Source organism: Gallinula chloropus (assembly GCF_964237585.1).
Source record: "Gallinula chloropus genome assembly, chromosome: 1".
Taxonomy (NCBI): Eukaryota; Metazoa; Chordata; class Aves; order Gruiformes; family Rallidae; genus Gallinula; species Gallinula chloropus.
The window spans coordinates 28,893,838-29,038,016 of record NC_140085.1 but is presented as its reverse complement, the minus strand read 5'-3'; the positions used below and the strand labels follow the sequence as shown (position 1 = coordinate 29,038,016).

Here is a 144,179-nt window from a genome sequence, read left to right as displayed (position 1 = left end):
ACACTGTAGAGATTGTCTGAAGCCAACAGCAAGATACAAAAGCTTTTCACTGCTAGTGTTTCTTCTTCTAAGTAGCCTTGCTATGGCCACTCCAGTCTCTGCTAGCAGAGACAGCCTTTGAAATACATGAAGCTCCACAGCATGGTCACAGCAATGATGAACATATAAAAAAAGGGAAACAAACAAACAAACAAAAAAGAGAATTGTTTGTTTAAGCTGATGGAATCGACCATATAATTAAAAAGATGAGAAGGTCTGGAGTTTGTCTTTTAGAGGAGGGTTACCCACACACTGGGTTCTGTCCTGCTACAGGTTTAGCCAGCTATAACCCTGCCCCTCATGCAGTGACTGCCTTGTTATTGTTACCCAGACGGATTTGGCTCCTGAACTTTGGCACAGTCTTGGTACGTGCCTGCTGACCTGTGACTGTCTACTGCAGAGGAAATGTGAAGTTGCCCACACAGTGCAGTACCTCCCGGAGCAGCTACGGGACATCAGGGCTGGCAGGATGCCCACCGACATTGGTGTCCGACAGCAACAGAACAAACCCAGAGGTGGTTTGGCCCTGGCCCCAGATGGGGGTTACCATCATTCAACAAAGCAAGTAAAAGCTAAAAACTGAAGCCATGGTATAAGCCCTGAGTGGGTGGGGCAAGCTCACACCGTCTGGGCAAGCTCCTGAGCAAGAACTTTGGCTTCTTGGGACCAGTGTCCTGCCAGCAGCCGTTCCACTCCACAGGGGCAGACAAGTGCTGGCAATGAGGGGCTGTGGCCAGAGATGTCATTAAAGCACATTTTGCTCAAAGATGAGGTTTCAGCTGCTGGACTCAGTGGCAAAACCCCTCCAGGCAGCAGGAGATCACCAGAGCCTCTTGCCAACAACAGTCCAGGGATAAGTAATTTCCAACAGAGTAATGCAAATAGAGCAAAGAAAAAAGTCAATATCGTTTTCATCCTATCTGTAAGCACACAAAATTACTTCGTTACTCTGTCAGGTAATCCTACCCTGGATAGAATTAAGTTTGTTAGCCCCTTCAGTAAAGCAGCATTAGCTAAAATGAGAGCGCATTATATTCAATCTATCAAGCTAATCTGCTGTGCTAATGCGATAATCTTGGAAAGACAATTTGTGGAAGATCTCTAGGAAGCTGAGTTATACTTTTTCTTTTCTTTTCCCCTCTTTGGGAGAGTTCTAGGATAAATATGTGAAACATCTGAGAAGTTATTGGAATAAAAAAGGATTAGTATGCAACAATATAGCTCCATCCGTGGAATGACAAAGAACTCCACAGTTGCAAAATGAACACGTTGTTATTGCTGTGGAAATGCCTTTTTTTTATATACTGCATTTCACAATGCAGCCAGGGAAAACTAGATAAATGTGCTAATAAGAGATTAAATTATCTGAGATTTTATAGGATTGTAGGAGAAAAAAATCAAAGTGATGTGGCTTAAACATCCTCTTGTTCCCTCCTGCCAGGTTAGCCTCTCCATGGCATTTTCTCTGTCTTGCCATACCCGAGAACCTTATCGACAAAGGAGGCAAAGCCCAGATTCAGAGGTGTCAGGTTTTTACCTCATGGGGTTTGAATCAGGTCTGGATGATTGTAGGGCATGAAATGGTCTGTAGCAAAACACAGGGGTGTTTTGAGTTAAATGAAATCTGGAGGGAACCACTGTCATGACAAAATGAACTGTGGGGATGCGTATACCTTGCCAATCAGGCTTTTACCACAGGCAGGCAAACACTGTAACTTATTTGGCAAACTGTGATCTGTTGGTTACTTCCTAATACTTGTGTTATACTTTCTGATATCTGCAGCTATGGGGGGATTACCTCTCACCCAAGCTTTTCAGGATGTGAAATACGCAATAGGCTGCAGTTGCTGCTTGGGATGATGGGAAGCGACTCAGGCCCCTGAGGGTTGTTCATCCCTGATGTTGTAGAGCATCTCCATCTTTCTGGGAATCTCCATTTCTCCACTCCCTGTGGAGGTACCTCAGACAACTGGGTTAACCTCAGAGCCTGGTTCTTGGAGGGCTAGAAATGTCCTGGATGAATCAATCGTTCCATGAATAACGAAGTGGGAGACATCTCATTTGGCTTTAGCCAAATTACGTGTCCAGTCTAAGGCAGCTGGCTGCCTCTCCTAGCCAATGCAATGAAGTAAATGCCTACAGAGATCAATTTCTCTGATGTGACTGGGTAAGACAAATTACCCTCTGGCGTTGCCTGTTCTGGTCCAGAAGAGAAAAAAGAAGTCTAGGGTGAGCAGCAGATGCTCTGTCTTGTCAGCTCTTTACAGTCTTGTGGACGCATCGGGATTTCCTCGTTACGGCAGAGCTCCATATCTGTGTGGCTGCAGAGCACAAGTCACTGCATATGCAGAAAGACTCTTCAGTCAGACCACTTAAGCTAATGTATTTGAAAGAACATCTCCAATATAATATGCTGAGTACTGCATGTAATGGGTTGGAAAAGCCTGTCAGTGCTGTAATCACCTTGGACATTCAACAATAGTATAGCTGCAGGTGCTCTATACATGTAGCCTATAGTGTTCAGGAATCTGAATAGAGGGATGTGTAAAAATACTCATATTTTATTCAACAGTGGTATCTGGTGAAATTTTTATTTTCATTAAACATGCAAGAACATTATGTACTCTGGTGTGATTTGAATGCATAATTTAGGAAGAATTTTTTTTTTTATATTTTATGAGGGTTGTTTGCTGCCATCCCTGCCTAGAGGTTATTAAATCAAATTTGTTTGTAAAACCAGCCACATCTAAAGTGAGGAGGCAACACTCCATTCACAGATTCTATCTTTCTAAAAGCAACAGTAATCACATACTTATGAATCTTTTTAAAATACTTCTATCACTCTCTATGAACCAGCTAAAATCTATATTTTTAACAAAAAGTCTACCAAGTATGAAATGCTGACAAGTAATTCCTTGTATAATGCATTCTACAGGTCAGAGTAATTATACTAAATGTGGACTGGTCTGTCCAGGTTTTTGCAGACAAAATCCCTGAGGCACGGCTGCCTTTACAATTTCAAAGGTTATTTGGTTGGATCCCACACTCTCAGTCTCCCCACTCATCCCAACTCCATGACCACTCTACCGCTTTCTTCTGCAATTAAATCCAGCAGAAAATTTCCTGGACTCAATCACATCCCACTTCAGACACCCCAAGCCTCCAGTTCTCCTGTACACGAGATTTATCAGGTCACTTAGTAGTGAAATTTACTTTAAGATGAGTATGTTCACCATGGAGATATCAGATTATGAATATTAATATCACAGCATATAATTGCAGTCTTTAGTGTGAAATTCAAAACACAGATACAGATATGCACCATAAAACTCTCGCTTCCACAAACTCCATTGAAGCAGAAAATCATTCTGAAGCTAAGCAAGGCATGATCAAATAAAATCCCTTGACTGATACTCTGGATTTTTAAACTTGCCTAAGTTTTATGCGACTTATTCAAGTGATTTTCTGCTCTTTACAAAATACTAACAACAAGGCAGCAATGTTTTGAAGATCTGCATATTTTAGTCTAACTCTTTGCTTTTTACAAGCTTTTGTGAGTATCAATGAGCTTTCACCAATAACCTATGATTTTTCTATCTGGTATTTCAAAGGTCTTTTAATTTGCCAGAAAAATATATCCCTATATGCCAGATCTGTTGCAATGCATTACTGTTTGTGACTAATTTGTTTTGTTTGTGGGATGGACTACTTTATCTAAACCGAGTGACAACAGCAGAATCACTATTCTTCTGGTGAAGAACTTAAAAATTAAGTAAGGATGGTAAAATTTTTATTGACAAAATTTTTTTGGAAAATAAATGGAAACAAAACTGGATAGGAAGGGACAAACCCTCTCTGTCCTTTTTCCTTTTAGGAAGATAGAGAAGGACAGAATACAGTGAAAAAGCAAAGGGGAAGGTAAAGAGCTTAGCTGTATACTTTTTGCTGAAGATGTTTTTTGCATTACCATGATGTGCTTTTAGAATTCGTTTTTGCAAACCTTTATAGGGAAAAAAGTCCTTCTGCTCATGTGCAGAGGTAGAGAAAAGATAGAAAGTTCAGCTTCATCTGTGCCATGCAGGTGCCAAATCATGGAAGGTCCATCTCTGTTTCAGGAAGAGGGAGGATGTCCTGTGACAGACATGGATGGACAGTTTGTCCCAAGACTCAGCATCGGATGGTGCCTCCCACTCATCACATGTGCCTGGGCATGGTGAGGTCAGCCAGTGGCAAGTGGGGAAGACAGCACCTGTGAATTTAACCTCAAGTCCTTCCAGGATGTCACACTGCCACTCAGTCAGCCATGCTCTGTGCTCTCACTCAGTTAATGGCCCCTTAAATCTGACACGACAGATGTCATTTCTCATTTTTATACTTCTAAGCTCTGCTTTATCTTTGTTGCACCTTCACGGATGGCCTGAACATGTGCTCATCAAAGGTTTTTTGTGCTGGCACCAAGGTGTCTCCACCAAGCTCTGGTGCCTGTAGACTGTGTGAAGGACAGCCGAGTTTAGCTATGTTTATCTAGTGTGCTGCATGACGGGGGTGGGTGGATTCGTCATTCCCCTGCAGTAACATGTGTTGTCACAGCATTAGCAGAGTGAGCATTTATTTTGTGGTGGTAACTATCATGAGGAGATAGTAGAAGAGATCCATGTGACAGGACATAGAGTGCTGTTATGAGCTGGCTGGGTGCCTGAAATGATCTCACTAATGCTTCCCACTATAATGTGTTAATCGCGGGGGACTAGGGTTATTTATAGCTGTCTGGGTGGGTAGTCACAGTAATTGTTTTACACACACAGGGGAAACTACTCAGGCTGTTTCTGGTTTCAAGACTCCCAAGGAACATGAAAAGGAACTAATCATTTGGCCATAAATGATGAAGGACTGACAAATGAGCCATTTTGAGGCAGTTGATGTGATTTGTCAGCTGAAGGCAGTGGCTGTGTAATCTCAGCTTTAGAACTGATCTGGAGAGCCCAAAATGAGCCCTGGTCTTCTCAGCTTGTACCTCCAGCCTTATCTCCTGCTGTCACCAGTGCACGCCCCTCTCCACTCCCTCGCGGGAGGGAAAGCAGTGCGAATGGAGGCAGTGAGAGGACCTGAATGCCTGCTCAGCATGGACACCCATCATTATTTGAAGGAGAACATGCCCATAGCTACTGAAACACCTGGAAACAAGGGTGGCTGCAGCGGGCAGCAGCAACAACCCACTTCCGTGTGACCGTGTGTGCTCCCAGGCTGTTAGGAGGGACATGAAGCGAAGGGCTGGGATACTTTGCTTTCCATAACTGAACCATGTAACTGGAGAGAAGTGTAGGTTTGACCCAGTGTGCTGTGACAAGTCCATCTGGCAGAGGCATGGTGTTTGGTGGTTAGTGAAGCAGAGAGAGGGCCACTAGAGGGCTCAGGGCTTGCTCACTGGGGAGAGACCCAGGCCCCATGTGCTTCAACCCAGTTACTCCTGCAGCACCTACCCACCCACCGGGGTGTTTACTTCACTGACTGCCACCTGGAGTAAATGACAACTGCAAAGTACCTTCCTGTGGATTTGACACATCAGTCAAATGCACTCAGTGGTGCATGTCAGCATCGGCCAGTCCCATGTGCAAGCGCAGGCCGTTAATGGTCACTGAAACTGGGTCTCCAGAAGAGGTTGAAAGCAATTATTAAAGGAGCAAATTAATTCCAAATTCCCACCTATGGGGAATTTCCCATTTGGGGAATGTTTCTGCTTTCATCTTCTTGAAAAAAAGAGGTAAAAATACACTGAATGCTTCAAAGGTAACATAATAGGCCAACATGCCACAGATTCGGGCTATAGTATGCACAGTATTTAACAGCTTATTTCTTGGCATACGTTGAAATTACTGATTCCTACATTATTTATTTTAAAGTAGTATGTAAAAATCTGGTCAGAAGCATTTTAGCTGAACTGTCTTCTGTTTGAAAGTAGTGTCATTAAAATAGAAATATTTTGAAGGACCGTTTCAATTTTAACAAAACACGAAATGAAAGTTTGGCATAAGATTTCATCATCTCAAATATTTTTTTTTATGCTGATTGCTAGCCCAGTGACTCCAACACAACATCTTCCACTGAATAACTAAACCTAACTGCTGTAACATCTGTTTTTTCTAGGATAATTCCTGGATCTGGGTCTGCTGAGTCCTTATGCAAAATAATGTGAAGTAACATACATCTAAAATGCTAAGAATCTCCAACATAAGCAGACTGCATGGCCTTATGGGCTCCTTTTTATTTTACTGTTTCTTAAATTTAGCCTACAGACTTCAATGTTTATTTTCTCTTTGTCAGCTATCCACCTTCTGAGCAAAGCTTTGGTTAGATATCACCAAATCATTGATTAATTCTGCAGACAGGGTGCTTGTGCTCATTTTGATTTCAAATATAACACAGTTTATTTTTGGTTTCCAAAAGTAATTTTAGCATGAAGATGGTATCCAGTTAAAGAATGTCAAGGAAACGAAGTTTATCAGCATAAGTACTGTGAACTAATATTGCTGGCCTTAAAATAAATGATGAGAAGTGTGATGGCTTGCATTTCGCTTCTGACTATAAAGTATGTGGGAAGGCATAATACTTTCTATTAATATTAAAACAGTTGATACAGTAGAATTAAATGAACATGTCAAACAATTCTTATCTCAGTCTAACAACTTCATATCAAAAGTCATCATTTTGAGCCTTGGATTTTTGATACTTCTTTCTTGCAGCTGATGGAGATACTGTGTGATCAAAAGTGTCTTTAGTTTTTGCAGAGGGCTGAACAAAATATCTCTTCTACAAGCCTTCGCTACCATGACACTTTTTTGCTATAACATCAGTTCTTTGCTGCTTGACATCACTGGCTTTAAGTATTGCTTTAAAATACAAATTTTTGTGCATCATTGATTGATTTTGGTTCTCTGTCAGTAAAATATTAATTTTATAGTTTATATCCTCAAAGCAGTGTGCTGTGGAATTTTATTTTCTTAGACCTGGGAAAATTCTTCTTTTGTATGGAAATCAGGGTTATAGCCCCTTACTGTCTGCACCAGCGAATTATGCTGTCCTTTCCATGATGAAATATTTCACTGCAGTGTCTCAATCTAAAATTCTACTGCACAATATAACTAACTGTCAGAGCTTCAATGCTGAAAAAACTCAGAGTAAAATTCAGCACATGCCAGGATTTAATCCCGATGGAAGGTGCCTACAGCATAGCTGAAATTACTGCGTAACAGGCGATGACTAGGGTACCCTGCTGCGAGTTGCCAAGATCAGAGACCTACAAGAACCTAGACACAGCACAGAGAATAAATCCGACCTGTTCTGAGGTGCTCCTGCTAGAGAAACGTTTTGAAATTCTCCTCTGGTTTCTCTCCAGGTCAGCCAGTAAGTGCTGAAGAACCTCACTGTCAACAAATTACTTTCTTGTTGGTTTAAGAAGATGGAGACAGCCCCTGCTGATGCCTCTGATGCATCCTGATGGGCCACTGATTCAACCGTGACTCAGAAGGAAATTTGTCACATCATGAGTCACCAGCATCGCATCCCCAACACCTCTGCTCTAGTAATTTAGGTCTGGTCTGAGAGCTGCCAGTGACCTCGTCTAACTTGTGGTTCCTTGGAATGGTGAAAGCAACAGATGTCATCACTATGAGACAAAAATACAGTGGAAACATTCAGCTACTGCTCTGGAGATTGACACCTAAAGTGATTCGTACTCTTCTTTTTTTGTTTCGTTTATTTGGGTTTGGGTTGGTTTTTTTTTTTTGTTTGGTTTTTGTTTTGTTTTGTTTCTGAGAAGGATGGACAACTGCTCAAGTTTTCAAGAAATGAAAAGTCATTACCAGGATAATACTAGCTCATGTAACTTTAGGCTGTGGGTATCTAACTATGATCCACAGCTGGAGAAAAATTGGAAAATCATGTCATTTTCTTTCATTTTTTAATATATTAAAAATATCATGACTGGGAAGAAACACCTATAAAGACAACCGGAAATGAAGGAGGTTGGGCCATTAAGGAAAACAGGAAGTGTCTTAAGGGTGCTGCTCCTAGATAGTAGGCCTAAAGCAGTAAAAAAAATCCCTCACTTTGCTTCCATTTCCTAAATAAGTATTTCTGATTTGGAGAAAGGTTTTGAATTTTAAAGATGCCAGATGTCTATGGGTGTGTTGTTCTGTATTAATATTGTTTTCATAGTAAGTCTGAAAAAGGGACACAGGTTTCTGGACAGCATGGGCAGGGAGAGATGCGTGGCCGCGGCACAACCTTTGTCATACTCTGCTAAATTTAGAATAGGAAAAGAGGAAGAGAAATGGGGAAAAAATGAAGATGAACTTTTACTTCTACAAGCGCCTTTCAAGTGGGAGAGCCAATTCATCTGCTAAACTTGTTTCCTTCCTTACCTCTCCCCTATCTGAGCTATTCGCTATAAGGCTAGGTGGGATTGTCGATGGCTGTCTCCCCACTTCCCCCATGATCTCATTAACTTGTCTGTTAGTAGGAGCATTACAACGCCATAGCAGATACTAAGACTGTGTATCTATTGGTAAATCAAACAAGGGCTTGAGCCATGGGTCAACCATCCACACCACTCAATTATTGATGTGGTCCCTGCCCGAGACACCTGGTACTCTCTGAGAAATGTTTGGACTTGCTGTGGGAGTAACATTGGTCTCCAGCATATGTGCTGAGTGCGCCTGCTCTGCGGCTTTGTAGCAGAAGATAAGTCAGGCTGGTAAAGATGAGCTCTGGGACCTCTGCGGCAGGGAAAGACTCCCTGATCTTATTTAGCAGCATGGAGGCAGCTGGAGGTGGTGCAAACAAACAGGGTGGCAAGCAGCAGGAGTGAAGAGGTGGACTTCCTCCTGCAGTCATAGGTCTGGTGCTCAACCCTTCTCAACTTCCTAGTCTTCGAGACTCCCTAACTGGTGACCCCTATACTCAGATACCTCTCCAGGGTGGTTTCTTCAGTACAAGGAAACACTTCAAAATTGTCTGTTTCAATTTGAAATGTCTTATGTTTCCATACTGATTCAAGTAGTTTATCTGGAATAACCACACAACTCCCTGTCTCACCTCAGAGCTAGAACTCTCTTTTTTCCATCCTGTGCTAACATTCTTAGCAATCACCCCACCTTCTCTAGTCTGGTTACTCAGAAAACACAAGAAAATACTGCAGTGCGTTGTCAAGGTGAAGATACTTCTCTAAAAGCTTGTATTTCTGGCAATAAAATACCCTAAATGCCTTTTCTTCTGCATCTTTTACCAAAAGTGGATCATACTCTTCTGAGCCACTTAACAGCCTTTGTTTGAAAAGGCACCAAGCCCATTAAGGGAACCTGAAAAATGAGATCCTGCCATAAGGCACCATGCGACCTTTTGCCGTGTCACTTCAAACCCCATCCTGGGTACCACACAGCAATGACCTCTGATGTCTAAAAAAAATGTCTGGGGTCAAAGAGTATGATCAGAACTGCTGCTGTGCTGGCATCAGGCATCCTTGCAGAGTTTAATCCCATGATTAAAAACACCTTGTGCAATAAGTGAGCTGCATTGTACAAGACAAATTCTGAAACATCAGCAGTTCGGTGATGGGCTTTTATGAGACTTGTCATCAACCAACAAGCATATAAAGGCTTTTGATTTTGTAATTAAAAGAGTGAATTTATCTTGACTCCCCATATGCTAAGGGAGGTTGATTACTGAAAGATATAAGGGATTAAAACATTTGCTGATTATAATTAAGACTAAATTATTCATTGCAAATAAATTATCTGACAAGTTGGCCATTATCCTGCTCCTAAGCTGATCAAAACCAGATCTAACAGTTTCAGTCCCATAACTATTTTGCAAGTTATTTCCATGCGTTGTCTATCAATGTAAGATGGGTAAGTCTGGAAAAAGTTTGACAGTCTTCAAAATTTTACTGCATGTCTGAAAAAATAAATAGTTCCATCTTATGCACCACCCAGTATGACACTCACAGGCGTTTTCTGTATCTTGCTAAAAGCTGTTTAGTTGTAAAGGAACTTATTTACAATGGGAGAGGGGCACAGCAAGGCATTTGCTGCTTTATTTTCATGTTTCTGCAGAGGTGAGCCTGAGCAGCTGCTGGCAGCAGAACGGTGGTCATGACTTTATGGCCTTTTCCAGGTGTTTCATGCAGTGCAAAACTACAAAAAGTCCTTCTCCTTTTATCAGATCAGTTTTACACCCAGTAATAGCACTCGCTCTGCCCATACCATCTCAAAGCTTCCTGCTGCTTTCAAAGGATCGGTCTAGCAAAAGCTTTCTGCAGTTCCTGCTGGCAGGTATCTAAGAAAGCAGCATGACATACCAGCTTGCCGTGGCACACCATGGTGGCAACGGGCCTTGAGGTACTGGTGGGATGCAGCCCTTACTCTGCCAGCCACCTCCTGCAGAGCTGGGACCAGCGCCCTCCCAATTGCCACCTTGCTGCCCCTGGCTCCTGTTGAGGCTCAATAACCACTTGCCAGGTAACACTGCAGGAAAGAAACCCAGGTGAGTAAGCAAAGGCTTTTGTAACCCCCAAAACTCCTATTTGTTGCAGGATAACAGATGTCCTGCCCCATGTCCCAGCAGTCTGAATGCAGTGGTGGCTCTGATGGGGACAGAGCTCTCTACGCCCATGTCATGGGATGCTCATGGGACAGAGCTATGCACGCCCATGTCACGGGATGCTCACCAAAACCCTTCCTAGTCTGGCGCTGGTGCATCGTTAAGTCTGGCACAAGCCCTTGCCAATGGGCAGGCTGCCATGTGAACAGATGAAAAGCAGCATAACCATGCCAGGGATCTGGCCGGCTTCATCTCAGGAGCAACAGCACTGGGGTCGGCAGCATCACACCTGTGAGCTCGTAGTGCCAACATGCTTGGCCAATGATTTTAGACCGAGGTTAATATCTGCTGGGCCAAATGGTAGAGAAGCACATTTATGTCACTGCAGGCCGAAAGCAGATCTCCCTGAACATTTTAAATAACAGTTTAGAGGCTGCATGTGAGAAACCGTTGGGTTGATTTTTTAAATGAGCAAAGAGGAAACAAGTATTTGCAAGATTTGAGTGTGGGTTTTGCCTTTTGGGAGGTTTTCAGGCCATTGGGGTTTTTTTGTATTTCAGAGTCATCAGATTAGAAATCTTGTTTGAATTCTTCATACTAGAGGATGACTTGCATGACTGGTGTCTGAATTTTGATCAGGTTCTTGAAAATTTTCTGTTTTCAAACCAAAACATCCACATAAATGCATCTTTCAAGGAAAAATGTCATCCTGTTTGTTCATAATTAGAAGTACACTTCGGGAAAGCAAACCCTTTTATCTACATTCTAAACATGAACACCATATTATTAGCTGGCTAGGAGGTTATTGGAGTTTGAAGCTGAAATGCATAAAATACATTTCTAGGAAAGTGGTGTGCTGTTGACCAAAGCTGCAGTTATTTAGATCGAATCCTCTTGTGCGGTTCTTTCAGACAGAGGAAGGTGTAAGCAGCAAAATGTAAAAGGGCCAACTAGAGCGCAGTCTGTCTTTATTCTTCTCTCTTATTCCAGTCTACTTTTGCAAGAAGGGGGGAGTAAGAGGGGTTGAAGAGGGGTATCATTCGCAGAGAATTGTTCTTCTGCAAGTGACACATGTCCTGGGTTGCCATAGTTGAGTGTGTGTGTGTAGCTCCAGATCAGTAACTCCAGACTTCGGCCTAATCCAAGCAGGTTTTAGGCTTCCCTCCTTCTCACTGCCAGGACAAAACTTTGTGTGTGAAAGTGGAGCATGACTGTGAGCACAGCCGAGGCCGAGGAGAGCCAGAGCCAGACTGCATGACAGGCAGCGTGCTGGCTGCGCTCCAGCCAGCCCTACCTCCTATAGTGAGAGATTAAATGAGGAATAGTCAGGGTTGCCACATCCTTGGCCTTGGTGCGATCCTCTGAGGTGTGTTGAGATTGGAAAGAAGCAGTTGCAGCCCAGATGGGGTTCCAAGATGTAAAAGTTTGTTTTGGCATGTTGGGGGGATTGGTACAGTCCCTGACATATCAGTGTTCTCTGATGCTGCTGAAGAAATCTGCATACAATCTCTTCCCTCCAAGAGCAGCCAAATGGCTAAAGGCTTGTAAGAATCCTATCATGCAAGAGAGTAAAGAAGAGAAAAAAAAAAATCATTACTACTTCACACAGAGAATGCTAAAGAGTGTGTGCTACCTGGAAGGATCCTTTTAATCCCAGGGAGCTGGTTGGAGGCAAGTGTCGAGTGCAAAACTATACGAAACAGGGAACACAAAATTAATCAAAATCCCCGAACAAGTATCCATGTTAACAGAGACATTGAGAGCAGTCTAAAAGCAGAGGTTTTATGGGCAAGAATGGCCTTTTCCACTGATGGACAAAAAGGAGCTGAAGAAATTGGGCTTCAAAGATCAGAGGGAGAGACAGAGAGAAAGAAAAGAGTCCTTGATTAGATAAAGAGAGTAACCTAGAAGGGAACCCCAGAAAAATGGTGAAGACATAGGAGAAGTATCATAAACAATAAAAAATTACTGACCTAAATCCTAAAGAATGTTAAAATGTAGTAGGGAAATCAAGCAGAGGTTTATATACTACATTTCTTACACTGCTTAAAATAAAATGCAGTTGACAGAGCGTAACTCAGAATTTGGATTCTGGGACAACACAAGCTAAAGTAATACGGTCTATTCAGTGGCTATCACTGGTCCAGAGATGTTCAACACAGCTGTACCGGAGCGTTCCACATACAGGTAGTGGATCATGATATCTACAGATCTATACTATCTATACAGACAACAGAGGCAGTATTGCAGGCTCTCCAGCCCAGGAGATGCTCACCACCATGCAGAACAGTGCTGGCACCTAGCACACAGCCACGCAGTGAATGTCCATCAGGAACATCTGGCTTAGGTTATGCCTCTCCCTAGGCATTTCATGCAAGACCAGAATTTCATTTCAGAGGGAAGACCTAAAATAATTAAATGCTGAATATATGATTTAGAAAGTATTGATGGATGAGAGATTTTGCTTTCATAAGATGTGATGACAAAACCGGTGCAGATCACTCTGTTGCAAAAGTAAATGGAAAAATACTCTTCTATGCACTCTGTGAATAAAGTAGTGATGTATCTGCAGTAGAAATTAAGCAGGGAGGTGAGTGTCTCTGATATTTCTGTTGTGGTATGACATTTTGGTTCCTTTTGTATGTGAAGTGAATTTCATTTCTCTGGCAGTTGTGGTTTGGTGTAGAAGTAGTGTTTCAGTACTTCCATTACTGACATACAATAATCAGGGTATATTCCCTCTGGAAGATTTCCCAGTCTAAAATAAAGAAGTATTAGGGCTTGAGAAGTAATTCTGTTTGCAGACGAGTCCCAGTGCCAGCTATATCTGACAGACAAGAAAAATCAGAATGTAATAATTATTTTTTTTAACTAATATTTCTATTTATGTCCATACAAGAATTTCATGGAAGGAATGGTTGTGTGAAAACTGTAACTGGGCATCTCTTATTCTCAAGAAACCCCAAAGAAAAAGAAAGTCATGCAAGACGTAGCAGCAGGGATGACTGGTGAGCTTTTATTTTCATCCCAGAAAATAGTATCCACAAGCGCTCTGTTTCTCTCCAGAGAACTCTAACAGTACAGTATTCACACACACGACACACATGCATGTGACACAGCCCTTAAAACACAATTGTTAGTTATTTTCCTTGCTGTGGGTGGGTGAAGCCCCAGTGCTCATAAAATGTCTCTTATAAAGGAGAAGTGAAAGCCTGTTTGCCCAATTTAGAGAATACAAATGAGGAATTATTCGAAACTAATTCAATAGCTTTTCTTTTCCCTAAACTGCCATAAAATGTAACATATTTGATAACACTGCAAACAAAAAAAAATATTGCTTGCACTTTTCCAGATGAATCTGTACAAGTTTCTGCTATATTATACCACAGAGATTTTAACTATATGCTAAAAATTATAAATTCTTTAATGCATTAGATATGATTAAACTTATGAAAATGCTCAATGGTGAGCTTAGAAATGTGTGTTTTAGCAGTAGGATTACTCCCTTCTCTCCAACAAAATTTTTATCTATAGCATCAGGAAGATCTAATGAAACTACCACGAGGCCAAGACACAGAAGTCACTTGACAGTAGATGAATGAAGATACTTCCTTCCTGATAACTAGTGAAAACTTGGTCGACATCCAAATTTCTTTATTTACAGCAGCAGCAGAGAGTGGAATGAACAGTTGAGGCTGGATGGTTGGGGCAGAGCAACCATCTGGTGAAACACAGAGTAAACAGGCTGCCTCTGGGTGTCAGATCTGCCTGGGAAAAGGGCTTGAGTGATCCGCCCCAGGATGTGCTGGAAACCCATCTCCCCTGCTCCACAGCAGCTGGATGTCTCACTGGGAACCTTCCAGGGCAGGTCCTGACCTAACCTACTGTGACCCAGGCTCAGTTAAACACATCCCCTCTACAGGCAATTAGCAACTATAAGAATGATAATACCAATAATAACATTGAAATTTGTCTCCCCAAATCCTGCTCTGAACACTTATGGGAATCACAAGGAAGTGTATAAAGCTACTTATGTAAACATGAACTCACTCCAAAGTTAATGCCTAGTAATTGGTGTTTCAGTTTCAACTCAGATACAGACAATTTTGGCAAGAAGTGCCCTAAGCTGTACTCTATTGCTTTTAGTTATTCAACAACAGAAGAGTTGGCTATAGATATCACTTCAGTGATTGATAAGACAGTAAAACCCCCATCTGCACCAGAGGAGAGAGCAATGCCACCTCAGGTATCCCAAAGGCAATGGATGACAACTGACATACGCACTTCAGCTACAAAGAGGGGGAAAAAGAGCAAAGGCCAAACTTCCTGCTGCTCTGCCACACAGCAGGGCAATGCACAGGCTGTGCTCCCAGGGTAGGTCCATCTGATGTTTTGCAGGCAGATGTGAAGCCTCTCCCACAGCTCATCCTCCCCGAAAACAACACAACTTTGTTAGCCGAGCACAGAGACCTAATTATTAGGGCTTCCTGGGTGAAGCAGCTTTTTGTCAGTTTGCGATGTGAGTAGCTGCAAAACGAAAACCAAAACCAAAACCAAGCCAAAATACAGCTCTCTGCCCTCAGGCTGTGCTGCCATGATAGCTCGTGCCAGATCTGCGTGCTGCTGGGTCACTGAGCACTCTGGTCCACCCCACTATGGGCTTGCTGACCCAGACAGAGCTAGTTCATAGTTTTTCCTGATTTTATGTTTACTGCTAAAGGATGGGCAATACATGGTCTGGAATGAAGCTAGCCTCTTGATTTGGCAAAAAGCCTGCTACTACAAAATTAATACATTTATATTTTTAAAAACAATCATGAACCAACAGAATAGGGGCTACAAACCTTTAGAGTCTATATTGTGAAGTCTGATTTATTTTCTGACTAAACCTCAGGTGGTTTCAGGGCTGAGAGCACCAACTGTCTTTTCACTGGGTTGGTATGAGAAATCTCCATACGTGTTCTTGTTAAAGAAAAACACAAGGCTGAGTGGGGAAGTTGGCACAGGGCCAGAGTATACCTGAGCTGCTGAAGAAGATGTTTCAGATTATGTCATATTTATGCATTTAAAAAATCCCCCAAATACAGCTAGCAGCCTTCAGCTAGTATTTTACTTGGTTGCTAGTACAGATTGCTAACAAGGATGTGGCAACCACAGATATTCATCACAAAATCTTTCACCATGCTAACAATGCTAAAAATCATAACATTCTTGCTCAGGATATTCCATGTTTGAATATAAACCACTTTTCATATTCTTTTTCTCCCTAGGGAGCAATTTTCTTGAGCTGGAAAGGCCAAGTTTACTGTAGGGCAAGCTAGTCCCTCTGCAGTCCCAGTCAACAGCTTTACCCCTGCACTGCAGCTTGGGAGAGGAGCCTATTACATGACTCTCAGCAAGTGACTTCAGCTCTTTTTCATCGTCTCCTCCATTTCTGTCTTGTCTGTTTTGACAGTAAGTGCTCAGGGAAGGACTCTCTCTAGCTATGTATTTATAACACTAGAACCTTGATCTCTGCAGCTTGTAACAGCTGGTGAATTTGAAACAAATTTGCCTTCATACGAAAAACACCAGACATAACTAAAACCAGAGGATGTTAGAACTGCTACTTACATTTTAAGAAGTTAATAACAATTTCCTGCTCAGAAATTGTTTTCCTTCAGGTGATTTTTCCAGCCCTGAAAAAGGCAAGGTCTTTCTGAAATCGTTTTTAGGAGTACACATCAGGATTATATGGTTGCATATCTAAGATCTTCCTATGAAATAATTTTTGCAGTCGAGAGAATATGCCCCATCCTTTTGTGCCAACATAGTATTTTATTGCCAGATTTACCATGCAGTGCCTTAAAGAGAAACCTTCTTGCACACTTTCTAAACACAAGCCCTGAGAAGAAAACCTTTGTGCCCAAACTTTTTAGTAAACTCATCCTCAAGATGCAGAACACGTAATATTCAGGCTTCCCACCTGAGTAAACAAACTTTACAAGGCAGAATTTCTCCCAGCTCATGCCAGGCATCCCAGCACCACACAACATCTGTGCCAGTCACCTGCAGCCATCAGAGACACCAGCCCTTGGGAGGTGTCTGAAGGAGTAAAAATCCCCTTCTCTCTCCACTGACTTGCAGGGAGACTGGGTGAATAGCCTAGACTAGGCTTCTGCTTTTCAGACAGATGAAGGTGTTGAGATGAATCCTACCCTTAACTTTCAAATTCCTCTGTCTTTACGTCGGAGGAATGATATAAAAAGTAATATGTAATTGCCTAAGTGTGATACATGAACAGTATGTGCTACTGTATCATTTCAGTTACAACTGGGAATCAATGTTACACCCTTACTTGGGGCTTGCTGTGAATATAAGCTTGCTGGGGCCATATCTAGAGGAAAAAAAAAAAAAGAATTTAAAATCTGCAGGGTTGTCTCTGTGGGTTCTGCCCCCGTGCCCAGCCCAGGCACCATCTGCCACAGCTTCTGCCTGAGGAAGTGCTGCAGAACTGGGGGTTTAATGCTTTCATTTGTGGCTATCACGAAGTGCAATGGAGTAATAAACAGCCTGCATGTAGAGATCATAATTGTGAGTTTTGCACAGTATGACCTGCAAGTTTCAGGCCCTCACCAAAATCTGTGGGGCTCCCCAACAGGCACAGCAGTTTGCCCATGCAGAAGCCACAGCAGGAATGGAGCTAGTCTCTTGTGCTGAAGGGACTTGGCTGCCTATTGCAAGAATATTGATATCACTGTGTGTAGGTTTAAAAAAGACAGATAAAAGAAGAAATAAATTAAAGGAGAGACAAGAGAGTAAAAGAAGAGGAAGAAGAGAGAGGGAGAAAAGGAGGGAGGGGAAGGGGAAAGGGGAAAAGGGAAAATGAAAAGGGGGGAGAGAGAGAGAGAAAGAAAGAGAAAGAGAAAGAGAAAGAGAAAGAGAAAGAGAAAGAGAAAGAGAAAGAGAAAGAGAAAGAGAAAGAGAAAGAGAAAGAGAAAGAGAAAGAGAAAGAGAAAGAGAAAGAGAAAGAGAAAGAGAAAGAAGGGCAAAGGGACAAAGGGCAAAGGGCAAAGAAAAAGGGGAGGGAAAGACTAAGGGCAAAGGGTGAAGAAAGGGGGGAGGGAAAGGGCAAAGGGCAGGGAAAGGGAGAAAAAATAAAGCAAAATCTTACTTTTCTGAAGATTCTGCCACTTTCCTCAGTGCTAACCCAAGAAAAACACAGAGCTAGACAAGGAGCAGAGCTGCAATAGGAACCACAGGCTCTGCTGGAGGTGATGGGAGGTCGCTGAATTTCGAATTCAGCTTACTTCTGCCAAGAGGCATGTCTGGCTGGGGAAGAAGCTGACTGCCTTGCTCAGTTGGTCTCCCAAAGCAGACTGTCACTCTTGCTCTCAGATGTGTCACATCTTCCTCTCAGATATACTCAGTAAGAGTATTGAAAATGATGAGCAAGACTGGAGTGGCAAGAAGTGAGAGAAGTTCAGATGTCTCAGCATCCAATATTTACAGCTGGATTTCTGTATCATGAGATTTTATACACGGTAATAAAAATTCTGAATTTATGGTCCTGAATGGGACAGGAGTAGGGGACCACTGGTGGCATCCAAGGCTGTGGGGGCAGTTTTTTAATAAACCAGCATACTATCAGATGCAGTAAAACTGAGGCCCAAGAAGCTTCTGGAGGGTCCTGAGCTGGTATGTGCACATAGTCATATCTCTTGCAGGGTAGTGTAGTGAAGGCAAAGAGCTCCAAAGTAGCTGCTACTGCTCCAATACCAAGTATTATAGGCTGTGATATAGTGGGGTTGCTGCTCAGTCGCAGCCCTGCTTGGTAAAAGCTCCTGGAGTTTCCCAGCTACACCAGGAGTTGGTTTATGCAGGTCAGAATGAAAAATAATTCAATTCAGTATACTGACTGCAGACACATTAGCTTTGGTGCAATAAGTTCCCTCTCTTATCATCCCAACAACATGGACTTGATGATCTTTATGGGTCCCTCCTAACTTGAGATACGATTCTATGATTCTATGTTGCTGCTGGAACTGGCTAAAGGGGTTAGCAGCAGCTTTGGACATACAACCTGGGTTTCAGCCTTCACTGGGAATGGGCAGATACACCAAAGGCTGGCAAGAGCAAAAGCATGTGCTTTTTTCTGCCTAAGTCTGTGGTAAATAAGTCTCAATCTAAAACATGAGTTGATGATGGTTTTGGGAAATGAGGCGGCTCAAGCCCCTCCAAGCCCCTGTAAGCACCAGTCCGTCCCAGTGCCGTGCCTGGCAGCCACCCTCTCGCCTTGCAGCGGGAAAAATACAACAAACACTCTGCCAATGTTCAGAGGTAACCAGTGTGATGATGGGCACCCCAGCAAAGCTTTCAAAGTAGCTGACTCTTCTCTTCAAACAAGAACAAAGCCCAGCCAAGTATTTCTGCAAGCAGAAATCAGTCCACGTGTGAAGCCACCATCAGGCTGCAGGGCCAGCATGAGGCACGGGTCTGAGCACCACGGGGGAGCTCAGGAATCCTTCTCCAGGCACCGCCAAACTCCTGGTAAGTGCATGAGTTGGTCTAACTTCTGTAGCTACATGCTGGCAACTTGTGTGAACAGGAGTGGGGCCATGCTGCCAGCACTCTGCCCAGTGGAACAGTGATACTGGAGTCCTGTGGCTTCTGGTGGGATGGCAGACTATCATCATCTACTGTAGCCTGAGTTCTGTGCTTCTTTACACTTATTTAGGGTGCAGCACCTTTTCAGAAACAGGGCTGACCAACACAAATGAAAAACCAGCCGAAAGGAAGAACAAGAATCCAGCACTTTCCAGCACCCCAGGCTGTTCCCTTCCCTTCCTGAGAGCTGTTATAAGGGAAACCAATACCTCTTTTACCTTAGATACTGTTATTGCCTTCCCTAGGCTGCTATGTACTTGCTGACCAGTTTTTTACAAAACCATTGCAGTAGCTTTTACTTCCCAGCTTAACATTTCATTATGACCATCTTAAACACTTAAGTTTATGTTTTTGTCAATAGGGACTGCAGCTTAATGGAGAGGCTGTCCCATGTAGCACATATTCTTAGTAACTACGTCAGGTAGTCACATGGAAAAGACATGCCAAAGCCCAAAACAATTGCTATAAAACATGGCCTGTCTTCTGACATGATTTAATAGTTTCCAATGAGAAACAGCACTTCTGACCAGGCAGTTCTGCAATGACCACCAGCAAGAGTATCGCTGACTGCAGTCTTGAAAACTGAGATAGGAAAGGTTCCCCTGTCACCACCACTGCAACTCCCATCTCTTCAAGAATAATCTTGCTTGGGAACGTCAGTCAGCACCTACTCTGGCACTGGCCTGTGTTTCTCTAATGCTTTCTCTCCTCTGGAAAACAGTTCCATCTGCAACATTATTCTCCTCTTTATCTTAAGAAATTCTTGAAACTGCTGCTCTCTCTAATTGTTGATTTACCCTCTCATTTACTAGCACTCTGGCAGACCTCCTAGTTGCTACACAGCAGAGTGAAGCATCTTATTTTTAGAAAAATTAATATTTTATCTCCTGTTTGGGGTCATATTATTTTTCAGAAATGGCAGATTTTTTTAAACTTGGTTATTTCCCCCCAACTCCCCCGATACTCTGGTGTAATTAGCACTAAATCAGACACTGAAGGCACTACAGCAGAAGGCTGAGATAGGATTTCCTGATAGTAAAAATATGAGAGACTGAGATAAAGATACTTCCGCTTCCAATATTCCCTCCTGGAAACTACAAATCCAGCAGATGAGAGGCCATCTGTGTGGATACCTTGTGATGTGTTTTAACACTAAAACAGTAATGGAGCTGCACTTCTAGGGCCTCCCTTGCCAGCAGCCATCCCTGGAAATCCCCTGTAGGAGTGAAAGGATAGATAAGGACAGTGCCATGGAAACAGCTGATCCTTCACTTACCTTTCCTAAAGAACTAAGAATTGGAAGGTAACTTGCAAAAGTCAACCTAATGAACGAAATCCTCCTAAATCTAAGTATTCTGTGCTCCATTTTAGTGTAATAATTAAGAATTATGAGAAAATACGGTAAGAAAATGTGAGGTCTGAGTTCTTTTACTCTTGAAAAACATTTTAACACCTCTTTAAAATCTTGAATACCAGATTTGTTCTACACTTTGACACACCTTTATCCTTGTGTTTTAGAAATGTTTAAACAAACTAAATGGGCTATATTTATGGGAAAAAAAAAAAAAAAAGTGCTGTGTTCCCCTAGGGCAAAGATAAATGCAGACCAGTGCTGTAACCCTACAACCTTCTTCTAAAGAAAGGAATGTACAGACTTTTGAACATCATGCAGCAAGAAGCTGCCATTTGCAACACGAGTCTCATACAGTTGTGAGTTCAGCAGAAATCTGAAAACTTTCCTTCCTTCAGAAGTGGTATTCCACTTTTTTGGCTAATCTAGTGCACTGTGCAATACAGGGGCACTACCTTCTGATTCCAGCTGTGTCTTCCAAGGGATTTAAACCCTAATTTGAGAAAGAAAAATACAGACTGCTTCACCACCACTGAAAAGCTTCTAACCCTCCCTCTAGCCGGCTGTGCTGTGTTTGTTTTTCCTTGGGACAATCTGCATGTGGGAGAAGGAAAGACCCTTGCTGCTCTCTGATGCACTTTTTTGTTCTATTTAAAAATTACTCTCAAGGTTGGCTATTCACCATGCTCTGCCTCCACCATTGAGGATGGTGGTCTATGACTAATTTATTCTAAGGTGTTGCCAAAGTGGAACACACCCTAATCGTGCCCTGCACATACTCTGGGCAATTTGCATTCCTCTCACTTCTGCAGCTGCATTGCCCACATCTACAAGTGACACTTTGAATGGAACCAAAGAGCATCCACAAACTGTCTGGAGCAGGGGTTTGGGAAAACTGTACAGAATCTCCAGTGAACACCCAGAGCCACAACAATAAAGCATATGGGGATTCTGAGTACAATTTTCTCTCTTTATACCCTCTTTCCAAATTTTCCAGCCAGATGCTGGATACTTTTAGCCCTCTGTGGGCATGAGCAGAAGCATTTGCCATCTGGAAATCCAAATGGCTACTAGATGAGTGCCATGACTGCTTCAGAACATGCATGTGGAGGCCCTGGCTTTTACAGAGATCAGGTAGAAGACTGTGCTCATTGACATTTAGCAGCACCACCTGAATTTCTGACTGCATGGGCCTGCATGTGCAATCAGCTACAGGACAGGTTTTCTGTAATTACCATCATCATGTATTAAAATTCCTTCATTTTGTTGTGGACAAAAGTTTGCAGATTGACTCAGATGGATGCTCTTGTATTGATCAAAAACTGATGTGTAACAGCCTAGCCTGTGAAATAAATCAAGGGGGGGGGGGGGGAAAGAGAGAGACCATTGATTAAATGAGATTAAAATAACAAATGCATATCTGTTTGTAGACAAAGACGTCCACAAGGAGGTCAAACTGTACCACATAAAGTTCAAAATGGATTAGGAGTGTCCCCACACAATTAGCAGCCATTGCATTAAATGAGCTCAGGGCACCTCTTTAATTAAACAGGTGCAACTATGTGAAACAGGCCTCACCATAGTAGAAAAATGTACCGAGCAAGGACCAAAAGTGCCAAATGTACCAACAAGTAACTGACAACACACCCTCTCCAGCAGCTTCAAAGGTTATTTTGAAGCATTAGAATGCTAACAGCTTTCACTTTCTTTAAGAAAATAAATGAGGAAGTTGAATACACACTTACTACAGCCACAGTGAGGATGTTCCTCAACTAAACACGCTGTCTGTAGGCAGAAGGGCGGGTTGGATTTAACTGTCAGAATTTAAACCATGATTTACACACGTGATCGCTAGTCAGGTCGTTACACTAAGCTAACCAGTCTAAGAGAAGAAAACATTTTCTTTTCCTATTGGTAGCTCTGTTGAACTATAGACCTTACCTGACATATAAATGCTAATTGATTTGCATGCGAACTGTGATTTTGTAATGGATGGAGACCACTCTGCTCAGAGGCAATGACAATGTCAGGTGGTTAGTTTACTTCCATGATATATATTGGGTATTGCAAGTCTTAAATGACTTCCCTTTGGGGAAATACAACAAAAATTAGCTTTTCAAAAGGAAACTCAGACCACTGAAGTGCAAAATGAAACATAATGAAGCAAATGGTTTATAAATGGGTGTAAAAGGGTCGATCAGACTACAAAAACCCCCTTATTTAACAACAGTAAAGATTAATAACTCGTCACTGTTTTCACTTTAAAAGTACCACTTTTGTATCTATCATGTGGTGTAAAGAAATCTCTGATTTTCCAGATTGAACAACAAAAGTACTCTTAAAGTTCTAAATACTCTACGTAAAACAGGATGTTACTTATGCTGTTTTATAATGATTTGTTTACAGTAAATGCTTGAGTACTTGGGTGACAAAGGTAATGTTAAAATATTAAGAAAAATAAATACAGTATTTCTCTGCACTAAGTGTACAGACATTCATTTCGGTGACATTGTACTACACAAAAAGGTGATGGCATTAAGAAATTTGTCTCCTACTTTAGACAAAAGACCATGCTTTTTCATCTTCAAAACACGTTTATGACAGATGTGTTACTGTAGGTACCAGTAGGTACTAGTGTTTCTTTAAAATGTGTTGTGTAACCTACTAATTTTTTAAATTTGGTTTGGAGTTCTGAAGTCAAACCTAAAGAAAGCACACATATGAAATTACTGAAAGACACCTGCTCTTCCTGGTGAAGCGTTACATGCTCTGTCTTTGAATTTTTTAAACTTGATGATTTCGTAACAAAATTCCGGTAGAAGCACCATTGTTTTTCTTGATGGAGCCGAGAAGTCAGTTCACAAGTAGAACCAGTTCACAGGTTGATCCTGTAACCACTTGTGCACAGGCTTAGCTTTCGTAGCGCTGATAGTCCCAATGAATTCAAGGGGATTCATTATTTGCACTATGGGCATTTTGTGCCTCTGCACTGGCTGTATTTGAGCCATTGTTATAACAGAAAAGCTTTCAGTTCAGTTGTATCATTTTGCCAATGCCTTTCCATTTTAATAACATGGATAGCAAGGCCTGCCTGGCCAATACTACCCCACTGACAGGGAAAACAGGGACTTTCACACCATTTACTCCCGACCCAGATGCTCTGCAGAATAGCAATGCACAGCTTACACCAAGGCCAGGCTGTAGCCCAGAGAGAGCAGGCCGGCCTGGGCCATAGGTGATGGGTCAGTCCCGCTGGACCGCGGCATGGCTCCCGGCTGCCTCCCGGCTTAAGTGTTCACAACCAGCCGGCACACCTGGGGACCTCTGCCTCCAGAGCAAGAAGGCTGGGGAGACTCACTGCCCCTGGAGCCTCGCTCGCCTCCCGATCCCGTCCGTCCCGGCTTGGCCCGGTGCGCCCAGCTGGCGCGCTGCCTGGCCGGGGCCGAGCCGCTCTCTCCCCTCACAAAATGGGGCTCGAGCAGAGCGCCGTTGCCTCTTGTGTCCAGGCTGCAGCGCCTCTGTCAGCACTGGCGCCTCCGGACGCGCTACACCCGCAGATCGCGACAGGGCTCGGCGGCACCGCGGCCTACGTGCCCCTCCGCGGGTCCGGCCCCAAGCGCTGGGCCGCGTCTCCCGCGGGAGGCGGAGGGAGCGCAGCCGAGTGAGCCTCCCCACCGCTCTTTCCCCCTCCTCCCCGCGCACTTCAGGCCCTCCGCGCAGGTCTCCGCAAGGCCTCTTAGCTCCGCGCCGGGCCGCACGGCAGCACTTGCCCCCGCCCCTCAGCGTTGGCTGCCGGGCCGAACGGCGGCGAGGTCACGGCGGCGGCGGCGGCCGGGTCAGAGGGTAAAGGTTGCTCCCCCAGCATCCTCCGTGGTGGATACTCAGCCATCTTGGATCCGCGGGACAAGAAAATTCATGCGGTGAGTCCGGCCCCAGCTGCCCCCTCTCCGGCCCCCGCCACCACCCCGGGCCCCGCTGCCGTCTCTGCCGCGGGCTGATGAGGGAGCGCCGTGCGGCGGCGCGGCTCTCGGCGGGGCCCTGCGGGCCCGGGGCCGTCCCGCCGGGTTTCCGTTTGCTTTTGTCTCCGAGGGGGAGCGGGGGGGACGCGCGGCGCCCGAGCCGGGAGCGCAGCCGCAGGCCCGACCCGGCCCGCCGCCCCTCGCCCTGCTCCGTGCCTGCGGGAGGCGGCGGCCGCCGGTCGCAGCTCCGGGGCCGGCCGAGGCCGCGGCCCAGCGGTGCCTGGGCCCCGCATCCTCCGCGGCCGCTGCTGGCAGTTCGCCCCGCGGCCCGCTCGGCCCGCCCGGGACGGCTTCTTCCCGCCGCCGTCTCGCCGCCTGCCCCAGCCCGGCCCGGGGCCTAGCGGCGGCCGCCTCCGCGGCCTCCATTCCCGCCCCCGCTCCCGCCTAGCCCGTTTCCGCGCTGCGTCTGGGGGTTCACTGCCTCCCGGCTCCCGCCTTTCCCCGGGCCCGGCGCCGGGGCAGCGAAACCTGCCACCCACGGCCGGGGCAGCCGCCGGCCCCGCTCCCGGGCGGCAGTGGTCTACGCGCCTCGCCGGAGTGGCCTTGCGGCCTGTTCGGCGGGCCCCGGGAAGGCCCGGGGTGCAGTAGGGGGTGAGGTAGAGGTGCGGCTGGCTGGTTTTATTTCGAAAAAAGCATTTTTTTCGCCAGCGCCTTTTCCCCTCTGCTCCTGGCGGTGGCTCGGGCGGTGTGTAAACAGGTCCTGGTGCACCCTCGGACGTGTTCGTAACTCAAACTTGAAGCGGACCGAGTCGCTTTCCCGAGCGCTGTCCCCGGAGGAGGGAGGCGGCCTGCCCCTGCCCGCCGAGGCGGCCGTTTGAAGCTTTGACGTGACCCTGCCCCGGCGGGGAGCGTACAGGTGCGGGCTGGGGGAGGGGGGGCGGCAGGGTGACAGGTTAGAGATGGGGAAACAAGAGTGGTGGGGAAGGGCGAGAGAGGCGGTGTTTACTCTCTTGTTAGTGTGGGTGTGCTGGTGGAAACAAGGATTTGCTTACAGGTAGTGTAGGTTTAGCGTTTCTCTTGGGGTGGGATGGGTTTTTTTTGGTGGGGTTTTTTTTTTTGTTAGTTACCTGCAACTTTGTTGTGGAGGTTTTGTAGTATGAGAAAATTAAAACATGCTTGTGTTAGGTGTGTTGGCTACTGATCCACTTCTAACACCAGCATGTTTTTGTTTCTGCAGTAAGTCTGCTTTATCAGGGAAAAACTTGCTTCCAACTTTGCACTATTTTATACCCAAGGAAGATAAGAATGTTTTGCGTCTCCTCCTTGTATATATACGTGTGTGACTTGAGTGTATGAAGATGTTCCTGTGTGCCTGCACGGCAGTAACATCTGGTGCTGGTGACTCGCTGGTAGTATTAACTCTTCAGCTAGGGGAAGGGAGTTTAAGATGATCAGACATGCTGTCACATCAGTTAGTGGAAACCTTTGTGTTTCTGGAAACTTGGATGCGTTTCAGACCGTTAAAACTTGTAAAGACTTGCAAGAGCAACATAATTGTTTAGGTTTGTACTGCAAAGGCATCTTTGCTTGGACCTGAAAGAATTGGTGTGTGTGTTGATGTACTTTGAGTACTTACAGTGGTGTGTTAATAGAACTAAACTTACAAGCTCCAGTTTTATGATCTTGAAGACTATGTTTGTGTCTGTGTCGTGTCCCACCCTGACCCACCCCCCAACTTCCGCTCTTGTTTATGTTGAGAATTCAGTTGGCATGCTAAACTTCAAGGTGTCAACTGCTTCTGATTTTAGGAAGGGATTTGAATACTTGCTATCATGAGCTGACTGACTTGACTTGCAAGGGTATTTTTGTTTCACTTTCAGGAAGCTGTTGATAAAGCCAAGAGTGTAGTAGTAGATAAGCCTTGTCTACACGTCTCTTCTAGAAATTTAATATTGCTGTCAAAGTAGTCATTGTTATTGTAAGCTATTTGTGTGTCATTCTACTAACAAATGAAAGCAAAAGCCCTTGACTAAAAACTGGAGGGGGGGAAAAAACCAAAACCCACCAAAAACCTCACCCTCTAGTTTATTAAAAAAACCCAACCTTAAAGAATTGGTATTCAGTGGAAAAAAATAGGGCAGTTGACATGTCCTGAAGTTTGATGGTAAAAAACGGTCCCCATAGTGTCTTTTTACACCTGAAAATTTTGGCCTATTCCTCAGCCCCTTCATGTGAAAGTTGTGTGTGCCTGCAGTGGAATGGCAGCTCTCAGAAAGTATTTGCTATGCTTGTAAACGTGTTTCTGTCTAGATAGAGATTAGCTCTGCAAATAGAAACATCATTGCATTTTTAGCCTCTGCTGTAGCTTTAAAAAATATTTTTGTGTTGGTGCAAGGGTCTGTATGTTGTGTAGTAATTGCAAAGTTGGAACCTCATGGTAGTTTTAAAATAGTTTTGTATCATAACTTTGTTTACTCAGAAATATCTTGCACCTCCTTTTTGTTACTGACTCAAGTGAGTAGAACTTAAATACACCATAGTTGGATTAAAGTAGAGGTTTCTTGCACCTGGCTTTCCAACTTGATCTGGAACCTTCAAAGAAACATTGACTTGCTTGTTTTGTTTTGAGGTAGTATAGAAAATGTGCCTAAGCTTCCAAGTACAGGATTTTGTTCTAAAGTAAGTAGATCCTCATATCAACTTTTTAACTTTTTAAAATTATAACTTCCCTGAAAGATACTACATGCTCAAGTAGATTTTTAAGAGGCACCTTAAAATGTATTCTTAAAAAATATTTTTAAAATTTTAAATTCTTGGCAGAATACTTACCATATTTGTTGTGTGTGTTTTTAAATGTTAGCTTAGCTGGAAAGCTCTGTGCCATTATATACAAATAGTGCTGTAGTAAGTCAAAGGAATATTTTTTTGCCAGAAATGATTGCTCTCTCTGTGATGATCTTTGTCTTTTTTAAAAATAATATATACATGAATTGTGGAACTGGTTGGCTTTTGACAAAAAGCAAAGTTGGGTTAATTATGCTTCATGTGGGCTTTTGAGGTATAAATGAAATAAAAAATTGTATGTAAATACAACAGAGATCTGCTAATATTTTTGCCTGAAATATATCCTGAGGTCTGATACACTGTGCTGAGCAATTAAAAATAACCTGTTCCAGTTGTGTTTCCTGGTTAGGGTTATCTTTTTTTCTTAATATTTCCTAAGGTGCTTTAGCAGGTATGTTCTGTGTTTGTGTGTTGCATTGGTCTCCTGGTGCAGGTTCCTGTAAAAACCTACAAACAACTGAAAGTTTGTGGGTAGTCTCATTAACTTAAAAGCCCCTACTTGCATGTTGACAGTTAAGTTCACACATGAAAGTTCACAGGATGGATGCTGTGTGCTGACAGCTATGTTTTTACTGAGCTTTGTAACAGTGTAGGAAGAATTGTGTCAAGTGAAATTATTGCACAGTAGGATTTTTTAAAATTGTCTTTATGGTATTATTTTGTTTTTAGAGAAGGTGTGTGTTTACCAGATGTGGTCTGTGCTAATCAGGAAGAGATTTCTACATAGCATTTTAAATCTTTGTATTTGTATCAGGAAAACTTTTTTTTTTAAAAAAAAACCCAAACAAAACAAAGAAAATGCTCAGATTGCTTGTAATTTATATTTTGTCTTTAATTCATAATAGTCTGCTGAAAATTGAATATTTTTATTGTGGTAGTGTTTACTAGCTCAGTTTCTGGTCTGGTTGTACAATAGGCCCTAAATCAAGATGTAAATGATTTGTGCCCAAGGAGGTTACTGAGCTCCCCCCCGAACCCCATTTGTCTTGAGATTGCATTGGTTATCAGTAGTGTTACAGAAAACTGTGCATTATTTTTTCCCCTTGACTTGCTTGCTCTGCCATCTGACTGCTCTTTACACTGCTAATACATTCAATTTCACAACTCTCTACATTTCCTAGGAGGATTCCTTTCAGATTATTCTGGTAGGTTAAAACTTGATTATAACTGAGACTTTTTTCAGACACATCCTTCTCTTGTTAAATTGCAGTGTAGTAGTTGATTAGAAATTCATTAACGAAGTAAAACTCTGTCACTCATGATTCTTTTTGGTTGCAGTGAGTAGTGTGAAAATGCCTCAGAAGTTCACTAAAGTTCTGCCTTCAAGTATTTTATGCATTTGAAACCAATGATGGATGAATATAATTGGCTGATGTCAAGTTATTTGTAAAAAGCTATGGTTAATTTAAAATGGAAACTAGTGTAAAACACCAATGTATTTGTGGGAGGTAAAGTAGAAACTCCTACTTTGTGTTATTCTCACTCAGTAGGTTGCAGTGGTATTGTTTGTCTTTAGTGCTACAGAACTGTACATCCATGACACTTTCATTACAATCTAAATGTGTGTGTTAAAACAATAGCAAGGAGTTTCCAGGCACCAAAAGGAAGCTGCATGATTAATTACATTAAAACTACCACAACTGTTTTAAATTATAAGCTGTTCAAATGTAGGATTTGCAGGCAACTTTTTGGCAAATGAGTGTTTCTAAGGCTGCCTATGTAATGCAGATGATAATATAATATACATTTTCTGATCTAAGGATTGTAAGAAGATGCCCATCCTAGTGCAAAGTGAGCAACTAGTGGTTCTGTCAGTGGACTGTCATGCAGTCTGTATGCCTGTGTGAGTTTTTTCCTAAGCTTTCCTGGAATACTAGATTTTCCCTTCTAACCTGCAGAAACCATGTATTATTTGAGGTAGACTGATTATTCTTTGTAGCTGTTATTAATGCTTTTTTAAAATTCTAATTGTGAAAAGTGTTCTTGCAAATGAAGTGTTGGGATAGCACTGTAATGATGGAAAAAAAGGTCTGCCAACCTTCTTTCTATTGCTCTGCTGTGTAGGGGATTTAGATATATGCTTGGAGCCTTTCACTGTTGAGCAGTAATGAAATTTGTGGGAAGACACTTGTTGCATATGAGTGTGATTATAAAAACAATGTATGAAGCAGGAAAATAGCTGTAAAGCAGGATATTTTATGTACTGATGATGAAAGTAGGCTAAAAAAGTGTATGGAAGAAGGTCGTCTTTTGAGAGTGTATACCATGCTTTGTGGTATGTAGAATTGGAAATCTGAAAGGTTTTCAGAAAGAAAGCTAAGCTGTAGGCAGTGCCTGTTTTGAAGGATTAAAGACTTGGTGGGGAATTCTAGATGTTAAAGGTACCTTGTAAAATTGTGTCTGTCTGTGAAACTACTTGCTGTAAAAAATCTCTTCTATTATGAGATACTTGATTAATTTGTTTCAATCTCAATACTGTTCTTGATACTGTGCTGTGTGATGTACCTTCTACATGTCAAGAGCATCATTGTAGAATAGAAAGGTAGCTTATGTTGAAATCTTAATTTGTTGGCTTGTTCTTTAGGTGTGGATGCACATTTCTAGTAAATCGATTATTCAAGATCAAATGGATTAAGATCACAAACATGAATAAGTCTCTATTTCATGGTGGAAGCTGAAATAAATTCAGGTTCCTGTGCTATTATGATATGGAGTTGTAACTTTTTTTTAGGAAACTTTTTGGCACATTCAAGATATGTTTTGGGTAATAAATGCATAATCTGTTTTCCCCCTAATTCATAGAAGTTCAGTTATATAAAAACATGTGTGGTGTTGGACATCTGATGAAACAGGAAATAGCCTGAATTTCTTGGAAGGATCAAATGTTTTCAAGAGATTGATGTTCTTCTGAGCTCTCCTTATCTTGGGTAGATGTATATTGACTACCAGCAGTATATGCTTGATGGCAAGTAGAATTTTCATAAGCTGTGATCCTGAGCTTGTATTTGTCTCCATAAGGCACGCAACTTTAGTTTAAATGACCTATTTACTTAATTTTTTAAAAGCATCTGGAAATTCTTTTAGGGTCCTAAATCTAGATTCAGTTTCAAGCCTTCCTTTCTTAAATACACTCCTAGACTGAATTTGTTTTTACGCCAATAGCTCAGTGGGACTTGAAAACTGGGATGTGACCAGGTATAGGTCTGGTTGGGTACCAGGATTGACTTGCTGAGAACAGGCATCTTTCATTGCACCGTAATTGCAGCAGGTGTGTATTCCACTGTACAGCTGCTGGCCTTTACTAGTGAATACCTGTATCTGCAGAATCCATTTCGTAAAATAAAAATATTTTGAAAGGTGCATTTTAAAACTAGATGTGGTCTACAGGCCATCCTGTTAGTGTACTTAGCAAAGAGCCTGAAGAGGAGTAGTGTAGGCTGCAAATGAATAAACAGTGGTAGTAAAATCTGTTGATAGTAGAATGTGCTTAATGGATTGTTTTATGTCTGTATCTGCAGACATAAGAAATAGGGGAAGCAACATTGATAAATTCAGGTTGGGTTGCTTTGAAGAAGATAATGCATGACTGCAAAGTTAGCTGTAATCTTTTTAAAAGCGGTAAAAATGAGAGGAATGGTGAAACTTTGAGGTGGTGAGGGAAGAATAGAGGTTTATCCAGGCAAATGCATGCTAGGGTTCATTCTTCAGTATCTGCTGCTCTTCAAGGAAAGCAAACACCAAGGAAGCTTTGATTCAGTTTTTCTCAGGAGATGTGATTTATGTGATTACTTGGTTTGTCTGTCCCTCCCCCAGTGGGTGTATATATGTGTATGTATACATAAAAAATCTAAAATATATTTCGAGTACATATGTTAACTCAGAAGTTAAGTGTTTAACTTTATCCTTAGATTTATATATGGAAACTTAGAGAAGTTAAGTCTCAAATTATGGCCCTACCAACCTCATAGAATTGTGTCTAGGTTAGAGGGAGGAAGTTCAAATTAGTGTTCCCTCTTGGAAAAGTTAGTCAAACCCTGATGTAGTATGTATTCTGTAGGATGATGGCTGATGGTCAGGCAGACTTCCAGAGTGCACCACAACTCTTTCCCTGGAGCAGAGGGGAGAGAGAGTCATGAAAGAATGTGGAAGTAAGTTGGGGGTTATCATGGTATGGGAAGAAATCTGTACAGAAGAAGAAATCTGTAAGAAACTAGGGGGTTCATTAATTCTGCTGCTCATAGAAAAGTATATGTCTATGGTTAGTAGTGTGTTTGGGTTTTTTGTGGATTTGTTTTTCTTTTTGCGAACCCAAATTAACTTTCTGTAGTCTCAGATGGTTCAGTATTTTTTGGGATTGTCAGGAGAGAACTCTAATCTGAATTGAATCTAATAGTCTGCTCCAACTGAGCAATTGTGCTCGAAGAACATTGATGTGACTGTCCACGGCTCTGCAACAGATTCCAGTGCAGTACTTAATTTTGTAATGTGCTTCTAAAAATAAGTGCATAGTCTTATGTAACACTTCTTGTATTGTTAGCACCTAGAGGCTTCATCCCCACTGCTATGAAGCGAAATGCATCCTACGTAATTTTTGATTGTGGGTATTTACATCTGAAATATTTTCCTTGTCAGTGCCTGTGGTCAGACAGTAACTTTGCTTGTGTTTTAGGAATATCACATACCTTGTTTGCTCAGTTGGGTATGTTCCTCCTCTGCATTTGCAGAGTTTTACAGTGTTATTTTGGCATATCTGCACACAACGGCAGTTTGAAAGCACTGTTACGTATAGCGCAGAAGACACTTGTTTCTCTAGTTTAAAGAGGCCCAAAGAATTCCTGCTCACAGGTACAGGCATTTCATATGGTACGCTTTCTCAGACACCACGTACATAATCTGGCTCTGCACTGCAACTGTAAGAGATCTGAATGTCTGTGGATTTGGCAGACATGAAAAGGAGATGCTAATCTTATTAATACAACTTTGAGGGCAAGCTTGAAATACGCTTGAGCATAAACTTCACATTTTTCAGTATTTCAGGTGGCACCTATGAAGAAACTACACTATTCTCTTAGCTGTTGTACACCTCTTGCTCTAGTCTTGCAATGTTTTGATCTCTTTAATGTGACTTTCCTCCAGCTTTTTGAATTCAGGCTGCAAGTAGCGTGTTAAATTAAATGATAAAATGCAGTGTCTTGTTGATAGGATGGCACCTGTGCAGAACAAACTTGTCATGTAAATAACTTAAGGGACAGAAATTGGATTTATCAAGAATTATGGCTTTATTAGAGCATAATTTGGTTCTCATTTTTCATCACTTCATGAAGTAGATGCTACATATTTATCTTAAGAGCACAGCTGAAATTTCAGAGTAGAGGTTCAAAAATTGGGTCTCAGAATCAAAAGCCAAGACAGAGATCCATTGTTTGTTCTATTACTGTCTTTGTGAAAGTTAATTATCTGTAACACTGTTCAGTGACACCCCAAATGCTTCATTTTACAAGGTTCTGCTCTTTCCCTGAGGGATCCTGTAGTTCAGTGGAGAGGGAACTCAAAGGGATCTAAGGTCTGAAGGAATCAACACTTGTGAAACTGAACAAACAGTATCTTAATCAGGTTGCATCTTTAACAATAAAGAATGTTTTGTAGATGTTTAAAATGACTGTTTTATCTGGAAAATTAAAATTATTTTATTTCCTATCAGTGTGTATGGGTGTCATATCCAAAACTTTGGGACTGGGGATTTACTGTCAGATCTCAGACTGTGAGGGTCATCCTGTAAGTCTGCAAATTTTGTGAAACTTGATATTTACCACCCTGGTGGCCCTTGTTTCAGAACGGACGTTATCCTTGGCAAAGTATAGGTTACCTTTCTCCTTCCTGATGCTAAACAGCATATATAGATATTCTGATAGATAGGTGCCACTTCCACATGGATAGTGGGAGAGTGGGCAAGAACAGTAGGTGACAGCCTGCTGTAAGGCCTGTTGTTCTGTGCCTTCGCAGATTTCTTGTGGATCTTAAAGCAACCCTCTTTCCCTCCCTGTTTGGAGGGGAAAAAACCACAAAGCACTGCACCACCCATCTTAGAGGACTGTGGGGTACCATCCCCTTATCCTGTCGATGGGGAGACAATCCTGTCTGCTCTTGGGGAATTTATGAGTATGCCTGGGAGAGGAAGGAGTAGGGTGTCCAAGAAGAAATCACTGTGACTTGATTTTTGCCTTGTGAATAGCAGTATTGTGTATTTTCCTCAGTTCTGGGCTTTCCAGAGACCTGGATTGCAGCTGGAGCACTGTGGCTCTGGGGGAAGGAAGAACTCCCAGGTGCCATGTTGCTCTCTGTAGAAAGGGCAGGATTGTGGGGCAGTCATGTCCTAGCTGTGGTGGAGCAGGCACGTACCTTTGGTAGGCAAAACAAGGAGCAGGAGGGCAAGGGGAGGGGAAACGTCCCAGAAAGGAAGAGCCTGTCTGGGCCAGGCCATGCAGTGCTATGCCCAGTGTGTCAGCCCAGGCCTAGCCTGTCAGTTAATACTGCATTTGTCAAGGAAATGTGCAATGTTTTTATAGTCACTACCTTCCTCTCCCCTCTCCAGTAGTGTTTCCTCTTTTTCTAGAGTAGAAATCCAGGGAGACAGACACAAGAATAACACATCAGTTGTGTGTTTCAGCATTTTATCCCAGAGTTTCCTCACCACAGCTATCTCTCATCCGTCTGCCCACTGGTAAGAGAAGACTGCTGATGTCATGGAGGCCATGGTGCTGTTATTTTATCACTGAGTCGTCTTGGTCTGGTCTGAGTACGACTTCTGTCAGGAAACAGTTTGTATCACTAGGTTCATGGGTTGGTTGTTAGGGGAGGGGAGGTTTGTGAAAAAGAATTTACTATTTATTTTTGTCTAAAGAGTCAGGATGTGCTTTTTTTAACCTTACACACTTAATTGTCCTATTAATATAATTTAATTTTGTGAGGTTAGTGTTTGTCCTGTACTGGCTGTATAACTTGCTGGTTATTGAAAGTTTTAGAATTTTTGAGGAGGATGATTCCCCCACCCCCCTTCCCTCTCTAAGTGAAACTTTGAAATTTTTTGCCAGGTTTATTCAATGTCTGCCTTTTGACTTAGAATGTATGGAATGAACGGACAGGCTTTTGATTGACTTGCATGAGGTCAGAATGAGCTCACATCGTTCTAATGTTGTCCTTGCCATGCCACTGTATGAAATTGTGTGGGTATGTTGTGATCCTTTTGAGGTATGGATATTTTGGTTGTGAACATGTCTTCTGTGAAAACTATTAGTCACTAATAATTGTAGTGACACTTTAAAATATCTGTTACTGTTCTTACTGGAGAGGAAGAAAGTGTGTAAAACCACAGGGGAACGACAGATTTGCTTAGAAGGTAAGCTTCTGAAATTGTTATGCATGAGGGGCATTTAAAATAATCCAGTTGTCAGTATTAAACTCTTAATACTGAAACAGGAAGAAAAAGTAAAGTTAAAACAGTCTTGACTAATCAGTTGCCCTCATGCTTTGCAGTGTCAAACCCGGAAGATGTACCAAGGTTTGCCGTGGTTGACAAAAGAAAACTCCTTTTGGTGATGTGTTTCTTCTCTCTGAGTGCAGCTACCACACTTCTGCCCACGCAATCCTTTTTTCTTTTTTTTCTCCTCGTTTCTCTGAAGAAACACTTGGTATTCTTCTCTGAGGTGGCAGCTGTGGTGTTAGGGTAAGGATGCTGTCTTGGAACAAGATGGACAGTTGCTGGTAAAGTGAGATTGGTTTGGGTTCCACAGCCAGCTCTTACCATTCACTGGAAACTCACCAGGTCCTGCCCCTGGCAGTAGTTTGACCTCTGTGGACACTGTAAAATCAGCAGAATGAAATTGGCAAAAATCAGATTTATTAATGACTAGGTTACTAATGGAAGTATGTCCCTTGAGGAAGAATGAGATTCCTAGTGATGCTTTGTAATTGTACCTCTTGTTATAAGGAGCTAATTTTTAATTTGATGTGGATGTGTGAAGTGGTAGTGATAGAAATCTATGCAACACTGCTGAGGTGGTCATATCCCTCACATTAATTTTGTAATACTTCCTGTATGGGTTTTGTGATATCAAATATGCTTTGAAATTTCAGCTATTAAAAGTTTAAATTATTTTCACTTAGTGCAAGAAGCTTTGAATTGTGTTACTATATAAATCCAGAGATGAGCAGCTACATTCCATCAAGTGATGAAGGCGTGCCTAGTGTTAATATACACATATGATGCTGTGAACTTAATTTTTATCTGAAGACAGGGTTTTAGATAAACACAGAACACTTTAGTTAGCCTTTTTTTTTGTCTCCTGTGCTCCCAGCATAACCTCCTTTTTTTTCCTACCTTTTGTATTCTTTTGGTTTGTTTTTTTGTCTGTATTTTTCTTACTCTTTTTCATCTATTCTTTTCATTCTGTTTCTTCGCTCTTCCCAGTGGTTTAAGATTGAAGTTTTAGATTACCTCATTGTTCTTCCTGATGCTTAGTCTTTGTATTGCCATGTCATAAACTTGTCTCATTTTCAGTTCATAAACTGAGAGGGATGTAGGTCACTGTTTATATGAGTATTTGAAGTTTTGTTGCAAACAAACCCCTCCCTCAGTGAGTACATAAAACCCTGCTTCCGTGACTGTTAAAATTGCAATCTCAATTGTGATGCTCTTTCCTACTTCAAGGCAGATTCCATCTGTTTATCACTACTATGTAGATTTTTGATCGAATGCTGTTTTTCCTACAGGGCTCTGGTCTCACTTGCTGGACGGGATGCATGGTGTTTGCTCACTGGGGTTTTTCTTCTTTAATCCCGTTATTCAGATCATGATATCCAAAATTATAAGTAAATTCTGGATTAATGTTTTTTTCCCCAGTTTCTTCATCAAAGTTTCATGGAAATACTTTATAATATGTTTTTGAAATGGTGAAGCAACATAAAAATATAACTGAGGTGACAGCTCTGTGTCACAAATAGAAAAACTAAGGCATTGGCTTAATATTTCATAACAGAAATACCTTTAATTTACAGCTGTGAATGGTCAGTGCTTCTGCATGAACTTGAAATATTTCAACTGGAAGGCACTCAGAAAATCTTAGTGTGGCTTCTCCAGCATTTAAAACAAAAGGACAAGCCTTAAGAAACAGGCATAAAATCAGTTTACACAGGTATCAGACATCTTAGCTAGATACATTTCCTTTCTGTAGTCTGTCTCATTAATTAGAAGAGCATAGAGGTACATCTGACAGTGGTCCTTGGTCCACTGGCTGTACAGCAAAAGAATAAGGAAATCTAGGGATGGTGGGTGTGAGTCCAGGATCCAAGCCTCTGCATGCTGTCATGTCTGAGTCTTGGTGACTCTGCTTTCCCATCAGTGCTGAACATGTCTGTCTCTTTCTCTACAGTTTCTTTTTCTGTTCCTGTTCTGAACTCTAATTCCTCTTCTGGTTTCCTCCTCCTCTGTGTCCCCACAATGGCACCCAACTGATTTTTAAAAGAATTAAAATATTTTTCAGTCCTAAGATGAGGTGTCGCTAGCCATCCTGTGGACAAGCTTATGTGAACACCATCCCACAGAGGTTTTGTGCAAGAGTGAAATGTGTGTGGTAGATCAGCAGAGAGAAGTTGTGAAATTCTGTACGATCGCTGTGTAGTCTGAGTGTGCAGTGGTGTTGCAGAGGCTTACAGCTGAAGTAAACTTAAGCAGGTCTTCCTTGTGCTGGTACATGGTTTTGGTTTGGGTTGTTCTTTTCTTTTTTTCCAGTTTAAAATATTAATAAATGATTGAACTATTATAGCTACTTAAAACAGAAAGCCAACCAAAAATGTGCAAAGAAATCTGACCAGTTCAGCCTGAAAGATGGTTGAAGGATGGTTGTTGGGGCATAAAAGGCTTGTGCATTATGTAATTTGGCCAAGTGAATGAATATGGGGACTTAAAGCAATGACTAAGATTTTTCAAATGCACTAGTACTGCCTGTGCTGTCTGTAACAGTGCAAGTTGCCCTTAAAGTAAACCCAAATTGGATGTTTTCATACCTTTTTTCTTCTGCCATAGTAGAGCATTTGAAGGCAATTTTAAACAAGGCCCAGATCAAGTTGCGTTTTGTGTTCATTGTGCAGTTCTCTGAAGATGGAGTAGAAGAGTTATAGGAAATTTCTAGAAAATCGCTAATGTTAAAGTGTTGGATAAACCTCAAATTACAGGACTGTTTTCAGAATTCCTAACTTTAAAACATGATACAGTTTTCAAAGTGAATTATCTGCTCAAGATTTCTCTTCAAATGGATATTGGAGTTAAATGCTCAGAAACAGGTTTTTTGTGCTCTCAAACTTACTTTTTTTTTTTTGTTTTGTTTGCTCTTTGAAAAGAAGTTTCATTTAAGGAGAGATGTTACACTCTAGGAAAAAAAACCCCAAAACTTGGCTTGTAAACCTCTGGGAAGACTACTTTTGTTTATGAAAATGGATTGGAAAGCAGGGATTAACTGTAACTTCATCGTTAAGGAATGACAACCGTTGCTACATTAAAAAAAAAAAGTTAGTGTAGCTGAAGATAATTCAGTTGTAAGGGTGTATAGGAGAGTTATGTAATGAGGAAAAGGGTGAAGCAATTAAGAGAAAGTGTTTCTTAGAAGAAAGTGAGTATTCACAGGTGAGGTGAAGGTTTTGGCTTCATTTGGTGTGTTCACCTTCATTAAAACTATTGTGAAAATAGTAAAGATGTCTATTCAAGTAATATAGGACTACTTTTCTTCTCTTTGCATTTTACAAGTGAGGTAGTTAATACCCAGACTCAGCTTTAAATCTTTGAACATCAGTTTAAGATTCAGATTTAAACCATGTATCATCTTCCACTTAATTTTAATGCTTGAGGTGAAATTTTTTTCTTCTGACTTCAGCTGGCTGAAAGGTAGGCGAGCATCTAAGCTGCTGGAGGTCTAGGGAAAGACATGGAAGAACTTCTTACGTATCCTACTGCATGTGGGCCAGTGCAATCCCAAACACAACTACAGGCTGGGCGGAAAATGGATTGAGAGCAGCTCTGAGAAGAAGGACTTGAGGGTGCTGATCCATGACAAGCTCAGCATAAGCCAGCAGTGTGCGCTAGCAGCTCAGGCCAACCATGTCCTGGGCTGCATCCAGAGCAGCATGGCCAGCTGGTCGAGGGAGGTGATTCTGCCCCTCTACTCTGCTCTTGTCAGACTCTACCTCTGGGGAGCACAGTCCAGGAAAGACATAGAGCTGTTGGAGCAAGTCCAGAGGAGGGCCACAAAGATGATCTGGAGGCTGGAGCACCTCTCCTATGAAGACAGGCTGTGAGAGCTGGGCTTGTTCAGTCTGGAGAAGACAAGGCTCCTGTGAGACCTAATTGCGGCCTACCAATACTTGAAGGAGTCCTACAGGAAAGTGAGAGACAGACTGTTCACCGGGGAGTGTAGTGATAGGATATGGGGTAATGGCTTCAAGCTGAGAGAGGGTAGGTTTAGGTTAGATGTTAGGAAGAAATTGTTTACTGTGAGGCCCTGGCACAGGCTGCCCAGAGAAGCTGTGGCTGCCCCCTCCCTCGAAGTGTTCAAGGCCAGGCTGGATGGGGCTCTGGGCAACCTGGTCTAGTGGAGGGTGTCCCTGTCTGTGGCAGGGGAGGTGGAACTAAATGGTCTTTGAGGTCCCTTCCAACCCAGAGCATTCTGTGATTGTATGAGCCTCGAAAACCTGTGCATATATCAGAAATGAACGTTTGCTGTCTGAATTAGTTAAGTGTTACTGTAGTGTGTGTAACAGATCATACAGTCCCTGTAAGCGCTGCTACACCCTTTTCCTTCTTTTCAGACTGTACTTGTGGCAATACACATATAGCAAATCTGTTATGCAAATATGCTGGAGTTAATGAACAATCAGTAATTTTCTCTAGTGTAGACTTGTAATGTGTAACTGTGACATTGTGAGTTGCTGGAGGAAAGCGCTCACCCTTTATGCTTGCAACCTCCAGGTAGAGCAATGTTTTCTTACTGTGGTCTCGTTTCCTCTCTCCGACCCAGGGTTTTGGTAAAGATATTCCTATATAAATAAGCACTAGCAATGCTAGACTTGTGCTAAAGCATAAGAACCTGAATAGGCCTTGTATCACTATAACAATTAAAGTACAATGTACTAACAATTATGAAACCTTTGAGTGATCCTTAAAAAAAGAAAACAAGAACAAAACATGCAGCAGTGTGTAGTCAGTAGAACCCCTGTGGGATTATGCAGTTTTTGAAGACTGCCTCTGTGTGCCTGTGTGAGGAGTGTTTATTGAGATCACAAATGAGAGTGTGGTTAGCATGTTTTCCGATGAGGGATCCGTTCTGTAGTCATACTTTCTTCTAACCCCAGTCAGGCTTGTGTTGTGGTGCTTGCCCTCTTGGTGAAAGGCCTGTATCAAATTATGGTTTGTTTACTGGCTCTTCTGACCTCAGGCACAGCATCTCTGGGATCTTTCCTCTTTGTCTGGGAAAACCAGAGCCTGTAGTTTATCAAATGTTTTAGATTGCTTTGGCAATATTTTTTTAATGTAAGATTTTATAATGATTTATAGTGTTAGTGCATGGTTTTGTTAATTTTGCAGACTCCTAATGTGTGCTCCCCCTTCAGATGCATACGTAAATCACTACCAGTTTTGAGTAAAAATATGTTTAAATTACAGTTTTGTGCTTATTTTTAGAGAATCAGAGCAGTATATGTTGGATTAGGTGTAAAATATGCAGAATAAAAAGTTTTCAAGCTGTGTAATTTTTGCTCAGTAAACGACTCTGTGTTCCCTAATTTTGCACTTCTCTTCGGAGCTGTTGTGAGAGAGCCCTTACTGGGCCACTGTGTCAATGGTAGGAAGTTAGCCCAAAGTACTGACCTTGCTTATAAAAACCTTAAAATATGAGGTAGAGATCTTATCACCCATTTCTGTGTCTTAACTGACACCTTCCAGGATTTATTTTATTTTAGTTTTGTTTGTGTCAGCTAATGTATGTGGCATACTCGAGAATAATTGAGTTTTAATAGTGTTAAAATGTATGATGTGCTTGTTCTTTAAATGAGCTGTTAAACTTTACAACTGTAGAAATGTGCTTGATACTGATGGATTTACTGTAACATTTATGTGAAAACTTTTAAAAAAAGCCCACAATATTTCTGGATCAGGAAGAAATGTAATGGTAAAAGTCTAACTTTTTGAAAGGAGGTGGATATGGAAGTGGTTAAGGGAACCTCTGTTAGGGTAGCAGAAGTCTTATTATTCCCATACACACCATATAACTGACAGATGTTAATCATGATCCACTTCAAAAGAGTAAACTACTGAAACAGTTTCTTTCCTTTAGGCTTTTATCTTGGGATGTTTGGTTGCATTTTAGGAATGCATTACTCTGAAAGCAAGCTATGAGTGGGTTAACGGTATGTAATTAAAAACTTAGCAAATGTTTTACACTAGAGCCATATTAAATGACATTAAACAGTAACTATACCAATTAAAAAAAGATTATGATCTTCCATGCTTCTTTTAACTGAAGTTACATGTGGTTCTGAAGACTCTTGAAGTGCCTATTTTTAAAAAAAAGTAGAATTTCTCTTGTATTGAGTATCAGCCTCATTGGATTTAATTTCAGTAGTAAAACCTACAGGTTTTCAATATTGGAACTAATAGATTTAATAGTGAAGATGATTTTTAATTCATCCTGTTAGAGAAGTTTCTGGAATTTTTCTGGTTTATTAATTCTGTAGTGAAAAGTGTGTCTTTACATTTGCAAATGTGAGTTGCAGTCTCCGAACTGATAATGCCATCAGGTACATATTAGAAACTTGGGCAGTCTTTTTTGATTTTTTTTTTCCTTTTTTTGCATACAGATTTGTTTTGAGGAATAATGTAACTTGAAATTATGGCTTTGCTATAATAATGTTGCTATAGGAAAAGTTTAGAATTGCATGTTGAAAAGTGCCTCCAGACACCTCAAACCTACAGCATCACTTTCATTTAAGGCAAGTTAATAGTTCAAGTTTTTATCCTTCTGGGAAATAGCAAATCGTACCACAGCAGTTTAATACAGCGCAGAGAAATACCTGTGATAACACTAGTGACCTTAAGATCAGAATGATGAGAAGGCAGATAGTGAAATTAAAAGGATGGTACCCACGTAGTATCTTTAGCTTCTGTCCAGAGACTAATGGTACTGGTTTTTATTTTCAAAAGTTGATAAGCACTCATTCATTAAGCAAATGTTTTGTATTATTGGGATGCTTAAAACTACCTGATGGACTGCCTAAGTAATGTATCTTTTAACCCTTTAAAATAATAGTTGCTTAGGCATTAAGTCTAGCTTTCCTCTGTTAGGTCAAAGGACCTTCCCATAGCATTGTAAGGGAGAGTAAGTGTCCAGACCCAGGGATTGCCCTGCTCCCGCCCAGTTAGGAGAGTGCAGCTGGTTCTGTCCTGGAATGTACTACTAATTGATAAACAGGTACCGTACAAGACTGTAAGAGGGTGTTCCCTAAAATGCTGTTCTAAGGATTTATAAAGAGAAAGTCATTAAACTGCTCTTTATTTAGATGATTTCTCTGATGCCTTGCAGCTGGGCTTGTAGCCTGCCGTTCCAAGTGCATAGAGGAATAGGCTGTCTCTTACAATTATTTCCCCCTCTCTGCCTTTCTTGAAAATAAGAGTGTTACCTTACCATTCATAGTCTGCAGATGGTGTTCTGTGGAGGAAGATAAAAGCATTAAATGGTGAGATTTTAGAAAAAGAGTGGGAATGTAAAAAGCAACGACGGTCTTGGAACTGCATGGGCTGTCGAGGCCAGTGCCACGTTCTCTCTTCGAAGCGAGAGACAGAAGCCATTTATGGAAGATACTGGTTTCCCCTAGAAAGAGATGAGGGTAGAAGAATTTATACCTACTCTGCTTTACTTCTGTGGTGTCAGCCTTCTGAGTGAAATGTCAACAGCAGAGCAATGGCTTTGTTATGGTTGTGTCTGAGCAGACTATTTATGATCACCATCACCACAAAGTGCTTTGCTCTTCCTTTTTTTATTTTTTTTTTCCCCCTCCTTCATTCATAAAAGCTTCCTGGCAAACAAGGGCCTGCCAACACAGGTACATGAATGACAGGGAAATGAGTAAATAAACCCAGGAGATCCGGCCCATCTGTAAACTGGCTACAAAGTTGCTGTGAGAAGCCATGGAGAAGTCTGTTGGCAGAGTCTGCTCTGATAAATCTGGAAAGTTTTTTCACTATTCATCGCTACTGTTCATCGCTAGACAGGCTTGCAAGCACTGCCTTAGGCTCTAACAATTATCTTGGATTTCCAGCAAGACAGCTGAACTGGAGAACTGCTACATCAGGGAAAGACAGGAACTGGTTTCTAAAGAAATATTTCAGGTAGTTTGCCGGGCTCTTCTCCAGCTTAAACATCATCTAGGAAGCTATTGTTGTGCTTGGTCCTTCTCACAAAATTAGATTTTGCAGGTCATAGGTGGAGTATTTCATAGATGGAACAAGATACTGGGTTGCAAACTAATTTAAGCATTCCATTGAAGTAAGATGCTGTTTGTCTGTTCGTGATGTGACTAATAGGATACTTTATGGGGTGTCCATTTGAAATTGAGTCAAGGGGAAGTCCAGGATCCTTTTCTGTTTAGGATGCCTTTTTCAGTAACTGTCTGTAGCAAGTATACTTCTCCATGTATCATTTCCAAAATAATTCCAGATTTTTGTGTTCTGCTTTGGTGCCTTTAAAGGTATCATGCCAGTAAACAAATGGGTTGAAAGGTCCTGTTGTTTTCCATGTCAGCATTACCTTTTTACAAAAGTCACTTGATATGCTACTGATCCAGAATAGAAGAGGTCTATTGGGACAAATCTGCAAAATGAGTTCTGGTGAAACAGACTTTATGTGAAGGGGAGAAACTTCACATATGTCATATTATATTGTTCTAGACTCCTCCAGTTTTCATTTTGGTTTTATTCCATTTTTATCTGTATGCCTGTCCTATCCAAAGGTAGCTTTTTGATGTTTTTCTGACAGTCAAATTACTTTTCAGCTTCTTGAAGGGTGTCGATTTCCAGGGGCAAGACCTGCTTTTCTAGTAGCGAGTCCTAAGCCTGGCTCTTGGCTGCTTCAGGCTGAGTATCCATTGTAATAGGTTTATAGAGATTATTTCTCTAGGAATAACAGTTTTTGTAGTAAGTTCTGTTTGTCTCACTTCTCAAACTTTAGATAGAGAAACAGGAGGTGCATTCCTTGCATTCTATCCATAGGGATGGAATGAAGGAGGGAACATGTGCCTTTCAGCAAAGAGTATGAACCTGGGATTTGCTCTTCTGTGTAGCAGCAAAATATGTGAACAATTCCCCGTGGCTTTTGTTTGGTTTACTACTGTCAGCTAGTTAAGGCCTATCCAGTCCTAGCAAATATTCAGAGAAAACTTATTGCTTTAGAGACTCATTGATAATATGCGAAGGAAGGAAGAGTAGAATAACAGTTCTCCTTGTTGATCTTTGCTAATACTCTCAGCCCCGTTTTCCCTGTCTGTTGCTTTTGATGTTTAAGGGGGACTTGCCCTTGTATCAGTTGCTGGTTGTGTTCCCGTCAGAAGTGAGTGAATGTGGATATTGGGCATGTCCAGTTCATCTCAAAGCAAACTCTAAAAGAGACCTAATACTTAGTTGTCTTTTTATCTAACCATGAGCTGTTCTAGTCTGCTTTTTTCAAATAATTTATTGTGAGACAATATTGATCTTTAAAAAAAAAGTTTTGCATGTTGATCTTATAACTTAAGACATATTCAGAAGTCCAGATATGTACAAGACAAGATTATACCAACATTATTTTTTAGTTGATTATCATAGAAGGTTTTCAAATACTTTTGGGGGGAGGGGTTGTATTTTTTGTTATTGTGCTGTTACAGGAGCTATTTTTAAGGGATAAAAGGCCAGCAAATGCATAGTGAGGAAAATTTAAATATGAGGAAACCTAGGGATGATAATGTTGGGAAAATGCATTTAAAATATTTTATATTTAAATCTGCGTAAGTATCATTATTGCTAGCATTGACTTTGGAATGTTTTATTATGCATACATATCTTCTAATCTTAATTACATATAGTCAGTCAAGATCATCTCTGGATGCTCATTCCTAAAAGCTTAATTAATTTTAAATACTGGAGAAGGGTTTAGCATACATAGTAACATTTGTAACGCTGAAATTTTATGTAAAACCTTAAGTGTTACAATGTACCTTCTCTTAAAAGAATGGTTCTTAATATATTGTAGAATAACCAGAGCAGTGCTCTGTATAGCTCACTTCAGAAGAGTGCCTGTGTAATGACACACGTTTAGTTGCAGTATCCTTGTATTTTCAGATATATCTGTGCTTACTTTAGTAAGTGAACTTTTTTCTTTAGCTGTCATCTAAATATCACTAGTGCCTCTTAAAAACTGATGAGTGGAATTGCTGTTCTGGTCCACCAACAAATTAAGAGTGTGGAGTGGCATAGACAATACTGAAACAATAATTTGACCTAACGAGTTCTTACATTGTCATCTGCAATACATCAAAAGAAAAATTTGCTAGTTAGCTCTTCCAATTCAAAGAGCAAAAGGCTGAATAGTTTTCTGACTTGAAACTGAGCGCGTTTATAAGAGAGAAGATGAATAAGCTCTGTGTGTTCCTAAGTATTTTGGATTTACCTTTCAGGAATAAAGAAGAGATTTCTGATCAAAGGCAAAATAATGTGGATGTTGAGCAGCTGGAAGAGATGTGCAAATTATTTAATTGACAGTTCTATTTTGCCTCTTCCTGTAAGGGGAATATAAAATTTGTATGTGCCTTAGAAGGAGTGATTGTAGCCATACCTTATGTGTTCAATGCTATTAGATTTTTATATTTTTGCTTGATAATTATAAGTACTCTGCAAAGATAGAAATGTTGAAGAATTTTAAGTTGTTAACTGTTTCATAGTCTTGAAACTTAAGCAGTGAAATCCAGATTTTTAGTGTACCTGGCCAAAGAGAGTTGTGCAGGTGTACATTCAGTTATGAAGGAATATGCTATGTTATTTAATATGAAAACCATCTTTTCTTTCCTGTATGACAGATATGTTATTAATGGGTAGATCATGGTGCTTTTTTTTGTAATTTCTCCTTGAATATTTTTTTTCTTGAGTCTGCTTAAAATAAGAGGATGGAAAATTGAAGGGAAAGGGAAAAAGCTCTTCTACAGTCTTCTTTTCCTCTTAGAAAAGCCCAAAACAACAAAAAACCCCCCTGAAAAAATGGTGGGGGGAAACTTAGTTTTGAGATCTTAATTTAGAATAGGCTGAGCCCTGTTCATGTTCCCTGTGTACTCTAAGATTCCCCGTGTATAAAAGCATGTGCGTTCGGGGAGAGGTTGGCTCCAGTCCCACACTAAACATAGCTTGATTTTGAGACACACGAGTTTCTGGTTGGACTTCAGTGAGGCTAAGTGCAGGCATGTCACTCGACTAGGTTGTGTAAGAGGAAAACCAAAGAGTGGTTGAAGGGGCACTGCTGATTTGCTTTAAGTTGACATTTTCTAATAAGACATTTTGAGTATTTTTACTATGTGGCCTTCTTATTTGTTCAAATAACCCTCCCTTCCCCCCCATCTCACTTGCTGATCTACAGTTTGCTCTCAAAGCTCGCTTGTATGTCAGTGAAAGTATCTTGCTAGTCTGCTCTCCTCCTCTTCATCCTTTTGTGCCTTCTGTCTGCTGGCCCTTCAAGGGGCAGGTTGTTTCTGCTCTGTTGGGGATGAATGCTGCGGTTGGTCTGGGTGTGTAGGAGTGTGAGAGCAGCGCACAGCATTGATGGATGAACCAGGAAGTGCCAGTAAGAGTGAAACCAGAGATCTGCAAAGTGCTCTCAAATGAAATAAGCAAAACATTGCTAATATTTTTGCTGAACTTTTGCTGATGATTAGGCATGTATTGGCAAGCAGAGCTGACGAGTGCATAAACCACTGTTTCATAGTTTTAACAGAGTCCATGAGAAGTATTTACTGAAGTCATGTTCTCTTGTCTCTCTAAGCAGTATGTGTGTATTAAAGGTAGAAGGCATGTCTCCTTATCCTTGTAATTGAGAGTCCTACTTTGGAGATATATAGCCGTTTATTGTGAATTACACTTATATTTTGTTCTGTTATTGTTGCTGCATTACTGTAAAATTGCTGTACTGATAGCCTAAAAATAAGGGTGTTTTGGGTTTATCTAATACCCGCTTAAATGGCAGTGGATAAAATGTTTGCAACACTTATGGGATATTGTACTGTGGTGTCAGGTTAGATGGAAAGATTGGAGAAGATACACTCATGTCAGGGCTATGTTATTTGAGTAAATTAAATGAAATAGCTCTGCATCAATACTGTGATAGGCGCTTTATATAAGTATATATATGCATCTAGCTCTGTGCTAGACTGGCACAGGTGTGTCTACCTCCACATAAACATGATACTTGAAAAATTAAGGAGACAGAAACTGAGAAATCGTAATCCGTTAGATGAAGTAAAATGAAATCCAGCTTCAGTGTAAAAATCTGAATTAGCTGCAGTAATGAATACTGACCAACAGTAGTGCAGGTGTGCTCGGATGAGTAGTGTAGGCTGGTGCTGGACTCCCACTGTAGAGAAGCTGAGTTCTCATTGTTATGGCTGTCTTGGGTCTGTTTCTGCAGGCACTGTACCAAATGCTGCTTTGCTGTAAAGCTGGGGCTCAGATTCTGCATCCAGCAGTTTGAGAAATACTTAGTGAGCCAGTTGACATCTTTTCCCAAATTTCTTATTGAATGTAATACTGCTTTAATTATATGAAATATATATCTACACACACTTTTGCAGGTTTCTGGCAGATGTGGGGATTGATTCACCTTTGAGGCGTGAGCCACATAGGTGCTTGCACAAAGATCCTTGTTTGCCTGCAGCTACTTGAACCAGAGACCTCTTTTCCTTTGCAGTTGGTGTTCAGCTGGAGTATTCTTGGGATTCTCCTATCTGCTGGCAATACTTTGAACCTCAGGGGAAAATAAAAATAGCAGTGTTGTGCTTTTGATTTTCTGGCCTTTAAATCCACTCACCCTACTTGTCACTGGTATCTGTGGTGGTGGTTTGGTAGCCTCTTGTGTGTGAGGTGTAGGGCTAAAAGATGGTTGGGTGCAAAACCTTTTTACCTCCTTCTAAAAGAGCAGATGTAGTGGATGCTTGTTAACTTAAACCTGTCTGAGCATGTGCTCCAGGCTGCAGATATGTGCCATATGCTAGTGCATCTCTGTCTCTCCCCCCATCATCCGTGAGACTTATCTTTATAATACAGGTCTTCTGCCACCTTTGTCCTTCAGAGAGACCACCCGCAGGTGTGGGTGGGACAGTGGTTTTTCTTCTAGGATTTACCCGAAGGCACTGTTATGCCTTTTAGAAGCAGAAGAGGGAAGGGAAGCATCCCACAACTTCACAGCTGTTCCTCAGTAGCTTGACTGTTCTTACCTGCTGGTGTAGCCAGCGCACAGCTGTACTTTGCTGCAGACTTCTGCTTCTTCAGCTGTTGGAAAGAAAGAAGTTCCAGTCTTCTAGGAGGGTATTTTTGGTATTGCCTTCATGCATGGCTGTTCTAGTTTTTAATGGAGTTTAGGGATAGGTATGCTAGGAAAACTCAGGATATGCAATAATATACCTGTGTTTTGCCAGAATGCTTCTATCTCTTGTAGAGGATCTGTCTTTCAATAATCCCGTGCTGCTAGGCCTGTAAACAGATGATCTTTCATTTTATTGGGGTTTCTACCTGACAGTGGTATCCATTGAGCATCTTTCCTTTTGCCTCTTTATTATTTTTTTTCCCAAGGTTGTTTTTACACTGCTTGAAGACCTCAGATTCAGCTTTTTTTTTTTTTACTTACTGCTCAGACTTGCAGAAAAATGCTGCCTGTACTGGCTTCACAAGTGTTACCTGCAGCACTTACGACCCATCTGTGTTCCCTCTCTTGGTACTATTCTAGGTGTCTCAGCAGGTTGACATTGTCTGCTTTTTCCCCCGCCTGTGGTTTCCTTTCTCAAAAACCAACCAACCAAAACCCAAATAACAAAACGCCTCTAAAAACCCAACCCCTCTCAAATCCCCACACCTTTCCTGTTCTTCACTAGCCAGAAGTCTTATCAGTCGTGCTATTGCTGTCCTAGACTTCACCACTGCCTTTCCCTTTCTTGAGTCAGAATGTACGCTTTCATTGTATACTAGAGACAGTTACTTGGTGCTGCAGAGGGAAAGGATTTCAGCCTGTGTTTTGAATAAGTAAAAGGAGGAAAAAGATGAAGTAACTTCAAACTTAAGCACTCATCTTCTCCCCTCCCTTTTCCTGGGGGTTTCAGGACAAGTAATTCTTTTGGCCAGTTAGGAAAGGAATCAGTGGTCTCTTAATTTCAAGATACCAGAATGAAAATACAGAAGTGTGTGTCACAGATGAAGTACCTCAATTTTTTTTTTCTTCAGTGATACAAATCAGCTAGCAGTAAAAATCTGGTTGATTTGCTTCATATGTCACTCAGCTATGGTGACATTGTCTCCTTTCTCGTCATAACAATGATACAGGGGTTTCTTAAGAGACTCCATAAACAGTACTGTTGACTTCAAACATTTTTTTTTTCTTCTCAATGGAAGAAAGACTAAACTTCAAGCCCAACATCCAGCAATTTTGCTTGCATCCTATCAGTTGGATGCAGCTGACCAGGGTGATTGTGGGCTTTTCTGTCTTGATGGATTCAGAACCAGTAAGTCTTGCTCTAGATGGCTGTCCTACAACATAGAATAGGGCCTATAGGATTGTCTTCATAATGGGTCAGTTTTCCCAATGTAAAGTTTAATTTGAATTAGTTTTACTTAATCTAGGATGGGATTCAAAGGTATTGCAGTTGATCCTCCCAGCAAATCAGAAATGTCACATCAGCTTTCTGGAGTTCTTTAGTGGAGTGGTTGACATGTCACTGTCTTTGGGTGACAGTGATGGTGTGTATCACTACTGTATAGCAGTATTGAAGAAAGTACTATGAAGTCACATGGTTTTTACCAGGATTAAATAAGTTTAGCATATCAGGGGTGGAGTTTGCCTTCAGCTTGTTTTCTGAGTGTTTAGAGTACCTTTGCAAAGGTTTGAGTCACTTCATGGTGTTGAGTCTGAACAAGAGACTTGGATCAGTGTGTTACAGGTGATTGTCTACAGATGGATCTTTGTCAGCCTTGTATACATTCAGAGGAAAAAAAATCTTGGTATATTAATTCTGTTCATTTTAGTGCTGCGTTGATGGGTGTCAGGATTTGCATACCTTAGAGATCAAAATTTGCCTTGGACCATTGAGAAAGTTGTTTAAGTACTATCCATGTTTGGATCTGCTTCTGCATCTTGTTGGGAACCAGCAGGTGCTTTTCCAGCTTCCTTTTTCCAGCAGTAATGTATTCCAATTTTTAGGTTTAAAGTTTCTTCAATTAAAATTTGGGTTTCAAATAATGATCACCTACAATGGCTATTTTGCAATGTCCTTTATTGATAGGAGAACCACTGAAAAACAACTTGAATAGTTTGGGAAGATGTAATTTCCAGACAAAGGAAAAAATATGCGGGGCACTAGAGATCTGCAGTATCAACAGCGAACTGTGTGATTTCACTGACATTGTGAACACTTACCTATACTGGCCCAAAACAGATAGTTGCTGGGATTTTTGGGTGGGGTTTTTTTTTGTATTTCTTTTTGAACCCAGGACACATACCCATTTGGAGTTCCTTTGAGCTGCATGTTTATTTGCATTTTGGGTTAATTCAGCACTGGTTATGGCTTGCTATTGATATAGTGATGGCATTTAGCCATGTTTTACGATTTTTCTTGTATGACAATTTAAGATTGTGATTGTTTTCTTGTTAACATCTTGTCCAAAGAGACTGCTGGTGTTCATTCTTACAGTGGTCATCCTAAGGAGTCTGTGTTATGTCAGTGCAACGGGGACTGAGTCAGCGTGTTTGGAATGCTGCAATTTTATGCATTTTTGTGGTGACATTTACTTGCCCTTTTTATCTGTTTAGAAGATCTTTGACAATCTGAAATCTAACTAAATGAATGCATTGTCATTTTTAGTCATCTTTATTAAAAGTAAGTAGTCTTCCCAAAGGAAAAATCACTCTTCAGATGGAGTCTTCCGTGTATATACCCGTCCCAGATACTGAGGAAGACATCAGTTTGTGCACAGATCAGAGATACTGATTTTAATGCTATGTTGTCAGAGATGCAACAGGAGGAGGAATTAAAAGTGAAAGATGAAAAGGAGTTGTCAAATCATACAGGCTAATGAAGAAATGTAAAAGGAGCAAATTGAAAACTGTTATTGGATGTTAATACTGTTAACCAGAAACCGAGTTTCTGCTTAGGCTTATTGCTTTGAATACCCTTCCATGACTCTTTCATGAACCGTTTGGGCAGAGGGGATAAAAGCAGGAAGTTCAAAGTTAAAAAAAATATATAAAAAAAGCAACCAATTCATAAAGCTTTTGAAATCTGTAGTCTGGCACGAGATGCTTTTATTGAAATATGTACGTGCACAGAAATGTGTGTGTGTGTGTTTGTATGTATGTATATATCTTGATATAAGGATTGTTATACCACTGTTTTCTAACTTTGGTGTGAAAAGAAAATCTGCTAGAATTGTTTGGTCATCTGTATGATGCAAGTGAACAAGAATGTGGTTTGTAAGGTGCCAAATAGTGAAGTTTGGCTTTTTAGGGGTTTATTTGTGTCAAAGTTATATGGGACAGAACAGTATACAGAAATGTGAATACTTCAGGATGATCTCTCAATTAATATGTTAAAGTTGCTAATTAAAACTTTACTGTTTTACTTTTTTCATTATAGTCAAATAGTGGCTTTTTCTAAATTGTAACTGTTACTGTATTGTGGGCTTTTATCTAGAAACAAAGGTCAGCCTTTTTTTTTAATTCCTGAAGTGGCTAAAGGGAATACCACTACTAGAACAAGCAACAAGTATTTCTTTTTTTTTTTCCCCAACGTCATTTTATGTGCATAGTAGGAAGCTTTAGAAGCCTTTTTTGGGTATTTCTGTGTGTCTGTACTTATCAAGTGCGACACTCTGATCAAGTAGGTGAACTTGTCTGCCAAGAGGTGGTGGTTCTGCTTTGATAGCTGTTTCCCGCTCAAGTGACTAGTGGTAGTGTCTGTGGTAAAAGGGAATTCAGGGTTATGGGTCCTTTGTGCTTAATGTTTGTTTTCTGTTAACTACTTTTTGTGTAGTTGTTTTGTGCTGCTGCCAAAGCTCTGCGTGTCTGAGCAGTTTGTAAATCATTTTTGATGGTTTTTTTAAGTACCGATCATTGGTGTCTGTTCGCTACAGACTGCAAGTGCTGCATCCTGAGTTACTAATGGCAATTTAAAGCTGTCTTAGATGACTGTAAGATGCTGTTGAAGTAGAGTATGTGAGAACGTAAGTAAATAATTGCAGATAAATACAGTAAGTGGTAAACTTTGTTTTAGTTTATTGTGCATGGTTAATTATTCATTTTAGATGATGGTTGCATTTCTCTGTGACAAATAAAACTACAGTGTTCTCTTCAGCATGAGCCATTAGAATTCTGGCATGCCAAATTTAGGATTATTGGGTCTGTTCTAATCAGAACAGAAGAAATGTAAAGTATGGTCAGCTAGATGCAGTGTCTAGGTCTGCCATGCTTATATTGAATGACTCAGAAGTTTGAAATCTGGTTCACCTACCTCTTTCAGGCTCCCTTTTTAGTCAATGGATAGAGGTCACTCTAGGGAGCGATTTCTCTACTGATATTTCTCTTGACTGTCTATAAAGCAAGCCTGAGTGTTGTTTTTGAAAGCAGGGTTCTTGTGCAGCTGTCTGTTCTGATCTCTTCCATTACTGACAAAGACCTTGTGCTGCAGATTTGCTTGGTTTGGCAGAGCATGCAAAAGGACCTCATTACCTAGAGAAACCTTTTCTTTTTTTTTTTGTTTATGCAATAATACAGGCAGGAGGAAGGAACTATTTCTTTGTTAAAAATTAGTCTTTCAACAGTTTATTCCTGAAAATGACCTGAGGTGGTTGGGATTAGGATCAGTGATCAGCTGAGGGTTTTGCAAGTAGGTAAAGTCAAAGCAGTCTGAGTAGTTGAATTTGAAGGAAGATGCTCAAATGAATTGAATTTTCAACTGTAACAACAACAGTTTAGAGGTGAAAATAATGAAATTGTCCCTTAATCAAGACTAATGAGAAAATACCCAAGTAATTCTTATACAGGGAAGAATGCAGGCAACTTTCTCCAGTGTTCAGAATGCAAATATTAAACTAATATATTGCAAATGAAAGACTGTTATTATCTGAGCTTAGCATAGAGGAAATGTTATGAAAATGATGTGCGTATTTTAATGCATTTTAGCATGAACGCTGTTTTGACATTTTCACTGGGACTTATAATAAAGTAATGAAACCTTTCCAATAACATACTTACTGTTTTCCTTACTGCATGTGATGTGACCTAAGGTCTTAACATCAGACATAGCTTTGTTTTAACGTAGCATTAATCTGTGATAATTTGGAATACTTGAAGTATTTTCCAATTTGCCTGGCCATTAATGTGTATTTTTACTAGAATTGGTTTGTATGGTGACAGTTGTCCAAACCATGTTGACTGAAATTCAGAGTGGGATTGGGCCAATATGAATTCTACATAATATTTCTGAAAATCAAAGAGGGGGGAGGAGGCAGCTGATATTTGAGAAAATGTTTGAATTTTTTGTAATTCTGTCAAATTTCTTGTGTATACCCGTTTTCTTTCCCTTTTAAAGTCATTTTACTATTTTTCTGTGATCTTTACTCTGTCCCTATCTTTTAAAAAGAAACAGTTCTTACAGTGTCTGAAATTTTAAGATTATTTTTTAATTAAACTTTAAGTCCCTGGGAATGTTTTTCCTTGGTTTGTTAGAATGGAGGGTCAGTCACTTGGTTGAGGTTTTGGTAAGTGTTAACCTATGCTATAGATTGAATTTGACTTGGGTATCGTACTTGAAGCTTAATCTGCAAGAGATTTAGTAGAAAACCAGACTGTGCTAAAGCAATCCAGTCTGATGCTGTGGTGGAGCAGAAGATCTGAGTAGAGGAGAAGCAATAGATACTTTGTATTTTAAGAAGAGCATTTGGCACACACTGGTATGGTCTGCATAACTAAGCTAAGGAGATGTGTCCTAGATTGGAGCTACTACAAGTTGTCAGGAGAACTGTAGTGAGAGTACTGCACTGCAAAACTGTGGGGAAACTGGATGCATTTTCCTGATTATAGTACTTGTTAATGTTTTTCTGAATTATTGGATGATATAAGTAAGTGTACAAACAGTACAAACATGTAAAGAGGAGTACTGATTAATTAGCAGGAAAGAATGTAATGCCCGTAATGAGCAATAAGCCATTCAGACCAGCAGTACCTTGCAGGGGGAGAGAAGGAAGCAGGCACCGTTCCAGGATGTATACATAGGAGTGTCTGTATCCAAATCATAATGAAATACTGTTGCCGTGTTCAAAGATGTGGGGACCTCACATGGAGTTCTGTACTTAGACAAGTATATTAACTGTTAAAAGGACTGAAGAGGATCATGGCTGTAGCAGAGATGGGCCAGAAGAACGGTGGGGGATAACTGGAGCTGCTCTCTGCCTCATGAGTACAGGAGGAGAGGAAAGCTCTTCTTTACCCACTGGGAAAGGGTAAGATCATCATGATATTTGTATAAAAGGGCTTCTAACAGATTGGAAGGAATTTTGGTAAGTATGGAGAGATGCTGTGATAGGTTCCTCAGGAGGCTTGTGTAAGGTCTGTCATGGGTCTTGAGAGCCAGCGAAGGTTTTACCCAGTAGACACTGGCTCTTGCCTTCTGAGAGGTGGAAGCTCAGCAGGAGCCAGTTGCTACCATCCAGGAGATGGTAGCAGCTGCTGGCCTCTCCAGTGTGAGGTGTCTCTGTGCTAGAGAGAATTTCCCATTTCCGTAAAATTCTTAATCAACAAATTAACATCTAATTTGGAAAAGAATACAGCTTGATGCACAGTCTTTGGGCTGAAGAATTCTCATTTCCCATAAAACATGAAGAACAAAAGCCCTGTAATGAGGTAGAATTACAGTGATTTTAATCAGCGTAGAATTTGTGTGTATATGTGGAATGGGCTAATATTTGTATTAGCATGTTATCTTCTCAATGTAACATTATATACATATGTAACAAAATGATGAAGATTGGCACTTTCTCATTCAGAATGTATTTATTTCCAATTTACTTTGACTATAGCTCTCTCAAGTTGTGTTCGTACTCAAGCAAGGTCCCGCTCTTGCTTTATTGATCCCTGCCCAGGGATGAGAAGGCTGGAGTGTGGAATTTCATCAGTGTTCTTTTAATTGCCCCAGTAAAGCTTGCATTGTAACTGCTTGAGATGTCCTCCTTCCGCTGGAACTGAACAGAAGGCTGCTTCTGGGGTGTTGTTTGATGCTGTAAATAGGGAGGAGCTGAAACCCACTGCCTAGAAAGGCTTTGCCGCCCAAGTCTTTGCCCTTGGTAGGAAAAAGGAAAATATAATTTTGTGTTGAAATTCTGATAGTGATTATACCCTAATACTAGTTGCATATGCTGTGACTAACTTCATGGTGTCTGTTCAGGAAAAAAATATAACCCTTTCTCTCTCTCTAATTTCTCTTATAATTTTATTATATTTGCATTTCAAATAGGGTGCATGCTCCCACCAATAGCTTTACAGGACTGGATAAGAGAGACATTCCATGTGTAGCAAGTCCGTGCTTAATGAAATAACAGAAACTTAATGCAGTCTGAATGATTGAAGTGGTAAAAGAAATAGTTAATATTGTCAAATGTATGGATGCTAGAGCTGATACCCTAACGTTTTAAGATAAAGCAGCATCACTGAGTGCAGGGTGATGCATTCTGACTTGGGAATCTACTGGAAGTGAGTCTTGAAAATCACAGTTTCATGGCTTACAGTGTTGGAGCTAAGGATCCAGTTACTTGTCAAGTGGGAAGGATCAGTCTGTCTGTAAGACTTCAGTGGTATAATTTTCATTTTTATAGCAAATGTAGTTCTGTGGATTTTCCACTGTATTTGGTACCATTTCCATTTTGTCAGTTGAAGAACCAGCTGGCAGAGACATCCTTGTAGCCAGTGGTGCCAGGTCCTCTTCACATTGGGCAACGTCACTGCTCTTTGCTAGTGCTAGTGAAGGGAGAATCTCTGGATTGTGTGTTCTAAGCACTTGGAAGGCCTGGTCTCTTTGCAGAACCAGACACCTGAAACTTTCTGCTGACTTAATTTATTGGTGTTTATTAACTTCGTAACCTTTGAAGGTGGGAGGAGGAGGATAACAGCTTGCCTGGTGTCCTGCTGTTTCTTTGTGGTATATTATGGAGGCTGGGTGTTCACCGGGGCTGTTTAGCTGTGTCCGAGACTGCAGACTCTACTGCTGTGCTTCCTCCCATTGCCAAACTGTAGTTTCGGTTTTGTGGTGCAGCCTTCATACTGGGGCCGGACTTGAATTACTCAGGGACCCACCCACAGGGGTAACTGCTGTGGGCTTGGCCAACTTGGTTGCTTTCTTCAGACACTTAAGTCCATGTTCAGTGGAAATCACTTTCACTAAGTCCCCTAAGGGTGTATCAGTGCTTTGGTGATACTTTCAGTGCAGTACCTTTGCTGAATTGCTTAATGGTGAATAAGGGTACACAAATTATTTAGCAAATCTGCTTTGATATTTTGTCTCTTCTGGGGTGAAGAACTCTAGGAAAGTGTTATGTGAAGGAATGCTGCAGAATGCTTGGAGTTTTATCCTGTAACTGCAGTATGCACAAGTGGTGGTGCTGTGCCTCTTCTGGGTGTCATTCTTGCAGTGTGAATGTGCCTTTTGGCTTTTTTGTGGGGAAAAAAAAATATACACCACCATTATTGCATGCAACAGCTGGTTCCTTCACTAGCTTAGCATCCTAGAATACTGCTCTGTGTTCAAGACAGACTGATGTGTTTTGTGGGGTTTGCTCAAGGTTTTAGTTGTTCTTTTCCTATACCAATTACAGCCAGAAAATACTAGTTCTGGAGATTGTGAAAAGTCAGAGTTTCTGCCTTCCCAGTAGGTTTTTGGTGGTCAATTTTTTGAGTTGCATCTCCTCCCCCATTATTTTTACAGTGAACCAAAATTTCTGTCTGAAACAGTTTTTGTGTCCTTCCATCTCTGTTGGATTTGGAGCCATGGTTTCTGTGCTTCTAGCTTCTGGTTGTTTTCCTAGTCACCTCTGAAAACTGTTGGGGCATGAATTTGGGCTTGCTCCTCTGCTGTTCCAGGGGTGGTTTGGAAGCATTTCTGCTTGTCTGGTAAGGAGGCAAACTTCCCTTTAAGATGTGTAATAGAAAGAGTAAACCTGTAGTCAAATTTATTTGGTTGAGCAGATAATTTGGGGGGGGGATTTATGATTTTGTATGTGGCTTTTTAAAATGAGACTAATTCTGTATCATTTTAGAATAACTTGTCTATACAGGATCGAGGTATCTGTGCCTTTCTGTACGGGCAAAGGATTAGTAGATGCATCAGATCTTTGAAGCTTCTTAGTTCATATTTTGTGAACCCCTTTTTGAGGGAGGGAGGCTTACGATGGATTCATCTTTTTCCCAGGTCTCCAGTGTAGTAATGATCTTGTTTTAAAAATTATATTTTTACAATTTGTGCGTGACTGTTGCCTTTTACTGGATTTGCTGTTTACGTTAAAACTACCTAGAAACATTTTATTTGTTTATCTTTATATTATTTTTGGTGAACAAAATGTTTGGAAATGGATGGGTTTCCCCCATTTATGGTGTGGTAAGAATTTTAAGGAGATTGGAAGATAACAGTATATTTTTACTAATAATGTTTTATTAATCTACTTCACTTACAGGAAGTGGTCATCGGTCAAAACTTGCTTACCTCAGCAGAGACAAAAAATTAATGGGCAAAAGTACAGTCTGTAGGTAGGTAGCTATTTTCAGCGCGCTTAAGGTGCTTTGAGGAGAACCTTTTTCTAAGAGATTGGGATAGCTATCGAAACAACATAATATTTTGATCTTTAAAATACTAAGACAGTGGATTTAACAGTGCAGTGTTGAAGTAGGTTAACGTGCTCCCTACTTTTAAGAGATTTTATTGAAAAGGGCCTTGCAATGATGCATATGTGCATTTGTGATAGAGAGAAATTGAAACAAGTATATTTACTTGTATATGTGCTTTTAAAGTTTTTGATAATATTTTTTCTTTAGGATTTATAAACAATATTCATTTTTATAGTTTTCCCAAATTTGAACCTGACCTAAGATGTTAGAAAGAGATTGGACATGGGCAGCTCTTTGTTGACGGTTGTTATTTTACTGCATTCAGGGCATTGAAATGTGGTGCAATAATGTTACACTTCAGTATATTCTTTTCTTTTACAGTATCTTGTATTCGTAACAAAAGTTAGTTAAGGTTCTGTGATTGTAACTTTGCAGCAATAGTAAGGCACAGTGGGTGGGTGAGTTCTGCATTTTGACATGTGAATAATAGTCACCTTTTATTTATCCCATTAACATGAAAATTTTAATCAAGGATTTCTTTCCTGTTTAATGTAGTCTGCTAATGCAAATAAATATTCTTTGTAATCCCTAGTCTTCCTTCAGCTCAAATGGCAAAGGCTGAACCCCCCTCCCTTCCCCCCGAAAACAACTTGGTTTTGTCCATATAGAAATGTGTGTTGTTAATAATTATATAGGATATTTCAGGATAGCATTGTATTTAATTCAGTAAAATCATCTTTAAAGATGGAAGGTTCAATTTCAGCACTGCTTTACCTTTATATCACTGAAATAAAAATTAAATGGCTTTGTGTTTTATTGCAAATCTCAAACTGTGGTGCTATGTAATGTAGCCATTTTTTATATGTGTGACCTAAAAGAAGAGTAGGAAGGAGGTGATGTTTTGGAAATGGGGTATTACAACGTTTTAAAAGTAAAATGTGTTAAATTCCTGTGAGTTAAGAAGGAATTTCAGCGATGTGCAGACTGGGTTAATTAGAGCCTACAAGCTATTGGTAAAATGAAAAAGTGAACGTGATAAGGAGATGGAGTTAAAAACATACAAGTTAACTTTGGGGTTTTGCCAAAGAGCATGTTAAAGTAACATGGACACATTCCCAGGAACATGTCATGACATGCTTAATATTCATTGAAGTCAGATGAGCAGAAGAGTCAGTAAACCTCAAGAATAGCTTGCTTTTGTGATTGCTCTGTTTTACATTTTGGCAATATGTGTTTGAATTTAATGATACACTCCGGAAAGTCCCAGAAGTAATTTTGAAGAGTTTTTCCTTTTATTTGTCATGTATTGTTTGTTATGCTCAGTTAGGCTTTGGTTTGAGGATTTAAATGGGACTCTGAACTTTCCTCCTATGCGATCCTAGCTCATGTCCCAGAATCCCAAATTGGTTGGGAAAAAGTTATGCTTGGCACAGGTTGGTTTCTTGTTCCTCAGAATAATTTATCAGTGTGTTGCTTTTGCTTCCAAGGCAGTCTCCAGACTGTTTTGGCTTTCCTAGAGCAAAGCTGGGTAAGTAGTTTGCCATCAGAGAGCGTGCCTTTTCACTGATAGTTTCTGAGAATTATTTTTGCGGCAAAACGTTTTTCTCTTCAGTCTCCCACGTTGTGCTTGAAAGAAGCAGACATCTCAGCAGCCTGTGGTGTGGAATTACAGTTCCCTGCACAGGTGAAGGCTCAGCTTTGAGAGCCAACATTTCAAGTGCAGCAGGCTGGTAACTGTGAGTTTGAGAAGTTGCAGTTCCAGATATACTTGGTATCATGAAGACAAAAGCTGTCCTGACTTAATTGGTGTGATAAGGAAGGCAGGTGACTGTTCTAGTTCATGAATTTATCTGTTCTCAACCAGGCAAAGAGGATCACTTCATAAAGCCAGAAACCCTTGAGACAGATAGAGACGTCAGGGTATGGGGAGTAAGGACTGGTATAGCTTGGGTGCTCCTAGGCATGTGATTCAGGAGTGGCAGTGCAGCCCTGCTTATTTAAATTTGGACTAGATCTGATACTTCATGAAGCACTACCAGACAGACCTGTTCTGAAATACTGGATTCACAAATGAAAAGTCATTCACTTATTGAGAGTAATTTCAGCTCTGTTCTTTTTGAAGCATAAAAATGGGCTTGTCTTAGAAAAGAAACCTGCTGTGGTAGTGCACTCCTCTCTCTTGTCTCTCTTTCCCAGCCTCTAGCACTTCTGATACCAAGAAATTTTGCAGAGATCTTTCACAGAACACTATACCTAATGCATGCTTTGCTTCTCTTAAAAGTAGGTAACTTGGAATAGAGGGATGCTTCTGTGAGAATGCTTTCACAGTGTGTTTGTATTAAATCCTTGGGAACAGATGCGTTGCTTTGAACAAGAATGAAGCAGTTACATTTGGGAAACTCTGATGCAGAGGGTGTGTCAGTCCCTGTGAATGTATATGGGGAGAGGGAATAAACTTTAAAATTCTACTTTAATATAACATGTAAGAGCAGTTAAAGTTAGTAGTCTTTACGGAAAGAAACTGTAGAGAACAGCATGCATGCTCTGCTCTTGACAAGAAGAAATTAGGAAGCATCAATAAAGAGCAAAAGATCAGATAGGAAATGTTGAAGTCAGTAAGTTCCCAGAAGAACTCCTGTCTTTTTCCTTATAAGTCTATGTCCCAGCTTTTCTTCCTTAGAAATGTGTTAAAACACTAAATAATTGATGTTTGAAATATTTTTTCCTCTGATATTTATCAGAATTGTGATAAACAAGCTGCTAAATTGGAAAACAATAGTAAAAGGAGAAAAAAAAGTAGATGTGGCACTTCAGGACATGGTTCAGTAGCTGTGGTGGTGTTGGGTTGACAGTTGGACTCGCTGATCTTAGATGTCTTTTCCAACCTTAATGATTCTGCAATTCTATGAAAATAGAACTGACCAACTTGCTATCCAGAAAGTAAAAAGCCTAAATGGTTTAATTTCAGCCTTTCATGAGTTAAGCAGACTATAGACTTCACAGGAAGCCCAGAAAAGTGAATACACAGAGGATGCAGAATACTTTCAATAGTTCACAGAGTTGTCATACAAATTTTTTTCTGTAGAATTGCTTAGTTCCAAAATAACCTGAAAAGTAGAAGCTCTTAAGTTCTCTTTTAATGTTTATCTTTTTTAAAAGAAAATTTACAGTTCCTCATTTTTATCTGTGTAACTAGGGCTATGCATGAATAAAAACAGCTATCTTAAAATATTTAATCTAAAGTTTAGCATTTATTCTTATAAATAAAATACTGTTATTAAAAAATATTTCAGAACATGTTTCTTTTCTCTGTATGTTCTTCGTGGCTTGCTGACAGATTATTTTCCTTCAGCATTATTTTCTCCTAGCACAATTAATTTGTGCTTCAGGTAATAAACTAACTGGCATTGGTCAACATTTGTTTTTTACAATTGCAACTTTAGAGTGACTATTAACACACTGCTGCGAAGCATGAAGGTGACTAGTGAAGGTCTCTGAGGATCCATGGCTTTATTGAGATCTTGTTCGGATTCTTCCCCAGTGAGGAGGCAATTGAGTGGATAAAGGAACACAACACAGGCAGGTGCTGGGTGTCAGTGTGGTTACTGCCTCAGAGGTGGTTGTACCTGATATAGGGATGGTGGGACTGGGCGTATCATTCTTCATTTCCTAGTACCTTGATCTTCAGGTACAGTTTCTTGGTTGTTAAGATACTGTAGATTGGGGCTGTTGCTGTGATATGGTCATACCTCTGTAGTGTGGTGTAACCATGAGTGTAACCATGTAGCAGAGCTGCACCAAGGAGCTGACTGGCTGAAAACTGGGCAGCTGAGAGCCTGATGGTGACGGTAGACTTCACTGAAAAATGATGAAAATCCTGCTCAGTGATGATTTGGGCTGTAGTGAATCTTTAATTTAAAATATAAAAAAATCTTCCTGTGCAGTCCCTTGTTGTAAGAACTGTGCGATGAATGGGTAGAAGGCTTCTCTCTGTTACATCAAAATGTAAGAATTTTTCTTACCTTCAGATTTTTCTAACTTCAGCCTGTAGTGGATGATGTTTATGAGTTTGTATTCTTTCCTTCACTTCTGTGTGCCTGGCAAGATCGTGGAGCAGATCCTCCTGGAGACTATGCTCAGACATGTGGAGAATAAGGTGACTGGTGACAGCCAACATGGGTTAACTAAGGGCAAATTGTGTCTGACAAATTTGGTGGCCTTCTATGATAGAATAACAGATGGTAGACAAGGGAATGATGACAGACATCATCTTCCTGGACTTAAGCAAGGCATTCGACACTGTCCAGCACAACATCCTTGTCTCTAAATTGGAGTGACAGGGATTCAACAGATGGACCACTTGGTGGATAAGGAACTGGCTGGATGGTTGCACTCAGAGAATTGTGATCAGTGGCTCAATGTCCATGTGAAGGTCTGTGACAAGTGGTGTTTCTCAGGGGTCTGTACTGGGACCAGCACTGTTTGGCATCTTTGTCGGGGACATGGACAGTGGGAATTGAGTGCACCCTCAGCACGTTTGCTGATGACACCAAGCTGTGTGGCGAGGTCACCACACTGGAGGGAAGGGATGCAACCCAGAGGGATCTTGACAGGCTGGAGAGATGGGCCCATGTGAACCACACAAAGTTCAACAAGGCCAAGTGCAAGGTTCTGCATGGGGTTCGTGCAGTCCCAAGCATAACTACAGGCTGCGTGGAGAATGGACTGAGAGGCTCTGAGGAGAAGGACTTGGGCGTGCTGGTCAATGACAAGCTCAACATGAGCCAGCAGCTCAGAAGGCCAACTGTGTCCTGGGCTGCATCCACAACGGCATGGCCAGCAGGTCAAGGGAGGTGATTCTGCCCCTCTACTCTTGTGAGACCCCACCTGGAGTAATGAGCATACCTTTGGGACCCCCAGTCCAGGAAGGATACAGAGCTGTTGGAGCAAGTCCAGATAAGGGCCACAAAAAGGTTCAAGGGGCTGGAGCATCTCTTCTGTGAAGACAGGCTGTGAGAGTTGGGCCTGTTCAGCATGGAGAAGGCAAGGCTCTGGGGTGACCTAATTATGGCCTACCAATACTTAAAGGAGTCCTACAGGAAAGTGGTAGAGGAACCAGGGAGTGTACTGAATAGGACAAGGTGTAATGGCTTCAAGCTGAAAGAGGGTATGTTTAGGTTAGACATTAGGAAGAAATTAGTCACTATGAGGGTGGTGAGGCCCTGGCACAGGTTTCCCAGAAAGGTTGTGGAAGCCCCATCCCTGGAAGTGTTCAAGGCCAGAGGCCAGATTGGATGGGACTTTGGGCAACCTGGTCTAGAGGAGGGTGTCCCTGCCCATCGCAAGAGAGTTGGAACTGGATGATTTTTGTCCCTTCCAACTCAAACCAGTCTGTGATTCTGACTTGCTGTCACTTACAGGATGATTTCAGTGTATTCTAAACATACATATTCTCAAAGTACACTTTGAATTTGCTTTCTACCAGCCATCAGTAAGTAGTAGATCTGTTTCTCCTTGTTCTGCTGTCAAAGTTTTCATCAGATGCGTAGTTTGAGTTATGTAGACCTTTCTTTGCAGATGCTTAACAAAATTCTGCTCTCCTTCAGAAGCAGCGAGTGCTAATGGATCTTCCCTTCCAGGAATTTCCTATTTTGGAGGCAAATGTTTTTTCTGCACCAGAATTAACTTGGTAACTGTTTAAGTTAAATTTCCTAAAAAATAATTTGTGATTAGGAGGCAGGAAGCTTTTGATGTCTGATACATCCAGCCTCTATGAGGAATGTGTAAGTTTGGCATTTTAATCTTACCTGTGTAAGTTGAAAGTGTGGCTGTTTCCTAAACTAGCACTTTGAAAGTAAACTCTGGGCAGAGTTAGAAAGCTTACTTCTTTGTGCGTGGTTAGGCTTCAGAAGCTGTGAATTGTGCTGTGCTCAGTGCTGCTCTATGGGCTGTTGACATACGCTGCCTCCAGGAACATTTTTCTATGTAGCAATAAGCATTTTGGTAACATCCCTTTTTTAAAGGGGACAAGGGTTAGCAAGAGTGGTAAAGAACACATTTGTTTAACAGTGCAGTAAGAAAGCTTATGGCACCACAGATATTCAGAAACCATGTTTTGAAAATGATGACAGTACTGAAGGAGATCAAACACAAACAATACTTGGGTATTTGTAAATGCTTTTGCCATTTGTAGTTTTGGAGCTAATTATTGCACACCTCTGTCATTGACAGAGCGCTGTACTGTGTGGGTGATATTTTGTTTAATTTAGGAATAGTTACAACTTTATGTAACGTGTAACTGCCTCCAGTTATCCAGAATATAGGTCCGTGATGAAATGTATTACCCTTCATATTCTCACCATCCTGATGCTCAGAGAAAGACATGTCCACGCCTTTAAAGTATTAATTTGGATATTGAGTGCAAATCTTATTTTTAAATATTTAGCATATAGTTAAATATAGTTCTCTGAAATTTATTTTACACCTTGAAAATGTGGTGAAGAAGTTAGTCTTTCTCCCTCTTTACTGATCAAAATTAAATGCTGGAACCATGTGTCTTTCTAAAAGCAAAATATTTAAGAGTCCCTCTTCAAGACTCTGAGGGGTTAGAAAGGGATCGTACCATTAAAGAAGCAAAAACTTTTTCCAGAACTTGTCTGACCCTGAGAAGACTTGAAAGAATTTGGCCTCAGGTTGTGCTGTAATGATTTAAATAATTTTTTTCCCCATCTACAGTGCTGGTAAAATGTGTTGAGACTCAAATTGATTTGAGTGCTTTGCTATCACAGCTCTAGATGAAAGCACAGCAGTGCTGCTGGTCAGGGTAACTTTTGAATCTTGCAGGACCAGCTGTAGGAAAAGAAAAACTGAAAGTGGAGGTCTTGCATTTGCAAGTACTTCACCAACTACAAAGCTTTCATTGTGAGCAAGGCTATATACATTAGCTAAAGATTGAGTAGTCCCATTTTCAGTTAAAAAACTCTTTTATTTTTAATGAGAACAGAATAATGGGAAGCAATGCTGTTTCGCTTGCATTACCGGGCTGTTGAGGTGCTAACCATTGCCATCTAGTCTTAGAGCTCTAAATGTATATGACTTGTTTTCTGAGAAAACTGTAAGGTATGAGATGGAGGGGACCATCCCATGTCTGGGACTTGGGCCAGGTCTAAGTAGCATCTGCAGTTTGAGCTTAGACTGCCAATTTGAGGTAGCTCTATTTTAAGATGTTGTGGCATAAAGTCTGTTACTTCAAAGGGGAATCGCTTTAAAACAAAAAGTGACATGTTATTTCAGCTTCTGATACTTGAACAAAGTTTGCAGTATGGAAGTCTGAAGTCCAACTGCTTAAATGAGCGAGTACATAATCCATTTTTTGACAACCTTGATGCAGAACAGAATGATTAAGAGATTTAAATTAAATGTGTGTAAGATTAGCACAGTGGAAAGGTATTATAGATGCATTTATTGCTTTCGTAATTTTAGTTGGTGATTGTATTTGTGATAGTATGGTAGGGATCTCAGAGTTTGAAATTTATCTTTCCCAGTGTGGAATAGGACTTAACTCTGAAAATTCTTTACTAACATCAATTAACACTTAAGTAATAAATTTTTTTTAAAAAATCAATTAAGAATTCCAGCTTAGCAATTTAAAGCTTTAAATAATTGTGGTATATTTTCATTATCTTTAGAATAAATTCAGTATTTTTTTGTTGGTGGTGCTGTTAAGCCTGGTTGTGTCCTTGTTCTGTAGGTATGATGTAAAAACATCAAAGTTGTTTTGTCATTTTATGGCTGAACCTGATACAGCTGTAATCACAACACAGCCGGGCTGTGTAGTCAGAAGGTTACAAGAAACTGTCTCTGGAGTATTTTGAGAAACATACTTCCTGAAGAGTCTTAAGGCTTTAATTAAAAAAAATAATAAATGAATAACCAAAAGATAGAAGTCTTTAATTTCAACTTTGCATTTTTGTGTTTGCCCAGAAGAGACCCAGACTCTCTTAAGTATGTTTTAGGAGGACATGCTAGAAAGCCATACATGAATTTAACTTTAACCTGTCTGTACTTTGGGTAAATGTTCCTGCTTTTGCGGAATGTAGCATTAGTCTGGAGCAGGAGAGTCACTGAGAAGCAAGTATGCTGCCAGGAAGCTGTGGCAGCTCATAAATACGCCTTTCTCTTCAGGGATTCAATATATTAAACATACTTAATGTTTTGAATTTTCCAGTTGTATTTCAAGGTAAGACAGGGTGTTTGATGTGCTATGTGTGCACAATGAATTTTTTGGCTGGAATATTCTCAGCTGTTCCTATTTTTAGAATGCCTCTGGGGCGGGAAAAAAAAAAAGAAACCCAAACCAAAAAGAACCTCATATTCCTTAAAATTCAACATCAGGTAAAAATAGTGTTATTACCTCTTTCTTGAGGATGTGTCAAACAAGTGATCAGCAGCTTACCGTAAATACTGTATGTGTGGACATACTGTTAGAGAAATCTTTAGAGTTGGGTTCTTTTTCGGTTGTCCTCTATCTTAGTGGAAAAAATACCTGGGGGGGGGCAGGTATTTTTTTGCAAGGGCTGGAGCAAAAGTAGTGGGACTAGTACTGATGTACTTCAATGTCAACAAACTCCATCCAACTAATGAAAGAAATTAAATTAAAATTAATTCCTGTTGCTACTCCATTAATCATGATCTCCATCTCACTGTGTAATGCTTAACTGCAGGAAATGCTTGGAAAAACAGGGCTTATTTAAAATGTAATGTTTTAGATTAAGCAAGCATGAAAGTTTTGCCTGTATCCAGGAGGGGATAGGTAGGCAGTGCTGTGGTCTTAAAAATACCATGGAGTCTTAGTTGTTATGTGCAAAGTAATAATAATAAAAAAGATAACTGCAATATTCCTGAAAAGAGGAGCCTTTTCAAAATCAAACATGGAAACGTCCCAGTTGGGGTGATGGTTACCCTTGTTTTAGCTGAAGCACAGATGGCCTCTTGTCCTCAAGTCACAGCTGAAAGCAAATAAAAAGTCAAAGGCAGTCCTTCAATTTTTAATCTGTTATTTTTCTCCCACAATAGAAGATATTTAATGTGGTGAAAATATGTAAATCCAGAGATCATGAACCAAATTTCAGTTACTTCGAAGTTTGATTTTTCTTCTTGGTTTATAAACTTTATCTTCCTGTGTGATACATAGTGCAAAATTTTTTTAATGGTGAATGAACTAACAAAAGATAGTGTCCAGTGAATGGATATAGACTGCCTAATAGTTATTGCAACATTTAATAAGGTTTGCTGTTTTACAGAACTACAGATCTAGAAGGGCTATCAAGGGACATTTTTGGCTTCAAGTGAATCGGGTGTGTAGGAACTGTTGTGAAATATTGCTTGAAGAGTATCTAAGGTAATGATGCTACAGAGAAAGCTGGAGGACACTTAGCAGAGGAAAGGATATCAGCTTGGGTTACATGTGATAGAAGGGACCACATCAATATTAAGAGAAGGGGCAAGAACATTCTCCCAGCAGTAGAGCTTGCACGTGGTTGTCTTACTTGATACACTTGCCAGTGAGCAACACCATTCTCTTAATGCTGTCTGAGAGTCACTTCTCAGCTGTGCTACCAGCAGCCATCTTCCCTTGCCAGCCAGGCTCAGCGGACCTTCACGTCTGCAATGCATCCACTCCAGTCCTCATACCCCCTGCCTTGCTGGTATCATTCTGCCGGAGGTCTTCAATTTTGTCCCATGGAGGGACAGAGTCTCCTAAAACCTTTGGGAGTGTTGTTTTCTTTGCTTTTTTCTCACCGTCAGCCTTCTTTTAGAAAGTTTCTGATTTGGCAAATGAAGGAATTCAGTGACGGTTTGAAGCAGTAGGATGCAGTTTACATGTGAATTAAAAGGCTTTAAATTGTACAAAATTACTAAGACACTTGGCTGGCAGTACAGGAGTTGTCTTTAGTGTGCCACTTTTACTTAAGGCTATATTATTTTAACTATGGCTTACTATTTAGGAGTCTTAGGTATATACTTCTTTTCTGTGAAGTATAATGTCATGGTAAGCTGGTGCATAACTGAATGTGGAGTGTAAGGATGCTTGCAGATGAATTTGTAGAGTAACAAGTGGTTGTCTGTTGTGAAGTACCAGAAGGACCCTTTGCAGTGATGTTGGCAATCAAAACCATGTCAGTACTCCACATGGGCAAATGGCTTTTCTTGGTTTCATTAAGTGGTAGCAGGGCGTAGGCCTGCAGAATGCTTAGGGACTCTTGGGAGAAGTATCAGATATTAGCACACTAGTTGCAGTGGGTATAATCTAGAGAGATGGTTATCACCTTATTTCAGCGTAAAATAAGTTTTATATGTTACTCCAGCAAAGGTTTTCTTTTGTTTCTATAATTATTTTTTATAGGACTCATGAACGTAAGAGGTTTTGGAGATGCTTCTTATTAATGAAGCCTTTATATCCTGTCTTTAATACTGGGAGCAATTATCTGTGCTTCACAAATGGGACCTTAGTGAGAACAATTGGCTGGCTTGGACTAGATTAACACCTGGTTCATTTTCCAGGTTAAAATCTGTTGGTCCCCGCGTGCATCACCTGAGCTGACTGTCCTTTGTGGAAAAGGAAAGGGTGTTGAGTGGCTAGGAGTGATACCAGGAGTCAGAGGTGGCAAAGTGTGTTGTGATGATATTTAAGCTGTAATATTAGGTAGAGGAGAAATATGTTAGCATGGCAGGTCTCTTGATTGTGAAGTTGAAGTCCACCCTACTTGATTTTGCTTAATTAACTTCCCTTTCTAATTGCTATTAAAAAATACATATTCTGTGAATATGTGATGATTACTGAATACAAATGAAGAATGGAAATTTGTTCAAATTCCCTCCCCCCTTCTGAGCTTTTAATCTAAAATCATACTTAATTTCTTTGCATTTAACACGTTTGTCCTGTCTGGGGATTCTGTGATTTAAGATGCTGGAATTCCAAACCTGGCTTACTGTCTGCCTGTCCGTTAATCTGATCAATTCTCTTTATGGGAGTGCATTTATGTCCCTTGAGGATCTTTTCTCTGCTGTGTGCCCATGCACGTATCATGAAACATACACTAATAAAACCAGTTATTTTGGTGCATTCTTTCAGAGGGGGAGTACCTCAGTACCAGTACTCTGACAGCAGACTGGCATTTCCCTGTTGAAATCCCCTGTTTTCTGTTGCTTATACAAATTGCAACAGGTTTGGTTTTTTCAGGCTGAAACTTCTTGTTCCCTGTATCTACTTCACCTCATTGCCGTGCCACCTCTCTGAGTTTTCAGCTAAAGTTACTTAAATTTTAACTAGATCCATGCCTTGTTTCATAGAAAAATGAGTTTTTAGAGTAGGGAATGCAGATTTTTAACTGTTGACTTTTTTCCTCATGATTTCCTTTTTTGTCTCCATGAGAAATGCATAGTCGCAGTTCTAAGTCTCTGAGAAAGAACTACTTGTATGTGCTTAGTATGATTTTATTTTGTGGGTTCGTTTCTCCAGTCACCTGATCCAGCTTTCAGACTGCACATACAACATGTGACTTTGACCATAGTTGAAATGTGCTGCAGTAGAATTCTACTGAACATGGGAATTGCATTTTTACCAGAATTTTGTTGTTTCTGAAGAACTTAGGGCTGTAGCTGACAACTTGGTCTTTTAAAGCTGGGCTTTACCTTTGTATAGGCCTTATTAAGGAATTCTGTAAAAAGCATCTGAGTAGATCTAGACTTTCAACTGATAAAATGCTTTTTTATTTATTTTATTTAAAAAATACTAGATTGCAATAAAAATTTCAAGGCCAGGCTTGAAACTGGAGATACCATTCAAATAGATTTACTTTCTGAATTAGAGGGTATCTTACTCTATTTTGTTATGAAAGAGCAACTTCTGAAATACAGCAAAACTTGTTTTGTCCGCGGAGAAATACTTCAATCCACTCATGCAGTCTGTACGGGAAACTGCAATGCTGTTGGGTTGCAAAAAGCATGTTCTAGTTAAAACTGCAAGTAGTTTTCAACCAGTGCAATTCCGAATTACCTAATGGGATGAGTGAAAGATTATCAAACAAAAGGAGGTAGGAGGTTGTCATTCTGCTACCTTTCAGTGACCATTTTTCTTACGGTCAAAGTGCAACTCATAGAATAAACTTATGCAACTCGTAGAATGAACTTACAAGGAGCCAGGAGAGGCAGTACTGTAGTAGTAAATTTATTATCAGAATACTTGAAGGAAATTTTATTATCTTTCCAGAACGGAATTTTATGTTTTGTTTGTTTATCTACAAACTTGTCAGCTGAATTTCTCCTTTTGGAGACTGACCCATTTCCATACTAACCGAATAGCAATTTTCATGGACAGGTTTGCTCTAATAGCTACCAGCAGTGCAATTTTGCCTGTCTGCTGTTTTATGCACTTCTTTGCTTGCTTGTTCCGTTTTATTTTGTTTTCCTGGGACACCATATGTACTTCAGAAGCTCGTTTGGTTTCTGAACTTGATTTTGGTTAAGTATGGCTTCGTAGTATATCTGAAATTGTCTTTGATGGCATTCCCAAAAGACAACCAGTAAATAAATGTGAAACACGGGTAGTGCATGTTTAGGTGATAATTGTCTTTATGGGTCATCAACTGAGAATGTAATTATAAAAGTTACTTTTTATTTACAAGTTTGAATAATTTATTAAAAAATATTATAGCTGAGGAGTATCTTAAGTTGGTAACAGGTACATCATTTATTTTCAAGATTCTTGCTGCTGTTCACTGCATGCATTATTAAAATAGCATTGAATTTAAAAGTATGAGACAATATGCTGGCCCTTAAACTTCCTGGCAAAATTGTCGCTTCTTTCTAAAATACAATCATCTTTCATGGTGGAATCTTAGAGTTGAAGGGCATTGCACAGCCAAGCTTATAGTGTTTTACAGCAGTAAGTCAAAAATGCTACGTTAAATAAAAATGGAGATCCAGTTTCAGTCATATTTACATATTTTGTGTAAATATCAGAAATGACTGGAAGCATCGGGAAGATAGAAAGTGGGTAAATACACTCACATTTTGGATAGGCTATTGAAGGTGGTATATTATGTTGTGGGGTTTTTCTTATTATTGAGTAAATAATATTACAAGTAATAGTTGTTCCTCATCAACAAAATTTTTAAACCATATTTTGGTGACATAATCCTCCTTTGGGTTTTACGGTATGTGTGTGTCATTGGTTAGTCAGGACACGTCACTAAATAAGGTGGAATGCATTTGGCTTCTCCTTGGTTCCTCCACACATCTGGAGTTCTAGGTTGTTTGCTCTTCTGGTTACTTTTTGCAGATCCCTTGCTGCCTTTCTCATCTTTGAAATGTCTTTTTTGTGTGAGTTTGGATTTTGATGAATGGCATGTCTGAAGCTTATTCCCTGAGTCAGGGCGTGACATTGATCAGACCCATAAATGGTATCCATGTGGCTTAGTGAAAGTCATAACCCCAATGACTGTTGATTCCTCATGTCTTCCAAAACTTTTGTGCCCGTTACCAGTAGCAGCAGAACCTGTGGGAATCTGCCCTAGGATGGGCAAGGTGTCAATCATATTATGAAACCAAATAGGAATCCTTGCAATCTGAGTTTTCAAGTTTCACTTTAGAAATGTCAATGTTTGTTTATATTTAGATGCAGGATCATTTTTCTTATTACTCCTGTGCTGGTTTATTTTGTTGCTTTAAAATACTAATTTTGCAATAGTTAAGGATGGCTAGAGGTTTAAAGCAGGTGGGACAGAAACTCTCCTGATCAAGATCTAGAAGAACTCTAGAAGTTGTTGTGCATCTCATCTGTCACATGATTTCCTTTTTTGAAAGGAAAGACAATGCAATGTTTTAAGGTGACCAGTTGTATCTTGAACTACTTTGAGACCTAAGTTAAGACTAAATCAGTTGCTTTGTAGCTATTTTCTACAGTGTTCTGTGTATTGAGAAAATAAACAATTTATGAACCGTATGACACAAGTACTATGAGATTATTATAAAGACTATCTGGCCTTCAAGGTTTTGGCAGATTTGTGTGTCTCATTATGGTGGTCTTCATTTCAGTCTTCCCTATTTCTGAGATGTAAAATTAAATCTGTGCTAGTATTAAGCTCATCAGGGAACAGACTTTTTGACAAAAAAGAAATATGGTGAAATGTTCCATTTTCCCATCATTACATACTACCGAGTTGTTGTTTGAAAGGCTATCATAATAGAAGCATTTAACAGTATACTGTTAGAGGTTATCAGTCACCTTGGAGAAATGGGAGTGACTGTGATTGTGAAGTGAAACGTGGGAACAAAGGATCTCAATTTCTAGTTCTGTTTTGTCTTTCATCCTGAAGATAAAAGTTTCTGTTTGTACCAGTGTACTTTTCATGGTGTCTTTTAACAGCTGTAACACAACACTAAAGGGATTTGAGAGATCTTTTGCATCTAGCAAGTTGGGTTATGAACAGTAGTGGGTTTTGCTAGAAATTGAATTTATGCTTTTACCAACTGATGGAATTTCAGATTCTATATATTGACTTAAACAGCAGGCTGACTTGGTAACTACCAGCATGTGACTTTGATAGACACTTACTTCTCTCTAGAAGGCTCATTAGAAGTTACTTTTGCATATACTTTGGATATGCAAGTATGTGAAAATACTCATCTGTAGCAGAGGAAAAATATTAGACTAAATAACTAATTTTGCCTACTCAGATCTAAACACCACCACCAGAAGCTTTAGTATGTAGATGGGTGGAAGATCTATAACATCAGACAGATTTTAATTTGTGATTGCTCTCACGTGTTGATGGTGTGCATGTTGATAAATACTGTAATTGTCGGAGGAGCAGGAAAGGTATTGCCAAAGTTCCTGTAGTGCTTTCTTGTTTTTAACTTGTATTGCTGTATGTAGTTTTCAGCACTCACAAAGATGATGAGTTTAATTCAGTTGTAATTCAATGATCGATTTTTCTGCTCTGTACAAAATTAAAAATATTAATTTTCCGGGAACATTTTATAGTATCCTCTTAGTTTAGATTTGCCTATGCTAATGTCATGAGCGAGCTCTCCTTGGGCACTACCTATAGTAATATTGCAAAACAGAAACATAATTAGTTTTCATATTTTAATACTATAATTTGCTTCAGGCTGTTAAACTAATTTAATATATAATCATAGCATCGCTTTAAATGATTATAGGGAAGATCTTTCTGCAACTTAAGACAACAACATTTTTAATAGTTTCTCCTTACAAATTCTGTGTCAATAACACTTTCAGTTACTGCTAACAAGTTTTTGTGAACTGAAGTATGCTACAGTGTGGTGATTCTTGCAATGAAAAGGATTTTTCTTGAAATCTGTGGTTTGGGGGATTTGGGTTGGTTGGGGTGTTTTTTTGTTTGGTTGTTTTTTTTAATGATTATTGTTCATTGTCATGGGTTATGTGCTCAGCTGAAGGATAAAGGTCAACGAGTGCAGCAAACTGCTTATTAGGTGCTTCAAGTTCTTAACATTTATATGCTGCCTTTAGTCGCCTAGTAGTGGTAGTTGTTGGGAAATGTTCCATACAAGAGTTTAAAGATCTTGTCAGGTTTGTGACTGCCTTTTGCTTGGTTATCATTAACTTGAAGTTGTGGACAAATCTGACTTTTAAACGTGGTGTGTTTGTGCTTTGAAAGAAGCGCTTGTGTTCATCTGATCAAAATTGGGCCTGGTTTGTGGCAGTGTTCATGGTTATTTCTCTGAAATCTATCCGAACATGCAGCTCCTTCCCTTTCTTCTGTGACCACAAATATTTTCTAATAATAGTTGTTAATGGGTCTACCAGTGGGAGTTGTAAGTACTTTTGCAATATTATGCTGAAGGATGAATTGACAGAAGTGCACCATTTTTACATTTTTAATGAATGGTTACACTGCCAGTGAGTCTTGTGCAACAGAGGACTGAGTTCCCACAGTAAAACCGGAAAAGTAGAGGATTAGGAGAGGGATCTGTCTGAAATTAGGCTGAGTAGTAGAAATTCTTTAATAAAATTGCTGTGCAACTGGAGTACCGCTTTTGTGAGGTTGTGTTGGTGTGAGTGTGTGTGTATAGGTACAGACATATGATTGAGGGGCTTAAATAGAGGAGCTGATTTTTACCTTTCACCTCATCAGTATAGACCCTGTGAAGGTACCTCAGGTCAATGTCTAAACACTGTCTAAAGTGTTTAAAATCTATTTCTAAGTACTACGTGAACTTTGCTGTGTTTACTGTTGTAGCTGATGGGACACTGATCTGTTGCTTTTGGAAAAAGGAGCTACAGTGTTTGTGTATGAAGTTTCCTGGTGGCTTCTTGTCCTAAGAAATAAGTGGCAAAGTTCCATTTGTAGATATACCCCACTTACTCTTTCACACCTTCTCAGTAGTAGTACTGCAACAGTGTCTTTTCAGTATCTGTGTACATGCTTGTAGCATGACTGACTAATGAATGTTAGTGAATAATGGAATATGTTAAGGTGGCTATGAAGATGCCTACTGCTAAATTGGCAATTACTGTCATTGTGTAAACCTGCTGTAATATTATAAAGTAGATAAATGGGCTGCTGGTGTTAGTCTAAGAACAAGCAAGGAGTATGCAGCCTGGCTACAGCTGCTGCTTCAGTCTAATCCCAGTCCCTTCCCTTTCAGTTACTGGTCTTAGTGGCTGCCTCATTTTATCGTGTTGATAGTTTTGTAGTGAATTGCAATGCCACGTTTCTCTGTTGTGATCTGTGCTGTGGTTCACCCTGAGAACAAGCGGCAGCTCTTTCCAGTGAAGAGAAATCCTGTTAGGGGTGCAGGCAGCTGCCAGAATGCCCTCCGGCGCCTGTACCAACCGCTCCCGCCCAGCCTGGACAGCTTCAGCCCGGCATGCGACTGCTTCGCTTGGCAGCATCGAACAACACAGAATCGCTCACAGACACGTTGTTGTGATGAAGTGTCAGTCTCTGCAAAAAGCTTCTGAAGGTCTTCTTCAGCGCAGTTGGGCGCAGCGGAACAGCTGGGTGGCAGGCAGGGCTCATCTGGCCTTCCCCTCTTCCCTTGCAGCTGCAGCCTGTGGTGCGCTGCTCTGCTTTCTGAACTTCAGCAGCACAGTCCTGTTAGGTATCACGTAGAAATATAGGTTTCCAATAAAAATATCAATATTTAATCGATCTAATGATTAAAAAGTTTTAAAATTTCTTTTCTAATAGCCATTGTCTTGCAAGACTGCATATTAATACTGGTGCACGTCATCAGTCTTCAGGGCACAGTCTTGATTAGCTTTTGGGCCACTGTCTTATACAATATAGAAAAGAATCTGTTAGTGTAAATTTAGTGGAGAGGGTTTAAACACTCAAAAGTCTTTATGGTGCCTGTGTAGCCAGTCATGTGTAAAACTTTGCGGAAATAAGAACAAAAGCTACAGGGTCAAAGACAGAACCGTTTTTTTCTCCTTTATATGTAGTTCCTGTAGTGTAGCTCAGGGTTAGGTATTACATTAGCATGATATCATGGATGCTTTAGTGACTTGCTTTCTATTGCAATTAAATTTTGCTATTCTGATGTACTAAGAGAAGGCTATGTGGCAAAAAGCCCCTTTTCTCTTACCCCAGAGACCGTTAAAAATTCTTCAGGATTTGTGAGAAAGCTGCCTTTTGCCTTCTCAAGAGCAATAGTAGGTTGAGATCCTCAGCTCCTCATTGCTCAGGATAGCTTCGCCAAAGCATTTCACTATCCTTTTTACAGTGGTTAAGGGCAACTGCTCATCTCTCCACACTTTACTTGGGCAGAGCAAAGGACAAGATAATCCCCTTAGCCTGTTAAATGCTCCATCCCATCTGGTAGGTGATAATTGCATTGTAAGGGGATTAGCACAGTGGGATATGCTTACAGTGTAATGAAAGCTTCACTACAAGTGTGAAAGTCAGCTGAATGCATTGGAGCAGTTTGGGACCTTCCTTTTACACATTTTTTTGTAAATACCATAAAATACAAGTTTCTCTGGAGAAGCTGTGCAGTACCTTTACATGCCTGCACATGTGTCTAAGAGATTATATATTTGAGACATTAGTAGTAAATATCTGAAACCCTCCTGTAAGAGTAGTGGAGAAGGCTTTTGTTTAGCTCACTGTTTTAGGGCAGTTCTGTGATTATAGATATATTAAATGCATCCCATGTGTTGGCATTACTTTTACTTAAAACTGTTAGGAGTTTCAATTCATGGCATTGTTACTAGCAAAGGAGCATCTGCATTATTAAACACTGCCTGGAAGCCTTCGTCAGTAAAGGTGAAATTTGAATAAGCCACACTGTGAGGAATATCAGAGTAATTTTGTGTCAGTAGGGATAAGAGGATTTCAAGCTGAAAGTAGCTCTCCTTGCAGCCAACCAGAATAAGTGTTTTGAAATTTCAATTTCAAGCATGAGCCTACAGTAGTGCAAAATGACTTCTTTATTGTTATTTTTTTAATTGTCTTTTTTAAAGTTTAGAGTTACTCAGTAGTGAAGACAGTAAATCTTGGGGCTCAGAGCATTTAATAAGCTAGCTGTAATTTAGCTTCTTTACCTTTCAAGATATTAAAGATCTGATTGAAGGTATGTTATTAGTGTCCTGTTCGTTGCAGTCTCGCCAGTCTCCCTGTGCAAGAAACTGGGCGAGTTGCTCAGTACTGACCAGTATGTGCTGTTTCTCTGGTTTGAACATTAACATTAAAGGTTAAAACAGGGCTTTGTTAGCCCACACTGTGCTGTGGTAGTGTTTCCTAGCCAGATAGATTAAGAACATTAGAGGTGTATTTTTATATAAATAAGAGAGTCAGGTGTATAAATATGAACTGTATGAAGTAGATATTTTAGTGATGTTGTATGACCTTGCTGTGGGATTAAGTTTTCTATTGAATTAAGGTTCTGTGACCAGCTGTGTGGTTGCTGTTTCTTCAGTTTCTAGTCCCTGACTTTGCAGCTCTGTGTGTGTGTATCTCAGGAGTAAGGGCAAAATAAAATCCACTGTGACTTTTTTCCTAGGCTGTCTTCAGTAACATTGCCAGTCTGTGATGAGGTTGTTGGTTATGCTCAACCTTCTTTTACTTAAAGTTGGCTCTGAGTGTGCAGGGTTGAATATAAAGGTGCTTTTCCAAAGTTGTGGTGATAAAGCATAGGAATGATTTTACAGTTGGCTTTTTTTTTCCTTTTTTATTTAAATTTTTTTTCTTACAAGGTGTCTGAGCTCTAAAGAACATTCCTTAATTTTTTTCTTTTAGATGGAAAGTGTTTGCCTGAGGAGAGGAAAATTTAGAGAATTTGCTCTTTTATTGTCTGACATTCTGTAATTTTAAGTAAATCTGAGTGAAAGGTCATGACACTCAAAAAGCCTCAACCAGCAAATGAATACCCCTCCAAAAGATGAAGCATGTTGCCTTGCCCCACCCTAATCCTTTCTGATACATGAATTTGTCAGATGAAAATTGCACTTGTAAGAACCATTACGTTGGTAATATACAGAAAATATTAAATATGAGTTTTTTCAAATTTTGAGAAACAGGTGTTTGGGTTTTTTATTCTTTACATACACATATATATAAAATATATACTATTTTAAGTGTGCATTGCACCAAATCTTATGTGGTATATAATTGTTTTTCTTCTTATTTAGGTGACAAACAGCATGTTTGGTGCTTCAAGGAAGAAGTTTGTAGAGGGGGTTGATGGTGACTACCATGATGAAAACATGTACTACAGCCAATCATCGATGTTCCCACATCGATCAGAAAAAGATGTAAGTTGAATAAGCTTATTCTTTCCCCCTTTATTAGTGAGATAGCTTAATGTAGCTTTCAAATTGTGAGTGACAGTATTTTCACTCGCAAGTGCTTTAATTTTAGTGAGTTCATACATATAGACTTCAGCCATATGCTTGCCAGGGTTGTTTTTTGTCTTTTTCCCATCTTTAAGAATTGAATTTGTAACTTAAATTGGGTTATTGATTGCATCTTGTGTTTGCATGTTGTGTCTACCGCTGTTTTTGTTGTGGGTTTGCGTTTTACATCTTCAACCCTTTGTGGCTTCTGAAAATTCCTTGCACAGCTTGTTTGCTCAAGTATTGTACTTCCCAGTTGTAGTGACACAAAGTTACAGAACCAACCCTTCTTAAACATTTTTCCCCTGATAATTCATTTGTATGTTAGAACTGCATTGGTATTACTGAAGGTCTGTTTATGATGGAAATAAACAAATTGGCCAGTAAAGTATTTCATTTCTATGTGGAGTAAGGTAGGAATATTTGGAAGACTGAAAGCGTGACTCGAGGTTCATGTTACCTGAAGGTCAGGAATACCATCTCACGATAGGATCGCATTTAATACCTGTAAGCAACAGATGCTAGATTTTATTTTTAATAACAAAGTAATAAATCCCTTCAGACTTTCAGAAAGGTGTCTGCCTCTGTGACTGCCTAGAAATATAGCTGTTTAACAGCAGATGAGAACTTGGTCTTGATAGACCTTGGCCTGTGTAATGTGTGTAAATGTAAACATTTCCCATAGACTCTTAGTTGAATTCTAATCTGGATCTTCAAAGATAGAAGGAAACAGGCTTAGTGTAGAAGGCATTTTAAAACAAAATGCTTAAATGCAGATCTCCAATTTCAGAAATTATTTTGATGAGAAATTTCAGCTGAGCCAGCAAAGGATTAAAGTGTACTGCAGTGTAAAGAAAAACTAAATAGGCTGCTCATTTCTGGTTGTCCATTACGTTTGTGCATGTACCACAGATGCACACAGGCACAGTGGAGTGTTCATAACGTTGAACGTACTTTCCTTTCTGTGAGCACTGAGAGGTACTTCTTAGATACTGAATCCCCACTTTTAGCTTTGATGTGCAAAGGGAGAGAAATCATTACAGTGTAGTAAGAAAGGTAAAGGGTGATGAACACTATGCTGTACAGTATACACAGTGAAAGCTGATGCGTGGCGTGTTGTTGACACAATGAATGAGTGTTTTAGTTGCCTACTCTTTCTGTAGGCAATGTTGCAGAAGTGGATCTTAGAATGGGACTTCAAGAGAATGAAGGTGGGTGTTCCAGAGACCAGGAATGACAAATGAGAAATTGTGAAAGCTGGTGGGAGAAGTGGCCAAAATGGGGCATAGAACCTGCTGTAATTGGCAGAAGAATGATGTCGTTCCAACATGAAATGGAAGAGTGAATTTTGCAAATTTCCTTTAAAAGTTTTATTTCCAAATTCTTGATACAGGATTTTTTTTCTCCTGTAACTTCACTATTGATAATTACAACTTTCTGAGTTTATGAAATATTAAACTATTATATGCTATTGTAATATATTTTATGGTTGATGCAAATAATTAAATGGTGGTGATGTTGACGTCTGTATACCTTCGATCATTCATGTATAGCTAAATGTATATTCTGTAGCACATGTTACTTTTGATACTGCATTTGGCTCACTGTAGAGAGGTGGTAAAGGTGGTTGTATTCTTTTCGTTTCCAACCACTTTGTCGATTTGAAAACCTCTTGCAATTGAAAATATGTTTTCAAGTTGTCTTTCAACTGGAATTATACTGAAGATGTTGTTCTGTATATGAGAACACAATAAATATATTGACTGTGTTTGTTATTTGGATAACTCTTAGTATTTACAGACAAAATAAATTTGATCAGAATTTTCTGAGTAAGCTAATAAAGTCTACTGTTCAAAACCTGAATCCAATTTTATGAACTCCTGTGGGGAAAATCTGGCATTCTAGATCTTGAAGCACTTTGAATCTTTCTCTATTCACATTTGTATTGAAATGGAGTAGGTAAATATTCAGGGGAAAAAATAAATGTAGAGGAAACTTTGGGGAAGAGAATAAATCACTTTTACTTAGAAAATTGAGCTAGCAATAAAGAGTAAAATGTAGCATACGTAATCTCTTTGTAAGCTTCCTGGAAAATGGCAGTCTTTCTGTCATTTTTAATAGCAGAATTGTCTAAACAAGGTGCTGATTTACTGCAATTTGAATCACTGTGCTTTTTTTTTTCCCCCACTTTCCTACATGCCTTTACTGAGGGCAGGTGAAATTAATGTATTACAGGTTTTACCTACAAACCTGTAGAAAATTAATTAAATGTTACTTTCTTTTTGTCCAGTGTATCTGATATGCAGATCATTCCTGGGTCCTGCATTTCTGATTTATCCTCTAAATTTCTTCAACCTGAACTAGAATGATTTGAGGGAAGTCTGCTGTGAATGGCCTCTTTAAATACTGCTCTTCAGGAAGGGCTAAAGCTTATTTAGTATTTACCCTTCTACCAGAGCTGAAGAGGTGTTTCTCTGTCTTTCATTTTGTTAAAGTCTTACTGATTCTAACCTTAAAAGTAGGTACTTTCCAAGGAATCCTTACTCTGTGTGTGCATATATTTGCTCCAAGCAGAGAAACATATAGAATGGCAAAAGCTTACTAAAATTTAGAGTAAGGGCTATTACTGCAAACATAATTTGTACAAACTTTGGAACCTATTTTTCACTTGAGTTACACAGCAGGGTTTCTGCTGTCCTTGTGAGGAGGCATTGCTTTCAGGTGGGGTACAGTGGTGACTTGGGTAGTTTAGGTTGGGAGCTTTTCAGCTTTCTAGCTTATTTTAAGGCCTAAGGTGAAAGTGTTAATTTTTTTCAAATTACATTAGGAAATAGTTCTTCACTCATTAAGAGGTTCTAAATTATTTTTCCAATCTGAAAAAGATATGAAAAAATATGACTTCTAATAATTTCATAGCATTTATTGATATGGTATTCTTGGGACGTGTTGCTGTGACTCATCTGAGTTTTAAAAGAACGTAAAGTGAACTAGAGCTGCTTAAGTCCTGTGTTTATTGAAGTCTTTTTACAAGGGGGGGAAGTAGCAAGTGATATATAGTTCAGGACATGTTTGTTACTTTTATTCCAGAGCTAAAAACTAGAAGCTGTCTTGTAACTTACCTGTGCTTTCATGAGGGAGGGCAGTTCTAAACAGTCAGGGTTGATACCATAATTGAAATGGAAAAGGTGTGTTTATTCATGTGCAAAAGTGCTTCCAAAATCATACAGATCCTGTTTGGGTCTGTTGTTTTCAGCACAAAATTCTGTTTCCTTAGGTGAGATTAGATCTTACTGAATGCTTTTTTATTAAATGAGTGGCTTTGCCTGGAGTCATCTCAAACCTTGTTGTGCTAAGTAGGGAAGTGGAACACAGTACATCCATGAGTGCTCTACCTATGAATTCTGCGGCACTAAGGGTCAGTGTTTGATAACCAGGTCAGTAATCATTTGGCAAAGAAATTAGATACTTTGTAGAACTTGGAGAAAGTAGACCTAAGAAAATAGTTCAAGATTTGTTTTGAAACAAATGGGATCCTGTAACTTCAATTAACAAGATGCAGCATGTGCCCACAAAATAATTACAGAGTGGCCAGTTTCACTAATGTAACTGAGCTGTCTAAGCACTCAGCAAAATCCTTGTGAAGACAGGGGTATGTGTATTTTTATTTGGGTAGAATGACAATGTTAGAAATTGTGAACTCAAAGCCTGTGTATTATGTTAAACCTACAGTCTTCAGTGAGTAAGAAGTTTGACAGTGAGCTTTGAGAAAAGGTAAGACCCCATTCAGTCTGAACTTCTTTGAGCTCTCATGCAGAGGAATTCAAGAAGTGCTCTGCAAAATTTGACCCATCTAGCCTAATCCATTGAAGATGCCTGTGTGAGAAAATGTATGATTAGGGCTGTTTTTGTTGTTTGGACCTGCAGTCGTAAATCTGACAGTAGGCAGATGTGCCTTTTTAATGAAGATCTACCTAAATTAGAAGTAAAGGTAGGAGAATTTTTTTCAAAGAATGCTTTTCTATTTCTTACTGTCCATTTTATCTCCTAGTTGTTTACCTAATAAAGTGCTCATAGTAACTTAGTAATAATTCTCTCATTTGCATTTCTAATGGGTCAGTTTGTTGACCTTACTCTCTTGTCTGAACAGTGTTAATGTTTTAACTAATTCTGGACTTCATTAGTTGAGACTTGATGTTTTTTGGCAGCTCAGTTTTTTCAAAATGTGGTTTCTTGTGAAGCCAAATATATTTTAATAATTGGGCAAGTAAGATTTAGCCTGTAGATTAGATTTGGCTAATTGCATATATTAATCCAGGTCCTTGGCAATACTTCTCCTGAAGTAGGAGGTCCTCAGGTTTGAATATTGAGCACAGTAAAGTGCGTCATTGTTTCCAGGAGCCTGTTTTCCAGAGGTTTGTTCCAACCTGATGTGTTAGAAGCATATCTGTGATGGATCAAATTCAGATGTTCCTCTCATCAGTTACTTCAAGGAAGACAACACTGGCTTTGTCTTGTAGTGGGGGTGGTGGAGATACAAGAAAGGAGTAGGCAGAAGCTGTTACCAAAGCCTTTTCCTGCAAATTTCCGTTAAAGAATTTGTAGATCCTTTGCCTAACTCTTAATGTGTTTTCAAATATATGGCCTTACAAAGAGATGGTATTTTTGCAAGAGAGAATTCTCTGGAACAAAACCTAGCTTACTGTGAAGATGGAGATGCAGAATCTAAGTTCGGGAAAATAAATGTGGGATGGATTCTGGAGACAGGTTTGACTTTAGGGTTACTGAGCATCACATTGTTCTAGCTGGATTGGTGACTTTCTAATGCTTTTTTTTTTTTTTTTTGATTCTAAGGAAACTTCTGGTATCTTGTTTCCCAAGGTATCTTCCTTGCTATTTGCCTTATAGTCATTGCACGAGAGTTTGTTAGCTTAGTTATAATTTCACTTCAGATGCTGCACTTGGAGTTCCAAGTATTTAAGAAGCTGTCAGAGCATTTGTGCTCATGAGGCTTGTTGAATAGAGGTACTTAACATAAGTTTTCAAAGTTTGAATAGTTTTGATTGATTTTGGGGGGGGGGGGGGGAAGTAAAATTTATTTCTGGGAGAAAATGGGTTAATGCCTGTAATTATAAATGTCTGTAATTATAAATTTCCTATGCATTACTTTGCATGTAAACATACTTGTGGGTTGGTTTGCTCTGCTTGCCATGTGGGGGGGAAAAAAAAGGATTAAGCTTTATTCTTTGAAGTGAGAGCTGCAAAGCTTGCTTTTTACCTTCCTATAGAGTGATTAACCATACTTTGCATCTTTTAGTGAGCACATATGTGGGTTTTTTTTTTTAAAAAACCAAAGACAACCAAGCAAAAACCAAACAACTCAAACTTTAAATGAATGAAAATTGCAATGCCATTAATTGAAAACAATTGGAAGGACTTGCAGGGAATGAGATTAGAAACAAATTGAGTTTTGTGCTTTAATACAGTATACCCTTTCTAATTGTGCTTTCTGAATAAAGTTTTACAGTATAAAGAAAAACCCCAAAAGTTCAGAATGCAAAATGGACCCTTCTACTCAGCCACCTACAAGTTAGTGCTTGGAGGGGTTTATGATAAATTTTGCACTATCTGAATTAGTCAGAATTATTTTGCATCACGGACTTTACAATTTGAAATTATGTCAAAAGGAAATGAATTTCAGTATTGATGACTGAAATGTGTATTTCTCGTTAGGGTTGAATTTGGTTTTAGATTTATTTTTTTTTTACACAAGTTCTAAATGACTACTAGCTATTGTCTCCATACCTTATCTGAAATGTATGCTTTACTGACTCTCCAATGAAACCAACAATATGGAATAGTTTTCTTATGTAAGATTTAGCATTTGAAGTGGTTCCTTGGGCCAGATTAATTCTGTGTGTAGAATCCTCTGCTCCTTCTAGAAAAGGGGGAGGTTATGGTTTCTTACACAGTAATTCAGTTCACTGAACATGCTGTATTGTAGTATCAGTGGTTTACACGCTCACTGTGGGTGGCTTTTTTAGCTTTTTGAATGCAACTGATTATTTAATTAAAATTAAATGTTTGTTGTCCTAGTTCTTAATTGTTTATGGCATTTTTGGTAGCAGTTTTCAGTGAGTTTTTGGTAATCATTTGGCTCATTGTATATTGTGCACATTGTACACGGTACCATCAAACTGAATGTCTCTACACAAGGAGAATTTGTTTTTAAAGTTCTAATTTAATAGCCGTGTTAACCTCATGTTAGTAATGCCATTGTCATTCAAAGGACACATCAAAGGCCTTTGATACCTTCAGATGCTGCTAACAACAAAATATTTCCAGCTAGATGTAATGCAGAAGGTGATCCTTGCAGTATGATCCTACATCTGTGTGCTTCCCAAAGGCCACTGGAGGCAGGAGACTACAGCTGTAAATGATGAAATCTAAAAGATTGAATGAAAGTCATGTTTTCCAGTATTATATAGAATTATACATTCAGGGTTTGTAAGTCCTAAATAATGTATATCAATAACAACTTTCACTTGCAAATAATAACCCTGCAGATACAAAGCTTTCAAAATTTCTTCGTTGTCCTCTGCTTTTTGAGATTTGGATTCTTTTTTTTTGTAACATAAATTTTGTGAACCCTGTATTAAATAGTTCTTCGTAATCTAGAGGAGGACTAAATATAAAACTGGCAGAGTATAGAAAAGTCTAATTTTTTAGTCTCTTACTTTATTTGGTGGCTTGATTTATTATTATTTTTTATGTCAATATAACACTTTCTCCTTTTGAGGCTGTGGGTCAGCTGTTTTATTATTAAATAGTGCAGCACAGATGGCAGATACCAGAAATAAAGCCGTGCAAATACCAAATGATGCTGATGTTTGCACCTGTGAGAAACCCATCATTTATCAGGCCAGATATTACTCACAGACTTGCTTATTCGAACACATTTTGCTTTTAGTTGACTTTCTAGCACTGGATTGCTGTGTTTTAACTTCAGCTTGCTTCGTGTTTGGCAGAGCAGCTTTAGGCTATCGCTGCGTCACGCAGCAGCCTTCGCGGAAGTGCTGCTGCCTGAGCTTCTCGGTGCCGCCGAGCCCAGGTGTGCTGCTGCAGCGTTATGGTGACGGGCAGCTGTCCCCACGGTACATCGCGGGGGTTGATTGAAAGGATGCTGCAGTGCAGGGAGAGGCAGGAACCCTGTCATCCAGCTCTGCTGCTGGACCTCTGCTCTTAGGGAGGCTGCAGCGTGTGTTTGTCTGCCTCCTGAGAGGGTTGAAAACTGCAGCAAGGTTTTATCGTAGTTTTGTCAGATTTAAGCAACTGCCAGTGGGTTTTTTTCCAGGATTGTTCATACTCTTAAATGAGTTTACTGTGATGAACCCATTGAGAGTTAATGAAGGCAGTTACAGTAAAATCCCATTCATCTCTGGAGGTAGGAGGTAGCCTGATAGCTCCTTACAGCTTACTGATTTCTGGTTGTGGACCAGTCCAGAAAAATTTAGCCATCTGCTTGGATCATCAGTCGGTTTAAGTTTAGAAGGAGAATCTTCCATGATCAGAACTACACTGTAACTATTTGAGATGTGAGTTAAAATGATGTGTGCATCTCAGTTGACTATCATCACCTCAGTCCTTCAGCCTTCCAGTCCTGACCATTGGTCCTGTACACTGACAGAATAAAGCACGCCCTTCATGTTAAACAGGGTTCTGTTTACTAGGTTGTCTCCTTGCCCTGTGGGAGATGATAGTCTTAGGCCTCCTCTCTCTGTGCACGACATGGAATGGGAAAGCTAGTTGAAACGATCTGTCTAGTTCAGTGATACAAGGTTGGAATAGCAGTAGAAATTCCATGCTGTTTCAAACTGTGTTTTGTAGCTGTTAAGTGCTGGCAATTTGATTTAAACCTAAATCTGAAAGTTTGAATATGCTGCTCATGGATACGATCTCAGTGATTTGGTACACTTTAGTGTTCAAAGGTTGTTACAGAGGTTATATGAACAATTTTTTCCTAAAATACCAACATAACTGGATAAAGCTTAAAAGATACTGCCTACTGGAAGAGGCTTTAGTCACCTTAAGGATTAGAGTGCTTCAGTTTTGATGACGGTTTCATGACCTTTGGCTATTGTAGTCTAAAAAAACTCGAGTGACTTACAGCCACCATTGCAGATATACTTCTGGAGAGTGGTTGCCATTTGTGTGTCATGCAGCTAGTAGTCCAGTTGGATAAAAGAATGATTGCAGAATGCCAAAAGGAATATTTTTAATACTACTGACAATGTTCATCTTGAATCTTCGTTATCTTTGGTAGACCAAGTTTGAGGAAATTGTTTTGGCTAATTTAGATGTTCTGTTGTTGACCTAAACTCTTCAGAAATAATAGAAAAAGAAGGCAAAATTTTAAACTGCTCCTTACTTAGCTATAATAGAAAAAAATGTTTAATACTAGAGGCCTTTTTTTTTTTCATATCATAAAATGAACTGGAGATAGAATAAGTGAGGTACTTGTACAGCATATTCCTTCTCTGTGAGATTTGAGAAATGCTGCATTTAATCAGCTTGGAACAGATCTGCAGAAATTTTTATTTATTTCTTCTTTGGTCTTGTTATCTTTGTCCTAAGTATGTTATGACTTTAAGACAAGTTGTTAGACTTGCTGAATTTAATACTTGGCCTTTATTATGGTTTTCAATAATGGTTTTTCTACGAGTCATTTTGCAATTAACTTTTCATGTAAAAGCAAATGGCAAAATATGTGTGACCTACTTTACAGTGTTTCAAAAGAAAATCCAATGTCTAATAAGCTGTGTTCATTAAATATTCTTTGCCATTCCTCTTAACTGAATTTAAAAAGTCAAGTAGTACTCAGTTTAGAGGGGTTAAAATTCTTCCTCTTTCAAGTAATCTAGTATCTCTTATGTCTGTGATTTTTAAAATTTATTAATTATTATTTGGTCTAAGTGAATATTATAGATGGGGTTTATTCAGAAAATTATACCATCTTCTGCTTATTGTATCACATGCCAACACAGCAATTTTTGAATGCCCCAAGCAGCTGTTCTTACAGGATCTTCCTTTTAGTTTAACCTTTTTGCTTACCTGTCTCAAAGCTACTAGTACTTTTGATTGCTGTTTCCATCTCAGTACCTGGTTGGTTGGGGGGTTTTGTTATTTTATGGGGCTTTGGTTTTTCTGCTTATGCACCCCTGTCATTATCTCTGAAGGTGTCTGGTAACTGTTTCTTTCTCTTTTTCATTATCCTCCTCCCCCCAGAATTGCAATTTGCCACACCTTGCAATGGGGTCTGAGATTTTCCAGTTTGTCAAACTTGAGTGTTTTTGCTTGATTTGTTTTTTTTTTTAACCTCAATATGGGACATGTGAACTTTGCTGGAACTTTAGTCCACTGTGGCATGGGTTTTAGGGGGTTTTCTTCTGCAGGAAGTTTTTGTCTTAGCATTTCAAACCTTTTGTGTCTGCAAGTGTGTCTGTAGCTGCTTATTATAAAATACGTGTACTTTGTTCAAAATGTGTTTGAACATATAGTATTTTGGGGGTGATACTTCTGATTTTCTGATGATCTGCACTAATTGTCTGCTGTAATTTCTCATGCCTTCTGTATACATTCAAAAATCATGAGTACTATGTGATTTGCAGACATGTATGCTATTTCTGATATTTAGTGTCTACCCTGCATGTCATCTTTCTCACTTGTACCATCTAGATTTAACCCCAAGTCAACAAAACAATTTGTAACTTACCGCAGTAAAAGTTACCTTGATTTTGATTCTTTACTCTCAAGTTGAAAAAGCTTGAAATCCCCGTATGTATAAGAATCCAGGCATTCCTTTCCTTGAAGCCATCCTAAAAGTCAATCTAAGCCCCGACTGCTGCCGTAAACAGACATTTTCCCATGGCCTAGTAAGTATGAGTAGTGTATTCGGTGTGAGCTTGATGGTTTAGGACAACTAATGCATCTTCTTGCTTCAAGGGACAATCAGCTATACCTAACGCTGATGAATATCTAAACTGTTCTTTAGAAAGAGCCACAGATGGATGTTTCAGTGCTTAACTGTCCCTGAGATTGCAAGGAGGGTTTTTTTTCCAAATATTTATCCTGAATCTCCAGTTTTTCCAATTGGTTATACTTTCCATTTCTGCAGCAGCATCGGGAGCAGTTTACTCCTTTCCTTTTACATCAGTGGCTTGAAGTCTGGTGTCATGTCCCCACTTCACTTGCCTTCTTGTTGGAGTATGCAAACCTAAATCTTGGTTGGTCTTATAGGTCTTGATTTTTTTTTTTTTTTTCCCCTTACATTTTGCTCTTCCCTGAACGTCTCCTTTAGTTTGTCACGTTCCTTGTGTGATGTCTGAAAGCTGACAAAGGAGGTCTTACTGGAAATATATGGTAATATGTAATGTGTCTAAAATGGGTGTAATAGAGCAGGAAAGATTACTTCTGACATTTGTACATATTACCTATTCATACAGTGTATGCAAGCATGTGAAACTGTCTCCTAGGGAGGTGCATTATAATTTTAAGGTTGGAATCTTATCTGATGTTTTATCTGTTTCTATACACCTGCTCCTACCTATCCACAGATTTCCCACCTTTTGCTATTGTAACTGATAATTATAAAACTGTATTCACTGTTACTACGTTGAACAGAGATTGATTTGCTTGTATGATACACGTATTGCAAGGGGGGGAAATACCTGTATCTAATTTACATAAAGAAGCATTTCTTCCCTTAACCTCAAGGGTAGAAAAATTTGAAAGGTTTTAGATCATCTTCCTCTCTGTTATTTCCTGCAAGTAAAAGAAAGTTGTTTTTTGTACTTGTAAAGTAATAACTCTTTATTGAAATATAATATACTGTTATAGTTGTTCATGTGCAGATTATTTGGAGGAGTTTATAAAAATTGATGTTTTAAAAGGAGATTTTAGTTGTTGGTTTGGCTTTCTTGGCAAAACGATATAAATAATGTAAACTTTCAGAGCAAGACAGCACATTATCTTTGTGTCTTTAATAACCTTTTATTCTTACATTTTAGATGCTGGCATCACCATCAACATCAGGTCAGCTGTCTCAGTTTGGGGCAAGTTTATACGGGCAACAAAGTAAGAAATCTTTTTATTGATATGTTTATTTCATGTTAAATATGTTCTAGTTTGATGCTCTTTAGACAGAGAACATGCATATGGCGGTTTTTCTTGGTGATTGTAAAAAAGAGTATGTCTCCTTATTTGTGTGACTTGTTTAAGTAACAATTTTGCTTTGCTTAGTATGTGTTTTTGCAGTGTCTAGTGTGCAAAGTGTCATATATTGAGACCACATAGCTGTTAAATACCCAGATAGAACCATCCTCTAATGAGTGTAATTTAACTGTGACTTTTTGAAGGAAAAACTAAGGAAAGCAAGGTGGGCTAAAAATGAGCCTAATTCAGGAAAATATCTAAGGAACAGAAGGAAATGATACCTTAAATTATAACTGATATTTCGTGCTCTACAGGAGCAAATTAAATCTTGCGTGCCTGCTTGGCAACTCAGATTTGGCAGAGAACTATTCCAGTAAGATGATTACCTTCTGTACCACTGTTTTTTGTTTTTCTTCCCCATACCTTGAAGACTCTTTCTGTATCTCTCACTCTTGCCTCTGCTCTTGCAGCAGAAAACCTATAGAGCGACAGTCACTGAGTGTTACAATAGCCACGTAACTTAAGGGGAGCATTTAGAACTGCACTTCGTGTACCAAAGAGGTGCAGCCAGAAAGTGACACAAAATATCTGAGTTAGATACATTTATAAAAATAAAAGCGATTTGTAAACTTTCTTGCCAAGTGCATCTGACTCAATTCTAAGAAAGAAGTGTCTTCAGAGTGTTTTAGAGAGAGTGGACTTTCATCTGGATGAACTAAAAGCTTTGTCTGTTAGATGCATGGTCTTCACAACTTCTTTTGGCTTTCTTGAAATAGCTTTAAAAAGAATACAGTGGTTTGTTTTTTGGTTTTTTTTTTTTACTATTTCAGTGGCTGTTGATTAGTGATTATGTAATACAAATTGGCATTTGATTATGGTACTGAGGTTTATATGAATAGTGTCTGGGCAGTCTGAGAGTCATGTTTAGCTCTTGACTTTTTGAGTCCCGAGCCTGGCACTATTGAACCATTCAGACTTAACCATATAAAGGTACTGAAGTAGTTTACTCATTCTGTTTATCACAGTTATTTGTAGTTTATTTTTCAGGTTAACTTTTCTCATGAACTTTATTCAGTTAGTTGTGGTGCCTGGGACATTAATCTCTCTAACATGGATACACATGTGGCTAAAAACTAGAGAGTAAATTATATCAGAGTTCAGTTTCTACCAAATATGGAGAAAAGTGGCAAGAAACTTCTGTGTTAAAGTCAATACTTACGAAGACAATACCTTAGGGAAAAACAAAGCTGATAATGGCTGCATGCTTTTGGATTGGGAGCTGTCAGTCATTTAGCAAGATGTCACATTAAAGAGTTAATGTAGCTTAAAACTTGACTATTAGGCAGGAAGTTGGCCGCTTCATTGATCAGCCTCCAACACAGCCTGTGCAGATCTCTTGTCTCAGTTAAAGTAGAAAAAGGAGGCATGAGAAGAGATTCCCCCCCCCCCGCCTCATGGTGAATATTTCAACTGCCCATCTTGCCAGCCACAGGAATGTGGTTCTGCTTCACGGGAACAGCCCTACTCATTAAAAAGTCTAGTGTAAAGGAAGCCAACAACAAGTGTAAAACTGGCTCTGCTGTAGCAAATGCTTGCATAAAATTAACTTGGATATTGTAATCATGTTTTTCAGTGTACTGTATCAAGTTTGGAAGTGTATGTATTTTCTTTACTGTTTTATTTTTTTAAATTCCCCCTAATTATTAATCACTGTGAAACGTTACCTAGAACGTATATTTATACTCATAGAAATTATACTGATGCAGCAAATTGCCACAATGTTTACAGTGAATACCCTTATATAATCAGCATTTAATGAAGTCTTAGGAGGCTTCTTACAGCAAGTCACACCCTTAGTGTATAGAGAAAAATGAGTGTTATCGAAACTTTGAGTGTTTTTGTAAACTTCTTGGGTTGCAAATTGTAGGGTAGGATATAGGCAAGTGTGAGAGCTGAGTTACTGGGAAGTTTCTTCAGACCTTATCTGTGATGATAACCTGAGTGTGTGCTGTGTCCGTTCTTTGCATTGTTAATCACATTATACTCTGGTATATTCAGTTCTTCTTCAGGGGTGATCTACTGTAGCAAAAGTGCTGATTCATCGGCATTTTTCTTTCAGTTGGCCTGCAAGATAGGTTTTGAGCTCTGTGAGCCTACCTCGGCAGCCTTATGCCAAAGCAATAGGGACTGATCTTTATGGCTATCACATTTTACATGCTAAGCTTGTTTTTATTGATGTAGCACTAAATGACTTTTTCTTGTCTTTGAACATTATTCTGAAACTTCATAAACACAGAAAAGCGTTCTGAGAAAGATGAGAGACTTCATAAAGTTGTTGGACATTTTGAGATGGGCAGCAAGTGGTTACCTTTGCTGTTCTGAGTTAACAGAGATTTTTTTGGGGGGTTGTTTACCTCACTAAATTGCTTGCTTACTTTTATTCTGTCACACCCAATTGTTTGTGTAGAAAGTACCTTTGATCACAGTGTTAAAAGTATTCTGTATATTTTTAAATGTTGATAGATGGCAATTAAAATTCTGCTTGCTTTCTTTTCTCCAAAGATTGAACTTGACTTTATAGTAGACACTGAATTTGTGTTATCAAAATGCAGCAACTTAAACTGTACAGAGAGCTGGCCCAGAAGGTTGCTTTTGTTGTCCTAAAAGCAGTGTTATTGTTAACTAAATAATAATAATTTACTTTTTTATTTAAGATTTGCTTAATTTTTTTAAGAAGACAAATCAATTTTTTTTAGTGTTGGCCAAATATACTTCATTCAAAAGTAATTAATTCTCTTCTTGAGTGCAGTTATTACTCTTCTCAAAATGCTGCCCTTTTTTTGGAGACAGTTTATAGATTTCCATGTCCCCATCAAAATCTCAATAGTAAAAGCTTTCTTACAGTATGAATCTCAATGGAAAGAAGATTTTGTTAGTGTCTCAAATACAGAAATACCTTAAAGAGCCTTTCTAAAGTTTAACAGAAATAGGGCTAAATTTGAGATAATTTGGCTTCTATGCAAACAAGGGCTTAGTTTTTACACTGCACTTTCCTTCAGTCTTTTTAGTCTTTTTTTGTAGGTTGTCAACATAAATTGTTTCCATCTACACCTGATGGAGAAGACTTTGTTCCTGATTGCTCTATATCTCCACCCCTCTGAATTTTTTTTCAATAGGTGCACTAGGCCTTCCAATGAGGGGAATGAGCAACAATACCCCTCAGTTAAATCGCAGCTTATCACAAGGCACTCAGTTACCGAGCCACGTAACGCCAACAACAGGGGTACCAACAATGTCACTTCACACGCCTCCATCTCCGAGCAGGTATTTATTGATAGCCAATATTTCTGCAATTGTGTCTTTCTGCAGAGCACTTGTTAAATGTTCTGCAGATTTTGTCTCGACTACTTCTACAGTCTGATTAATTAAGAAAGAAGAAAAGTAGATTCTATTGACCACTGCCTGTGTTAGGGGAGTAATGCTGTGAAACAGTGAGATAGGACTACTGTAAGATGGTATTTGATTTTTGTATGCACAGGGCAAATTGCTGGCAAATTCTGCTTCAGAATGTAAGGGGCTGTTTTTTGATAGTTCTGGTAAATGTGTAGATGAAACTTTTGTACGGATGTTATACACTATATAAAAATTTTAAGGAAGTAGGTCTGAAGAGCTCATTAAAAAAGAGCTGTAACACCTTTTCAAATGCATTATACTTAAATATCTATTGAAACGTGACCAAGGACTTGATTAGTATGTAATGGATCATCTGATGTTTCTGAAGAAATCCCAAACTACATTAATTACAGAGAGTAATCCAAACATGCTGTATTGATGCTAAGCACAAATTAAGTTGCAACAGCTCAGAGTCCGTCCTACATTAGTAATCTAAATGAGTAATCAAATGCTATTGTAAAGATTCATCTCTGTGGATGGTTTTTCTCTTTCAGGGGGATATTGCCTATGAATCCTAGGAATATGATGAACCACTCCCAGGTTGGTCAGGGCATTGGAATTCCCAGCAGGACAAACAGCATGAGCAGTTCAGGGTTAGGCAGCCCCAACAGAAGCTCTCCAAGCATAATATGTATGCCAAAGCAGCAACCCTCTCGACAACCTTTTACTGTGAACAGGTAAGGCTGTTCTGTCGGACCATCCCTCTACAGCCACAGACGTGCTTGAAAGCTGCTCTGGAAGTCTTAGTTTTTATCTATTAGAGTAAAGCTCAGAAGCTGCTCTGTGTTTTCCCGTCTCCCGGCAATCAACTTTGAAGCTGCTTTTAATATTCACACAAGCTGTTTGAGGCCTTTAAGCTAAATTCTGCTTCTGACTACTGAATTTCTACTGCTGCTGCTTTAAAATACATGGTGTTTCTAATGGGTTCCCAGGTTTGTTTTTGAAACGTATCTTGATTTTTGGTCCATGCTTTCATTTTAAGACTTTTTCAGTTACGAGTTTGGGAAGAAGACAGACAAGATTTAAAAACACAATAATTGTTCTGAAGATGAGTTAACTGGTTCAGACACAATAGGCACCTATTCTTCTTTAAATTCTGGAATAATACAGAATACAGTGGTTTGCTATTTATTTAAGGATGTGATGTTCATTTGGATGCCACAGGCTTCTCAATCACTTCTGCTCTGACTCTGGGCAAGATTCTGACATTATAAATCATAAGGCTTTTACTGTGTTTTGGTGCTGTGTTTATGCTTATTTCACACTGATAAACTTGTAGTAAAAAGTGTTAATTCCATTTAATGTGTGTGGTCACAGCTTTGCACAGCCAACTGCTCTACAGGTTTCATTCCACAACCTCCCCATCTCTGTGCTGCCCGTTTCATCCCTTTTTTCCCTTCAGGCCTGTCCTTGGGGGACTGATTCTTATGGAGCACAAATAAGCTCATGCCAGTTAGGTGCCACCTCTAACTCCATCCAGTATTTTATGAAATGGATAAAAGGAAGGTGAAAACTCATGTCAAAGTGGGTTTTTTTTAAAACTTCGTCAGTGTATTTAGTTATGTAGTTTCACACTGTGATGCAGGTATTAAAGTGCTTTCCTCAGTCACAGCAATAGAGAATTGGTGGTAGCAGTTTATGTTCTTGGAGTGAGAAGACTTTGTATCTTGCGTCTGATGACATAGAATTTGCCTTTTCTTTCCTGTGCCATAGAGCAGCAAGTAAAGAGGATAAGTTAAAAAAATAATTTTGTATTTTGAAGTGTTTTTGAAACTTGAGCATCACAAAAAGTTGAAATAGAAATAGACTTTAAAACTCTACATGCAGAGGACAGTGATTTTGGGGATTTTTAACTGGGATATTTAACAAGATTTTGAGATTATACTTGGGAGAAAAACCCTGTGGTGTTTCCCTGATAGGTAGGGGAATTACATAGCTGCCAGTAAGTGTTTTCTGAACAGTTGCTTTAGTTGGAGCAATGAAAGTTTTTATATTTTGAACTTAAAAAAAATTTCACTTTACCTTTCTTTGTTACATTGGTAAAACAGGTTACAGATAATTGTAGAGATGTATTGTGTTTTGTAGCCTAATCCTTATGCCTGAAATTCTTAATGTGTGGTTATTTCTAATTACTTTAAAAGCAAACAGAAAAACCCTTGCGTGAGAAATACTGTCTGTTATCAGGCTGGATTATGTGCCCTCAAGGTCGGGTTCTCTCCTGTTGGTGCTCTCACCAGGTCTAGAATGCACAGATAATAACAGGAATGTTTCTTCAGATGCGTGAAGTGTCAGAGATCTGGATGTCTTTCAAGGGCACCTCCCTGGGGAAGCAAAGCAGGACGGGACTAGTCTTGGCTAACTGTTCCCTGCCTTCTTGTCTCAATCTAAATTGAAGCATTTAGGACTATTTCACATTGGAATGAAATTTTTCAGATTTTTTACTGAAAAAAGTCCATGTAGGTAAAACTTTCACTAGGAAAACATTTGACATTTTCATGTACTGGAACTTGTAGAACATCAACTTCCATCCTGTTACAGGGGAAGACAGTGAATGTTGTGATTTCCCACAGGGACAAAATTCAGAGTTTTTTATTCAGCTGGGCCTCTCAACACCCCCAGCTTGCACAGAATGAAGTGGATCATTTGTGAGGTGTCTTTCTGACCACAGTAGTCCTATATGATACTTAGATGCCTTCAAGCTTTTTTTTTTTTTTTTGCCTGAAACTTTTTTGCCTGTCCTTGTATGGCAGAGACAATCCCTGTGCTAGCAGTAGTGCCATACGTACATGGTGATGATTGCACGCCATAACCTTTCAGCTTATAACTGACTCATGACAAATGTGATCACTTCCATGATCCGGCTTCCTGCCTGCAAATGAATGGGTTGCAGTCCAACCATTCGCTATTGCATTTGCTGCTGCTTCATTTTTCTATATGAAATTATTGCCTAACAATCATGTTTGGTTGACAGATGTCTTAAGATACAGTGGCTATAAAAAACTAAGCTATTTTGAAGTCATTCCAGTTGTCTTGATTGAGCAGCATGTGCTGCTGCTTGGAGTCTCCAGAAGTATAAAGGAAAAGAATTCAATTTGAGTTTAAGATAATGTGGGTTGCTTAAGCTTGAAATAATTTAAGTGTCTTAAGGATTCCCCCCTTTAATACCTTCCACTGGAAATGACAAAGCATGTATACACTTTTGTCTGACTTCCTGGATTTTTTTTCACAGTATGTCTGGATTTGGGATGAACAGAAATCAGGCATTTGGAATGAATAACTCCTTATCAAGTAACATTTTTAATGGAACAGGTGAGTTTATGCTGAATTATGTTGATCTTAAAAGTACAATAGAGATATCTTTGACTCAACTGAAAATACTTTGTTCTGTTGGGAGTCCAACTTCTGTTACAATTTTCAGTTGTTCCATAGAAATGCCCTCCAAGAGCAGTGCTGTGAAACTGTTACCACTTGGAAATGGTGGATTTTAATACTTCTGAAGACACAGTAGAAGTATCCTGTAGAATACTTGTGGTACATCACATGGCTGTAGATTATACCTAGTCGGTTAGAAATGAAGAATGTTTTATGGAATTGAAAAGGGGATCAGAGCAGAAAAGATTTCTCCATTTTCTACAAAATCATACTATGGGGTAAAAACAGTGGGAAAGCATTTTTTTGAAATCTCAAACTCCTTTTGCACAGCTGGTTTGTAATGGGATCCATTCAATTGGTTGTTTCAGTTGTGTTTTTTCACTGGGAATTGTTTCTCTGCACACGAATTTAATGAACTGAAGAGAGAAAAATATCCTTGTGCATAAATGCCTTAGGTTTGTTTCTGTAGGCGGCTGTGTATATGAAGTAAATTGAGGTGCTAAAGACACTAGAGTAGAAGGGTTTGGACATCCCCTAGGACCTTGTGACATCTTTATAGATCTGCAGCTCTGCTCTCATCCATGTATTATTTTCTACTGCAGATTGAAAAATGTTCCCGTGTAACTTGCAGTGCGTTGTGGCTCTGCAGCTGCTTCGGTTTTATATCGCCTTACTTAAGGACAAAAGTGCTTCTTGATGCGGGTTATTGTCTTCTCAAATTTCTTGATAGCAAGATGGAATCTATCAAGATTCTTTTAAACAGGGTTCCTGCCATAGTACAGTAATTTTGGTAGTCTGCCTGTATTTTGTGTGTGCAGTCTTTAATTCAGGATGAGTATACCTTGTTACTAAATACTGCTGGCTAGCTATTGTTTAAAAACAAGCCCCAAACCTCTTGATGCTCTTTAAGCTAGTCTCATAACACAGAGGTTGTAATTATTTGTAGTAATTGCAGTAAGGGTAAAAAGATCGACTAGAAGAAAGAAAATGTATCCTAAATTTCTCTTGCTTGTATTGAAACCTTTTGAGTAAAAAAGTTTAAGGGAATTTAAAATATCTGCTTTTATTGTAGATGGAAGTGAAAATGTGACAGGACTGGACCTCTCAGATTTTCCAGCACTAGCAGACAGAAACAGAAGGGAAGGAAGTGGCAATCCAACTCCATTAATAAACCCTTTAGCTGGAAGGGCACCCTATGGTAAGACTACGGTTTTGAAAGCTCTTCAAAAGAAATAGGTATTTGCTTGATTCACTTTTTGCTGTTCATAAGACAATGGATAATCTTTTAAAAAATGCCAGACACTTGGGCACCTAAATCTCATTTTTGAAAATAAATAATCAGTATCTCTGTGACTTGTGGATTCCTCTCAAACTTTTCTAAGTGTTAGAGCTTATCTGTTTTATTTTCACTATCAATAGAGGTTGTTGGGGTTTTCAGTCCATGTAGTGTGATTACTCTGAAGTTGCTCACTCTAAACATTTCTTAGGCAATAGGGTGTTTTCTAGTTGCCTGTACACAAGAGCTTCCAAGGTCTGAGTAGTATGTTTTAGAAATAGTATTTGATTACTACAGATGTTAGTAAGAAGTCAGCAGCTGTAAACATACTGTATATTTTCACTGCTTATTGGTAGTACTTGCTGTAGTACTGTCTGCTGTCACTCTTACGATAAACATCAAATTTCAGAAAATAACATGTAAACATTAACTACTGTCAGTCAGATTCCAAGTCTGTATCTTTTATAATTCTTGCTGAACAGCTTAAAAAACAATAAAAGGAAAAACTTTAAGGTGGATACAAATATTATTTGAGTGTGGAAAAAGTTCAGGTAAGCTTAGTGCAAAGCACAACACTTTATTTTGGTTACTGTTTTAGTAGATTTTTGTCATGCATGTTGCATCAGCTACTTGGAGAAGTTGCTTTCATAACCTAAAGTTGTTTTTGTGACACTTGTCAAATTTCCAAACCAGAAATACTCTATTGTTTTCTAACTATAAAAAAGCCAGTGTTTTTCAGAGATATCTCCAACTTTAATTGGAGAGAAATAATAGATACCACATTATCAGGAGAAAGTAGCCTCTTGGATTGGGTGTAACCAGGGCCCTCTGCTTAAGATAGCTGGGAGAAGCAGCTGAACAACTTCAACTCAAGTGCTCCTAAGCATGTCAATTCCCCAAATAAAGACACTGAAAGTCACACTGAGTGTGGAGAGCTAATACAGCTTGTGCTTTACATGAGATTTGGTCAGTCTCTGAAAGAAAAGTTTGTGTGGAAGACTGATAGAAGGTAGGAAGGAGATCCACACAGATGAAGTACCAGAGTGGAGCTGGAGTTCAACATTCAGTAGCACTGCCACAGGAAAAAAAATAATCTGTAATTGGTCGTGTGCCTACACCATTTCCCCATTGTGGAGTTGGCATAGCTTTTCACACAACTGTGTGGTGAACCAGGAAAGAAACTTCTCCCTCTGAAGAGCTGTCTTGAGCATCTGTCTAACGCAAGGGATGGGCATGGTGGTAGAAAAAAAATCAAGAAATAGGTATGAGAGATGCACTGGATATTACCTCCAGCAAGAGAGCACCTTTGTTTGTGGTCAAGAAAGTTTGAAACTGAACACACACACACTTTCTTCAAGCATAGCTTATTTAGGAAAATTAGCATTCAAATAATTTTTAGATAGAATGAGAATATGCATCACTGATAATTCATTACCGGTTTTATTCATCCACTGAAACCTGTAGTAAGTGGATGAGAAAGTTGATCAGCAGAAGCAAGACTAACTCAGTGGTTGGTTTTCTTAAATAAAGGAACTTCGAACTCTTAACTTTAGAATACTAAAGAAAGTCTTACATGTTGTCAGCTGCTGAACAGTTTTAGATCATACGCATCTATTAAGAACCTTTAGAAAAATAGGCCATATGCTGCTTCTGTCTTCTCTTCCTCTAGTGCAGTGTTACTTGCAACCAAATCACCATGTTCTGTGTATCAGCAAAGAATATTTACCCATTGGTTGCATGGGTGGGGTGGGTGGGGGCTTGTTTGTTTATTTGTTTTGTTGGGTGTTTTTAAACCAGCATTTTAAAAAAAAAAAGTTTTCAGTAGTCAGGATCCATGTTCCAATGTGACTGGCCTACTTTTTTAAATTAGGGTCAGAGCACTGAGAGTTGCAGGCTAAATACTTTCAGTTTTCATACTGAAAGCAGGAGTCGTTCTTATGTCCCAGGCAAGTATTTCATTGGTGGTATGTTCTGTTGCAAGTCAGCTGGGCATCCTGTTAGAGTATGTGCTTCTAAAGAGATGATGCTAAGAAATTCTTCATGCAATTAGGGGATAGAGGAAAAATGTACGTTAGTCTTAAAAGCAGTACATCCTTCTTTCATCAGTGGGTTTCCATAAGTCCTGCTTTAATAACACCTGTAAAGGTCATTCGATTCCTTAGATGTGAGAAACAGGTGCTCTTCCTGGTAAAAGTACCGGACTTCATTCTTTGAGCAGTGGATGTGTATATGAACTTAACCCAGAGTGTTTCTCAGCTCACACTTAAATAAGAGGCTTTAGTCTAATAGGTGTGGTTGTTTAGAAGGAATATGCTTTGTTTTGGTTTACCTGGTTTTTGAAAGCAATTTCTGCTGTACAGCTTGCACATAACGAAAGTGGACAATGCGCGAGATCAACAGCAGAAAATTCTTTACTTAGCAGTGGTTTAATATTATTCCTGATTTCATTTTGATGATAGTTGGGATGGTAACAAAACCAGCAAGCGAGCAGTCCCAGGACTTTTCAATACACAATGAAGATTTTCCAGCATTACCAGGCTCCAGCTACAAAGACCCAACATCGAGTAATGATGACAATAAGTCTGTAAGTGCAACTTAAATTTTCTTTCATTTTGATTATTCATACTTCTTTTGATAATTATATCTTAAAATGAGCTGTAACTCTAGTTTACAAGATTTTCAAACTTGGCCCACTAACGCAACAAAAATAAGCAGTATTTCATATATAACTATGTAAATGGAACTTCTTTGGAAGTTTTTTTGGTCCAACCAGTCACTGCAAATGTACTTTCTTAATTTCATATGACTTCTGTGTATCTTTCTCAATTTTGGAGAGGGGCCTGGGAGGAACTTGCAAGAAGACTTTTGAAAGTGGATATATTTTTCAAATTTTGCAATGCATAATTTTTCTTTCTATTAATTCACTGTTGGTGCCTCTTGTCAGTAGTAGTAATTTATCTATAACTTCAAAGCTGTCAAATCCAGTAAGAGTTAGGTTCAATAGGTACAATATCATCTCAAAGTAAAATTCTTAATTGGGAACTGAAATCACAGGGAACAAGCTCTTCTAATTGACACCATTACCTTTACGGGTATATCGTAGACTAGTGGGATATGCTGTGTCTTATGTATTGTAATTATAATTTGTTAGAAATACAGCTTAGATCATAAGAGTAGGGGCTTCTTTCATTGTTTACTTTCAAATGAAAGGTGAATAAAACTTGGAGTTTCCTACAGGGTTGAAGTGAAAGCATTCTGTTTTCTTATTATTTCTTAAAATTGCAAAAAAAAAAAGTTAATCAGGCTGACATAAGTACTGATGAGTAGGTAGCAGATGTGACTACCAACTGATGTGAAAACTGAAAAATGGAGCTGTTCAGAAAAGCAATGAGGGGAAGCCTAGCCCCCAAATGTTGTGGCCAGGTTTATCATGCAGAAAATGTTCTGATACAGTTTTTGTTGACTGCAGTAAGGAAGGAGGAAGTAAATGTGATTACATTGTATTACTGCATATTTGCTATAAAGAATGGTAAGGAGTAAGAAGTCAATAGTTATGGAAGGTATCTTTTGTTAGTATATGGACTCCCAGAGGGCACTGACAGTTTTCTTGTCAGACGTGGTATTTACATCTCTTTCCTGGTTGTTGCGAACGTGCCAACTGTGTGTTGCTTGCAGCAGAAAGGGGCTTGAGTTGGTATCCATTGCTACTCATGGAGTGTTATGTGGGAACGAGGCTTTCTGGGGAAAAATACGATGTGTTGAGTCTAAAATATCCACTGTACACAGGTGCTTGGGATATCCATTGTGTATTCAAACTCAGGTATACTTTTCAAAGTGGTGAATATTACATCAGGTTTGTCAGCAGAACTCCAGAGCTTCAGCCTTGTTCCATTTTAGCGCCTGATCTCTTGGAGTGACTTGACATACTGGTTTAGAGTGCTTGACTGAAAGATACGGTCAACAAGTTTTTTCTGTTCTGGTTTGTTTCCATCATGCCAACTCTGCAAATTCTTTCTAACAGAATTTGAGTACATCAGGCAAAACATCATCCAGCACAGATGGGCCCAAGTTTCCTGGAGATAAAAGTTCAACTACGCAAAACAACAACCAGCAGAAAAAAGGGATCCAGGTGTTACCTGATGGTATGTGCCATTCTGATCTTTTTCTTCTTTAAAAGTTTTGACAGTCATTTAGATCACCTTGTTGATTCCTTCACGTCTTGAAAGGAGAAAATTAATTTTTTGTTCTTGCCCAGGTCGGGTTACCAACATTCCTCAAGGGATGGTGACGGACCAGTTTGGAATGATTGGCTTGTTAACATTCATCAGGGCAGCAGAGACAGATCCAGGAATGGTACATCTTGCATTAGGAAGTGATTTAACAACACTAGGTCTCAATCTCAACTCTCCTGAGTAAGTTTCTGGGTTTTAGTACTATTTTCAGGTTTGGTTTTATTGTGCTGTCATTCATAATAGATTTAACTTAGCTCACACAACTATCAAACCCACAAGATATTTTACAAAATGAAATCTGAAAATGTAATGAGAGTAAAATAAAATTTTCATAAACATGAGAATTGAGCTTCAAGGTTTACTGAGATCTTACATGTACGTTCAATAAGTGTAGTGGCTGTGCTTACTTTCCTGGCTTCTTTAGGACTTTTGTCAATGAATTGACAGTGTATTGCTAATAAATTCCATGTATGTATTATTTTTCAAATAATAATATTCCTTGAGGATATCTACACTTAACTCTCAGCAGTTTAGGGGGTAAGTTTGATTTATATTAATGTAATAATGAACTGAGCCTCTGCAGTGTTACCCTGCATTAAAGATTAATTTAAATGAAAATGTAGTTTTGTAACTTCTAGTCATTCAGTTCACCTAAGTTTAGTCATCTAGGCTTCTTGTAGAGGCAGCGGGGAGAAAAGCAATTAGCATCTGCACTAATGGTAAGATAAGTGCTTAAGATAGATGAGATGAATCACCAGCCCAGGGTGCCTATCTTTCTTTACTAGTTATAGAAGGAACCTAGATCAGTTTGGAAAAACAATCGCTTATCTTCTGGGTGACTGTAACAATGAGAGCAATTTAATTTCTGGTACTCTGATTTTCAGCTGAGAACCTCCTGTCATTTTGTTTCAGCAGAGATTTACATAGTATTAGCCTGATTGACAGAGCAGTATATACATATTTTAAGGTTTGCACATAATATATTAATGAAACAAAGACCAAACAGTAGTCACATACACAGTTTCCATGCTTCACAAATTAATATGGACCTGCACTCCTGGATGCAGGAGTTCAGGGAAGATTGATTGAAGGTGGATATCGAAGTGAGAAGGAAAGCATAGGGAAAATGACTCTTGATTTTTTTTTTTTTCTGTCTTGAAATAACTGGCATGAATTCATCCAGAGATGTGACTTTTTAGAAATTACCGCTTCCAAAAACTCTTTGTGTAGAGCTTGCAGCAAAACTTATTCAAATCATTATGCCATTGGCACGTTTAAAAGTACTCAAAGCGATCGTCCAAAGTCAGCTTCCTAATACCCTTGTCTCCAGTTAATTTACATACTGTGTTATGTTAACATAGTATCTTCTTCACTTGTAGTGTTGGCCTCGCACGCAGGTCATTCCTTCATTGAATCCAGTGGTTTCCCCCTCCCATCCCCTCTCCCACCACAGAAAAACAACGCGCAGTTACAGTAGTTGGTTGTCTTTGGCAGTCCCAGAGCTTATAGCTGGGACTCCTAGATCTGGGCAATACTGCAGCAATTTGCTGTTCTCAGTACAGGTTGCTCAAATGTAATTTGAGGGTGATCAGCTGAAAGTAGAGTGCCTTTGCTCATTAAAGTGATTTCAGGTATATGTCATTTGGTGATACAGCTGCTCTCTCTGTGTGTGTTATCATGCAGAGTAGTAGTAGTGGTACTAATTTTAGTGATACTATTAGATGTTTTATTCAATGTTATTCATTAGTTTTAATGACTAACATAAAGCTTAAGCTTAACACACCTTTTGGAAAGTCTACTGTAACTTCATTGTGAAGGAATGCTAACTAAACTTTGATGATGTGGTGATGACATGTAGCTGGGTTACACAGCTCCTGAATCCAGCATCCAAATTGTCTGTACATAAGCAGTACCTATACCCAGCATGCTGCTGCTTTTCATTAGCAGAAGCGCTGTAAATAGCTGGCTTTTTAAAAAGCTTTTAACATTAATTTCTCTGTATAGGGTACTAAGGGTCATGGAGGGGGTAGGGTTAATATTTTATATAGACAGTTCTGTGTCAGAAAGCTAGTATTATTTTATACTACAAAAAAGATTTGTGAATAACCCATGCAGTCCTCAGTATCTGGCATGCCGTCTTACCTTATGTTAAACGTCCTTTGCTTCCTTCATGAGTTATCTTTTGAAAAAAGCGCATTTCACATGTGGAAAAACCAAAATTTTCTGCCTTGTGAGGTACTTGTAAAGGAACCTGTCAGACTTTGCATAGCACATTTATTGTGCTGTTAGAAACAAAATGTTAGTATTCTGTATATATCTCTAATGGTTTGAATTAACCCTTTGAAATCGTAGGGTTTTTATTGATTTTTTTGTGCAGGTAGGTTAAGATTTATTGCAGTTGTTGAAAGAATGAATTATGTATTGCATACACAGGTCTGTATTTATTAAGAAATATGCTTCTAATTTGTTTGGAAAACTTAAAATTCTACATAAAAAATACAAAATATTGCACTACTACATTTAATTCCGTAGAGATTATGTAGCTCTTCGTTCTGAGGCTTTCTGAAATATTCATCAAATAGGCTGTCCAGTGCTTCCTTGAAAAATGTTAAATTAGTGGAGTGCTGTTTGTATCATGCAGGGATCACTGTGCACAAACGCTTCAGTTTTTATAGAAGTTTTATTTCAGTCCTAAATCTCTCAAATCCTGGATTCTTTGCCCTAGGAAACTAAACCTCTTGGGCATACAGGAGGTGGCAATGCCTGTCCATGCTTTCGGTAGAAAGAATGTTGTAGTTGTTTTCAACACAAACTTAGGTGAACTGAGGTTGTTTTCAGTTGCCACTGAAATCTTCCTTCAGGCTCTACAGCAGAAGTTTTTCCTTAGAGTAAGATTAGCCATCCTGGAGTGAGATTGATACCACTCGACCAGTGTACGTTTTGGCCCATTTAGATAGGTTGGCAGACAGTTGTGTTTGGATAATTTGGTAGGTTTTTGTGTGGGTTTTTTTATTTCTTTAAAGTAATTATTAGGCTCTTGACAAGAAGGAAGTAAGGATTTGATAGGGTGTACTGTACTCAAGTTTAATTTACAAAACTTCACTTTTTAAGTAACAGTGAAGAAATACCATGCCATCATGGATAATTAAAACTAGGCTGTAGCTACCAACCAAAAGTATGTTTTGCTCAGTCCTCTTTTTTCTTCTTTAACTGTTAATTAGAAAACTCATTCCTCAGTACATCAGTCATTGTAATAGGGTTGGAAGGTTTATAGTTTTCTCTTTATTAAACTAATGGCACTTTTTAAAATATATATTAGCAATTTATATCAAAGAAAAATACTAAATCATAATAAATTTATGGTCGTGTTGTGCTGGGATTCAATTTATTAGTTGTCACTGATTTATAAAAGGAGAGTAAAATCTTTACTGGTTAGTTAAAAAAAAAAAAGCAACATCTACCCATATAAGCTTTTCTTCATCTTTTTACTATAATCAATCAGAGTCCACCAGGCTTGTGGCAACTGTTCCTATGCAAATTGAAATCCTGTGTAAAATTATATCCCTAAAAAGGATTGAGATCCCTGGTACAAAGTTAAAGGGATGATAAATTAAAAGGGAAATCTTGGCCCCTAGCTTTCCATAACAGTTTAAAGGCAATCTAACTCAATGTATTAGAAAGAAAATGAGTATAAATTTAACTGTTTAGTAAAGTGGGCTGAAAATTGCATTTTCTCTTCCTTCTCTCTGTGGTTAGTGGTTTTGATTGTATGCTTTGTTTTTTAGGTTTGCGAGCTTGGTTTTGGGAGTTTTTTGCTTGGTTTTATTTTTGATTTTAATAAATTTGTGTTTTTCTTTTTCTTCAGAAATCTTTATCCCAAATTTGCATCACCCTGGGCATCATCACCTTGTCGACCTCAAGACATAGGTAAGAGAGAAATAACTATAATTCTATATTAATATTTGCAAATTAAATTCATATACATGTCTTAATAGTTGCATCAATTCCGATTCTTTTTTAGACTTCCATGTTCCATCTGAATACTTAACTAACATTCACATTAGGGATAAGGTGAGTACGTGTGTGTGTGTGCTTATTTTTTTTTTGATTTAGTACTGGTAATTTTCTGCATTTTCTGTCAAATAGATAATGTTCAAAATCAGTGCATTTTGTGGATGTCCGTAATCTTTTTAGGAACAGTGATGCATTAACTACCTAATTGGACACATCATGCACCCATTCCACCTTAGAAAAAGAAAGGGAAGACAAAACTGGGGATGGGCATGGTTAGCTGAAGAGCACATCATGTTTTTAAGAGTATGCCCTTCATGTGAAAGCAGAAGTTTGTTATAATCCAAATACTGTAGTATTCAAATGCCATATTAAATTGAGATATTTCTTCTTTATAGTAGCTGTTAATTACAGTTGAAGGTATTCTCACATTTATCTGTTGCTTTCCACATCTACATGAGCAGGGATTTTTTTTTTCTTTCAACTGTTGTAGTTTCATAAGAAAGAGCACTGAGAAATATTGTAAGAAGATGTAGTAGTGTAACTTAATAGAGCGTGAAGTGAGCAAATGCATGTAAATGTTTGGGGTTTTTTAATTTTAAAAAAAGTAGATGGGGATACACACAAATACAGGGAGAAAAATCTGTCCTGATGATTCATTATTCTGTCACATCTTTTAAGTTGGAAAGGTTAAGTAACAGTGAAGAAAAATTACTGGTTTAATCATTATTACTCTTGTTGTATTAGAGTGTCATTTGCAACACATTTAGGATGGAGGCGCGTTCTGGATGTATCCTTGTGTTATTTAAGGGGGATAGTATGTCTTACAACATTTATCAATTGTGATTTTTCATCCTCATTTTCTTCAATCTTTTGCAGCTGGCTGCAATAAAACTTGGCCGATATGGAGAAGATCTCCTGTTTTATCTCTATTACATGAATGGAGGGGATGTATTACAGCTATTAGCAGCAGTAGAGCTGTACGTTCATACCATTTTGTCAGTCTTATATGATTTAATCTGTTGCAGTACTGAAGTAGTAGATGTAAAAACAGAAACCAAGACAACCTGAGTGAGACACTGAAAACAAGTTTAGTCAATCTAAAGCTAGAAGCCTTTCTTTAAATACCTCCTCCAACCTTGCTTCCATTGTACTTTTGGTTTTTTTCATTCATGTAGCAGAAATCAAAAGTCTCTCACATAAATTTTGTGTTATTATGAAGCACTGTGGAAAATGTGGCAAGTGCCAGTCATCATTAAACATCTAACTTACCTTCAGCAAAATGAAAAACAGTAAATAATCATAAAAAGAATTAGCTGTTTGAACTTACGAGGCTTCTTAATGTTTCATATGTGATTAGTTTATGGTGATATAATTGTGTGGAAGAGGTATGAGATGACAGGTATAATGGTGTCTTTAAAATTTTGGTTTGAATGCATTGTATAGTTTTGAGTGAAACCCTTAAAACTGTGTATTTTATCAAGTCAAATTCAGGTAACTAAAAATTATTTTTCCTTCTTGTTAAAAATTGAAGATTTAACCGGGATTGGAGATACCACAAAGAAGAACGAGTATGGATCACCAGGGCACCCGGCATGGAGCCAACAATGAAAACCAATACGTACGAGAGGGGAACATATTACTTCTTTGACTGTCTTAACTGGAGGAAAGTAGCTAAGGTATCTCTTTTCCCTTGTGCAGATTTTAAGTCTGTCAACCATATGTTTTTAAAAGGACAAAAGTAAAACCCAACTTCCTCCCCACAGAATCTCAAACCCCTTTATTGAAGTTCATTATCTTAATGTCTGATGTGTGAGGGAATAGTGATTGCCTAAAACACTGGTTTGTTTCTGGAAAATGAGGAAATGGGTCTCTGCTGTGTTCTTTGGGAGGCACAAGGAAGTAGAACTTAGGAGTTTTGTCTAGATCGAAAGCATTTTTCAAGGACAGAAATACAGACTAGAAAGCATTATTTGGGACTTCAGAAATTGTATTTGCAGATACTCTATTGCTTGGCTTTTGAAAATTCAGTGGAGGACTATCATATCTCACTTAGGAATTGAAAATGGGGTGGTATTTTGTAGGGGGGCGTTGACCTTGTTTTGGGGATTTGGATTATGGGTTTTGTTGGTTTTTTTCAGATGTTCTCTCTTGAGCATACTGCAGGACTTTTCTGTTTATTGAACATCAGAGTACTTTGAAATTAATTACTACTTTTAGGCTGGAGGTGTATTTTCATGGTGCTTGTTTTCTGTATACTACTAGGTCAGGAGGCATAAAAAAAAAATCTGAAAGTTTTCTCCCTTCCCACTTCTGATCATTTATTTGTTCCTTTACATCTATGAATACTGTTAGTAATGTTCACCCTTAACTTGTTAGCTGAAGAAATTCGTAGATTTCTGCTTCATTTTCTCTGCTTTCACCCAAGGTTAGTTAATTTTCAGTATCTTCCAACTTCTAAGACCATCCACGTTCCAATTCCAGCTTTTAAGACCATCTTGTACAATGACTTTTCATTGCTGGATCCTAATTTCTGTCATGTCTTTTCTCCGCTAAGCAAAGATTCTTCTAACACAGATACGTGAGGAAACACTATTTGAGAGATCAGGAGTGCTACCACTCACTAACTTGGCAAGAGGTGTGCTGCCCTGAAAATAGTGTGCCCAACAGGGTGATGTGTTCAGCTTCAGCTGGAGCTGTAACAAAAGATTGTCACAATGTACGTACAACCATTACACCTACCTAGAGCCTGAGTGAGTTTGTCAAGAATCCAACTGCCCACCTAGGTTTGGATGTATGAGGTTTTTATGGATGTGGTTTGGTTTTAACAAAGCCAAATAAATTAGATGGAATAGCTTCTTTCAGAGAAACATCAAATAATGAACTTCCCTTTTTTATGAAGCCATAGGCTCTGTTTCTATATTCCTAATAGATAATAGGCAGCAAAACACCTGAATGAGGCAATTTCTAAACTGTTTGAAGATAAAAGTGGTTGTATGTTGATATGTGGTAGCAGATAGTGAAAAAATATGACTGACAGTAAACTTCAAATGCACCTTAAATGCTAAACAAAATGCAGGAAGATGCTGATTGCTGATATATCTGAATATATCTGAATTTATGGATTTCCATCCTAGGACATGAGGAAAGTACAGTATGGTTAAAGACACTTGGATTTTATTTTTTGTTTTTTCACTGAGGATGTGGCTATATAGATTGTTGCTGTTGGGGAGACATGGGAGAGACAAATGAGAGGGGAAGGGAAGTGGTTAGGAGACCAAAAAAGGCCTTGTACAATTGCACATTTACTGAAATCCTGATTTAAATTCTCTGAAGTAAACTGTCTGGAATTTCTCCTTTAAAAGTAAGGAGAATTGATCCCATTTAAAGAAAGATAAAACCCTTTGATTTTGTAGTTATAAACCATGGATTTCTTAATGGGAGAGAGTGTAAAATTTCCAAGTATTTATTTGTTAAGTGTTCCTGACTGTATTAAATTACTCCCTATGCTTTTAAGATCAGTATTAATTGAAATATTTTAATTTCATTAGTGCTAGAAAGTTAAGTTTATTTTCTGCTAATGGAGATGTGCCATAGCATCTTAATTCAGCGCTTAATGTAAAGTCTGATGTTTGGATCTTTGCATCTTTAAGCCAGTATAAATGCTGCTTTTTCGATCCCATTTGGAATTTTTTGAGCTAGACATAGGACTTCTACCATCTCTTTTGGGGGATTTACTTGGTCCAGAATATTTTATTCTTGGGCACTTCCTATTTCGTGAACTTTTTGTTTTGTTTAGTAAGGGTGTGGATCCCCTTAGGCAATTCTCTTCTAATTTTAGCATCCTTAATTATTGTTTGTACATGCACAGGCTGATGTAAATTTACCACCATAACAAGGTTTCAGGGTGACACCAGAAGTGATGAATTTCTTTGCCTAGAACAATTTATTTAGTGTCATACGTGTGCTATAAATTTCCACGCACGTTTAGTATTCATTAGTCCTGGTTAATAAAAGCTATTTAATTTCTAATAATTACTTCCACATGGAAAATAAAACAATTTAACATATGTTTGTCAATGGATAAATGGCATTTTTACACTTTTATTTGTATCTGTTTATTTTAAAAAGTATCAATGCCGCTGTACACATTCTGAACCACAGTGGCCCCTGGAATCCAAAGCAAAAACATAAAGTATACCTGTAACACAATTATTTTTCTATATCTAATAAATAATTGCCTTTTAGTTTTCAAAAATATTTGGTCAATGAGTTCTTTTTTTCTTATTGGCAGTTATAATTTTAGGTGTTCTTATACACTACTGGACACTGGACTTGAGCAATGATGGCACAGGGATGGAAATCAAAACGGCTGTTTTAAGCCTATTCATTTTAAAAATCAACAACAATTTGAAGCATCAACTCATGTACTTCTAGGGAAACATTGCTAGGGAATCATTTCCCAATTTATGGCACACAAAGGATTGCTGAAGCTGCTGAGTGTTTCTTCCAGACACACCTTGCTCGCAGCTGCTACTACCAAGAGAGGGATGCGACCACCTTAAGTTTGGAAAGCCCTGATAGCTACTGATACTGTCTTTACTGGTTTAAGTAGCCATTTTCATCGGTAATTCTGACATCATTTCAGAGTGTGTGAAGGTTCAGGCAACTGGTGGAAGCTTGTACTGTTAACCCTTCTCTTTGTTTACGATTTTGGTAAAGAAGCAATTACCCAACAGCTGACATAGTAATCTGCAGACCCTTCCATGATTATGAGCAACGTGGAAACTTGGAATGGGGGGGAAAGTGTGAGCGGTATTTTTCCTATTATAAAATGACCAGAATTACTGAAGATCCCCTCAACCTAAATAACCCACCACCAAAAGACAAAAATAAAAACCCAACCAACTAAAAAACCCCTTGGTTGGAGCAGAGAGCGGGGAACCAGAAATGAAGCAGATGTGCAGCTGGCTGTAACCTCACATTGGTATTTGTAGAGTTGTCTGGCTTTAGGGACAGTATTCTCTGAGGGGGGTACAGGTGTACTGAATGCTTAGCACTTTCCCTTACTTTTGTTTCCTTACTGTGCTGAATGTTCTTTCTACGCTAGATGGACCTTGCTTTTTTCCTTTGAGAAGTTTGAGAGTTGGATTTCCTTGACTTTATTTCTGTTGTTGGGGCTTATTGATTTATTTATTTCTGGATGACTTTGTCTTTGGTTTACCTACCTACCTGTAAACACTAAAACCTTACACTATTTAATCGTTTCAGAGACTGTTCTAAAATAATCAGTTTAGCACTGTTAGTTTTTTCACCTGTACATAAAAGTGACAGAGTAAGTTTGCTATGCAGATACAGATAATGACACCAAACTGGGTGGTGAAGTTAATGTGCTGGAGGAATGAGACGCCAGACAGGCTGGAGAAGTGGGCCCAGGTGAACCTCCTGAGGTTTAACAAAGCCAAGTGCAGGATCCTGCACCTGGGTTGGGACAATCCCTGTTATCCATACAGGTTATGAGATGATGTGCTTGAAAGTGGCCCTGAGGAAAAGGACTTGGGGGTACTCATGAATGTGAGGCTGGACATGAGCCACCAATGTGCATTTGCAGCCCAGAAGGCCAACTGCATCCTGGTCTGCATCAGAAGTGTGGCCAGCAGATTGAGAGAGGTGGTTCTGCCCCTCTGCTCTGCTCTGGTGAGACCCCACCTGGAGTACTGTGTCCAGCATTGGAGCCCTTAACACAGGAAGAACATGGACCTGTTGGAGCGTGTCCAGAGGAGGGCCACAAAAATGATCAAAGGGCTGGGGCACCTCTTGTATGAAGACAGGCTGAGAGAGTTGGGTTTGTTCAGCTTGGAGAAGAGAAGGCTCAGGGGGAACCTTGTAGCAGCCTTCCAGTAACTGAACAGTGCCTATAAGAAAGCTGGAGAAGAACTGTTCACAAAGGCATGTAGCAGTAGGATGAGGGGTAATGGGTTTAAACTAGAAAAGGGGAGATTTAGGTTGGATACTAGGAAAAATTTCTTCAATGTGCGGGTAGTGGATCAGTGGAACAGGTTGCCCAGAAACATACTGGGGCCCCATCCCTGGAGATATTCAAGGTCAGGCTTGATGGGGCTCTGAGCAACCTGATCTAGTGGAGATGTCCCTGCCTGGGGGAGTTGGACTTGATGACCTCTAAAGGTCCCTTCTGACCTCACACATTCTGTGATTCCATGATGTTCTGCTGAGGTTCTCGACTGAGTTAGACAAAATAAACAACTGTGTGTTGTTGAATTACCAAGGAGGTACCCCTAAAGAGCAATTCTGAAACTTCACTTGCTGTGGTTCTTGAATAAAGACACAGTGCAGGTGAGACATGGTTAAACTGCTGGGAGGATCTGAAAACATGTAATTTTAAGTAAGTCCGTGTACATTTTCGCATGAGCGAAGTAACAAGTGTCAGACTGCGCCCGTTAGGGTTGTGTGCACAAATTAGTCACAGGGAGGGAAGCTGCTTTGGTCAGTGTAATAATCAGGGTGCATTTGGGCATCAGGAGTAGTGACAATCTGATTTTTAGTAGCTGTTGTAGTCAGACTAAGAATCCATGCTGGCTCACTGAAGTGTTTTACGATTATGCAAACCAGACATTCAAACAAAAGTCAGGTAATTGTGCTGGTGAGACAACAAAGGTGTTTATTTATGCACCAGTAGCTTCTCTGGCACTTGAGTACATGGGCAAAGATTTTTTATTTTGTGTGGCTGTTTTATAAAACAGTGGGAGAATTTGGCAGGAATTATGTTGGCAAAGTGTGATTTAGCAGGGAGCTCAGGATGTACAGGAGGGTTGGGTGAGTCTGAAGCTGATCTATGAAACGGGGTGCAGTATTTTGTTAAATTCTGGCTTAAACAAGATTCAGTAGTTTGTCTGTAGTGTTTTAGATAGTGTTTCCCAGTTTTGTACTGAGGAAATACGTAGCTAGTTTAACTTCCACTTGGGTCTGGTAGGATGGCACAAAATATCCCAGAATTTCAGGTCCTCTAAAATGAGCCTCTACACATCTGAACTCTGCAAAGACAGAAGCTTTTGTTCTTAATATTAAACAATCTGCGATTACAAACAATCTACAATTGTTTATTTGTGTATAATATTTTTAAAAATGGTTTGAGATTTGTAACTAGAGTTCTGAGTAATGTACCTTTTTTTTGTAAAAAACACTAGAGAGCCGACATGTTGCAGGTGTAGAGGCTTGGGATGTTGAATTTTTCATAACTGAGATATATAGATATATACAAATTTAATTCCAGAGAGCAAAATCTTGGGTTTCTGCCGTGAGAGAAGTTAGATTTGATCTCTGCCATATTTGTGCTTTTCAAGTATTGCTGGTAGCACAACTGGTTCTCAGCAGGTAACTGATAACGTTGTTTTATTTGGCTTTGTCTTTTATTTTATTTTAATCGTAGGAGTTCCATCTGGAATATGACAAATTAGAAGAAAGGCCTCATCTGCCATCAACCTTCAACTACAACCCTGCTCAGCAAGCCTTCTAAAGACTTCCCTTTTCTTGGGGTATGGCTGTCTCAGCACAATACTCAACATAACTGCAGAACTGATGTGGCTCAGGCATCCTGGTTTAATTCCTTGAGGATCTGGCAATTGGCTCATGCGAAGGGGTCACCATTTGAGGTCCTGCCTTACTAATTCTGTGCTGCCCAACAACTAAATTTGTAATTGTTTTTCTTTAGTTTGAGCAGGGTCTGAATTTTGTTTTTGTTTTATTTTTGCCAGCAGACAAGCTTGGGTCTGTAAAGACAAGCGAGTACACTGACAGAAGTTTACCACTTAGTTTTCCAAAATGTAAAAACAGAAAAAAAAGAAAAAAGACAAAAAATTAGACAACAAAATTTGCATTGTTCATTGTAGCACTATTGGTAATAAAAAATGTTTGTGCATTTTTATGTGAAGATCCTTCTCGTATTTCATTTGGAAAGATGAGCAAGGTTTGCTTCCTTCATTTTACTTCCCCTTCTGTTTTTGAAAGGCAGTTTTCGCCAAGCTTAATGCAAGAATATCTGACTGTTTAGAAGAAAGATATTGCCACAGTCTCTGGTTAGTTTCCAGAGTTGTGTATTACTGAGCTTCATCTTTCCAGAATGAGCAAAACACTGTCCAGTCTTTGTTACGATTTTGTAATAAATGTGTACATTTTTTTTAAATTTTTGGACATCACATGAATAAAGGTATGTATGTACGAATGTGTATATATTATATATATGACATCTATTTTGGAAAATGTTTGCCCTGCTGTACCTCATTTTTAGGAGGTGTGCATGGATGCAATATATGAAAACGGGACATTCTGGAACTGCTGGTCAGGGGACTACTTTGTCGCCCTGTGCACTAAAGGGCCAGATTTTCAGCAGCCAAGGACATCCATACCCAAGTGAATGTGATGGGACTTAAAGAAGTGAACTGAGACAATTCACTCTGGCTGTTTGAACAGCAGCGTTTCATAGGAAGAGAAAAAAAAAAAAAAAGATCAATCTTGTATTTTCTGACCACATAAAGGCTTCTTCTCTTTGTAATAAAGTAGAAAAGCTCTCCTCACTGCAGTGTTGACTTTGATTTGAGATTGTGACATTATTTCTTCAACAATGAAAAATGGAAAAAAACCCAGTTGAAGTATTAAAACTATCGAGCTGTACAGAGGTTGAGACACTTGAAGAGTCTTTTTGCTGCTGACACACAAATTTATGAGAGATGTTTATACTCTTTCCCACAGTTAAGTTTCCACAACAAAGGGGTCTGGTTAACCTTGGTTTCAGATCGCCTCTCTGTCATTACCAAATGATTTTTAGAAAAGGGGCTGGGTAACATTTGGAATGTTAAAGGTGCTTCAAGATTTTGTCAGAGAAGGAAAGCTTGGGAAGAAGCTCGGTTTAGAGCTGAAGGTAGCTTAGCTCCAGGTTGGTCTTTTCTCACCTAAAAACAGAATGCACTTCGTCTGATGGTCACTGCTACTTGAACTTCCAGACTCCAGCAGGCATGATGAATATACACTGGTTCTGAAAAGTACAGCTGGGGAAGCAAAACCGGAACCGCTTGGATAGCTTCCTTTGTCTTCATGTGTCTGCCACTTCTCCTTGAGTTGCCTCTGGTGATGCAAACCATTTCAAAATAAATACCTGAGGTTGCCAAAGCAAGGAAAGGCAGCAGAGTGCGTGGCAGGGAAGCCAGGGGTGGGGTGGGGATTCTTAGCATCTGTGTTTCTATTCAGTGCAATCAGAAATGGGACCAGCAGTGGCACTGCTGTGGTTCTCTAGCAGGAATACAGCGATTTCACATTCTACACTTTCCTGTATCTGCTTTTAAATAATAGACATAAAAATGTACACCTATTGATTGTATTTTTTTATTGCTGAAGCAAACTACTTTCTCATCTTGAAAGAAGGGGGTGACTAACGTAGCTAAAAAAGATGATGGCTTTTTCTTTTTCTCAGATTAGAGCAGATAGAAACATATATTGGAGTATTCAAACCTAATTTTTTTTTTAAGGATAATTTTCCAAAAGCGCCTTGTTCACTTCACAGTTAATGTTTATATATCTTCACTGTCTGCTGTGATCTTTGGGTTATTTTATTTTTAAGAATTCCTGAAACTACGCACACATCTTCAGATCAAGTGTGATTATTCCTTATTATATGGGCTTGGGTGTTTTTCTTTTAATGTCATATTTGCTCTGCCACTCTCTTGGAAAGGAGCAGCAAGTACAATAAAGGGAGCAAGAGAAGTTACATTGAACGTGGTATCTCACACCGCTAAATACCTGTGGTACTTTACAAACAAGTGGAAAGTGAGAACCTGAGTTCTTGCAAAGGTTGCTTTGATGATGGGGCGGCACTCAGTTGCAGGGAACTTCAGGAAGGTGAGGTGCTGGGCTTCAGCAAGCGTCTCACCTGGCAGTGAGGAAGGGGTTGGTGCTCCACTTTGAGGGGGACAACAGACTGGCTCCCCTTCTCGACCTTGCGCTCTGGGTTGTAGCAGGAGAAACAGGTGCAAAAACAGAAAACAAGGGGTGAAATCAGGAACACTTCTTAGCTGGTACCACATTAAACTATAGAAGTGAAAGAAAAATCCATAGCGCCCTTTTTCCTGAAAGGAAGAAAACCTCAGCCCTCATTTACACGTGTGGCAGATCGGCAAACTGAATTGACCTGGAGATTTTAAACACTGATGATGAAGGTGTGAGGCTTATTTAGTGTGGGTTTACATTCCACTGGCACTATGAAGAAGGGGAGGGAATAGAATGCTGTTTATAAAATGCATTTATTTGAGGTTGTTTCCCCCCCTCTTCCCCCAATAATTAATTATAACAGCATACAACAGCATGTAAGGTAAGTTTTGAGTAATAAACCTGGTGTTCTTGCAAGCAAGGAGAAGCATTCTTATTTCTGGCGTGGTTGACACGCTCCTGTATTCTTCGCTCCTTAGCACAAGCTGTTTATGAATCTTCACTGAGTAGTTACCTCCAGTTTCTCTGGAAACTCTGCCCTGAATTTCCAGGGTTAAAATGAGTGTCACCTACATGATTATCCCTCGTAGGACAGAAAGCACTTGTAGTTCTCGCTTCAGCAGCTGCTACTCAAACCAGCCTGCCTGTGGGGAAAGTGGAGGGGGGGGGCATGGAGGCAGGAGGTAAGGATGGTCCACCTGGGTGTTTAAAAGTCAATGCACACCCAGGACGCAGCTGCCTCTGCCTTAGCACATACTGCTGGGGCGCATGAGAACCTTGATGGGTTTGATTAATCTCATTGAAGACACAAGTAATCCGGGGGAAGCCTGCAGGTACTCACACGGATAAAACTGTTTCCCATGTGACTCTGATCTCCAGCGAAGTGTGGGCTGCGAGCGGGTCAGGATTCATCCCTGACCACGCTGCTCGTTCAGGCACATGACGTCTCTGTACAGTGATGCCGCTGCCCTGTGTCAGGTCTGAAATGCTCTCTATCCCTAAGCCGGTAGTTTTGGTACTTTCATGGATTCCAGGGGGAAAAAAAAGGTACCTAAAGTAAGAACTCGTGTTTTTCAGTCAGGCAGAATGGCTTGCAGAGTGCTGAGGGACTTTCTGCTGATCACAGAGAGACCAAAAACCATCTTTGGTGTGACCCAAGTGGTGCTGGAAGGCAGAGGTCCATGGGGCAGTTGGTTCAATCCCTCATGACTTGTAGGTGACCATGGCTACTGAAGATAAGTGTTAGTTTTCTCAATGATGTCATTTTAAAGGTATTTATCACCTCAAAGGATCACTTTTTTCTTCTTTTTTTAAATCCCTGTAACTTGTGATTGAAAGTATTTACATAGCTGGATCTTGACTGAAGCGAAACAGGGTGGGATTGCCAGCTGCCATGCCTGAGAAGAGCTGCTGAATGCACAGTTGTCATCTGAAGCATGAGGTAGCTAGACAGTGCTTTTGATTTAAGATGCTAAATAGAATAATTGCTTCTATTAAGGCAAAATTCTGAGTGCGCTGGGTTTTCAAATGCCATAGCCTTGCATCGTGCTCCTCAAAACTTGCTGCTGCTGGTAGGAGTTGAACTCTGCTCCAGAACGCAGGTTGGGCTAAGCAGTTGGTCTGGATTGACAACTGATGCTTTTATTTTCGTAGGCGATAAGGATTAAAGCGGCGCAGCTGGTTTTGCCTTCCTCCTCTGGTGAACCTGCGTGCTCTCGCTTCCACACACCACAAGGCTTCTAGTACGGTTAAAAGACCAGGGGCTGTGCAGCTGGATGAGTGACTTTGAAACTGTGGTTTGAACAACTTCACTATGTTCACCTCTTCAAACCACATGCCCGCTGGAGTTAACGTTACTCTCTGAAAGAAGGAAAGTTTAAACCTGGTTGAGCAATAGCCCTGAACATCACTGATTCGACCCGCTGCAGAATCAGCCACATGTCATTTCCTTCGGCTGCGGCTTCTGGTTGGCCGTTCGCATTCACTTGTCGGTGTTGCTGTGCCAATGCTGGATGTGGGTATAACGTCAGCATTCTCCCACTGAAGCTGCCAAAGTAATTTTCTGCAAAATCACTTCTTTGAACTCCCTCTGGTTTAACAGACAAACAACCCAGTGAAGTAGCCAATTTTTGTGATTGCACCGTCCTGCGTCACCTGTAAAACAGTCCTGATGAGGAGCAGGGGGAAAGTGGGCATCCCAGAGCTGCTCTGCCTGATGCAGGCATGGATAAAATTCTTCAGCTTTTTCTTCCAGCTCTTCTTTTGGATAAAAGGGCTGGTTTGGTTGTCCCCATCCCTCCCTTTGAAGGCCAACTTACTTCTGGTGGCCATCACCATACTGGTTTCAAAAAGCCATTTTGTTACTGTGTATGTATTGGAAAAGGCAGTTCATTGTGGGCACGTCCATAGAAGATCCTGGTGCAAGGCAGCTCCATGCTCGATGTTATGAGGACCACTGCTAGGACACTGGCATATACAAGCCCCTGAGCTGGTCTCTTTGAGCGTAGGGTGAGAGTCCCACCACAGCCCATCCAACCTAAAGGTACATGACGGAGGCAAAGGCATCCTGGCCATGGGCTGTACGAGCTGCCTTTGGGTGTGCAATGAGTGGCAGGCCACAGATAAGCCTGCCCCTCGGTTATGGAGCAAGAAAGGGACCCAAAAAGCAGGTAGAAACCTGTTTTCCTGCTGTTGAAAATTTCCTACGGGCGTTCAACTTTGTATGCTTGCTTTCTCAGCCCTGATGCAACACGTGGTCATGCAGGCAGCATGCTGACTCCTGCCCTCAGCAGGTGACAGCAGAGCTAAAATCTTCACAGCAGACCCCTAGCACCCAGCTTTACCCTCTCACAAACCAGCCACCAACAGTCCTCCTTTGCTTCCGAGTGATCTGAACAGACTCAGAGTCCTGACTGCATTTTCTGCACAAAGCTTCAAAACCCATGAGGTTACCAGGTAAGTAAGTTCAACACTCCTCCTAGTTAAAACGCAGCCTCAGCATCTCCAACCAGGGATGGTGTGGGGCTTGGAACACGCAGGACTAACTCTTCAAGGTTACTGTGTCACCCAGCGAGCTGTCGCCTTAATTTTCAGCTGACAGCACTTTATGGACAGGGGACAGCAAGGAGTCGAACCGAGTGCTGAGCTCACGGAGACTGGGCACCAGCTGTTCAGAAGGTAGGAGAGAAGACACAGCCCATCTAAACCAAGAAAGCAGGGCTGCCAGAGCACTCCTTGGGAAGGTGGCTTCTGGTGGCAGGCAACTAATCTACCTGGTGAAAAATGGCATATTTTTTTGTTGTAATATGAAAGCTTCGCAGCAAGCCCTACCATCAAAGACCACTGACACCACAAGTGCTGGCAGCAAAGCCTGACTAGCCAAGGTGCAGTTAGTTTCTGGCCTAAAAGCCTATGGCAGGTTTAAGAAAAAAAAGAAAAATCACAGAACTGTAGGGGTTGAAAGGAGCCTCCAAGGATCATTGAGTCCAACCCCCCTGCCAAAGCAGGTTCCCTAGGACAGATCTCACAGGTAGGCATCTCCACCTAAGAGCCTGAGTACTTTTCCTGAAACCCTTCGGTATTAGGGAAGGCTGCTATGGAGCAGCTAGCCTGCGGGCAGCACACCAGTGCAACCAAGGACAATTTGCATCCATCTTCATCCATATTCTCCTCACGCCGTGGATGCTTTGTAGCCTTCTTGCCAAACTTTGCTCAATAGTCCATTTGGAGAAACTATGGATCAACTCTATTTTTCAAGAGTCTGACGTCGTGCTCTGCAGTGGGAAGGTGATGGGGAAAGGCGGCCAGAGGAAAGGGCTGTTTCCCGTATTTATTCTTTGTGCTATTTCAGTGCCTTCTGGTCTGCTGTATCATCAAGTTCAGCTATCGGCTCCGAAACTGTCACATTTTGTTCTACCTAACTGCCTATGATTAAGACTATGGAATGAAAATACAACTATTGCTTATGGTACTCTGGCACTGAAGAGCTTGTTCTGTTGTGGTGCTGTGGTGGGAGACGCTGGGTAGTAACCAAGCCTTTTATTTGCAGAACGAGTGGGTTTTCTTGGATCAACTGCCCATCTGGAGACCCACTTCCAAGGGGCCACTTCTTAGGGCAACCTTTGAGAGGTCGGTGCCTTCCTCTCAAAAGCAATTTGGCAGCTATCATCTTCCTTACCTATTATCCTCAAATAACAACGCGTAATTTAGGGGCTGGGTCTGTCCCTGCTGTGTGGATGCTCGATTTGGGGCTCACCGGAGCAGAGCACTTACCCTTCATCCCCACCCCCAAAAAAATGTCCCATTAAGGCATGATAACATCCTGCCAACTCTCATTATTTCCCTCCTTAATTAACAAGATGAAAACAGCAGCTGCTTCCTCCCTTCCAGATATTTAATTTCTTTAATTTGGGGGTCTGAATTCATGTTACTGCATAGAGACCTCACAAAATTTTGACACGTGGGCTCTCTCTGGTTCCAGGATTTTAACCAAGGTGGCAGGGATATTTAGGAAGGGGAAACTGTATTTCATGGGGGGTGGGATGTTACCTTGGAGGGGGGTATCAGTTTGGAGGGGGGTGTCGGTTTAGAGGTGGGGGTGGGAAGGTGGAGGAGTGGCCCCTCCGCCCTCCCCCTCCTCCCAAACATTGCACCTTGCACAGCACCCAGTATTAATCCGGACTAGCCTTCCCCACAGCAAATCTCCCAGGCCAGATAATCCCATCGCAAGCTGTCCCTTCCACCCCCGGAGGATGCCCGAATTAGGTCAGCTGGGTTTATATTTGCATTTTATTTATTTATATCTTGGGATGGTTTTTTTTTTCCTTTTAATTTTTTTCCAACCCCCTCCAGTTACACGCACACACACACCCCCTTCCCTGGATCCCACAGCCCCCGAGGAGGCGGGGAGGGAGGCGGGGAACGGCGGGACCTTTAGCCGATGGATGGCAGCGGTTGCCCGGCGGCGGATGCCAGCGGCAGCCGGGCGATGGCGCGGAGCCGGGCGGCTTACGAATACACGGAGGCGGAGGACAAAAGCATGCGGTTGGGTTTCCTCCTTATCGCCGCCGGTTTGCTCTCCTTGCTGGGCTTGGGCTGTTGCTGGTTGCGGCCGGCGTTACAGGAACGGGGCGGCGGAGGTTCCGCTAATTGCACGGTGCTGGCGGTACGGCAGCTGGGGGAGCGCTTCGCCTGCACCTTCTCCTGCGGGGCTGCCTGCCGTGGTACCGCCCGCTACCCCTGTCTCCAGGTCCTGGTCCGCACCTCCCGCTCCTCGATCCCTGCCTTGCTCCATGAGGACGAGCGGCAACTCCGCACCAACCCCAAGGTGAGACCTGCGCAGCGCCGCGATCCTAAAATAAAGGGGGGTGTGGGTGTGTGTGTGTGTGGTGTCCCGCAGGGTAAATCTTGCCCCCGCGGCGTGGTGCTGGGTGCCCTTTCCCTGCCCCTTGTACCGGCATTTGGGGTCCGGGTGCCCCATCCCCACCCTCCGTTCGGGTGCAGGTTTTGCTTTGATGGGGGGGGATGAATAAAGTCTTGGAGCATCCCTCTGAAATGCCCCTGTGCTGTTACTCAGCAAAAAGTATATACATGAGGTGTGTATGCATAGATATAAATACTATACCTGGGGGGTGTGTGTGTGTGTGTGTGTGTGTATGTATCTATGGTGTGTAATGCTATATAAATGCACACCATATATAGTATAGCACTGTGCTCTGTGTATATGTAGTGTTACACCATAAACACACACAATATACACATACACATATACATATCACAGAATTGTAGGGGTTGGAAGGGACCTCAAGAGATCATCGAGTCCAACCCTCAATATGTCTATATGCACATATATAGATAGATATTCCTGAGCAGATTCGGATTACCCTTCCCATGGAAGTGCACCCCATGGGCAGCAGCACTGCGGGGAGCAGCTGTGTGGTTTCACTGCTGGTCCCCAGGCTGCCCCACCGCTGCAGCCCGGGGATCGCCGGTGGGAAGCTGGGGAGAAACTCTTGCTGCCAGCGAGGAGGTGGGTGTGTGTGTCCGAGAGGCGATGGATGCTGTTGTGCTGCGTGTCCCAGGGGGTGAGGGGCTTCCCAGAGCAGCTTCCCAAAGAGCAAGGAGAAACCTGAGCAGAGCCGCTACAGGCAGGGCGCTGGGGAGAGGAGTGCGCTGGAACAGAAGTTTCCTTCTGAAACTTCTCCATCCCCCCCACACAAGCGGACTGAACGGAAGCGCCTTTGAAGTCGCATGTTCTGGCGAACCAGGAAAGTCCGAAGGCGACGTGTGACTTGTGCTTTTTCTTTCTTTAAAGGCAGTTGTTCTGCTTCCTCCTTTTTCTCTTCGTGCTGAGAAAAGATCACCTGGCTGGTGTTCTGCCTGAGCAGAGGAAAAGGGTTTTTTAAGTCATTTTCACAAAATAAAAATGTGTCAGAATCGCCTCCCTTCCCCCTGACAGAGCCCAAAATAGGGAGTGCACTGGAGAAGCGAATTTCAGCTCTTCAGCCGAGATGTGGATGTGGTGCAGTGTCAAGGCTTGTGCTAAGCATGATGCAGGGGTCTGCGTGCAGGGGCTGGGGAGCAGACTAGCATGTCCAGTTTGGGCTGTGCAGCCTCTCATCTCCACAGTCATAGTTACACCAGCGTGTAACTTGGAACTTCACAGAACCACAGAGTGTTAGGAGTTGGAAGGGACCTCAAAAGAGCATCTAGTCCAACCCCCCTGCCAGAACAGAATCACCTAAATTAAATCACATGGGAATGCATCCAGGCGGGTTCTGAATGTCTCCAGAGAAGGAGACTCTGCAGCCTCTCTGGGCAGCCTGTTCCAGTGCTCCGTCATCCTCAAGGTGGGTTAAGTTGTAAGTTTAGGGCTTGGGTTTTGCTTTTTTCCCCTTGAGAGCTTGTGGGCTTGGAAAGGTGGCCTGGGCAAGAACCAGCAGCACAAGAATCAGGATGATAAATCTGGATAATCATAAGGGTTGGCACTGTTCAGAAGCTGCAGCACTTAGATGGTCCTTGATCATGAAGCAGATGAAAAGCTGGCTGGTGAGGGACCTTTCCAAGCTTCACCTTTGCCCAGGTATGCTGCTGCCAGGCTGTGGTTACAGAGACATGCACCATGAGCACCCAGCTGCCTGAACACCAGGACTTCCCTAAACTTCCCTCCACCTTGAAGTGGGCAGTGGGTAGCTGGTGAAATGCAGGGGAAAAGCCACCCTTTCGCCACATCTTTTCGAAGACACCGCATTGCCACAGCACGGCTGCCCCTGGGCATGGCCTGACAGCCCCCTTGCAGGTGAGGGGGGGAGGTGGGTGCTGAGCTCTGCCACCAGCACCCCAGGGCTCAGCAACTCTGTGGCATCCTCAGTTTCGACAGATGCTTTCGAACAGCCACAACCACAATGTCTCTCTGAGTAGTCCAAGCTCTTTGTTTTGGTCTTCTTGATCTTGTCTTCTGCTGCCTTTCCTGAATGTCCGGTGGGAAGAGGAGGATCCTGCCTGGGGCTGGATTATGATTTCTGCGGGAAGGCACCTGGAGCTCTGGAAGCAGTGCCTGGAAGTGTCCTGCAGGAGCCTGGTTTTATTTAACAGTTAACAAAGAAGCACAGGGCTGTGTGTCAGCAGTGTGTCGCACTTGCACGCTCTCACAAGTATCACCTGCTTTCCCTTCCTTGCACCACACATCTCTAGGTGTGGGCTGTTTACCCTGGGATATTGATTGCTGAGGATTAGATCTGATTTACCAGATGACACCAAGCAGAAAGGATGTATTTTTGGGGTGTACCTGCATTCTTTGGTAGTGAAATGAATTTAATTAAGTGGAAAACAACACATTAGAAAACCCCACACTCCAATTATTTCCTTTTACCTTAAGAAGCTTCTGTAAAACTAATAAAAATGATAGCAAGAAGTTGTTTAGGTCTCGTTCAACAAATGTTCCCTCCTAAGGGAATAAGGCAAGTACAGCTCTTATAGTCTTAATTTTTGTCCTGGAGTTTCACCATCTTTGAAAGCTTTTGGGACTTTATGCTGAAATAGGTTAGTCGTAGCAGGAGCAGGATTCTGATGGATTTAATGCCTGGGAGCTGGAATGCATTTATGAATGAACACTGAGGATGCTGTTTAACCCTTCATGTTTCTGTTGCCTTCATATGGTGCTCTTGCTTGTGTTTGAGCAGTTACAGACACCCAGCACGCTAGCCGGTGCCAACGAACTAGAAGGTAAAGAAAAAAAAAGAAAAAGAAAGAAAGAAAAAAAAAGAACAGTTTTGTTTTGGACAATTTTTAAAGCCGTACGTCCTATTGAGCTGCTTCTCCATGTGGGGTAGCAATTCTTCCTGGTAAACCAGCGGTGTGGAGAAGGTGTAGTTTGGGCTCCTTACACCGGGAAACAACACTCGACCAGTTGGTAGCCTCACTCCATGCCCAAAAATCCTTGGTGTGTCAGACTGAGGACATTCTACTTTCTGTAGTAGAGCGAGGCGGCACGTAAACATATTGGCAGCTACGCATCTGTGTGTCCTGGGGAGCTCCAGCTGCAGGGAAAAAAGAAATTAGTGTTTCTTTTTTCTCTCTTGCTTTCCGAGATAATCACATCGTTGTACAGCCCAGGATTCATTTTAGCTCTTAAAAGATTATATAGTTGGGTCAGAGTTAATCCAGAGATGTATATATAAGCATGATGTCATTTGTCTTCTGTCCAAGTGATTTGTGGATTTCTTTCTTTTTTATTTATTTATTTGTTGTCTCAGAGGAAGACTTTTCAGTGGAGGGACGGTAGCCTTTCTTCAGCTGCCTTGATGGCAATAATAATCCCTGAGATAAGGCTTAAGGGGAATTAATTCCAAAGTCAATTTGTCGCTATCATCCTGGCCATCAGGTGCGTTGGTGGCACGTACAGCCGGCGCGGGGCCCAGGCTACGGGTTTGGTTGGGTAAAATGACAGCGGGGTGCTTCAGCTGCCAACAAGATCTGCTTCCTAGAATTTTAGGCTTTTCCTTTTCTGTGATTAAAGTTAAGAGCCAGGCCGGAAGAACTTGCTGGTGGTTTTGCTGAAGAAGCCTTTAGGAGGTGAGCGCTGAGGCTGGTGTTAGCAGCTGCGCAGCAGGACATGGCTCAGCCTGTCCCCATCCCGGGGTGCAGAGCAGGCAGCTGCTCCTCCTTCTTCACGCTCTACATCTGTGTGTGGTCCCGTCACATCACGCTGCTTTCTGTAATGGCTCAGCTTGATGACATCATATATACAATCACCTCTTCTGTGCGCTTGTGAATGGAGTTGGGTTGTGGACTCAAATACCTCCCATGGCAGAGGCAGTTTAATACCAAAATATGCCCAACCCTACAATAATTTTGGGAGGGGCTGGTGCATGTGGTGAAGCATCAGATCTGCGTTTGGGCTGGTACCTGTGATGGGCAAAATCTGCAGATGCTGTGTAGCAGTTCCTTCGGAAGCAGCCACGGGTAAAACCCACTGCCCTCCCGACTCAGCTGGGGTGCCCCAGATGTCTTGGAGATGGCCAGCACTGGCTTTATGGGACGTGGGGGAAGATTGTAGCAGCTTCTCACAGAAGCCACCCTTGTAGGCTCCCACTACCAAAACTTTGCCAGGCAAACCCAATATACTTGGAGACGGGGAGTCAGAAATTTTTGGCTTTAGTGGTGGATTGCAATGATACTTCTCCAGGGTGTCCATTCCAGTCCTCCATTTCATCACAAGCTTCCCAGCCTCTGCAGCACACAATGTGAGTCTCTCTGCCACACCAAGCAAACAGTACATGCTGTGTCCCACAGTTCACTAGCAGCCAGGAGCATGGTCCTCAACAAGTTGCTTGGAGGCTGAGGCTGGAGGTTTGCTTCTTTGTGCCATCAGTTTGTCTTTTGATGGGCTGACTTGCTTCTTCTTTGGGCCCTTACATGTGTTTGCATTTGAGACTTTCTTGATCTCATCTTGCAGACTCTGTCTTCCAGGCTTGACAGAGCTTCCCTCAGAGCCTACCTGATTTTTCATAAAGATGTGACTCAATTAGGCAAAAATTAGTCTTTGGAAAGCATGAAATGTAAGCTGGGAGCTAAGCCATGGTCAAGAATTCACACCTGTGTCCTTTCTCCATGCTATAGAAGAATATCTGCTGTGATGAAGTGTTCAGAAGGACTGGGATTTTTCTCAGTCATCTGCAGAGACATTGGAGTGGGAGCATCCAGCAGCAAACACAGATAAAAATCTTAGAAAACTTTGGTGTAAAGATATATTTGTTTCTTGATATTTTTACTGAATTGAATCCTGAGTCATTTGTTCAAACACTGGCTTTGATTGAAGTGGGAATATTATTAGTCTGATGCTGATTTTGAGCTGTGTAATTGAGACTGGTTTTGAATTGCATAATAATTTTATTGTTGCTATGACATAGTGTAGGAGGTACGATTATGGCACCATGTACCAATAGATCTGCTGAAAAGGCCTCTGCTCCATTAGATTTATTCTGAATGTCTGATCCTAAGTGCTATTCTCCAACTTCATTGTAACTTGTTTAAGGAAAAAAGCATCAAAGAAATGTAGAGTGGGGCACTTCCACCAAAAATGGATGTTGCTACACAAGCTGCAACTGAGCACAAGGCATCCTAGTCTGCTTTCAAAGACTTGGCAGTTGTTTATGTTTTGATGGTGGGATGCCATGTCCTGTGGGGGAGGACTGTGGAATTAACCTTTCAGAAACAGCCTGTTGCCAAAGCAGGAAGTCGTTTCAGGTTCATCCACCAACTCATAGGAGCCAAGGTTGCCAGGTTATGATTCCCTTTTATCTGCCTGCTGACTGTGCTTTGGAGGGTGATACAGTTGATCAAGCAGAGTCCCTGAGAAGTGTGCTTGGGAGGCTGGGAAAGTAGAGATTCACCACCTACGTGGTTCAGAATGGGACAAAATGGATGTCAGGTTGGTGGGAAGTGTGCTGGCATCCTGGACAGGCAAACAAGCTCTGGTGTTTGTGCATCAGGTGACTGGAGCTGGACCTTGGGTGTTCACTGTGGGTCAGGGCCTTCATCATATTGAGATGTTTCAGGGGTTTCAGGGTCACCCTTTGGATTCACATGATGATGATTTTGACTGTCAGTTCTCAACAGGCTCAAGCAATGAGGTCCCATCAATTTATGGCAAAGCCCTGGGTGTCTCCTTTTGCATTTTCCACATGAAAAGAGGAAGAGATGGAAATGAATCCAGAGTGGGTTTTGTCAGCCACCATTGGGATTACCTTGTGCAAGGAGTGGTGTGAATTTTGGGCTACAGAGAGTGTATTCACTGTTTTCCCCAACTACCATGTATCCCTCCTGTAGGTACCAGTGGTAGTTCCACACACTGTCTTGCTTAGGCATGGGGAAAGATGTGTGTGTTGATAGGGAAGCTGTCTGTGGGGCACTTTACATCCTCAAAAACAAGAAAAATCCCTGTCCCAGAAAACTAATTTTTTAATTGCTTCATGTTGAGCTAATAGTGTGGGCACTGAGGTAAGAAACTGTGAAGCCCTCTGTGATGGGACTGTCCTTGAAGACTATTACAGTTTGCTATTTGTCCATTCAGATGGATGTCTCTCGGGAAAAGAGATTGCTCCTTTTGTTTCTAAGCCTGAACCTCAGGATGGGGATAAACAACGATTCCCCAGACTTTGTGCAGGATTCATGTAATACCTGAGGGAAGGGGAAGGTCTCTGAAGGCTCCAGAGGACGTCTGGCTGGCAGAGGAGTGGTGAGGTGGTCCCACTTTTATAGCATAGGACAGGAAGAAGAAACATTTCAGAGGTGAGAGGGAAGCTGTGTACTGGAGCTGGTGCCACAGGAAAAGGAGTTTTTAAGATCACTGAGGAAACTTAGACAGAAGAATGTGTATTAGTACCTAGCTGCTTTGTGTAGTTCTGCATTTTGTGTGCTGGATAAATGGTAGTTGGTCTGGGGGACTGAGTAAAGCCTGTTTACTTCTGCTCTCTTGTATCCAAGAGTGTACCTGAAGGTTGGGACCTTGTAGAAGAGCGGAGTGTAGGTTACAGTCAGACATCAGCAGTGAGTGCACAACTGGTGGGATATGAGACAGTTTCCACAGCAGGGTCTGAGAAGCTTCAAGAAGAAAACCACAGGAGTGGAGCAGGTTAGGAGTGCTGGACACTGGGGTCGAGCAAGGAGCACTGGGGTGGGGGGATGACCACGTGGGTTGGTGTGACACCGTCCCCCTGACAGCCACCAACGTCCTGCAATGTGTGACACCACCAGATGTGGGCCCATGTGAAAAGTGGTTCCTTTGTATGTGAGAAAGGCAAGTTTCAGCTTGGAGGCAACAAGCAAGATCTTGCAAGACCTTCCAGGCTGACTCATGGAAGCTACTGTCAGGTTTTACACCATCAGGCTAACAAAATCCTGAGATTTCTCCCATCCCCATGGAATGGCAAAGATCCAAGTTCTTGATTGGTGGAAATGGTCTTGTAGATCTATACAGCTTAGGAATAGTGTGCAGCTGGGAGCGTGGTAAGCCTCTGTGAAACCTCACCAAATGGAGAGGGAGAGGAAATCCTCACTGGGTGTGGTGAATCCCAGTGATCTTTATTTTCAGGTTAGTGAAGATATCTCTCTCCTTCATTATTTGCTATCATCCTGATAGCAAAGCTGAGAAAGCATGGGATAGGCGAGTGGACAGAGAGGTGGGTTGAGAATTGGCTGTCGGACCGAGCCCAGAGGGTTGTGATTCGAGGAGCAGAATCTGACTGGAGACCTGTGACTAGCGGTGTTCCCCAGGGCTCCGTGTTGGGTCCAGTTCTGTTTAATATCTTCATTGACGACCTTGATGAGGGAAGAACATCCACCCTCAGCAAGTACGCCGATGATACAAAGCTGGGAGGAGTGGCTGACAGGCAGGAACACTGCGCTGCCATCCAGAGAGACCTGGACAGGCTGGAGAGCTGGGCAGGGAGAAACCAGATGAGGTTCAACAAAAGCAAGTGTAGAGTCTTGCACCTGGGAAGGAACAACCGTTTGTATCAGTACAGGCTGGGGGATGACCTGCTGGAGAAGAGCTCAGTGGAGAAGGACCTGGGGATCCTGGTGGATGACAGGTTGGATACGAGCCAGCAGTGTGCCCTGGTGGCTAAGAGAGCCAATGGGATCCTGGGGTGCATCCGGAGGAGTGTGGCCAGCAGGTCAAAGGAGGTGATCCTCCCCCTCTACTCTACCCAGGTCAGGCCCCACCTGGAGTATTGTGTCCAGTTCTGGGCTCCCTGGTATAAAAAGGACAGGGACCTCCTAGAGAGAGTCCGGAGAAGGGCTACAAAGGTGATTAAGGGCCTGGAACATCTCCCCTATGAGGAAAGGCTGAGTAAGTTGGGACTGTTTAGCCTTGAGAAGAGAAGACTAAGGGGGGACCTAATTAAAGTTTGTAATTATCCTAAGCAGGGGATGCAGGGGAAATCAGCCATCCCCTTTTCAGTGGTCTGTGGGGACAGGACAAGGGGCAATGGCTGCAAGTTGGAGCACAGGAAGTTCTGCACCAACATGTGGAAGAACTTTTTCACAGTGAGGGTGACAGAGCCCTGGGACAGGCTGCCCAGGGAGGTGGTGGAGTCTCCTGCTCTGGAGATATTCAAGATCTGCCTGGACGCCTATCTGTGCAATATGTGCTAGGGAGCTGCTTTGGCAGGGGGGTTGGACCCGATGATCTCTGGAGGTCCCTTCCAACCCCTACAATTCTATGATTCTATGATTCTACGATTATTACCTTCAGAATACTGTGAAGAAACTCATATTGTGATCATAGATGGGGATCCTTTTAGGGGCTTGCCACACCCTTCACCTCCTGCTTCCTCACCCTACCTAAGTAAGTTGCTCTTTAGGTTCATGGTCATTTTTTTTGCTCCCTGTGGTTAAGAGGGGAAGGGTGGTGTGTCAAAGGTGAGACTTGGAAACAAGGTACATGTGACCCAGCGGGGAGTCTTGGGAAGCCCAGTCCCAAGAGCACTGAGCTGGTGCAGGAATTTCCCTTGATCTCTTTGGGCTTTGAAGCAGATATCTGAGGGTGAGATCTGCAGAAGCAGATGCTGAATCTTTTCTGCTGAAGTGGGGCTTTGAACTTTTACTGCTCGTTTCCCCGTGTTGTAACAGTGGAGGAGCACCTGTCTTTTGCCAAGCTATCTATCAGCCAGATACCAGATATCCCATCACCTGGGAAGGCTTGCTGGAATATTTTGGTGATCATTAGCATGGTGCTAAAGAGAACCCGTGGTTACGTGCCTCACTGAGAATAGGAAGTAGCTCAAATCCAATCCATGCGACTGGCTAGGAACGCATCAAAGTGAAACAGTCATTTTTGCATCTATCATGCTAAGAGCCCAGGTGCCACATGGCGGGTTGGTTTGGTAATGGAGCAGAGCCAGATAAAGCCTTTCTGAATGCTGGCATGTCCTTTCCCAGTACCTGCAGGGAGTAGCTAGCAATTGAAGTAAAGTTCAGGTAACTTTTCTCTTTTTTTGGTGTTTGTTTCTTGGGAGCTTGTGCTCATTGTTCTTCAGCCATTTCAGCCACAGTGACATTGGGAAGAAAACTCAGAGGAAGTGATGCCCTGCCTCCCTGTGCACAGAAGTAACTCTGCTTTGCTTCATGTGTTGTCAGTGTTCGTACATCCCTCCCTGTGCAAGAGATGATCAGGAGAACTCTGAGAACGTCACGTACAAGCAGAAATACTGGAAAGAGAAAGTGGGTTCACAGCCATTTACATGCTATTTTAACCAGCACTTGAGGTGAGTAATCTACATTTGCATAGGCAGAAGGGCCTATGCATCTGTTTAACAGCTATTGGTTCTGTTTGAAAGTGTATATAAATGCATGCATATACACACACCCCCTCCATATACTGATGTGGTTTAGTGTTTAGTGCAGAACTTTGCAAGAGAGCTCTCCTGATGAAAAGCTACACAGAAAGTGGATAAGTGCTTTTACCACTTGAGGTGAAATTATAAAGCTTGGAGGAAAGTTTCCCTTAAAATATGTCACTTTATGGCAAAAAGCATCTTGGCTTTTAACCCTTGGATGGCAAATCTCTGGCTTGGATATTAACATTCCTCCCCTCTGTAGAAAAGAAACCCTACAGTGTTGACGAGTGGCTGGAAGAAAATGGGAGATCGATAAGTAGGACCAACCAACTCAGGATTTGTGTTCACAGAGGATTAATGAATCAGTGCAATAAATGCTCACAGACCTGCCAGTTTTCATATATACTTGCTGAGTAGAAAGTTGTACCTTAAAGCATCTTCTCTTCTGTTTCAATTCTTACTTTCACTACTGATGTTGATGTGACTTATGTATGTATATGGGTGACCTGTGGTTTCCTTTTCCTTCCTTTGGTAAATGGGAAGAGGAGCGAGTCCTTTTGCTCATCTCCTTCTGATGATGATGTGTGGGAAAGGAAAAGTGATGTGGTGGCAGCAACTTACCACATTGTGCAGGCTCTTTGGGAGCACTTGGGAAAACAGCAATGATTGAGATGATAGGTCCACGTAGACATGGAAAAAGACTACTTAGGATCTCCAAATCAGCCAAGGTTTTATGGGGTTTAGACTCCAATTCTGGAGGCATAGGACACTTGGTTAATTTCATCATCAGCTTGAATAATTTTGGTAGAGCTGGGAAGACTGTTCTTGGTTGCTAAGTCAAGCACTCAATAAATGTCTGCCACATCAGGGACTAAAGGAGAAGGTTGGCTCTACCCCACCAGCACTTGGAAGTTAAACAGATGATGGAGACCTAGTTTGGAATAGCTAAGGGCTTGCTGGTGCAATTCAGGCCTCAGTGTGTGAGCATTGGCATCAGACATTGACATTTATTAAGACACACTGGAGGAAAATGGATGCCAATGTGTGCTAGGACCTTGGAGGAACTGGATTGCTGGAGCAGGGTGAAAGGCACAGAGATGCCTGACTCTCCTGTCAGTGACCCACTAGATACCTTGGGGGCTTCAGGTTTGTCTTGGGGTGGCTATGATTGGTGTCCCCTCCCTGGAGATAGTCAGTGAGCCCAGGATGACAGTCTGTTCTCCCTGGTTAACTTATTGCAGGGGGAAAACACTTTACGTTGTAGCACGAAGCAGTACTTACAGCATGTGGATGTTAAAAGTTAGGGCACCCTGTGCGGTGGCGCCAGACCTGGCAGGGACCTTCTTGGGAGCTGCTTTGGATTGCAAGGTGCCAATGGTTGGGTCTGCTACCCGGGAGCTGAATGGTGGTGTGGGCTTGTCCGGGTAGGCACTGCTGTGGCCTGGGACCTGCAGCAGCCACTGCCCATGAGCAGGGCAGTCAGAAACATGGGGTCTTCTGCAGGAGACGTCATGGCTTGGATTCACCTGAGTTGGGGTGGGCAAGATGCTGTGAAAGTGCATTTTTATAGTCTTAATCAAAAATAAATGCCTAACACAGGTTTGATGCCCAGAGACATTTGTTTCCCTCCTGTAAAGCGATTTAGGCTGATCTGATCGGGTGTAGGTACCTGGGTGGTAGATGTCCAGAGCAAGGTGAGCTGGTTCTCACATAAGGTCTGTAGGTGAAGTGAAGGGAACATTTTTCTGAGTCTGCATACTGCCTGGGGTCTGCCATTCGTGCAGGCTGGCACTGGGGGATCGTACAGCACCTGGGCAAGGCTTGTTCCTTGTAGCTGCTGCACCCTGTACTGTTAAATGTTCCTGCCAAATGCAATGGCTGCCTCGAAATGCTGCCTTTTGCTGATCCTACAGCAATTTATGTACAGCAGAGGAGAGGCTCACTGCCAGAGATACTTGAAGATAGTGTAAGCTGAAATGTGTACGCCATCTATTTTCCTCAGGAGATAGGAATGGCTTTGAGACATAAGTTTTGCTGACTAGGAATGTGCTTGCTGAGGTATACTTTTAGAGCTATGATGACTAAACAGCTTGTGAAGCACTGAAAAAAACCACACACACAGAGGGAAAAATATGGTCACTTCAAAATAGAAGTGAGCGTGTCTTCTGTCAGTATTTGATCTAACTCTTCTGAGTTAGTCTGTGTAAAGCACATAGAATATAGGAGCAGGTCCCTTAGAGAGGGTAGTGTTTGCAATGTTAATGTTCATTTGAGAGGGACGCCTTTCATACTTCTCTGCAGGATGCTGTACACCGATTCACCTGAGATTTGAAGAGCAAACACTGTTTAGGGAGGAAACACTGTTTAGGGATTAATAACCACCTGTACAGTGCTGGGGTGTCCTGCAGGCTGTTTATCTGGGAATAACTATCCGCAGAAGCCAGGGGAGCTCAGGTGGAAGGGCTGCCCGTTGGTGGGACAGAAATCTCAGGTTGCTCTGGTGCTTCACAAAGTTTTCTAAACGAGTTCCCTCCAGTCAGAAGATGCTGTTGCTGTTTCTTAGCCTTTCTTTTCCTTTATTGCCTGTGGGGCAGTTCTTGGGCCCAAGAGGGAAGAGACTTTACTGTTAATAAGACAGGGCTGCCCCCGGTGCAGCTGTTCAGCTGAGCATCTCTGCACCTTGCAGCAATAGGGGAAGAAAATGCTGGTTAGTGCTTGTCATAGTGAAGGGATGTGAATGATTGTGGGCAAAATAGGTGTATGCAGATTGCAAACCTTTTAAAATCCAGATTGTTTGGATACAAAGATGTTTGTAAAGTTTCTCTATGTCACACCCTCGCCTCTGCCGCTTTCTGCTGTGTCACATAAATTACATGGTGTGGTGATGACTGAAATGTTTATGTGCCTGCAATGTTTTGGTCCTACATGACTTTTGGGGTAACTCCCACACTACAATCCTTCCCATGATGTTTGGTCACTGCTCTGAAGGCTCTGATGGAGACCTGCTGTCTCCAGTGTCTGTTTGAAGTGCTTGGCATTGCTTAGCAGGGATGTATTGCAGAATCACAGAGTCACAGAACATCAGGAGTTAGAAGTGAGCTCGAAAGATCATCCAGCCCAACCCCCCTGCCAGAGCAGGATCACCTAGACTAAATCACACAGGATAATGCAACAGCTAATCCAGTTACCCCTGGTCAGAGCCCCACGAGGCTCCAGCCCTGAGCTCAAAGTCCTGCTAAAAATAAGAGTACTGGTCTCACCTTTTAGCAACGAAAACAAAATTCCCTCCTCCTTGTGTGCTCATTGGAAGGAAAAGGTGTGTTTTCAGAGCCAAGGTAGAGACTGATAATTATTTCTTGGAGTTCAGGTGCATCCCCTTGAGAGGCTTTGCATTTACCAGAGAGCTGAATGGCAGCATCCCTAGAAACAAGAGGTGGTCCATAACCAAGCTTAGGGGGAATAAGTGCAACCCCACTGGCCAACATCTTTGAACTGCATTATTATATGGGAGTCACAGAGCAAAGGTGGGTTTATTTAATTCACGGTACTGGCAGGGATAAGGCAGTGTATTTAGTTATACCTGCTGATTTTCACAGGGAAAAGAAACTAATTTCCAGGCATGACATACCTCCTTTGGGTTCAGCATCACTGCCTCAGCACTGGGGAATGATGCTGTGGGGGCTTCCAGCAAAGCCATGTCCTTGTCATGAGAGGGTTTCTCCTGGGGACAGGAGCACATTCCCTTTTCTGCTTCCAAGCCAAACAACAAGACTTCAGACTCTGGGAAAAGGCAAGTCACCTCTTGCTACAAAAGTACCAAGAAAAAGTCAAAACTGCAGTTTGGATAGATGCCAACCTTCCTGTGCAAAGCCAGCACAGTTACTGTTACTGTGTTTGGGGTGTCCTGGTAGCTATTTATTTTAAGTTGTGAGGAAAGGGGCTGTTTGCTGTGGAAGTTGCTCTTCTATTTGTTGCTTGCCTGTTAAATACATCTTTCTCCCTTCCTGTCACCATCCCCTTGTTTCCTCTGGCCAGCCCCTCTGCAGCTCTTGCTGTTGCCATCCATTGCAGCTCCATGGCTCCTTTCTCACCCCCTGCTCTCCTTGCTTCTGCTCTTGATAACAGTTACTGGTTTAGAGGTGGAATCCAGAGATTTCAGCTAAAATGTTCGCTCCGTTGGCCTGTATCTAGCATTCCCAGGTGGCCAAAGAATTTTCCTGCTGTTGTTGTGTATTTCTGTTGCAGGGGCAGGTGATAACCACTCCAAGTCTTATTCTCTTGAAGGCCCCATAGGGTGTCTGATTTCTCAACTCCTGGTCATCTCCATCCTGGTGCAGCACCATGATGGGGGTCTGTCCCCCCCGGTACAGCCCAGTTCTGGCTCCTCTCACCTCACAGCACAGCTGTTACGATTATCTTGGGGCTCAGAAGTAACTCTGATGGGCAACATAAACCTCACGGCTCACTGCCAGCGTCTCTGCTCTCTCGGTGATGCTCTCCATCTGTGCTTGGCAAGACAAGTACCTCTGTGTGCATATTTCTGATTCAGAAACATGTGGGGCAGCTCTCTTGCATTAATCACTGTGTATGGCTTGGAGCGAAAGCCAAAGGTTTTTGTACCAGGACAGAGAACAGATCCAGCTCTTGCTGATCCCTGATGTGGGGCTGATGCAGCACCCTGGTAAGAAGCTCAGCTCCAAGCAGAATGCCGAAGCAAACTGCCCAGCAGTGTCCTGCTGGCCAAGCAAGGCTTCTGCAGTCCTGGCTGCTGCCCTGAGTACTTTCTACAAGCAGATTTTGTTCCTCATCCCTCAGGGTTCATTGCAGGATTGCTTAGGATTTGTCCCAGGGATGTGCCCAAACACTCTGCAGACTCAGATGTCAGAGGACGGCTGTGCCACACACCTTGCCTCTTCTTTCAGAGCCTCACTGGGTGGTGGTGGCTGTTCTGCTCTGCCTGAGCATTCATTTCTTCAGGAAGGGGAGAACAGTTCTTCCCCCTAAAATGGTGCCATTATGTGAGGATAACAAACAGCCTGGAAGAAATTAAATCCAGCCTCTGCAGGGTAACCTGTTAATTAATCACTAATGACTTTGCTATATTTCATTCATCTGATTAATTCTCATTCTAGCTTCGTGTACCTCCTAATTTTTCCCAAGTGTTTTGTTTTTGGGCCTTCCCGATCTCACATGAAATACCTACGGTTTCTAGCCTGTCATGCATCATCACCTGAAAACGAATGCAAGCCTGTTTATTCTCCAGGTTTTTAGCCAGTTGGCCTCCCAGGCTCTCATTCACACTGCCCTCCATGCCAGCCCCTGGCTGCTGCATCTCGGTGGGACACTCTGCTGCCATTACACCCTCTAAGCTGCTTTCCAGACCGCTTTCCACAGCTGCTGCCAGCTCTGGTGGTGGATCTGCAGGGAAGGGCTCCTCAACCAGGCACCATGGGGGCCCAGACTCCCATCCTCTGCTCCCTCCTCCCACTCTCCCAGAGCTCTCCCATATGGCCTGCCACATCTCCATGTGGGTCAGCAGATGCAAGAAAGAGGAGCTGGTCCTGACTGGAGAGGGAGGGAATCGTAATGCATGCAAACAAACGGCATTATATGCTGCCAAAGTTGATCTTGGTAAGTTCCTGTGGGCTGTTACAGGCAGATAACCAGAACATTGCCATCCAGGCATGTGTGTTCTATCTGCAGGCGTGCTGTTTGCCTTTATTAGGTTTTCTCATTCACTCCTGGGGTCCTGCAGTGCCTATCTGCACTGGAAAGTTAATTTGGAATAAGATAAAGAGCAGCTGAAAGCATAGTAGTTCTTGCAGAATAACCAGATTAAACCAAATGGGAGCAAGGCTGAGATTTGCCCCAGCATGGCACCAAGAGTCAGTACCACGAGGACACATCCTGGAGGGTCCCTCAGCTCTGCCATGCGCTGGGTCATCCTCCAGGAGTGCTTGTCCCTCCCCTTGACAAAAGAAGGGCCGTTAATGCTTGGATGTGGTGCCAATAGTCAATTAATGATGTGTTTTTGGAGGACCCAGTCATGACTTGATGCATTGTCTGAAGAGGCACTGTCGGCAGTCAACACTCAGAATTGCATGGGCACCCTGGCTGTAGCTCAGAGTAGCAGTAACACCCATCTGCACCCGTACCTCATCCTGAGGCTTCAGCAAAGGCCTCTGTAACTCTTGGACTCTTTTCCAAAAGGGAAGCTCTTTTAAATCACTAAGTTGTAAGTTTTAGAGTCACACTTGTAATGAGTGTTTGGCACCCACTACCAGTGCCTTTGGTGCAGATGTTTTCCAAAAGCTCTAAGATCCAGTCAAAAGGATACCTTGCTCTACCCAATCACGTGTTCTTTAATGTTTCTGAATCCAATTTTCTAGTTTGTTTTCTTTCCCTTATTTTTGAACTCCTCAATTAGTAACTGATTTTAAAAAATACTGAAAAATCAACATAGCTTGTAAGCTGAGAGCTGCAAAGACAGAATTCTGGTACTTATGGCCTCCTTGTGAATTAGCACTCTGCTGTTCACAGGTGATGATACAGTAAATATGAGGGAAGCAGCATTATACCTCCTGTGAATGGATTTTTCTGTTCAGGTGCTGTCATTCGTATGAGACAGACTGGTGAGTTTGTGTCCATAAAGTTAATAATATTTTATTCAATTTATGGTCTCCACATGTGCCTGATTATGTGTCTGGAGGCTTTTGGTTGAGCAGACTTCACGTGCTCCACTATTGAATACACCTGGGTTTCTTTTGATCAGTTTTTATGCTGCCCAGTTTCAACTTTTCTGTAGCTTAGCTGCTCATAATCAGAGTCTTATTCTCCTCCTTACTACACAAATAGAGACATCAGTTCCAGCCTTGGGGACTTGCAAGCCAGCACAGTACAGAAGAACTTACACACGGTGATTTTGAGGGAGAGACCCCCACATGCAAATGCAGGTGCAATTAAATTTGGGATCGGGACAGGCCTGGCTCCGTTGACTCCTTAATGATGGACAAAACCCTGTAGACTTGCAGGCACCTCCAGGAAATTTCTTGGTGAAGCAAAAAGAGGGTTTTTTTTGTTTCCCCTGTGAGGAATGTTTTCTTAGTACTGCTTTCTGATGAGGATGACACTGTTGGGGGAGAGACAGTACAGTCATTGCACAGGTATCTGTTCCCATGGGCCACTGTGTTAGGAGCACTTAACTCCCAGGACCTGGCTGGATGATCCTGGGTTTCCAGCATCTTAGGCTGTGAGGTGTGTTTCTCCAAGGAGCATCAAGCAGCATGGACGAAGCAACGTGGGATGGGAGTGTTCAGTGTAACTGAGGTCCAGTATGAGTCAAGACTATAAATATTTTCCTAGTTAGAGAAAGTTCTGTTTCCTTCCTTTGCCGATGGTTTTCCAGCAGACTGCATGTCTCTGGCTGTAGGTGGGAAAGCAGCAGCAACGTGCAAATGCCGTGAGACTGATGTAACAACTCTGTTAAAGTGCAGGAAGAGCAGAAAGGGCCAGAACTGAGGAAAACTTGCCATCAGAGTTCCCAGCAAACTTCCCAGACTTGAAAGAGGCAGATGGACACCTGATCTTTCAGACACGTGGTATGGCTGAATTTCCAAGCCTCTTGAGATATCTCACCTTGGTATTCTCATCCTTCCTCTGTTTCCCTTTGGAAATGCATAAATTTGTCACATGACTGTGTGTTAGGTGCTGTTGGAAGAGGCATTGTGGTTACAGATCTTCAGGGTAAGCTCCCCAAAATGTCCCTGTAGAATCATAGTAAAGTGCTCAGGCACTTGGTGTTTGCACTGCCAAATTGCAGCTTAATTGCTGAGGTAGCATCTGCTGGCAGGGAGCTGAGTCAGGAGCATCCAGCATCCTAGGGCCAGGCAGAGGTCCTCCTGGGGATAGGTTTTGTGCAGACCCCTGCCTGCTGTTGTGGCTGGGCTAGCCTGAACCATCAGTGTTGCAGTGCTGAGGACAGGGGCTGGCTCTTTATCCAAATGCAAACCACAGCCCGGGCTTTGTGAGGAGCCTCCGTGTAGCCACACGGACACATCAGGTCTCACAGCTAAAAAGGAAGCTTTGACTGTGCTTTAAACTCATCGCAGTGTCTGATGCCATTTGAGGTAGGTATGTATAACTGCTGCCTGGTGTGATGCTTTTATTGGAGTTGTTTTTCAATCCACTGCGTGATATTGTATCTCTTGTGGCTGTTTGTAGTGACCATGACCCCTGAGAGACCTAATGTACCAATGCTTTTTAATTTTATATTTTTTAAGATCTGAATGAACTTCTTAGTCTGTAAACACTGCAAGTGGAAAGCCTTTGCAGCCTGCCAGTAGTGCTGGTGATAGACAGGCAAATGAAAGCAGTGGATGAAATGATCCTCTCAGTAATTTTCTAACACAGTTGCAAATAAACCACCTTTATTGTTTCCATGGCAGATGCTTTCCACTCATGCTGAATTGATGATGTCGAGTTGATTTATATTTTCTCCCTCTTCTGTTCCTCATAGGCCAGATGATGTGATGCTAAAGCGCACCCATGATGAGACTGTCCTCTTGCACTGCTTCCTCTGGCCTCTGGTTACGTTCCTGGTCGGAGTCCTCATCGTGGTCCTGACCATCTGTGCCAAGAGCTTGGCTGTCAGGGCAGAGGCCATAAAAAAGAAGAAGCATTTGTAAATGGCAAGGCTCCTGATGGAAAAGAAAAAACCTGCAAGAAGGTCTCCAGCGGGGCACCTCAACATACCTGCAGGTCTGCGGGGCACCCTGCTGTGCCTCCTTCCAGTGTCTCATCTGACAGTGGAGTTGCTCTTGCCTCAGGATTATTCTTGGGAGACTTCCCCATTAAATGTCAGCTAATTGCTTCTTCTGCTATGGCAGTAAATAAGTATATTCTACCAAAAAAAAGAATTAATAATCTGTACTGCACCAAATACGCTGTGCGCTGTTAGTCCTGAACAGCAGCTACCCAGGTCCTAGAGGTATTGAGAGACATTTTATAAACCCCCCTGGTGTCGCTCATTTCATCTCCACAAAGTGATCTTTACTATTATTTAATAATAAATATTTAAAATATTTGCTTTATGATAGACTGTATTTCCAAACCAATAAAATTTGGTTGTTTTGTTGGGTTTTTTAAAACTTTGTTTTGTTTTATTTATTAAAAAAAAAGCTTTAAGGCAAAAATAACACTATGCTCATTTGCAGGTTGTTTTTTTTTAACTATGTAGAAATTAATTTTAAAATTCAAACTTTAACTTCTGTCTAGACTAAATCTTTCATCATCACCTGTTTATTGTGAAGACATGTAGAAATCTCTCAGAAATACTTCTCAAAAAAAAAAAAGATAAACAATTATTGGAAAAGGTGATTAAATACTGGATCTAATTTATTGCCTCAGTGGTATTCAGTCCCTACAGTTTTTCTTGTCCCATCTCAGTTATCCTCTTCACTGAAATGGTCTCGTACTGTAAGGGGACACAGAGCAGTTTTAGATGAATGTTTCACCAGTGATAGTGGAGTGCCTCAGTGCTGTAGTTTGATGCACATCACCAGGCTCCAGGGATGGTTGGAGAAGGACATCAACTCTTCACAGTGATGCTGCTGTTTGCTGCTGAACTGTCCATTCCAGTCATGCCAGCTCCATGCAGTGTCCCTTCAAGGAGACGTTCCAGAAAAACACAAGACAGGCAGGGCACAGCATCTCACTGGGTCACCTCTCTCTTCTCACTCCCAGCTCCTCAATGTGCATGATGGGAGTACCAGCCCTAGTCTGCCTGCTCTGTGCAAAACTTTCCCTGTCTCATAGAATCATAGAACAGTTTGGGTTGGGACCTTTAAAGGCCACCTACACCAACCCCCATGCAGTGAGCAGGGACATCTTCAACTTGATCAGGTTGCTCAGATCCCTATTCAACCTTACCTTGAACATTCCCAGGAATGGGACATCTACCATGACCTCTCTGGGTGACCTGTTTCGGTGTTTCACCACCCTCATCATAAAGAACTGGCCTTGGACTGCAGTTTCCTGGAGCATGCCAATCGCAAGCTGAGACCAGAGTAATTTCGTGGCACTTGTCCTTGCCCCATGGGGCTGTGCCCCCCTGAGACCAGCTGTGTGGCTTTGCAGGGCTGGCACAGAGCAGAACAGAAAAGCCACGTGGCGCAGTCAGGAAAGTGAGTCAACATGTGATTACTGGCAAAGCATTTTAATCTACATTAACAATTCTGCAATTCTAACCATGCTGTTCATTGGACTAATCTCTGATATTCTTAGTATTATGTTTAAATACCTTGTGTTTCATTGTGCTTTTAACACATAGGAGAGGTATTTCCCGAGGATGAGGAAAAGGCTAGATTTGAAAGCCTGAAAGCTTTCTTGGCACAAGACACAGTGACAAACCTGCTTGCATTGCCCAGTCTCCATCTCAGATTAATTGTATTGTGTGCTCAAGAATTGATTTCTATATGGCTTCTTATGTAAGCTTGTGGGCGTCATGGTGTCCAGTGGAGCTCGTTCTGCACTCCCCTGCTTACTTGCTATATGACTTCTGGAGAGTTCTCTGGTACTGTCTACATTGGAATAGCCGTTCCTTTGAAGAAAGTTAAGGAAATCTCTTTGTGGAAGCAGGAGCTTGACATTTCTTGGCTAATTAGAGGGCTGGAGCACCTCTCCTAGAGGTGAGTTGGCTTTGTTCAGCCTGGAGAAGAGAAGACTCCAGGGAGACCTCATTGCAGCCTTACCTGAAGGAGCCTGTAGGAAAGCTAGAGAGTGACAGTGACAGTACAAGGAGTAATGGGTTTGAACTAAAATAGGGGAGATTTAGATCAGATATTGGGAAGAAATTCTTCCCTGTGAGGGAGGTGAGGCCCTGGCACAGGCTGCCCAGAGAAGCTGTGGCTGTCCCCTCCCTGGCAGTGTTCAAGGCCAGGCTGGATGGGGCTTTGGGCAACCTGGTCTGGTGGAAGGTGACCCTGCCCATGGTAGGGGTGTTAGGACTAGATGATCCAACCCAAACTGTTGTGTGAATCTGAGATTCTGGGATAGTTCCTCTGTATGGAAGATCTGATTAATGTTGGTTGCACATGCCTGAGCACTTCCAGTTCTGTGGATGAAAAATGCTACTTGCATGAAAAATTTCCAGTTCTCTGTGCCACCCCTTTGGAGATCCTTGTTGTCAGGCTCACACAGGTGCCCTCTGTCTCAGCCTGCTAAAAAGAATAGCACTGGATATAGTGGCTGAAGAGAGGCTGTGAGCTCTTAGCCTGTCGGATGAAAGCTGGGTTCTGGAAGTGCTGTCCTGCTGTCCATGGTGTTTGGTTTCACTTGTGTCTCAGTGCCATGGCCTTGTTTGTGTCTCTATGATTCCTGTGCCTCAGCAACCCACGGAAACATTACTCACCTGTGTCTGGTTTGGGGGGGGAGGGAGCGGTGTGTGTGTCATTACGATATATTTTGGTTTGGTTTTCTGAATGGTAAGTTCCCCTCCTCTGCTTGCTCTTGGTAACTATTTACAGGTGAGGGGAAAACCCCTGATTTTCTGCATGTATATGTGTGTGTATATATATATATATATAGCCTTTGTTTTCACAAGGGAGAAGGAAATACAGGGTGACACAGATTCATCAACTCATCATGGATTTTTAAACCAGTAGCTTGGGGCTCGCAAATCCAGATTAACAAAATCCTCTCTAGCTTTGCTCCAGAAGCTTTTGTGGCTGAATTGTGCAGCTGATTCACCAAGCAAAAGGCAAGAAGTGAATCAAGTTGATGCAGCTCGCTTGATGAGCAATGAGATCTTTAAATCTCTTAGAAATGCTGTTTGCAAAGGCCCCTGAAAGTAAGTGGTGGTTACAAGGATGATAGCAAATAATTTTACAGTTTGATTAACATCCCAAATTAAACATTTGAATTGGCATGTAAAGACAGGCAGTAAGTATCTGCCTGGTTTGGTGGCATGTGATGCTGAGGGGAAAAAAAGCATCCTAAAATTCACTCTTCTGTCCCATCCTGCACCTCGTTGATTTAGAAATGTCTTTCTAATCCCTATACTTGATTGTGGAAGCTGGGCATTTCCTTCCAGCAGATTATTCGCTGATTTCCCTGTTGGCTTTGTGGATTTCCAGGTTTTGCAGTGTATTCTCTGAAGTGTATTTGCAGCCTGAATGGCTGCTGTTTTCCCGAGCCATCTGCAGGGGTGACTTTTGCATTTTATTCCATATTTATATGCTATCCCTTTGAGGAATTCTGTTCCCTCACGCTGTCTGCTGCTCTGCTTCAGTAAGACCTGCCTTCGTTTTCATGTAGTGCAATTAAATCACTTTGTTTGTACAATATCTTTCTCTGTCAGATTCTTAGGCTCATTTTAAGAGTAATAGGAGCATTTTTTGTTGCATTTTTCCTCCTTGGTGTGCTTCAGTGTTGTCAGGAAAAGATGAGATTTTGCAACACATTAGAATATTCAGGTACTGAATTCAGTGCTCAGAGCAGATGGGGGTTGTCATGGGGGTATCCAGGGCTATTTTTAAAGTTCATTTCTCGTGTGAACATAGCCCTTCGACAGGGCTCCAGCACATGCTGCTGGATTTGAAAGGCTTTTGGTAAGTGCTGCAAGAAGTGAGCTGGGAAGCCTGGTGGAGAGGTAATGCAGGCCTCAGTTTTCAAACTTGCATTTCCAGGTGTGTTTTGAGGGATTTGCCCTAAATCAGAGCAAAGACATCTGTAATGCAACAGAGTGTGAGAGTGTGCCCCATTGCTGCCTGCCACTGCCCACCCCAACCCTAGTGCTGCTGCCCAGAGATTCTCCAGCTGCTGTTCACCTTGGGGAGCCCTCCACTTGGGACCCAGGGCTGTGGTGTCATCCTCACAGGAGCAGAGATGACTACAGAGGGTCATCTCGGCTCATGTCATGAGCTATGCAAAAGGATCCCTTGAGAATGTGTTATCTGGGAGGAGTCCATCTGGGAAACCTGAGGGAGGAAAGACGGGTTGACGTTTAAAGCCCTTTCATTGATAAGATGCAGGGATTAGATAACCCTGGGGCAGTGTCTAATGCAGGTTGATAAATTGATACTTGGAAAATTAAGACTTTTAAAAATTTGGCAGTTGACACCTGCATGGGTCTGGTATGGCAGCGGGCCAGTGTGGATGGCCCGTTAACAGAAGGAATGTGCTGTGCAAGAATCTTTGCTCAGCACGGCAAACACAGGAGCTGCCTGCTGACTCTGTGTTTCTGCAAACTTCAGCCTAGATGGCCAGAAGTGTTTTCAAACCAAGAATAAACACAAGGAAAGGGAGATACTTCAAAGTGTGTTTAATAAGAAAAGAAAAAAACTCAGGCTATGGCTTATATTTAGGACATTAGGTGGAAGAAAGCATAGCAGAAGTCCAATTTATGAAGACTTTTGTATCATGTGAATCTTTTCTTTCAGTCCCTGACAGAAATCCTATAGCTGAAGTTATCCAAAAAATCAGCTTATTTCTGTGTGTGATTGCTCTGAGAATCAAAAGCTGCTTTTTTTTTTTTTTTCCCCTTTTTTTTCCCCTCAGCATGGAGCAGCTGCTGTTCCTCCATTAACTTTCAATCAGAAACCAACCCCTTCCCTTTCTGGCATCTTAAGAGGTTGCTACGCTGAGCTGTCAAGCTAACAATCTTCGCTGCGGAAAGCACGAGCGGGAAAACCTCCGAGGGAATATGTGTGCAATTAATCATACTGCCTTGTCAGGTCACAGACCCACCGAATGAATCAACCTCAGAGTTTGATATTTGAGAGGCTGTGCGAGTTTCCTTCTGGTTTGATACGCTGGCACGAACGCTGCCATTAGTTGCACTGCCTTCAATTTGCAGCTCTTCGGTGGGCTAATGGTTTTAAGCCTTGTAAGCAGGGAAATGGCTTTGCATGCAGTGGGTGCATGGCTGGAGATGCAATAAGAAGAAAAAGAACGACCTGTTAAACTATTCAGCAGTAATTTGGATGTTAAATTTGAGTATCAAATATGTCAGTGTAGTTGTAAAATTACACACCTCCAATACACGATTTCCAAGTAGCACAAACAGCAATCAGTCTGAAATAACTCTCCCAGAAATGCAGTGGAAGTACCTTTGATATTGCATGTAAAAGAACAACAAAAAAATCCCAACCTGCCTGTAATCTAATTTAAACATTGCCTTATAGAATGTAACTTTTTCATAACTTTTCAGCTAACATCAGGTTTATCCCTTCAGCTATTTGCATGCCAATTGCCATTAACTAAAAGCAACTGAAAAAAAATAATCAACTA

General features: G+C 41.0%; 2 protein-coding genes across 3 annotated transcripts; both read left to right on the top strand.

The window, feature by feature from the left end:
• Positions 1-77,301: 77,301 nt before the first annotated feature.
• CNOT2 (CCR4-NOT transcription complex subunit 2) lies at positions 77,302-113,648 on the top strand (the record flags this gene model as incomplete). Of its 2 annotated transcripts, XM_084278698.1 has the most annotated exons (15): positions 77,314-77,424; positions 78,669-78,716; positions 88,569-88,635; positions 91,890-92,037; positions 92,661-92,843; positions 95,396-95,475; positions 96,611-96,736; positions 99,274-99,398; positions 100,836-100,956; positions 101,070-101,226; positions 104,912-104,973; positions 105,068-105,117; positions 105,937-106,037; positions 106,592-106,736; positions 112,505-113,648. In XM_084278698.1, the coding sequence occupies 15 exons, from the start codon at positions 77,314-77,316 to the stop codon at positions 112,589-112,591; spliced, it is 1,611 nt and encodes a 536-aa protein (XP_084134824.1). In that variant the 3' UTR covers positions 112,592-113,648. The 2 variants fall into 2 exon arrangements, with proteins under 2 accessions (XP_084134825.1, XP_084134824.1); XM_084278699.1 differs by lacking the exon at positions 78,669-78,716 and having other exon boundaries at positions 77,302-77,424.
• Positions 113,649-120,040: 6,392 nt separating this feature from the next.
• Positions 120,041-138,577, top strand: KCNMB4 (potassium calcium-activated channel subfamily M regulatory beta subunit 4; the record flags this gene model as incomplete). Its single annotated transcript, XM_084263835.1, has 3 exons — positions 120,041-120,379; positions 129,694-129,821; positions 138,409-138,577. 3 exons carry the CDS (start codon positions 120,041-120,043, stop codon positions 138,575-138,577), a joined length of 636 nt encoding a protein of 211 aa, XP_084119961.1.
• Positions 138,578-144,179: the final 5,602 nt, after the last annotated feature.